The sequence below is a fragment of the Genypterus blacodes genome, unplaced genomic scaffold, assembly GCF_046128005.1.
Source record: "Genypterus blacodes isolate CSIRO-AG114 ecotype Tasmania unplaced genomic scaffold, CSIRO-AGI_Gbla_v1 ptg000112l_1, whole genome shotgun sequence".
Lineage (NCBI taxonomy): Eukaryota > Metazoa > Chordata > Actinopteri > Ophidiiformes > Ophidiidae > Genypterus > Genypterus blacodes.
In genome coordinates, this window is record NW_027466916.1 from 1,409,043 (window position 1) to 1,544,632 (window position 135,590).

The 135,590-nt window shown below is 47.5% G+C and overlaps 16 protein-coding genes and 1 long non-coding RNA gene across 24 annotated transcripts; 9 read left to right on the plus strand and 8 right to left on the minus strand.

Moving 5' to 3' along the window:
* The first annotated feature begins 2,505 nt into the window (after window positions 1-2,505).
* LOC143009645 (uncharacterized) lies at window positions 2,506-3,433 on the plus strand. The gene is made up of 4 exons (XR_012964701.1): window positions 2,506-2,753; window positions 2,879-2,911; window positions 3,059-3,124; window positions 3,225-3,433. It is a non-coding gene; the product is annotated as an uncharacterized LOC143009645 (long non-coding RNA).
* A 5,323-nt stretch (window positions 3,434-8,756) lies between these two features.
* Window positions 8,757-13,821, minus strand: LOC143009513 (cytosolic 5'-nucleotidase 1A-like). Its single transcript, XM_076161517.1, has 6 exons — window positions 12,886-13,821; window positions 12,053-12,220; window positions 11,794-11,923; window positions 10,502-10,624; window positions 10,200-10,384; window positions 8,757-9,977 (listed from the first exon to the last, which is right to left on the minus strand). Exons 1-6 carry the CDS (start codon window positions 13,003-13,005, stop codon window positions 9,606-9,608), a joined length of 1,098 nt encoding a protein of 365 aa, XP_076017632.1. The 5' UTR covers window positions 13,006-13,821; the 3' UTR covers window positions 8,757-9,605.
* Window positions 13,822-23,985: 10,164 nt separating this feature from the next.
* On the minus strand, window positions 23,986-27,812 carry LOC143009705 (protein L-Myc-1b-like). The gene is made up of 3 exons (XM_076161779.1): window positions 27,117-27,812; window positions 26,000-26,618; window positions 23,986-25,369 (listed from the first exon to the last, which is right to left on the minus strand). The coding sequence occupies exons 2-3, from the start codon at window positions 26,535-26,537 to the stop codon at window positions 24,759-24,761; spliced, it is 1,149 nt and encodes a 382-aa protein (XP_076017894.1). The 5' UTR covers window positions 26,538-26,618; window positions 27,117-27,812; the 3' UTR covers window positions 23,986-24,758.
* A 4,651-nt stretch (window positions 27,813-32,463) lies between these two features.
* Window positions 32,464-36,746, plus strand: LOC143009635 (E3 ubiquitin-protein ligase TRIM21-like). Its single transcript, XM_076161688.1, has 2 exons — window positions 32,464-32,564; window positions 33,292-36,746. The coding sequence occupies exon 2, from the start codon at window positions 33,755-33,757 to the stop codon at window positions 34,727-34,729; it is 975 nt and encodes a 324-aa protein (XP_076017803.1). The 5' UTR covers window positions 32,464-32,564; window positions 33,292-33,754; the 3' UTR covers window positions 34,730-36,746.
* A 1,226-nt stretch (window positions 36,747-37,972) lies between these two features.
* On the plus strand, window positions 37,973-44,047 carry LOC143009634 (sodium-dependent lysophosphatidylcholine symporter 1-B-like). The gene is made up of 14 exons (XM_076161687.1): window positions 37,973-38,145; window positions 39,539-39,670; window positions 39,930-40,054; window positions 40,681-40,804; window positions 40,889-40,967; window positions 41,061-41,221; window positions 41,356-41,446; window positions 41,563-41,681; window positions 41,775-41,858; window positions 41,951-42,034; window positions 42,112-42,224; window positions 42,316-42,459; window positions 42,595-42,771; window positions 42,965-44,047. Exons 1-14 carry the CDS (start codon window positions 38,074-38,076, stop codon window positions 43,017-43,019), a joined length of 1,560 nt encoding a protein of 519 aa, XP_076017802.1. The 5' UTR covers window positions 37,973-38,073; the 3' UTR covers window positions 43,020-44,047.
* A 298-nt stretch (window positions 44,048-44,345) lies between these two features.
* On the plus strand, window positions 44,346-47,120 carry LOC143009524 (zona pellucida sperm-binding protein 3-like). The gene is made up of 9 exons (XM_076161528.1): window positions 44,346-44,350; window positions 44,573-44,915; window positions 45,096-45,208; window positions 45,284-45,390; window positions 45,475-45,649; window positions 45,719-45,833; window positions 45,925-46,004; window positions 46,092-46,180; window positions 46,422-47,120. Exons 1-9 carry the CDS (start codon window positions 44,346-44,348, stop codon window positions 47,078-47,080), a joined length of 1,686 nt encoding a protein of 561 aa, XP_076017643.1. The 3' UTR covers window positions 47,081-47,120.
* Window positions 47,121-47,123: 3 nt separating this feature from the next.
* On the minus strand, window positions 47,124-71,682 carry LOC143009696 (uncharacterized). Its single transcript, XM_076161770.1, has 8 exons — window positions 71,380-71,682; window positions 63,234-63,546; window positions 53,717-53,860; window positions 53,444-53,487; window positions 53,198-53,333; window positions 52,991-53,089; window positions 48,609-52,883; window positions 47,124-48,520 (listed from the first exon to the last, which is right to left on the minus strand). The coding sequence occupies exons 2-8, from the start codon at window positions 63,517-63,519 to the stop codon at window positions 48,459-48,461; spliced, it is 5,046 nt and encodes a 1,681-aa protein (XP_076017885.1). The 5' UTR covers window positions 63,520-63,546; window positions 71,380-71,682; the 3' UTR covers window positions 47,124-48,458.
* A 2,629-nt stretch (window positions 71,683-74,311) lies between these two features.
* LOC143009606 (KH domain-containing, RNA-binding, signal transduction-associated protein 1-like) lies at window positions 74,312-79,195 on the minus strand. 4 transcript variants are annotated; one of them, XR_012964698.1, is made up of 11 exons: window positions 78,798-79,195; window positions 78,322-78,449; window positions 77,905-78,021; window positions 77,660-77,806; window positions 77,431-77,567; window positions 77,079-77,343; window positions 76,895-76,971; window positions 76,740-76,799; window positions 76,433-76,609; window positions 74,599-74,657; window positions 74,312-74,502 (listed from the first exon to the last, which is right to left on the minus strand). XR_012964698.1 is itself a non-coding variant. In XM_076161653.1 (9 exons), exons 1-9 carry the CDS (start codon window positions 78,955-78,957, stop codon window positions 76,500-76,502), a joined length of 1,203 nt encoding a protein of 400 aa, XP_076017768.1. In that variant the 5' UTR covers window positions 78,958-79,195; the 3' UTR covers window positions 76,320-76,499. The 4 variants fall into 4 exon arrangements, 2 of the variants coding, with proteins under 2 accessions (XP_076017768.1, XP_076017766.1); XR_012964697.1 differs by having other exon boundaries at window positions 76,433-76,612; window positions 76,740-76,801; XM_076161653.1 differs by lacking the exons at window positions 74,312-74,502; window positions 74,599-74,657 and having other exon boundaries at window positions 76,320-76,609; window positions 76,740-76,801.
* A 597-nt stretch (window positions 79,196-79,792) lies between these two features.
* Window positions 79,793-81,775, minus strand: zbtb8os (zinc finger and BTB domain containing 8 opposite strand). The gene is made up of 7 exons (XM_076161676.1): window positions 81,577-81,775; window positions 81,200-81,224; window positions 80,987-81,108; window positions 80,781-80,863; window positions 80,608-80,660; window positions 80,400-80,436; window positions 79,793-80,235 (listed from the first exon to the last, which is right to left on the minus strand). The coding sequence occupies exons 1-7, from the start codon at window positions 81,674-81,676 to the stop codon at window positions 80,149-80,151; spliced, it is 507 nt and encodes a 168-aa protein (XP_076017791.1). The 5' UTR covers window positions 81,677-81,775; the 3' UTR covers window positions 79,793-80,148.
* A 26-nt stretch (window positions 81,776-81,801) lies between these two features.
* Window positions 81,802-85,423, plus strand: LOC143009622 (histone-binding protein RBBP4). 4 transcript variants are annotated; one of them, XM_076161673.1, is made up of 11 exons: window positions 81,802-81,938; window positions 82,409-82,556; window positions 82,653-82,813; window positions 82,907-83,080; window positions 83,169-83,284; window positions 83,400-83,560; window positions 83,972-84,098; window positions 84,272-84,349; window positions 84,571-84,705; window positions 84,805-84,915; window positions 85,022-85,423. In XM_076161673.1, exons 1-11 carry the CDS (start codon window positions 81,923-81,925, stop codon window positions 85,082-85,084), a joined length of 1,290 nt encoding a protein of 429 aa, XP_076017788.1. In that variant the 5' UTR covers window positions 81,802-81,922; the 3' UTR covers window positions 85,085-85,423. The 4 variants fall into 4 exon arrangements, with proteins under 4 accessions (XP_076017788.1, XP_076017790.1, XP_076017787.1 ...); XM_076161675.1 differs by having other exon boundaries at window positions 82,653-82,798; XM_076161672.1 differs by having other exon boundaries at window positions 81,829-81,944.
* A 238-nt stretch (window positions 85,424-85,661) lies between these two features.
* LOC143009525 (syncoilin-like) lies at window positions 85,662-88,785 on the minus strand. Its single transcript, XM_076161529.1, has 5 exons — window positions 88,669-88,785; window positions 86,561-87,040; window positions 86,023-86,433; window positions 85,775-85,899; window positions 85,662-85,698 (listed from the first exon to the last, which is right to left on the minus strand). The coding sequence occupies exons 1-5, from the start codon at window positions 88,783-88,785 to the stop codon at window positions 85,662-85,664; spliced, it is 1,170 nt and encodes a 389-aa protein (XP_076017644.1).
* Window positions 88,387-92,151, plus strand: tmem39b (transmembrane protein 39B). Its single transcript, XM_076161777.1, has 9 exons — window positions 88,387-88,557; window positions 89,177-89,384; window positions 89,616-89,835; window positions 90,008-90,091; window positions 90,320-90,474; window positions 90,765-91,098; window positions 91,183-91,370; window positions 91,462-91,582; window positions 91,774-92,151. Exons 2-9 carry the CDS (start codon window positions 89,254-89,256, stop codon window positions 92,005-92,007), a joined length of 1,467 nt encoding a protein of 488 aa, XP_076017892.1. The 5' UTR covers window positions 88,387-88,557; window positions 89,177-89,253; the 3' UTR covers window positions 92,008-92,151.
* A 713-nt stretch (window positions 92,152-92,864) lies between these two features.
* ccdc28b (coiled-coil domain containing 28B) lies at window positions 92,865-97,200 on the plus strand. Its single transcript, XM_076161519.1, has 6 exons — window positions 92,865-93,106; window positions 94,389-94,705; window positions 94,898-95,067; window positions 95,322-95,476; window positions 96,538-96,560; window positions 96,661-97,200. The coding sequence occupies exons 2-6, from the start codon at window positions 94,470-94,472 to the stop codon at window positions 96,713-96,715; spliced, it is 639 nt and encodes a 212-aa protein (XP_076017634.1). The 5' UTR covers window positions 92,865-93,106; window positions 94,389-94,469; the 3' UTR covers window positions 96,716-97,200.
* Window positions 97,201-98,186: 986 nt separating this feature from the next.
* On the minus strand, window positions 98,187-110,049 carry togaram1 (TOG array regulator of axonemal microtubules 1). The gene is made up of 23 exons (XM_076161704.1): window positions 109,752-110,049; window positions 107,521-109,178; window positions 106,226-106,292; window positions 105,487-105,615; window positions 105,124-105,378; window positions 104,739-105,019; window positions 104,086-104,309; window positions 103,810-103,910; window positions 103,548-103,718; window positions 103,315-103,380; window positions 103,029-103,198; window positions 102,767-102,926; window positions 102,384-102,626; window positions 101,907-102,024; window positions 101,714-101,819; window positions 101,212-101,447; window positions 100,954-101,112; window positions 100,706-100,832; window positions 100,452-100,567; window positions 100,133-100,301; window positions 99,786-100,005; window positions 99,590-99,676; window positions 98,187-99,478 (listed from the first exon to the last, which is right to left on the minus strand). Exons 2-23 carry the CDS (start codon window positions 108,547-108,549, stop codon window positions 99,225-99,227), a joined length of 4,488 nt encoding a protein of 1,495 aa, XP_076017819.1. The 5' UTR covers window positions 108,550-109,178; window positions 109,752-110,049; the 3' UTR covers window positions 98,187-99,224.
* A 1,005-nt stretch (window positions 110,050-111,054) lies between these two features.
* Window positions 111,055-117,310, plus strand: klhl28 (kelch like family member 28). The gene is made up of 6 exons (XM_076161648.1): window positions 111,055-111,173; window positions 112,004-112,264; window positions 112,351-112,988; window positions 113,095-113,538; window positions 114,496-114,704; window positions 114,789-117,310. The coding sequence occupies exons 2-6, from the start codon at window positions 112,004-112,006 to the stop codon at window positions 114,950-114,952; spliced, it is 1,716 nt and encodes a 571-aa protein (XP_076017763.1). The 5' UTR covers window positions 111,055-111,173; the 3' UTR covers window positions 114,953-117,310.
* A 1,234-nt stretch (window positions 117,311-118,544) lies between these two features.
* dorip1 (dopamine receptor interacting protein 1) lies at window positions 118,545-121,759 on the minus strand. Of its 2 annotated transcripts, XM_076161649.1 has the most exons (5): window positions 121,508-121,758; window positions 120,730-121,254; window positions 120,562-120,651; window positions 120,328-120,462; window positions 118,545-120,137 (listed from the first exon to the last, which is right to left on the minus strand). In XM_076161649.1, exons 1-5 carry the CDS (start codon window positions 121,591-121,593, stop codon window positions 119,957-119,959), a joined length of 1,017 nt encoding a protein of 338 aa, XP_076017764.1. In that variant the 5' UTR covers window positions 121,594-121,758; the 3' UTR covers window positions 118,545-119,956. The 2 variants fall into 2 exon arrangements, with proteins under 2 accessions (XP_076017764.1, XP_076017765.1); XM_076161650.1 differs by lacking the exon at window positions 120,562-120,651 and having other exon boundaries at window positions 121,508-121,759.
* Window positions 121,760-122,105: 346 nt separating this feature from the next.
* On the plus strand, window positions 122,106-130,272 carry LOC143009611 (C-1-tetrahydrofolate synthase, cytoplasmic-like). Its single transcript, XM_076161659.1, has 27 exons — window positions 122,106-122,255; window positions 123,654-123,738; window positions 123,840-123,899; window positions 124,008-124,061; window positions 124,152-124,288; window positions 124,392-124,492; window positions 124,579-124,715; window positions 124,944-125,055; window positions 125,155-125,282; window positions 125,498-125,595; window positions 125,763-125,936; window positions 126,190-126,326; window positions 126,412-126,458; window positions 126,540-126,647; window positions 126,745-126,819; window positions 126,903-127,005; window positions 127,112-127,188; window positions 127,414-127,554; window positions 127,684-127,752; window positions 127,886-127,997; window positions 128,139-128,278; window positions 128,378-128,419; window positions 128,574-128,674; window positions 128,786-128,963; window positions 129,085-129,192; window positions 129,276-129,428; window positions 129,544-130,272. The coding sequence occupies exons 1-27, from the start codon at window positions 122,215-122,217 to the stop codon at window positions 129,631-129,633; spliced, it is 2,808 nt and encodes a 935-aa protein (XP_076017774.1). The 5' UTR covers window positions 122,106-122,214; the 3' UTR covers window positions 129,634-130,272.
* Window positions 130,273-135,590: the final 5,318 nt, after the last annotated feature.

Sequence of the window (135,590 nt, forward strand, 5' to 3'; positions counted from 1 at the left end):
TTAAATAGGTTTCTGCTTACCTTAGTTTTGTTGGGCGGACACCCCGTTCGAGCCTGATCCGGTTGGAACCGAACCAAAAGTCCCTCGCCCTCTCCTAAATGGTTGCAGAATCACGACGGGGTCACCATCTGTTGAATTTCTCTCGTCCGAAATTCGGCGTTCGTTTTCTTCTGCAACCTGAGGGGAAGGAATGAACAAAAGGAGCCAACAACTTCTCTTTTCTGAATATATTCAGGTCTCACCACGCTGACTTCAGGAGTCCGCGAAGAAGAGCCCCGTCTTTATTCTGGCTTCAGTATTTAAAAAGACGGGTTACATTTCATTGGTTGCTTTGTTTCACACTTTTACAAGCCAATAGTGTTATAGCCTTTGCCCATTCATTATGCAGCGCTCCCCATCAGTTCCCCCCCCCTAACACCTGGTGACCTTGTCTTTATCTTGTGAGTTTATTATGAATAACAACTCCGTTTATGGGTTTGTCGGTTGGTTAGCTCTAGTGCTGAGTTTTTCTACTCTCGTGACTACTTCTTGTGACACCTATCTTCATGTAACCTCCGCCCTATTGTGTCAATCAATAATTCTAACATTATATAACACTGTTTTCAGTCTTTAAGCTCCCTTTGTCTGTAGCGTCCCAGATGTGATGGTAGAATGTAGCCTGTCTGGCCAGTTCAGCTTCTTTCCCTGCACATGTTGATCACAGCCCAGTGTTCAGATTAAACACCCGTGTCATTTCATGTGAAGCCTTGAAGGCAGCCTCCTCCTGTATAAAGCCTGTGAGCATCATTAAGAGGAGGAGAAGCAGCAGAAGCGGAAACAGAAGCAGCAGCAGAAGCAGAAGAAGCAGAAGAAGCTCCTCTTATCCAAAGAAATGGGTCTCTGTGAGTTTAACGCTTGGTTTTGCAAATAAACATTCTTATGATTGTATAAATGTGTAGCTCTGATGTAAACACTGCATGTTTTGATGAAATGACGTGTACAGTTTTGTTTTCCTTTTGTGTTTCAGTGACTACTGGTCTTGCTGTTGCTGCAGGTGCAGGTGAGTCAGGAATCATCTCTATCTCACATGTGTTGCCTGTTTTAAAGACACTTTGATTCTCTGAACTCCGCCCATCCCAGCATTTAAAGAGGTATGATTACAATGCTCTTAAAACTAAATATAATATGGCTTAATTTGTGTTTTGAAGGAGGTACTGTGGTTGCGGCCCCTGTTGTTCTGGGGTTCATAGGTTTCACCTCAGTTGGAATAGCTGCAGGTTCCATTGCTGCTGGCATGATGTCCTCTGCTGCTATTGCCAGTGGAGGAGGAGTGGCAGCAGGCGGTCTGGTGGCTGTTTTGCAGTCCGCAGGTAAATGAACATTGTTATTTAGTTTTATATCAACAATGAGAGGTAAAGTCCTGCAGCTGTAACAAATGTCTTTACTTATATATGTGTATGTTCCCTGTAGGTATGGCCGGGATATCAGCTCTTACCACTGCAGCGCTGGCCGGCACTGGAGGAGTTACTGCTGGAGCTGTTGCCGCCGTCCTCATTTGACTCCAAACTAAAAACACACGGAGGAAGGACACAACACAACTTTCGCTAAACTATTCAATTGAATCAGGAAATAGCATGCTCAAAGTTTTCCTCCTGAAATAAATCTCTTCAACCTAACAATGATTCCTGTGTGTTATCTGTTAACATTCCATGACTGATAACATCCACCAGGGGGCGTGGGGGAATATAAAAGTAGATTCACTCCATGATTACTGTTGTTGTTGTGCTGTTTAACACATAGTGACAGATAAGCCCATGTGTTGGCTGCTGTGGTGTGGTCACTTTGAAAGCCTCACATGATTTAAAGTAGTTCAGCTGGAGCCAGGCCTTCCTCTTTATACATCAGGTGGCTACACTGAAGCTACTTCAAGGGTCAAGATTACTCTTAAAGCCAATGCACCAACACACACGTGTGAATAATACAGGGCGACTTCTCCTGTTGTGTTCCTGCTGTAATGATGTTACCACCACAGACATGTTGATGAACTTGTTACTGATGTGTGTTTGGTTTCCTGCTCCTGCTGACCTCACGCCATTGGAATGAAGTTGAGATGATGATTCCCTGACGCTCTTCTGAGGAAAACACAACTAAAATGTGAAAACTAAAGGGCGTCAGGGAATCCTTTATCACAATAACAAACATTTTGTTAAATGTAAGTGTCCTAAGTGCTTCAGTATCTGGTCTTGATGTTGTAATTGGTCCAACTGAGACATGGGAATTCTTCATTAGTCACTTTTAGCTCACACACCTATTGTAGGACAAAAGTTAATATTAAACTCCAATTATCAGTGTAAAAACCCAATATTGAGACTTTGCACCGGAAGCTCCGCCTTAACCAATACTTTCCAAAGAGTAGTTAAATAATTAGTTAGACTGTAGAAGACATTTCATGTAGGAATATAATCTGTATGCTGTGTAGTTATATAACACTGTTTTCAGTCTTTAAGCTCCCTTTGTCTGTAGCGTCCCAGATGTGATGGTAGAATGTAGCCTGTCTGGCCAGTTCAGCTTCTTTCCCTGCACATGTTGATCACAGCCTAGTGTTCAGATTAAACATTGGTTTCATTTCATGTGAAGCCTTGACAGCAGCCTCCTCCTGTATAAAGCCTGTGAGCATCATTAAGAGGAGAAGAAGCAGCAGAAGCGGAAACAGAAGCAGCAGCAGACGCAGAAGAAGCAGAAGAAGCTCCTCTTATCTGACGAAATGGATTTCTGTGAGTTTAATGCTTGTTTTTGCAAATAAACATTCTTATGATTGTATAAATGTGTAGCTCTGATGTAAACACTGCATGTTTTGATGAAATGACGTGTACAGTTTTGTTTTCCTTTTGAGTTTCAGTGACTACTGGTCTTGCTGTTGCTGCAGGTGCAGGTGAGTCAGGAATCATCTCTATCTCACATGTGTTGCCTGTTTTAAAGACACTTTGATTCTCTGAACTCCGCCCATCCCAGCATTTAAAGAGGTATGATTACAATGCTCTTAAAACTAAAATAATATGGCTTAATTTGTGTTTTGAAGGATGTACTGTGGTTGCGGCCCCTTTTGTTCTGGGGGCCATAGGTTTCACCTCAGTTGGAATAGCAGGTAAATGAACATTGTTATTTAGTTTTATATCAACAATTAGAGGTAAAGTCCTGCAGCTGTAACAAATGTCTTTACTTATATATGTGTATGTTCCCTGTAGGTATGGCCGGGATATCAGCTCTTACCACTGCAGCGCTGGCCGGCACTGGAGGAGTTACTGCTGGAGCTGTTGCCGCCGTCCTCATTTGACTCCAAACTAAAAACACACGGAGGAAGGACACAACACAACTTTCGCTAAACTATTCAATTGAATCAGGAAATAGCATGCTCAAAGTTTTCCTCCTGAAATAAATCTCTTCAACCTAACAATGATTCCTGTGTGTTATCTGTTAACATTCCATGACTGATAACATCCACCAGGGGGCGTGGGGGAATATAAAAGTAGATTCACTCCATGATTACTGTTGGTGTTGTGCTGTTTCACACATAGTGACAGATCAGCCCAGGTGTTGGCTGCTGTGATGACGTCACTTTTAAAGCCTCACATGATCTAAAGTAGTTCAGCTGGAGCCAGGCCTTCCTCTTAATACATCAGGTGGCTACACTGAAGCTACTTCAAGGGTCAAGATTACTCTTAAAGCCAATGCACAAACACACACACATGCAGGTAATACAGGGCGACTTCTCCTGTTGTGTTCCTGCTTTAATGATGTTACCACCACAGACATGTTGATGAACTTGTTACCTATGTGTGTTTGATTTCTTGCTCCTGCTGATCTCACGCTATTGGAGTAAAGTTGAGATGATTATTCCCTGACGCTCTTCTGAGGAAAACACAACTAAGATGTGAAAACTAAAGGGCGTCAGGGAATCCTTTATCACAATAACAAACATTGTGTTAAATGTAAGTGTCCTAAGTGCTTCAGTATCTGGTCTGGATGTTGTAATTGGTCCAACTGAGACATGGGAATTCTTCATTAGTCACTTTTAGCTCACACACCTATTGTAGGACAAATGTTAATATTAAACTTCAATTATCAGTGTAAAAACCCAATATTGAGACTTTGCACCAGAAGCTCGGCCTTAACCAATACTTTCCAAAGAGTAGTTAAATAAAAAGTTACACTGTAGAAGACATTTCATGTAGGAATATAATCTGTATGCTGTGTAGTTATATAACACTGTTTTCAGTCTTTAAGCTCCCTTTGTCTGTAGCGTCCCAGATGTGATGGTAGAATGTAGCCTGTCTGGCCAGTTCAGCTTCTTTCCCTGCACATGTTGATCACAGCCCAGTGTTCAGAGTAAACATCGGTTTTGTTTCATGTGAAGCCTTGACAGCAGCCTCCTCCTGTATAAAGCCTGTGATCATCATTAAGAGGAGGAGAACCAGCAGAAGCGGAAACAGAAGCAGCAGAAGAAGCTCCTCTTATCCGACGAAATGGATTTCTGTGAGTTTAACCCTTGTATTTGCAAATAAACATTCTTTTGATTGTGTAAATGTGTAGCTCTGATGTAAACACTGCATGATTTGATGAAATGACGTGTACAGTTTTGTTTTCCTCTTGTGTTTCAGATGTTGCTGCTGGTCTCGTTGTTTTAGGTGCAGGTGAGTCAGGAATCATCTCTATCTCACATGTGTTGCCTGTTTTAAAGTCACTTTGATTCTCTGAACTCCACCCATCCCAGCATTTAAAGAGGTATGATTACAACACACTCAAAACTACATATAATATGGCTTAATTTTTGGTTTGAAGGAGTTGCAGTGGCTGTGGGCCCTGCTGCTCTGGGGTGCCTTGGTTTTGCCAAAATTGGAATTACTGCAGGTTCCTATGCTGCCGGCATGATGTCCTCTACTGCTGTTGCCAGTGGAGGAGGAGTGGCAGCAGGCAGTCTGGTGGCTGTTTTGCAGTCCGCAAGTAAATGAACATTGTTATTTAGCTTTATATCAACAATGAGAGGTAAAGTCCTGCAGCTGTAACACGTCTTAACTTATATAAGTGTATGTTCCCCTGTAGCTATGGGCCCGGTAACAGCCCTTACCACTGCAGCGCTGGTCGGCACTGGAGCTGCTGCGGGAGCTGCTACAGCAGCTGCTGGAGCGTTCGTAGGAGCTACTATAGAAGCTGCTATAGGAGCTACTGCAGGAGCTGCTGGAGGACTTACTGCAGGAGCTGCTGCCGCCATCCTCATTTGACTCCAAACTAAAAATACATGGAGGAATGACATAACACAACTTTGTTAAACACATTTTTGCCAAACTATTCAAATGAATCGGGAAATAGCATGCTCAAAGTTTTCCTCCTGAAATAAATCTCTTTAACCTAACAATGATTCCTGTGTGTCATCTGTTAACATTCCATGACTGATAACATCCACCAGGGGGCGTGGGGGAATATAAAAGTAGATTCACTCCATGATTACTGTTGGTGTTGTGCTGTTGAACACATAGTGACAGATCAGCCCAGTTGTTGGCTGCTGTGATGACGTCACTTTGAAAGCCTCACATGATTTAAAGTAGTTCAGCTGGAGCCAGGCCTTCCTCTTAATACATCAGGTGGCTACACTGAAGCTACTTCAAGAGTCAAGATTACTCTTAAAGTCAATGCACCTACACACACACGTGCGAGTAATACAGGGCGACTTCTCCTGTTGTGTTCCTGCTGTAATGATGTTACCACCACAGACATGTTGATGAACTTGTTACCTATGTGTGTTTGGTTTCCTGCTCCTGCTGATCTCACACCATTGAAATTAATTGGAGATGATTATTCCCTGACGCTCTTCTGAGGAAAACAAAACTAAGATGTGAAAACTAAAGGGCGTCAGGGAATCCTTTATCACAATAACAAACATTGTGTTAAATGTAAGTGTCCTAAGTGCTTCAGTCTCTGGTCTTGATGTTGTAATTGGTCCAACTGAGACATGGGAATTCTTCATTAGTCACTTTAGCTCACACACCTGTTGTCACACAAACTCAATCTTTAAAAGATACATATAGTCTGATAATAACAATGAGGTCATCCTGGATGGAAAGATTAATGCAAGGTGCACAAAATGCACTTTGACTTCATCTGAACTCCAACTGAATGTTTGTCTGGCAGAAGAAAATAAAATGGGGACAAGGAATAAAGTAAGAACAAAGAATCCATTTTATTTGCATTTTATTAGACTTTCTGGTAGGTTACACGAGGTATCAACTTGTGTAAATAGAGTACATATTTAACAGGTAGAATTCTTTGATGGAAGTTAGGGATAAAGCCATTCCATAGCTGCTGCCGCCGCAGCTCCTCCAGCGCTGGCCACAGCTGCAGTGGTAGCGGCTGACATCCCGGCCATAGCTACAGGGACAATACACACATAAGTATCATTCTGACAGCAACAGCAGCAACACATGTGTTACAGCTGCGATGTTGATATAGAACAAAATAACAATGTTCGTTTACCTGTGGACTGCAAAACAGCCACTACACTGCCTGCTACTACTCCTCCTCCACTGGCAACAGCAGCAGAGGACATCATGCTGGCAGCAACAGAACCTGCAGCTATTCCAGTCGAGGCGAAACCTATGACCCCCAGAACAAGAGGGGCCGCAGCCACTGCACCGACTTCAAAACCAAAATAAAGCCATATTTATATTTAGTTTTAGTGTGTTGTAATCATACCTCTTTAAATGCTGGGATGGGCAGAGTTCAGAGAATTTAAAGTGTCTTCAAAATAGGCAACACATGTGAGATAGAGATGATTCCTGACTCACCTGCACCTGCAGCAACAACAAGACCAGTAGTCACTGAAACACAAGAGGAAAACAAAACTGTACACGTCATTTCATTTCATCAAAACATGCAGTGTTAGCTATGGCAGCTAACATCAGAGCTACACAAAAAGCACTTGTTTAAATTTGACCATATTGTATTTTAATGGTTTTCTCTGTCTTTGAAAAGCACTTTGAATTTCCCGGTGTTTGAAATGTGCTGTACAGATAAAGATGTCTTGCCTTACAGTTTGTAGAAGTTAACTGGAAATATAAACAGATGTCAGAGAGGATTTGTTTCGCCTCACCTGTGTCTGATGCCGCGGCAACATTTGCCACTGAAACACAATAGAACACAAAACTTAACACACAATAACAACTGATCTGCTCTTAAAACATAATTTTCACATTTTGTATTACCATTGACAGTATTTACAAATGAAAACAACATTTCACTCACGCATATTAACCGCGTCCATGTCAGCTTTTTTGAGGATCTATCTGGCTCAGGTGATCTGTCTCTAGGCGTCTCATGATCCCTCCCTGGAATGCAAATAAAAACCAGTAACCCGTTTAAAAACCACAACACCATTACAAGCGCAATAGAAAACATTTCACTACAAAAGATAACATTGTAATTAATACCAGCCAGAGATCACAAGAAGACCACAATACCATCATGGACACAAAGGGACCATCAGAGCGCCATGGTTTAGTGTTTGGCAGCGTTGGTTAGAGGTTTACAATGTGGATAAACCACTGCCAGATCTTAAACGGGACTGTGTGTTACTGCTCTCTCTTCAGTACATGGGTGCGACGAACACACACGTCACTAACATCAAGGAGAGACACGTTTACATGGAAGCTATGATGACTAAGTTAACAGAAATAAGTACAAAAAGCTCCAAATGAAACTGAGAAGTATTCAACTGACAGAATAGAGTTGAATATTGTTCTTTGACATGTTGAGGCTCTGGTTAGTGAATGGTTATGTATGAATTCTGTCATGTATTATTATTTAGTTAGGGTTATGACCAAACGTACAACACAGAAAGTGAAAAATGATACAGCTGTTTTTTGTTTCACAGTTCATTGGTTTACTATGCAAGGCTGATATAGCGTCAAGCTGTTGGCGTGTCGGGTTTGTTTATGTTGATCTTTGTCTCCCCCTGCTGGCGTCCGGATCGATAGCAATTGATACCTGACTGACCACTTTATTTAGAATGAAATCCTCGAAGAAGGTTGACTTGAACAAACACTGAAATGAAACTTCAAATAAATGTTTGCATTTAAAGAATCATTGGACAACAGTCAGAAAATATCAAGTGGGGGATTGAAAACAAAAATACTTAATTGAAATTGTAGCTTGTTTAATGCATTTTTGGGCGATTTAGAGACTATAAAGTCATTTGATGGTCACCAAAAACAGACAGAAATTATATCGGAGTTACACCAACAAACACAACCCTTCAGCTTTTTGTGAACAAATGTTTTCACGACATAAATGTACAAAAATACAACTGTACAGTACAAGAAAACAACCCATAAACTACAGTGTGCACGCGACAGAAACGCATTATTTTCATTGTTATTCCTCTTGTGTGCGTGGCAGCGCTCAGAAGCCTCACATGTTCCTTCACATGTCCCTTCACTTGTTCCCTCACATGTTCCCTCACTACACGCACAGCTGCATGATCTCGTCTCTCACCTCATTCATACTGCGGCTGCTGTTTTCGGTTTCTGCCGCGGCGCTCGCGCCAATGATGAGGAAGCAGCCTTTGAAGGACCCATGCATCTCTGCTGAGCTGCCCTATTAGCGCCTGTCCAAAAATCCCACCAAAATATTGCTTATCAAGTTTTAATACCTGCTCGGTCTAATTCACCACCAACCTGCTTCACGCTAATACACACAACAGCAGCAATAATAACATCTATTATACCTGATTACAGACACGGACAACTCAAGTAGTTACGTATATCTCCCAAAAGCCTTCAATGAATGCCTTTGTATTTCTTGCAGCATTCGTGATTAAAACATTAAACACAATAAACAAGACTTTCGGCACTTTAGGGACACTTTGTAGAAATGAAATGAGCAGATATGATGGATATCGCTGCTAAAAAAAAGAAAAACACTCCTACAATACCTTCAACTTGCAACATTTAAATACATTCACAGATAATCGATCGGCCAAATATACACCACATATGTTTAACGCATGCCCCCAACATGCAAGAACGACAGAGTGTGAGATAAAGGATCCCGATTTAAGAACTCTTAGAGGAACCACAGACAAACAGTAGAGTCAAAAAACAGAGATGTTATAATAATTATAATAATAAGTCATAAAGTGACCGATTGCACGTAAATACAACACATCTAGGCTGCTTCAAGTCCAGTCTCTCTATATTTGACGTATAAGTAATCTGGCATAGAAATAAACCATTTTTTGGGGAATTTATATAATTTCTTTTTATGCTTGTAATGAAATCTTTTAAATTAAAATTCATCCAGAAAATATATATTTTAAAGCACAGGCAATATTGCGGGATTTCAGAAACTGACAGTGTAAAAACCAACAGATAAGCTCTGTCCGTCTGAATGAGCTGAAATGCTGAAACCAACATAGTTTTTGTTCAGTTTCAACTCTTTCTAGGGACATAATGACACTGCAGGTTTGTTTGTTGATATGTTCAAGCCGTTATAACATCATAAGTTGCTGCAGTCCAAGTTAAACGTCTCTCTACCGTCTCTCTACCATCTCCTGCGCAGAGACCACAAAGTCCAGTTTATTTGTGGATTGAGGGCATTTCTTTGTCCTTTATTCCCATGTTGGTGAATCTCTGAGCGATCCCATAGGGAACATGACACGCCACTGTCCCCAGCTCTGCAGCCCCCTCCACGTGAAACATCTGGTCATCGAAGAAGATGTGGGGCCTGATCTTTTCCAGCATGGGGCCCTTGGGAGCTCCTGCCAGAAAAAGAGCCTCATCTATCTCCAGACCCCAAGACCGCAGAGTTTTTAGGGCTCTGGTACCCGAGCTGGCTGCCGAGCGAGCCGTCACAAGGTAGGTACGGATGGGGCAGTCCAAGCGCTGACCTTTGGCGTAAAACTTGGCCTGCAGTTTGCCTAAAGCCTCCAGGAAACCCTTCAGCGGCCCCTGGTGGACAAAAGCAGAAAAATAGTCTTTTAAACAAGGATTTAGAATGTTTGCACAGATAAATTGGTAGCTTTTAACACTACAATCTATGATAATACTTGTATTTAGTTGTAAGTTGATTGGTTGATTATATACTAAATGCTTAATGTTATCTATTGTGTCCACTTTGTTTTCTCTATCACTGTGGCAGTGAATGAGCATGTGAGCATGTATATACAGTACGTGGTCCAGAGGTTTGTTCTCGTGCTCCTTCTCGTGTTCGAAGAACTTGTCCAGTCCGTGAGCCTTAAAAATGCGCTCAGACTCGTCGGAGAAAAGAACTGCGTCCCCATCGAAGGCGACGCGCAGCTGAGTGTCCGACACCTCCGTCAGCCTCTCAGGTGTGAACATGGTGGCCGCTGCTATGCCTGATGTACACACATGACACATAGATGCAGAGTTTCACATCTGTTCACGTTATTGTTGAGCATCAGTTAGACTCGGCCTCTGTATCATTCTCATGTGGTTCCTCTCTCCACACTGACCTTCCTCCAGGGCTTCTCGGACCTTGACCGGGTCACAGGACAGGTACAGGTTGGTGTGGTAGGCCTTTAAGTAGCCGATTGGACTGTTCCCCCCGGTCATACAGAAGCGTTCAATGAACAGCTCTGGAGACGAGAAGAAGAAGAGCTCAGTGACGAGTCAAAGTATGTCAAGCTTGTGTCGACTCAGAAAGTCCATCTAGCAAAACTCACTTACCAAAAGTACATAACTTTGAGCGTTGACCGTCTCTGAGTTACATGTTGTCACTGAACAATGACTGAACAATGGAAATCAAACCGAGAGCGTTATGAAAGGAAGGAGCTCATGGTTCCGTCTTGTCTTGGCTGTTTCAGTGGGTGACTGCCAAACCCCTGCGAGACGCCAAGACCACACATCTCTAATTCTCATTGCTTCCTCGTCAGAGTTGCTGAGACGGCGATGGGAGTGACGCTTTAACTGAGTGGGAATCTGCTGACGCTCGGAGCTTCAGAAAGTACGACACAAAGGGTTCTTAAGTGACCGGATCTTTTCCCTTTGCTCGCTGTTTCCCTCTGTCAGTCCACTGAGGACTCTGGGATGTACATGCTCCTATCTGTGCATCATGGGGAGGCACACGGGGTCACGAGGTCTCTGACAGTGTGGGAATCCAGGCCCATCTGCACAGAGCTGCAAGAGAATCAGTGTGTGTGTGTTTTTAGAACACAGAACATGTGGTAGAGATCACCAATGTAGAAGCCATGTGTGACACTACTGGATTTGGCCCACAGTCTGTCCAACACCAAGTCCCTGTACTTCTTACCCACCTGCACACATTACTCTCCATACCACAGGCACAGTGTCTGCACATACACTCCATGTTTCCCCTGAAGCTTGCATAGCTCAACTGATGGAGCTTCAGCAGTGGGTTACCTGGGGTCTGCAGCATGATGCCTTGCTCAAAGGCAATAGAGCATAACAGGCATGAAGCAGAGCCTGCAGTGAGGCAACAGGGTCCGAATCTGTTCTCATCATTTCTTCTTATTGAAATATCTGGAAATGCTGCAATTTAACCACAGGAAGAATTGAATCTTTGTACGGTTGAATGTTTATACTGCTGATCTGTGTTGTGCTTATGTCAGCTGCTGCTTTTATGTTATTCTGTACAATTCTGATCTTGTTTGTGATCGTGTTCCCCCTGCTCGCCTGGATCAAAACTAACCAGCAGGTCAGAAATAAAGCCACCGTCACTCAAGAATCACTCACTTCTTCTTCCAGCATCTACAGCATGTGTGTGACGAGGGTTCAGACAACTCACGATGATGATTGATGGTATTGATGAGCCTTAGGCCGACGTATGCATGGTTGTTGGTCACGAGCACCACGTCAAACAGCTCCTCGCTCTGTGGGTAAAGCTCCCTCAGTCGAGTGTTCACAGCCTCCAGAGCCTGGAACACACAAACACACACCGTATGACCATACCGCTGCAATACTGATGGAAGAGTGTCATTGTCTGCAGAGTGGTTATTATCTTATTGTCTTAAAGAGTGTGTGTGTGAGGTGTGTTTCTTTCTGACCTTGACGAAAGAGAAGGCGGGGCCGGGGCCAAAGGGCTCCGTCTCGTGCTCCACCTGGTACTTGATGTAGTCCTCCATGCCCTGCTGCTGGTAGATCTGCTGCTCCCTCTCCATGTTGAAGAGGACTCGTGCCGACACCGCAATGGTGATGGCGTTCTCCGGTTTGGGCTGTGAGAAGAAGGAGAAGGTGGAAGAAGAAGAAGAGAAGATGAGTAAAGTTTCACAGTTAACTTTCCTCCCATCACAGCAGGAGGAGCACAGGTGGAGCTAACAACATGAATGATGGAGGATGTTGGGGCTGTTCCATTCAGGTGAGCCGGTGTTCTAGCAGGCAGAGGAGCGTGAGCCGGATTCTGTGACGCTTGAATGGAATGCAGGTGTTATCAATGGTATGGAACAAACACTGTGTGGCTCTGTGTGAGTTGTGACTAAGAGAGTGAAGTGTTTTTGCTGATGTCACAGTGTGCTGAATACTTTCCTCTGCTAAACTCTGATAAAGACGCTGCAGGCTGACGTCGCAGACAGACTGACACTTGTTAAGTCACTGACAGCCCAGATAAAAGCATAAATATACCCATGGGGCTCCATTTTTAAATAGATCTTTAAATTCACACTTAGGCTAAAGGCTTTAAAGTTACGATGTTGTGACGCAGGAGTCGGTCAACCGTTAGACGGTTTGTTGCAGTATTTGCTGATGATCTACTATGAATTAGATTTGTAATTCAAAGAAGGAATTATGTTACAAACTCATAATACGGCATCATATACTGTGACTTTACACACACACACACACACACACATGTACGTAGCGTTGTATGGACAGGAGCACTTACTGGTTTGGGTTTCCTGGTGGGGGTGGACGGTGTCCCAGCAACCATCCTGGCATCTTCCCATGGTGCTCGGCTGCCATTCCTGGTCAAGTCCTCTCCGCTTCCGGTCAGAGTTTGACTCATCTTCCCTCTTCAGCAGCTCGCTCTCCTCACGCCCACGCTGGTCCCAGTGTTTCCCCCCGATGCCTCTTCCTTACTACAGTCTTCACTCTCTCTCTCTCCCTATCTCTCTCTCTCTCTCCCTCTCCCTATCTCTCTCTCTCCCTCTCTCTCCCTCTCTCTCTCTCTCTCTGACCAAAGTCCTTACTCACCCTCTTTCCACTGCAGAGCCTGCTCAGCTAAGCGCTCTGAGCAGGCAGAGCGGGAGAGAGAGGTGACACGCTGTAATAAAGCAGAGGAGGAAGAGGAGGATGGAGAGAGAGAGAGAGCTTCAGGTTCATCCCCCCAGTTGATTCTTTGCATTAGTCCCTGGCATGTCTTCATACGTTTCTGCGTCTCTCTTTTAGCGTTCGACTCTCGCACACTATTGACTTCGAGCCAATTTTTGCATCCCCCATCCCCTTTCCTTTTAACTCTTTCATCGTCATTTATCCCAGAGCACCGTAACTTAATCTACGTGACAGCCGGCCGTTACACACGGCTGCAGAGGAGCAGGATGGTGTGTGTGTGTGTGAAGCACCTCTGTGTCATGAAGCCTGTAATTCATACACGCCTCCACATAAACAATGTCAGGGTTAGATGTACAGTATTTTCTGTGTAGCTCTGTTGAATTTGAAGGTGGCCACTCAGTCATATTGCAGATGCTTGTACATATTTTTTCCTATCCCATACGCTCCCTCACTCCCTCTCCGTGGATCATGTTCCAGCTCAGTCGTGTGGGAAATGGAGTCCATCCTGGGTCATTTGCTCCCCCAGTGCAAATAAAGATGATTTCCTCTTGTGTCTTCACATGTATACCCCCCCCCCCCTCCTTCTGCAGGATCCTGCCAAGGATGGAATTACAGAGCAGCAGCCCCAGTTGCCAGGCAACCACCGAGGAGTCAGACGGCCCCCGAGACGCCCACACCTACAACCCCATTGGCTGCGGTGACACCAGGCTTCCCAGTATATATAGCCCTGCAAACATGGCATCAATCAGATAAAGAGACAGGTGGTGCAGGGGGACGGAGTTGAAAGTGTGGCGGCGCTGAGCTTTGAAGAGCACAAACGCATTATGAATAATATCAGAGAGGCTTTAATCACAGCAAACAGGCCGTTAGCAACCGGAGCAGGAAGACACTGAGCAGGGCTGCAGGCAGGGGCGCAAATTATGGGAACAAAAGGAGAATAAAGAGCAGCACCCCGACGGCCACATGATGCTGGACACACACGGATGAGCTCAGCTATCATCTTTACTTCCTGTTCTGTCTGTACAAACCTCAACAGCAATGCAAAGAGGAGAAGCTTTCATCAAATCTATACTCGCCATGTACTCACGCTAAAATGGCATCAACTTACAAAACAGCAGTGGTCAAGTGTGTGTGTGTGTGTACTCATTGCTCCCAGAGGTTGGACGCATGAGTTCAACAGTGCAAAGTGGCTTTTGTGACCAAGCAGCCAACAGGATAATGCGTCTGGCTGTGACTTCTCGCTTCCAGACTCTCCAGGGACGACGCGCAAAGAGCTTTTATCGATTGGACTGTGGACAGCTGAGGGCATGTATGTGTGTGTGTATGTGTGTGCGTGTGTGTGTGGAATCTGTGTGAGGCTGTGCGTGGCTGTGATCCGTCAGTGTTTCTTGCATTTAACGCTCACAGCCACTAGAGTGTAGCAGAGCACAAAGGAGCTTGTGAGTCCCGTCGCCGCTTCATTCATCCCTCAAGAGCCTGCAGACAAAGAGGATATGAAAGAGAAACAGTTTGACAGAGGAAGTTGTAATTGTGTAACTGTGATCTGAATCTCTGAGTCTCTGGCAGCACTTTAATTACCTCTATGTTAACCTGCATGAACTTAACATCCATCATGGCCTTATTATCTCTGATGGTTGCTCCAGAACAAAATCTACAACAGAATAACAGATGGCCTGGAGTTCTTTGACATTAGGGAACATTAGATGATTAAATATGATAAGCTTTGCATAAATTAGGGTTGACAACTTTATCTGGAATTCATCTTTTTCGGGACAAAAACAAACATCTTTCTTCTCCATGTTCTGTTGCCTGTGGTGTGTGTGTGGTGTGTGTGCAGTATCGCTGCGACCATCACTGAATCATTTCCACCAAACTGTCAGAGCACCACAAAGCTGCTGTCTTTGTGTTGTGCCTGCTGCTACCAGGCACTGAGGGGGTTAACAGGACATGGAGACAGTTGGGCCGCACCCACTGAGCTGATTTGAATAACGCCGGCATTTGGTGCGAGGCACAGAGGAGCCAGCCTTTCTTCCTACCGGCTGTAACAGCCCTCCTCTTCTCTCCTCTCCCCTCCCCGAGCACCCTGGAGTGGCGGGAAAGAGCTAGAGAGAGAGAGAGCTAGAGAGAGAGAGAGAGAGAGAGAGAGAGACTTCAAGGTGCTTTTGTACACCGAGTCTCTACCTGTGTTGCCCAGGAAACATATCAGACACAAAGTGTACCGAGCTAGGAGAGGAGTGGACAGAGAGGGGATGAGGAAGCAACACACACACACACACACACACACACCCGCTCACACACACCCTCCCTGTTTTGGCGCGAGACGGACAGAGAGATAATGCGCTCAGTGGTAGACTGTGGGTGGGGACAAAAGCAGGCATGAGTGGAGCAGGCCAGAACAAAGACAGGAGCAGCCTGGACCACCCCCCAGCCTCTCTCCCCCACAACACACAGACACACACACACACACACACACACACACACCGCCTGAAGGGTATAACCAAGGCAGATGACTATTATAACCTTAATCAGTCCCTCAAAGCAGCCACTCAGGCTTGTCTGCCACCACCAGCCTCTCTTTGTTCTTGCTGGGGTTCTAGTCAGTTTTGGTTTCAACCAGACTCGTTCTCCTCACAGAAATACATAGACACACACACACACACACACATTGGGCGTCCTTTTCTTATTCAATCAATGTCGAGATAAGAGTTGGCCATCATCCATCGCCAAGGTAAAAGACGAGTATGAAGGTCATTTCCTGAAGTGGCATCACAAGACCATTAACAGCGTCCACACCGCACTCCGGTGATGTAATTGGATTTCTTATTGGCTTCCAGAGAGGCAGCAGTCTAGACTCCAGGCCTCCCAAATATCTAATGTGTGTGTGTGTGTGTGTGTGTGTGTGTGTGTGTGTGTGTGTGTGTGTGTGTGTGTGTGTGTGTGTGTGTGTGTGTGTGTGTGTGTGTGTGTGTGTGTGTGTGTAGCCGCTGACCAGGCGCTCGCATCTTTTCTCGTGGCTCCATTCACCTTCACAGAGCGAAAGGAGCAGAGCTGCAGTTCCGCTCACTTCCTGCCTCCAAAGGGCCTAAAACCAAAAACAGGAAGTCCGTGCTGCTGTGTGCTTCCTAGGTCTTATAACAGTGTCTGTCTCCCTCTGACACGCACACACACGCACACACGCACACACACACATAGACCCAGAGCAGGGGAAGAGGAAAGAGGGGCATTGATTATTACATAAGGCCCACAGTGGTGGTCACTCACAAACAGCCGTCACATTCAGATGTGGGCTGAAAAGAAGGAATTGTAACCATGCAGGACAAACGGAGGCCAGAGTGAACACACACAGAGGCATCTACACACTCTGCATGCACCATCTGATAGCACAGGCTGATAAGACACAATGTGCATGTGTGTGAGTGAATGTGTGTGTGTGTGTTGCATTTAAATGTATATTGATGTAATTCTGTGGCTCAGTGTATGCTGTCATGTTGGAGTAATGAGTCAATGAATTGGCTTTAGAGTTTGTGTGAGCGTGCGTGTGTGCGTGCGCGTGTGTGTGTGTGCGTGTGCGTGTGTCCATGCGTGTGTGTGTGTGTGCTGATTAGTGAAGCCTGGTCGAAGCTGCAGAGAAAGACAAAGAGCAGAAGCACTGAAGTGATCTTGCGGGGGTTTTTAGTCGAGATGGTGGTGTGTGTGTGTGTGTGTGTGTGTGTGTGTGTGTGTGTGTGTGTGTGTGTGTGTGTGTGTGTGTGTGTGTGTGTGTGTGTGTGTGTGTGTGCGCGTGCGTGTGTGTCGGGGGTGGTGGACTGTGGGGTCTGTAGTTTGGGGGGTTAAAGGGGACGGAGGAGGGGTAAATGCCTGGGGGGGCAGGGGGGGTTGTGTGTGTGTGTGTGTGTGTGTGTGTGTGTGTGTGTGTGTGTGTGTGGTGGGGGTTGGTGGTGCCGAGACCTCAATGGAAGTAAATTCAAAAGATGCAGCAAGTGTCCCAACTTCAACTGAAGCAACCTTAGACTGCAGCAAACAATGGAACATCTGCTGACACACAGCACAAGACCAGAGTGTGTGTGTGTGTGTGTGTGTGTGTGTGTGTGTGTGTGTGTGTGTGTGTGTGTGTGTGTGTTACACTGCCACTCAACCCTGCCCTCAACACCATCAACAAGTTTAGACACAAGTTTAGACACAGTTCTGAAAGTCTCACAGACGTTGGGTCCGGTCTCACTTCCTCCAACATTTTCGTTCGAAAGCATCAGAAAAAGAACCAACTCTCTAAATGTCCCGACGTGAGAGGAAGCTGATTCCACGCGTGTGCGGCTCAGCCGTGCGCTCCGATCCAAAATGAAACGTCAGCGAGACTCCAGGTGTGTTTGTTTATTGCCATTCTTCCCCCCCTGAGCAGAATGAGGCTCTACTTGCAGGAACACATAGCACACAATGGTTTATAATGAGGTAATGATGGATCGCTACTTTAAGACTCAGTCTGAAAAGCTGTTTGACCCCAGGAAACAGGAAAGTAGCTGCTCAGCATCGCACATCAGAAGGAAGTAATGATCGGTTATCAGTTACGTGGCGTTTAGTATCTGGGGCAGAACTAATAATTACACTTTCTTGTTTCTTGATATCTTTGAGCCAATAACGGATCATTATCCTGGATTCTGAGACACACGGCATCAGCGTCTATTCAGCTCACTTCCTGTTCTGTACTTTGGATCTTTTTGTGTCATTTTCTTTGATGCAACTTGATTTAACTTCCATGTTTTGTCAACTTAAAGAGCTCGAGTTGGAATCACAAAGAGCTGCTGAACAGAATTACGTCAACAGTATTCACTCACAAGCCATGTTACCCTTTATATGTGTGTGTGTGTGTGTGTGTGTGTGTGTGTGTGTGTGTGTGTGTGTGTGTGTGTGTGTGTGTGTGTGTGTGTGTGTGTGTGCTTGTGTGTGTGTGTGTGTGTGTGTTGCCAGGGTGAAGGTAACACAGCGGCAGTCAGTATTGAGGCCCGTTCCCCCCTTGGTTCCTCCTGTAGGCACCGCTTATCCATTAACCAGCACCATGGTTACATCACCCCGGCTAAAGCCCCTCTTACATCTGAGCTCACGACCCGACCAGCCACAAACAGATTCCTCCCTCGCCCTCTCCTCCGTAAGATCCCGACACTTTGGATTTGGGCTCGTCAGAATACTAATTGCCTTCGTTCCCAGCTGACAGAGATCCATTCGTTTACTCAGCCAACCGCCGCTCAGTCGCTCTCCGACGTGACCGCGCGCAAAAGGTCAGGGAGCTTTAGGCGCGACGCTCCCCAGCTCACACGGCGTGACGGTCTGAGGACCTTTTGATGGGTTCGTTATAATCAGAGCCGCGGTGTGTCTGGGCCCAGATGGCGGCGGTGTTTACACTAACGGGATTAAGATTTACTCCGGATTAGACGGGCAAGCTGAGCGGCCTGCTTCTGCTGACACACACAGCCGCCCGGGCCACCACACACACCGGGACCCCACTGACCCACTGTGGATCACACAGAGGTACGTGAGGGCCAAAGGAAATCATAACAAACGTGTGAGGACGGTGCAGCAGGGGCGCTTGTTTGGCTGCCGTCGGATTTGAGCTCAGATTTAAAGCTCAAACGGGGACGCCAGAGTCAACCGGGGCCAGATGCAGACAGAGAGAGAGAGAGAGAGAGAGAGAGAGAGAGAGAGAGAGAGAGAGAGAGGAACATATACAGTGTGTTCCAACTGAATCATCGCCGTTATGTAACACTGGCCTTAAGAAAGGGGAGGGAGAGAGAGAGAGAGAGAGAGAGAGAGAGAGAGAGAGAGAGAGAGAGAGAGAGAGAGAGAGGGAGGGGAATCTGATCTGAGATGACTGACCCAGATCAGCACATGGTACAGATAAAGTACCTGAGGGGCGAGCCGGAGACGGCAGACGAAAAGTTCTAAAGGCGACCGGGTTCAAGGGGACGAGACCGACGGATGAAAGGAGACGCGAGGAAGACAAGAGGAAAGACAGAGACCCAGAGAGACGAGGAGGGAAAGAATGCCATTGCTTTGCTCGCCAGGATTTTTGTGTGGTTTGTGTCTGTGTGTGTGTGTGTGTGTGAGTGTGTGTGTGTATACGAGCGTGGGCCCCGTAGCCTCATTAGGATCAGACGGACAGTAGCTGCCACAGGCTCGGTTGAGTTCCAGTGACACAACCAGGATGGAATGTGGGTCAGTAGGCAGAGAGAGAGAGAGAGAGAGAGAGAGAGAGAGAGAGAGAGATGGCGGGATGGAAATCAGGGAAAGTGACTGTAAGCGAGAGTGTGAGGTGTTTGCATGACAGCGAGACAGAGAGGGAGACAGAGAGTGTGGGTGGGTGTGTGTGTGTGTGTGTATCTGCCTCTCTTCCCGCCTGTGTTTTCCTCAGCTTCCTTGACCGTCAGCTGCTTGCAAATAGAATAAGAGGAAGGGAGTGCGTTTGGCGTTGAGCAACAGGCGTATGACAGGACGTCCACTTCTCCTCCATCTGACCATTTCAATTTCATTTGACTTCAGAATTTGGGTGGGAAAGAAATGCCTCTTCCCACCCACCCACACACACACACACACACACACACACACACACACACACACACAGCATGAGGCCTGTGTCTGCTCAGCCTGTGTTACACGTCCTACGTTCACTATCATGTAGGTCAGAGATAAGCAGCCAGTTCAACCATGCTCTTAGAATCACAACTCAGAGCCGCATGTTTATGGTCCGCTTCCTCCTCGGCCTCGCTATGTAAACACACAAGGTATACACTCCATACAGACCCGACCAGTCACAAAACCCCACCAGTTAACATGGTGGAAACATTGCTCAATGCGACTGTGTGTGTGTATGTGTGTGTGTGTGTGTGTTTTCTTTGAAAATGCAGAGGTAAGACATTCATCACAGTGGCGGCGGCGGCAGCAGCTAAGGACGGGTCCTGTTGCGAAAGTCTGTCGGCTCACTTTCCCAGAACACTAAAGCGCTTGTATGTGAAAGCGTTGCTCAATTAAAAAGGCAGAGGCTGCGGTTTTGTAGATGTTTTGTAATTATCGCGTTTTCAAAGTTTTTCTCCAGCGTCAGAATCGCTTTCTTGATAACACGGTCTCACTCGCCCAGAAGCTGCCGGAGCCACGAGAGTGATTGTGATCGTTCACTCGTTCTACGTCAGCGAGGATACTTTACTGATACTCTGAGGTGATGGAGTGTGTGTGAGGTCGGCCTAGGGGTCAGGGAAGAAGCCCCCTTACAGACTGATCTAGTTTAAGGAATATTAAAACGTTACGCAACCCAAAACCCACACAACAGCAGCTCCGATTTGCATCTTTAGCACAATTTCACCCAATTACACAATAAGTCCATCAATCATGTTCCCCAGGAGTTCAATCAGAGCTTCCCCAGCAAACGGACTCGTCCTCTCTCTGTTGTGTTTAGGTGTGTGTGAGCTATGAGGCCTCAATTCGAAAGTGATGATGATGATGATGATGATGTCACTGTGTCGCAAGAGAGGGCATGCACGCTCAGAATGCGGCGGTGTGTGAGAGTGTATGTGAGAGTGTGTGTGCTTGGAGGAGGACGTATAAATCAGAGAGGCTGCTCCCCGCCCCGTCAAATCATCAATTCTCCACAGTCCCACCCTGATCACCAAGATCACACACTTCTGCACGGCCACCAGTAACTCTCTCACACACTCCCTGGTGCCATGGGAACACGCAGACCTCTGTGACTAAGCTGTGCACGGATCTTTCCCCACACACACACAAACAGGCAGGATATATATGTAAAGGTCAGCAAAAGGTTGAGAGCAGCTCGATAGTAGAAAGAGACCAAATCTCACTGCATCACACACACACGCCAGTGAATCAAACACACATGGGGCGAGCCGCAGACGCCAGCCACCCACGTTCTGAGCATGTGTGTGTGAAAGTGATCACACGTGTGTTGCTCCGTGTGGGTGTGGCGGGAGTGTAGAGTAGAAAATCTGGTCTGGCAAGTCTGTGGGGTTTAACCGTCGTGGGCCTCAAACACAGCATCCCACAGAACAAAGAGATCCTCTTACCTCATGGCTTCCTACAGGAAATGCTCCCTAAACGACACAGCACGAGGTGTGTGTGACGACGGCACTCATGGGATCATATCCGGCTCCAAACAGACGAGTGTAAAGATCATTTGAATAAACTATAAATGCTGTAAACAAGGCGGTTTGTTTGGTATCCTTAAAGGGGGAGATTTCTTCAGATGATCTCATTTGCATCTCTGTAAACTCTCTGCGGACTGAACACTTTGCATGGCGGTGTCGGATAGTTGCGATGTCCTGACGCAAACGACCGCCGGCAGCTCCGCTAACAGTTCGCCTCCTTGGGAAAGTCTTTGAACCTTTACAGCCCGGAGTAAGTTAATTATTCATCCTCTCAAACTTTCAGCTCCATCACTTCTGCTGAATTTGGCCGACGGTGTGTTACAGGAAACATATCAGACAGGTTGTTCCTTATCTGATCCAAAGCTTGGGGTATCAGATTGCATTTTGCTTTCACTTCCTGGTGGAGTATAGAGACAGCATAGCACTCACAGCTGATGGCAATCTGAGCAGTTATCAGCGTGTTTACAGCAGCTGTGCACTGGATCAGGAGTCACAGTTGGGCCTGTATTACCTGATGTGTTAGACGCCTGATTATAGTGTTCTTTAAGCACCGCCTGACTGTTGGAAGAACATTAAGAGCTCGTGCCATCATGTGTTTCAAAGTAAATATTGTTGCGTTCAGGTGAATCATAACAAAGCTTTCTTTTGTCCGCCGTTCCATTAAGTCAGCATCCAAAGGAGGAATATGATTCTCCAGTGCCAAGAACCTGCACCCTTAGGGCCGGAGTGGGGCCCCAGATTGTACACAGACAGGTGAAACATTAACCCTCCCCGCCCGTAACAAAGGCCAGGGAAGTGTGAGGCGGTTGCAGTTCAGGGTGTGTCTGGCGGGTCGAGCAGGCTGCGCTTGAATGAAATGCTTGTTTGAGTTTATGATCTGAATGACTGACGCTCAATGCCTGAGTCACGCCACCTTGCTGAGACTCGTCGGCGAGGTCAGCGTTGTAGGTCAGCGAAGCGCAAAGCTCTCTCTCTCTCTCTCTGGTGCGTTCCGCAGTGACATCAGCGACTTCCGCACAGAGAACAGAGCGGGAAAATCAGTCTGCCTAGGAGGAAGTTGACTCAGACGTGTTTACATGCCAGAATCAAACTATTTAGAATTGCGTAATTATGGCGATTTGTTATTGGGAGTCACTGGCTTTGATCGATGTCAAGTCCAGTTCCATTATGATTCACCTGACGTTTCATAAACTCAATCAATGGACTTTCTCGCAGTTTAATTAAAGTGTTATCGCGTATTCGAGTGTAGTTTCTTGCTCAAAGACTGGAATCAAAATGTGGTGCAACATTTTAGGTGCACCAGTGTTGACTCAGGCTGATGTTTGTTTAGTTTGTTTGTTGTTTTGAGGTGCGGGTTCAGAGCTGAGGAGCACTTTGCCCACCACAGGGCGACAAATTCCACAGGGTCTCTGAAGTGAGACAAGGAAAGCTGTCGTTAAACATTCTCCTTCATCCGGGAGGATCTGCTGAACAGGGATGAGTCGTTTGGATCTGCAGCACTTGTTTTTCTCTGCAGACAGAACATTCTAGATGTTCTAAGCTTTACTCCACTGTTTTAGCATTTCCAGCGATTCCAAGTATCAGCCTATCAATGAAACTCAATCAGATCTGTCCTGACATGACTGTGATGCGTTCACTGAAGATAACAAGGTGCCAACCCTTCTCCAAATGCCTTGCTCAATGGTCTCCTATTGTGCGTGCAGCTCTCAGGGGACAACAACAAGACCAGCTGTACCTTAGAGGCCCAGATGGCACACGAAACAAACACAAAGCCTCCTGAAAGAGATCAAAGCTGGGGTTAAGAGGACCCATAACGCAGGAATCACAGAGATTTGCACCTTGAACAGCGACTCCATACTGTAACTCCACTGCATACCTGTCAGCTGGACTCAACCCAGCTCCAAATAGCAGCCACACACACAAGCCCCTCCAAACCCAGGGGACTGTTCCAAAGATACCAAGCATGTGTGTGTGTGTGTAACCTAGTTGAGAGCACATCAGGTGCCCAGCATGCAGCAGCCACTGCAGAGGGGAGGATCCACAGCAGTAGCATACTCGCTTCAAGGGCGAGTCTGAAGGACGAGTGCAGTGTAACCCTGTGCAGGCCTGCAGCTGATGCAGGCGATACACCGGCTCACCCGCTGCAGAGTGACATCGACGGTGTTTATGATGACACCAGACACAACTGCACCTCTGTCCCTTCAGAACACTGCTTTGAAGATTTACGCGGATTTGAATATTTATAGAAATTGACCTTTGAGGTAGACGGAGCCTCAAGGTTGCACTGTGGATCAGGAGCACAGATTTTAAGGCTTTTTCAGATATTTGGTCTTAATAACCCGCTGGCGTCTGACACTTCAACCTCTGACATTCCCATCAGCGTTTCACTTAGTCTTCCTCAGGTTACCATAGAAACAGAAACTGTGCCTGTACCCTGTGATAAACCCATTATGATGAAGGACATAACGCCCCGGGACATTTGATATTCAGATCAGATGAGTACAGTAAGAGCGCTGACATCTAAAGTAAAGAGAGAGAGAGGGAGAGAGAATGATGCACGCTACCACAGGTTTACTCAAATATATAACAAATTTAATGTTGTAGGCAATGTGAGCATGCATGATATTCAGAGCAAGGAGGAGGAAAGCGTTGAGTTCATAAAGTGACACGTGTATATAAAGTACAGCAGTGCTACTTTACTTAAACTATTTTTGATCAGTTTCTTCTTTTTTTCTTAAACAAAATAGGTGCCTCTCTTTACGCCTGATCTCCTTCACCGGGAGAGAGGAGAGATTCTTTACAATAAAAAGAATTTGTACACCAAATGCATCATAAAAAGAGAAACAAAAGAGATCAGTCATCAGACACCTGGGCCTCATTCTTATGTACACAGCGAGGCATTAAACACATAACTCCTATGGGTATGGGTGTGTGTGTGTGTGTGTGTGTGTGTTCAAAAGAATTAAAAAGACATTTCATAAAAACTTTTTTCCAAAACACAAAATCAACAAAAATTGGCCTTTCATCCGTTATGCAGGCTACATATTTGTTTACTACCACCCAGTAAACTATCAACATCTCCCGTCACAGCAATCCCAGGACGGATCCCGGTCCCGGCTCCATCACCCACTTACACCGGCGACCCAGTGTGCAAACAGACAGGCTCATAGGTACAGTGTGGCCTCGGGGGGGGGAGCACATGTATGAGCCGGACAAAGACATCCATCATATGTACACGAGGCATGTTGTTATGAGTCCGTAGCTTCTTTAAAAGTGACACTTTTCTCTTTTCTTTTTAAAGTTCTAGAAAATGGATGAGGCAGTTTTTTTTTGGTTGGGGCCCTCAGGAGCGTTTGAGCTCAGCCAGTCTGTTGAGGAGTCGCTGCTGTTTGGACTTGATGCGCTTCTTCTCCTGGATCAGCTGCTTCTCCCTGCTGTGCAGCTCGGTCAGATGCTCCGTGGCCTGGGTGAGGATGGCCACTTTGGGGGTCTTGGTGGAGTCCAGGCCCGGGATCTGATCGCGCAGGGCCAGGAAGCGGGAGCGCAGGTCGTTTCTCCTCTTCCTCTCCAGGAAGTTGTGGTTTCGCCTGCGGTCGCTGTCCTCTGCGTCGGAGGTCTGAGGGGTCTCCGGCGGCGAGGCAGAGGAGCGGGAGCCGCGCCGGCTGGAGGCGGTGCAGGGACGTTTCCTTTTGGGCTCTTCCACGCACTCTTCTTCCTCTTCTTCCTCCTCCTCGTCATCATCATCATCATCATCATCCTCAGGCTCCGGCTCACTGTCTGGGGAGCGGGCGGCGTAGTTGTGCTGCAGCCGGTGCACAGACATGTGGAAGCGTTGGGGGCAGGGGTCGGCTCGGACCCTGATGGTCACCGGCATGCGGGTGTTCACCAGCCGCACCCTGTTCTGTTTGCTCTCCACGGTAACCACATCAATTTCCTCCTCCTCATCATCCTCATCTGTGATCAAACATAACACACACTCGTCAATACACATGGCAAAGGACGCTTCCAGCTGAACGCTCAGGACTGAGACATCTGTTACAACATCAGGGAACCAACTGTCACAGATCTACCCAACAGAATCAAACCAGCATCCCTGGGGGTGAGGGAGAGGAGAGGTCCTCCTAAGCCTACATGGTTCCAGTCCTGAGGCTTTCAGGGCTCAGAACATGCAACAATTTAAATGAGGACCTGCTGGCGGGGGGCATTCCTTAATCTGGGAAGTCTGAAAGAGTTTCTCTCACGGCAGTAAATCGGGGTGACCCCGCCCCTCCGCCGCACTCTGATGCTAATGCAGAGCCAGAGGAAGAAGAGCAAGCTAAACGGGCGGGGGCGCGGTTTTTAAAAGGCACAGAACATGTGTAAGAATACCAAGAATCTCAACTCACGCTTCAGACTGCAGCGCACATGACGGCACTCTGCGCCGCAGACTGAAGTTACGCAACACACACACACCGCAGACACGGGGAGGGAGTGTGGGGAAGACTGAGCGCAGCGGCCAGGCTCTCCAAATAACGCATTGTTAGAGGGCAGCACACACGAGGCGGGGCACACACACACACACACACAAACAGACTGGTCCCTTACCGGAGGAATCCGAGCGAGACTCTGAGCCAGACGATGCCGGCTTCCTGCAGCTGTTTGTCGGGAAGGTGAGGACAGCCGCGGGGTCGACGCAGTCCGTCGCCGGGGCGACCACGTTGGCGGCACCGGCAGAGACGCACTGCGCCTGTCTCGGTCTCAGCTGAGGCAGCGGGGGCACGCCTGCAGACGTCAGCTTGGCGTTGACCTTCTCCAGCTGTTTGCTGGCAGAGAAACTACTCCACATGCAGTCCTGGATGATGATGGAGCTCAGGTTGCCGAACAGCTCGTCAGTGTCCGGGATGAAGTGACCCTCGCACTCCTCATCCTGACCCAGCACCTTGGTCAGCCAGTTCAGTTTGTCGCCCGGTGAAATGAGCGAGGAGACGCCGTTCAGGCTCAGAGTCCGTGTGGGGGACATGGGAGGGGTGGGGAGAAGCTCGAACTTTTTCCATATGTCCTCACTTGGTGCGGTCGACTTGTAAAAATCTTCCTCCGTGTCAAAGTCGTGGAAGAAATAATGCTGGTAGCGATCGAACTCCATGTTTTAGCAGAGTAATGTCCTGTAGCGTTAAATCCCAGAGCTGATGGAGACCCGGAGCTTGCGTAGATCCTCCTGCACGACCTGGGGGGGACAGGGGTGATTAGTAAACATGCTTAAAGTACAGAACATCCCTGAGCTACTCCTCCATCTGTGTGATCCAGCGGGCGGCTCGGGTATCACAGCACTAAACTGCCTCCTTCTACAAATGGGACCACATTCATAATTGATTAGATCTTGCGGATGCTGCTTTGCGCTGATGAACTCAAACTGTCCGGACACACAAGGTTATGACATCATCCCGTGATATGTAACCGGGAGTTACACGTTACACTTAAGGTCCAAACTGAACGGCCCCCGGTTCTATATGCATGTGTGTTAACAGGTCTGTGTGGGTTTGGAATGAAACGCAGGCTGTGCTTTGTTCCCGGTACAAGAAAAGAAGAATAAAAGTCAACCGCGTACATTCACTCAGCACCGGCGGTTTGCGTTCACGGTGAGTAAACGTGTCCCTGCTGACCAAACTGCTCCCCGGGTCCTCCCTGGCAACTTTCACACAGTAACGTAGATTAAAGTACTCACCGAACAGTGGCGGGATTCAGGGCATGGAAACCCCCCTGACAAAGAGTGGAGTGGGGGCGAGAGCAGGCGGTGGAAGCTGCCCGAGTTGGTCCTGGAGAAAAAGGCGTCCCGAGAGGAAAAGGGGAGTTTTCCAACGAGTCGGGCTTCTTTTTTTAGTTGGGTTGAGGTTAAAAGGCTCCACAGCAGTTCCGTCCGACGGTCCTTTGCACAATGTGGAACAGAGAGCTGCACGGTGCGTTTTCGCGCCAGTCAGACATCCGGTTATAAAGCCGTAAAGTACGGGGCGGGGCTAAGGAAAAATATCTGCAGCGGCAGATCCGGGTAAGGCCCCTCATTTGCATAAGGGGCGGGGCCACTACACAGACAACAGCAACTATTCAAACGGCTTTATTATCCCTCCAAGGAAACCTAGACAAACATATAAAAATACAAAGACATAGAATAAATGTAGTATAAGTAAGTATAAGCGAAATGCCACAATTGTCCTGCACAAGACTGTGATGGTGTCGGGAGAGGGAAAATGAGAACAAAAAGCAAAAAGGAAGAAAAAATACTTAATTATAAAAAAAATATTTATTACAAGCTGAACTGAAAATACAATAGAAGAATTCTTGCAAAATAGTACATAGTAGTATATATGGCAGTACTAGAAGCAGTAGTAGTAGTTGTTGTTGTTGTAGTACTCCAGGATCTACAGTAGGACTAGGATGTGTGGTATAATAAACATATCAAGTTATATTAACATGTAATTCTCTGTGATGAATGTGTGCAGTGTCTTTCAACTTTGTATTAAAATCTTTCTTTTTTGTCTTGATGTACATATTTGTTTGGTTTGGTTTTTTTCCTTCTCCTTACTCTATCCTGATGGAACAAAGAAAAGCCTTGTAACAGAGGTGCCTTGTTCACATAATACCTGATCAATAACTAACTGTGGTTCTGATTCGGTCATTTTCTTATTATTGTTGTTCTTGTTATCATTATTGTAACTGATTATGTGATATTTCTTGAGACCTAAACATTTCTTGCACTGTCCAGATAATTAATTCTACTCTTTTCACTGTTTGTTGAAGATATTCAACCTAGGAATGAAGGGTTAATCAGTGTGTACTACTGATTGATAGCACTGTGACGATCCTTTTTTACTCTTGTTTGGGGGTAAAACTGCCATGTCTCATCCTTGACTGTAGACATGGCTTCTTATCTCACCCACTTTAATCCACTTAAAAAGCAAGGAGCAGACCGTCGGAGCCAAGGTTTTTAAAAGTCGTCGATACAGATGGTTTCTGCTGCCTGCTCGTTCAAAGCATGGCATTGTTATGAGTTTCTCCTCAGATATCACCAATACATCTGAAAGGCAGACTAAGCAGCTGGGGAGCAATTTCACAATAGCACAGTAAAAGCCAGTTGATTTGCAGCCATAAATGCCTTCATTTGTGTCACAAAGGCCAAGAATTCAATGTAAATACTCCTGCATTTACATATTCACCAAACTAACTCAGAGTAAAGAGTAAAGAGAGATGGGTGGAGGGGGGCAGCGGCTCTTTGAATGGGGATCTGTGTTGAGACAAAAGTGGGAAACAGCAGGACTTCACAGTTGAGATGTCTCTGAGTAGTAATCTACTTAAAGAAGTTCAGGTCTGAATAAACCAAACTGTGCTTGGTTTGAAAGGCGAAACCTCTGCTGCAGACATGACGTCCCCCAGGGAAATGACTGCAACACTAAACTTCATATTATTGAAAGAGTTATTGATTAAATACAGACATACTGTCACTTTACTGTTAGTCTGGTGTGAAACCCGATCCCAATAAGAACACTGGCAAGCAAAAGGTCAAAGTTGGCCAACGTCTCCCATCAAGGCCACCATCATACCCAACTGCCCCCTCTGTCCTCCACCGCCCCCCTGTCCAAAATATTGATCGGAGTGGTCTATCGCGTGCCGCCCTTGTCTTTAATTAAGCATCTCAGTGGCCGAGACAAAACCCCCCGCATCCCCGGACACCTTCGGGGCAAGTTAGCCACCCTGATTAGCGATGGACATCTGTTGGCCACGATGAGCCTGAGGTCAAACACGCTTAAGGCCTGGAGCGGCGTCCCTAAGTGCGTGGCCTCTCCACCTCTGGTGTTTGGTTACAGTGTCTGTACCTGTAGTGCATTTAGGAGATCAGATTGTTTCACATCATACCGGTTGGTTGTTGTTTTTAATGGTCAAATAGATTCACAAGTGTCTGCGTTCTGCTGCAGAAACGTTCATGTCCGCCCCACTCATCCAGTTTAACTGCAACCTTACAAGCTTAACATGAGAAATATTATAACATCATTGAGTTGTGATTTATACTGTGGAACTAAAGTCAGCAGTGAAAGAAATGTTCAACCATTCTTATCAATCTCAGAGTCAAATCCTGTACTTTAACACATTTAACAGGCAGCTGCAGTTACAATACTTTTTCTGCAAATATTTCCAATCAAGTAGCTGTAACTAAAACTCCACTCAGAGATATTGGATTGAAAAGTCAGGATCAGTCAATAAAAGGTAATAAAACCAAAGAGGAGCAGCCGGTAAGAGGAAATACTACTGGAGTAACTAAAGAAGTACATTAAAGGTTTGATTTCCTCTCCCAGCTGTAGGTTGATGAGTGTTATTTGGGGTGGAGTGCCTGAATCCACATTGTGGTGTTTTACAATTTCCCGTCCCATAATGACGCGGGGCACCACCTCTCAGTCTGCTTTGTGGGGTATATCTCTCTCTTGCCAGTGACAAATCCCATCCAATTTGTCCCATAAAATTCAGATGAGCGCCCTCGTCCTCCTCCTCTCCTCCTCCTCTTCTGCCTAAACATGGAGAAACTTAGCTCAGCGGGGCGTTGTTAGCGTGACAATGCTTAACACTAACAAAAGCCCGATGCCCAAGTCACCTCCAAGCTTTGCTTCAAGTATCAGCCATTGTCCCTTATTGTTAGAGTAGCATATGTGTGAGGAGAAAGACACTGGTAAGGGGGTGCAGGGGGAGTTGGGTTCCACCTTAAGGGGGTGGGGGGTGGGTGGTCGGGGGTGGGGGTCTCCCCCTGCAGGGCGCATTAACACCCACTCGGCCCACAAAGCACTGGAGGAATTTGGAGAGTTGTTGGGGACTGTCCGGCTGATTGTCCCCATGTGTGATATGAGGGGACGCCTCCCTTTCCCCACGACCTCCGTGACACAGAAACCCCTAACCCTGACCCCTGACCTTCTCCTCCCATCCAAAATCATACAATATGGAGCAGGTTAAATGGCCACAGTCATTGGGCTCGGATAAAAACTGTGCAAATGAGAAAAGAAAACATAAATAATTCACAAATGTGTTATTGCTCCCCAGGGATGTTAAACACCGTATTCAGACACACCCTCAACATAACATCAGGCGGCCAGCAGCAGAGTGATCACGTCACCTAGTGTGATGATATGCTGCTGATTAACAGGAGGCACTCAATCCTCTCAGCAAAACTAATCCTCTCAGGAGAAATACTGTGTTTCACAAAGATTAATCAAGTATACCAGTGAAATGTATTTTTGATGAAACACTACTAGTAACATGGGTTCATGCGTTTTCAGTTGATTGAGATTGAAAAGACTGTGAACAATCAAAGGAATACAGAACGAAGGAAACACAAGATCAGGAGGGAGAAAAGAAGGAAGTACAGAAATAAGAGGGAAGGAAGGAAGGAATGAAGGACAGAAGCAAAAGGGGAACGAAAAGGCCTTAGAAAGAGAAAGAAAAAGAATGAAAATATGTAAACAAACACAGAAGAAAGAGGGAGATAAATCTGATGAGTAAAGTTGTATTAATTATGAATGAAGTAAAAAGTTCCCTCTGACCATTTGTGTTTATTTCTGCAAATTGGAAACGCATCAAGATGTAGTATCTTTCTGATCCTGATTCTTAAAATTGTACTTCAGTATTTGAGATTCCTCTTTCCTTTCTATTACATCTCTGTCACATGCCTACATGTAGTATTGTGTGTAAGACATCAGGCTTTTACCATTGAATGTATGAATGCTTATAAATCCATTACCTCCTTCATCTGGTACTTTAAAACTTGCCAAGTACTATTGAACACTGTCACTATTAACCCTGTGAAATAAACTTAGTTCCCAAATAAAGAGGTTGCAGAGTTTATTCATTCATTTATAAAATACAAGCTTGTGTCACAAAGATCGTGGCTCAATGTCCTTCTGTGTTAAATTGAAAGTATTTAGACATTTTTCAGCAAATCAACACAACCATGCAAATTATATAAAAAGTACAAGAACTGAAAGACTGTGAACTTTATGTGAAACCATTAATATTGATAGAAACACATCACATATGCACATAAAGTCACACATTAATTGCTCAATAAAACGCCTCAATGTAGCAGGCGTTTACTGACTAATACTGCCCCCTTGTGTGTAAAACGTGTAAATGAATGTTGGTCATAAATGCAGAAGATCTAAGAGTTCGTGTCAATTTGGTAAAGCTGGATCTTGGTTATTTTCAACACTTTGAGACATTTGTTTACTCGCAATCTTAAAATATTTCTTTTGATTGATGTTGTTTAGAAAAAATTAAACAGGTTAAACATTTACACAAAAACATCAAAGCACATAAACACCACACACCATTGTTTCAGAAAGTATTCCAAGATGCTCCACTGTAGTGATTCATACAGATATGATCTAATAATGTTAAGAGCTGTTCTTTTACGGGCTGTTTATCTGAGTTTAAAGTGCACAGGTTTGACGTGTTACAGTCATGTCCAGTAGAGGGCGCCAGAACCACAGAGTTCATCCACTACTACAACACAGTCTGTCATTGCTGAAACTGTCCCTCAAAACTATTAATTTACTTCATATAATAACTTTCTATATGTGTTAAAGAAATAAACAGACTAAACTCCTCTGTTTCTGGGAGACTGAGCTTGAACTCCATCTAGACATAGACTGGTGGGACGAAGTCATATGCAATCTACATACTGTCTCGTCCTGTCCTAGTCTCGCTCTCATTCGTCTGCAGACGGGCGCGCGTGTCGTCATCTAGTGGCGGTTGCGACCAACTACACCTCTTGGCCATTTCGAGAACACTGTCGTCATAGAAGGGAAGCAACTTTGCGCTTTAAACTCCAAATCTGACACCTGAACCGAGCTGAACTACAAACCCAAAGACCTTCTGACAAATCTACAACTGAACTCTTTATTCAAACTCACGTGGAGACAAAAATAACAGCTGCAGGAGGAGGAGGAGGAGGAGGTGGAGGAGCAACAGGAGAGGAGGAGGAGCAACAGCAGAGGAGGACGCAGAAGCTGCAACGTCACATTCCAGAAACGAAAGTCAATCAATCAGAGTCCAGCAGAGCCCCGCCTGGAGCAGACGAGAAGCCGGGGGATCAGAAGTTTGTCTAAGTTTGTCTCTGCAGCGTCTCAGCCAAACTCTGGTGAGTACATATTGACAGTTTCAGCAGCAGCAGCATGAGGTCCAGGCTGAGCTGCTGTCACACGTCTCACTTCACTGCTTCAGTCTTAAAGGCTTGGCTCTGGTTCACACACGGTTGTGTTTGTAAACACACGGCAATGTTTAGCTGCGTCAGTGAGTCTCAGCGCTTAGCCGCAACCACGACAACCACAACAACAGGAAGTGAAGTGAGTGCAGCCTGTAGTCACGGTGACCTCATTAAACGGCAAAGTTCAGCTCGAGAGTGAAAAGGGAAACTTTAAAGTCAAACAGTCCGAATAGAACTACAGCAAAGGTGGGGAACGTCCGGCCCGCTAGACATTTTGTCTCTTCGATGACGGCATATTATTATTTTTATGCCGTCATATCAGTATTTATATGTCGTCAAATGATTGTTTATATGCCGTCATATCAGTATTCATATGCCGTCATATCAGTATTTATATGCCGTCATATCAGTATATGCCATCATCGAAGAGCCAAAATAATAATAATTATATTTATACTGTGATCAGTGACCAGCTGAGCCTGAAGCTGAGCCTGACAAACCCCAGTCTGCTCATAATATCCAGCAAGAACAAAGTCGTCTCTCCTGTTTCACTTGACATGAACTTCAGGAGCTTTAAGACTTCCAGACTCTTAATCCTGCTCAACAATCAGTGTTTGTGTCCTCCAGAGATGTTTTCACTCATGTTCTTGTCTGTTCTCAGTTTGTAGACATGTCTGCTGACAGTCTGCCGTCTGATGATCCATTCCTGTGCTCCATCTGTCTGGAGGTCCTCACTGATCCAGTCTCCACATCATGTGGACACAACTTCTGCAGAACCTGCATCACTCAACTCCGGGACAGTAACGTCCAGTGTGTGTGTCCTCTGTGTAACGAGGTGTTCCACACATGACCCGAGCTAGACGTGAACACTTTCATATCTCAGATGGCCGCTGAGTTCAGACAGTCGAGGCAAACCAAAGTGAGACCTCTGGAGCTCTTCTGCAGGACCTGCATGTGCCTCATTTGTCCTGTTTTAGACCACAAGAACCATGAGTTTGTTCCTCTGGAAGAAGAATCTGAAAGAAAGAAGTCTGAGCTGGAGAAGATGGTGGCTGTACATCAGCAGAAGATCAGGCTGACACTACTGAAGATCCAGGAGATGAAACAAGTCAGCAAAGCTCCGCATGGAAGCTGCAGACAGAGAGAGAACAGATGGAGATCAGGTCTTCACCGCTCTGAAGCAGGTTCTGGAGAAAATCCAGACTGACCTCGTGGGGACTGTAAAGGAGAAGCAAAGGAGCACAGAGAAACAGTCTGAAGACCTCATCAAAGAGCTGCAGCGGGAACTCTCTGAGCAGAGAGAGATAGCTGCTGAGGCGGAAAAGCTCCTACTCTCTAATGATCACCTCCACCTCCTCCAGAGCTTCTCATCTATCGGCTCTGCTCCTTCCACCAAGGACTGGACACAGATCACAGTCCATCAAAGTTCACACGAGGGGTTTGTGGTGAAAGCTGCGGCTCTGCTGGAGAAGCTGCTGAAGCAGGTGGCTATGAGGAAGATCCAGCAGTCTGCAGTGGACGTGACAGTGGATCCTGATACAGCTCATCCTTATCTGATCCTGTCTGATGATGAAAAACTAATTTACTGTGGTGATGTGAGGAAGAATCTCCCAGACAACCCACAGAGATTTGATAGAGGTGTTAATGTTTTAGGAAAGCAGAGTTTCTTCTCTGGAAGATTTTACTTTGAGGTTCAGGTCAAAGGAAATACTGAGTGGACTTTAGGAGTGACCACAGAGACGAGCAAGAGGAAGGGAACCATCACACTGAGCCCTCAGGAAGGTTACTGGACTGTAGGGTTGAGGAATGAAGATGAGTACATAGCTGGTGAAGTCCCTCCTCTCCCTCTGAATCTGGCGTCAAAGCGAGATAAGGTGGGCGTGTTTGTGGACTATAAGGAGGGTCTGGTCTACTTCTATGAGGTGGATGCTGCATCTGAGATCTTCTGCTTCACTGGCTGCTCCTTCACTCATAAGCTCCTCCCATACTTCCGTCCTGGGTCTCATCATAGTGATACAAACTCCACCCCCCTGATCATCTCAGCTGTCAGTCACTCGCTTAACGTGCAGGAGTTTATGCGAAACAATTCTGTGGTTTAAGGGAACTAAAGTACAAAGGATCAGCTGATCTTCCGTCTTTACTATTCTTCACACTGAAAATATCTCAAATATTGGGTTGAGGTTTATGAATGGACTGAATTCTGTGCTCGTCTCGCTCTCATTCAGTTTAAGGTGGTACACAGGGTCCATTTAATCTAAATCCAGATGGGCCGAAATGTACACAGACATGGAGGACAAATGTAATAGATGTTGGAAGCCTCACTGTAACCTAAGCCACATGTTTTTTCTCTGCCCCAGGCTCTACAACTATTGGTCCGGTTACTTCATCATATTGTCCACCGTATTGGGAATGCAGGTTCAACCCTCCCCTCATATTGCCATCTGACTCACCCCAGCTGACTCGCCCGAATTTAACACCTCACAAAAGGAAATGGTCACGTTCACCTCTCTGCTTGCTAGGCGCCGCTTGCTCCAGGGTTGTATGGATGCAGGGTGTGACGGCAGGGTTGGGTTTGGTCTCAGGGTGGGATGTCCTCTCGTTTTTGTTGTTTTTTTTATTTCTCCCCCCTTCCTTATCTTTACCACAGCCTATGATGCGACTTGTAGTAGCCTACATTGCTGTGACATCATCCTGTAAAAACTGTATTTACCCTATGAGATCAGCGCTTCGACATCACTGATGTCATCCTGTCATGTTCTCACAACCTCCAGGTCACCACGGCTGTTTCAATTTCAATCTACTTGTACCTCATATTGCCTATTTTACCTCAGGGTCTACATATAAAGTTTAACAACAACAACAGTAATAACAACCTTCCTTCTTTCTCTCTCTCTCCTTTTCCCCCTCTCTGTATAAAAAATTATCTCTAAAATATCCTATAATTGTATGAGCAATTTCATGTAAAATGTTGGCTTCAATAAAAACAAATAGTTTAAAAAAAAGAAAAACTACAGTCTCATAGGTTTGCATTTTGTTTCTGTTTAGTTTATTCCGTTGGATCCTGTAGCCCTATTTTTTGTGGCTTTATTTCTGTTTAGTTTATTTTGGTATTTTTGGATCGGTTAGACTTAGAGGTAAGACACCATCCTACGACCCTTTGTGCGTTGGTCTGTGTGGCTTCCCTTCTGTGTTGTCTCTGGCCGGCCCACCAGTTTTCTCTTCTACTGTTCTTTTTGTAGGTATTGGTTTCTGTAATGTTATTTCTGTGTTTCAACAATAAGTCCTTCTGGTTATGTTCCACCTCACTTTTGTTCCCTGCTAAATTGATGCCCTACAATCATTTACAGGTTACACACCAGCAGGAAGTTTCGTGGAGACAGAATTTCCTTTGGGATTGCCTCTCCTGACTTTCCTTTTTTCCTTATATCAAGGTTTTCATGGGCGTTTTCCTCATTTTCCGAGAGAGCTTTGGGCGGTGGCGGGAATTTTCCTGATGTTGTGGGTAAAGCCCTTTGAGACATTGTATGTGGTATTGGGCTATACAAATACGATGGACTTGACTCAATCTAGTCTCACTCCCTGATTCTCCATACTGATCCAGTCACAAAGCAGTTAATGCCAACGGCCAAGTCTAGAAGATCGTCATCAAATTCCATAAAACCACAGCACACACATTGAGTAATGAATGTAGCAGCCACGCCCTCTGGAGGTTGTGAGAACATGGCACAGTAGTGTGGGCGCAGACTCCAGGATGACATCAGTGATGATCTCATAGGGTATCATAGGGTAAATACAGTTTTATACAGTTTATGATGTCAAACAGCAATGTAGGCTAGTACAAATCGCATCATAGGCTGTGGTAAAGAGAAGGAGAGACAAAACAAAGAGAGGACCTATCCCACCCAAAGACCAAACCCAACCCCGCGATCCATACAACCCCGTCATGGCCCGCCTGGGATGTTAAATTAAATGAAAAAGTAAAAAGGAACTGTTCGGTGTTCAGGTTTTCAGTCACTGGTCTGGCATAGCCTGTAGTTCTGTGAAGTAAGAGAGAAATGGTTGGCATCTCTAATAGAACTTATCAGTGTGGCCCCTCATAGACTTACATTTTAAAAGCTGAGCATTCCTTATTCAGATCTGGCAGAAGATCTATTCCATATTTTTCCAAATCTTTTGACAATATTTCAGAAAGTATTCCAAGATGCTCCGCTGAAGTGATTCATACCGATTAGATCTAATAATGTAATGAGCTGTTCTTTGGCTTTTTATCTGAGTTTTAAGTGCACAGGTTTGACGTGTTACAGCCATGTCCAGTAGAGAACGCCAGCACCACAGAGTTCACCCTGTGTCATTCTCACCTGGTCAGTCAAAATCGTACATGATCAACAACGTCAATTGATGCATCTAGATGAGAGATGAGGTAAAAGTGGTCCAAACGTAATTTATTTCTCTACATCATCATCTACATCATCATCATCATCATTATGATCAATGCAGACTAACCATTTTTCGTCATTTTAGATAGAAATGTTTGATGTGTGTGCAGGTGTAGAGTTTCTATTTTTTACTTGTAATAGCGACGTGACACACTGATGAGAATGAGGGGCTTGAGTTTAAAAATCTGTTTAATTCAGCAGGGAAACAGACAAACACACTTTATGCTTAGACTTGTTTAATACAAATGCTGTGTTTGCTGTGACACAGAGTAAGACCAAACTAGATTTTGAGTAGAAGATAACAGTCAAGTCTAATCTTTTACACTATCTATGCGATGTGCAAGGATTTGTCCACAATTTGCTCAAAACTAAGTGTAAGTAAGCATTACCTAGAAAATATACTCAGTGTATAGACTGGTTACATATTACATGTTATTACTTCCACTCTTGTTGTAACCCCTTCTGAAAGGATACAAACTTACTAAATCTGTGATAGAATGCTGCTTATCTCTCGTAAACAACTGCAGTCGGTGACATATCACATTCTCATCCTCTTTTATTTCCCTTAGCACTGTTCCAGAGCAAATATTTGAGTCTCTGTTAAACACGATCCCTGGCACCCAAACTTTAACGTGTGTATATTGTAAATTGTGTGTATTTATTTTGTATTTCTTCTCTGCACCTTTGCTGACGACTGAATTTTTCATCCGTGAGATCAATAAACGTCCTATCCTATCCTTGTAGATGAATAATAGATCATCAGAAGAATAGGAAATACACCTGTCACTTCCGACCGTTCCTGAAAGCAGCGCCGCTCGAGTGTAGTGTGACGTCAGACGTTTAGCATGAGTGACGCGCGCAGGCAGTGAGCACGCGGCGGCGCGCGAGGGGGCGGGGGTGGGTGTAACTCATCAGTCTCGCACAGAGGAGCGGGGTGGCACGACGCGGCAAACACGCGCACAGTACCGGAACATCTGAGTGACAGACGGTCACATCCACGAGCAGAGATGGCGAAAGGAGAGGGCGCTGGGCAGTATACGGCGGTGAAAGTCATTCACACGGAGAACAAGGCGGCAATGGTGAGCGGAACGCGTTCTTTTTAACAAAATACGCGCTTTTAAATTTTGGCAGGGTTCCTCCTCAGGCGTGTCTATGTAGTTTTAAAGTCCAGCTGACACCCGGTGACGCTGCCGCAGCACCCAAAGGTCCTCGGTGCGTGTCGGTGCTTCCATGTTCCACCCAGCCGCCTGTCCTCCCTCATCTCTGCCGGCTTCAAAGGTGCCACGCTTCCGTTACAAGCCGCCATCAGTGCAGTCGAGACTCAGATAAATGGGAATTCAAGCTAAACTAAATTCGTTGCTCGTGCGTGAAAACGTGCTAGAATAACCCTCACACACACACACGCTCACACACACTTGATGACGTAAGACCATGAGGATGATATGAATGTATTTGTAGCCTTCAACCTAGAAATGATGCCTTCAGGTCACAGGAATGTTCTGCTTTGAGGGAAGAATTAGTTTGTAATCTTTGTAACTGTTCTCGTCACAATAAACCATAAATATGAGGCCTAAAGTCTTAAAACGTGTTAAATCAGAGTCCTTGTGTGAGTCTGGAGGAACTCACACACTCACTCTTTGATGTTTGAAGTTGCTCTCAGTGTTTCTTTGTCTCTTGTTCACTTCATTCTTATTTCTCAGTTGTTTACTCGGCACACCTGCACACTGGAGTTCTTTATTTCCGGTTTAAGTTTGAGTCTTCCTGGCCTTTGTACTCTTTATAAGGGCCCTTCGATGTGATAAGGCAGCACCGGGTTTGTGCTGCGTTTGTGTTTGTGGATGTGATACACACGCACACGCACACACACCATCAGATGGCTGCAGGATGACTGAAGACGACACTGAACTCGCTCACATCCTCGTCCCGCAACAGCCCATCGCCACAACCAATGACTGTGCTCGGACCAGGCGCGGTGTGTGTGTGTGTGTGATTTGGTGTGTGAACTACAGTAACCTTATCGATTTCTACACTTCTCAACGGAGCATAAAGTAGGGGATCTGTATTTAATCTGATATTCTGAGCGCCTGGCTGAGGAGCGGTGGCCAATCGCCTCCTCCTGTTGTGACGCCCTGTAAAACCTGCAATCAATTATGAAAACACGCCTGGAGAGATGACCTCCGAGGGAAGGAATGAGTTTTGATCAAATTTGATATTGTGACATGAAGCAATGGTCTGTTAACTTTATGTTTCCCTTTCACCTTTTACCCCTGAAATGAGGCGTACACACACACCTGGGTCCTTTCCTATGAGAGATTGGTTTTGAGATGTTACCGAAAGTAAAGCCTAACAGAGTTCTAGTTTGGTTCAAATATGATAAGATTGTCTGAATCTGGGTGTGAGGCCCCCCTTGGGAATGTGAGAACCGCAGTGTGGCTCCAATTCCAATCCCCTTTTCCTCTCCTTGTCCTCCAGCAGGGGGACCAGAGGAGCCCTCGTCTGTCCCTGCTCAGTAAGCTGTGCTACGCCGCCGGCGGGGCTCCGTACCAGATCACAGGCACCGCTCTGGGCATCTTCCTCCAGATGTACCTGCTGGATGTGGCCCAGGTGAGAGACTGGACCCTCAGACTAAATGGACTAAAGACTCTGAAGGACACTCTTTCATGGCTTCATCAGTCTCAGTAGCCGGGAACTCGACCTCCTGCTGTTCTGCTTTGTCCTTCAGTTAGTCTGTAAATGACTAATGTTTCCTTCCTCCCATCGCAGCAGAAAGCTACATGAATGCCACGCAGGTCGAAAGTTCACCGCTTCTTTGTTTCATATTCGTCTCTCTTTTATCGTCCTCTCTTCCTCCTCGTCCTCACAGTTGGATCCCTTCTACGCCTCCATCATTCTGTTTGTGGGCCGGGTCTGGGACGCCATCACAGACCCCACCGTGGGCTTCTTAGTGAGCCGGACCAAATGGACCCGCTTTGGCCGCATGATGCCCTGGTGAGTGTCTGCGTCTGCGAGTGTGTTTCCTCCAGCTGTGCAAACACACACCTTGGTTTTGTGGTTTGGCAGTTCAAAAGTGTGTTTCCTCCGTCTGTACGTGAGAGGCTGCCTCCTGTCCCGTACGTTACAGGGGATGATGACCACACACACACACACACCCACACACAACCCCCTTTCTTTTTAAGAGAAATCTCCCCCTAGTCAAATCAGTGAGTTATCTTGAGACAGAGTGTGTGTGAGTCAGAATGGCGGCAGGAGCAGTGCGCTGTGAGGAGGAGGAGGGGGAGGGGGGGGAGCATTCAGACTCCTGCTGCGATTGGTCCAACCCACAACACACCACACCAGCTTCAAACCAATAGTGCTGTGTGTGTGTGTGAGCCTGTGTACGTGAGGCTTCCTCCTTTTACTCTGGGTGGGCTGGTGGAGTCAGAGAGAGAGCTGAGGTTACCTAAGGTCAAGATGAGGTCGGCTGGCCCGCTGCAATAATGGAGGTCATTGTGAAACAGGTGTGTGTGTGTGTGTGTGTGTGTGTGTGTGTGTGTGTGTGTGTGTGTGTGTGTGTGTGTGTGTGTGTGTGTGTGTGTGTGTGTGTGTGTGTGTGTGTGTGTGTGTGTGTGTCTTAGGATCGCCATCTCCACCCCGTTTGCCGTGGTGACCTACTGCCTGATATGGTACGTGCCTCCTTTAGAAGAAGGGAAAGTGGTCTGGTACTTGATCTCTTACTGCCTCTTCCAGTCCCTGCAGACGGTGAGAGACTCATGGCCACACACTCTTAACTGTTCTGTTACATACACACACGCCTCACTGTATCGTGTGTGTGTGTGTTTCCAGTGCTTCCATGTGCCTTACTCGGCCCTCACCATGTTCATCAGCACAGAGCAGAGAGAGAGAGACTCGGCCACAGCGTACCGTGAGTCTGCACGCTTCTGTGACGGAGAGTTCGTCTAGCGTTGTCGTCGTCATCGTCTGTTCAAACCCGTCAGCCTCTGTGTGTGGCCCTCAGGTATGACGGTGGAGGTGCTGGGCATGGTGCTGGGCACGGCCATCCAGGGACAGATCGTGGGCGCGGCCGGCTCCTCCTGCGTCTCCCCAGCCTTCAACGACAGCGGGAACGTTTCCCACATGGCAACGCTCAACGCTTCACACGCCTCATTGGACCAGACGGTGAGACACACACACACACTAGACTGAACTCTATCAAAGTCTGGTCATCACTTTCCTCCTCCCCCAAGTTTCAGACCAACAAACTCTCCCTTGGCTGAGGTATTGAACAGTTCCTTTCTCTTCTCCCCTCACAGAAACACGCCTATGTGATCGCTTCCTTTGTCATCAGCGCCATCTACGTCCTCTGTGCCTTCATCCTGTTCTTTGGCGTGAAGGAGCGACAAGGTGAGGCGATGACCTGACGATGAGACGACCAGATGATGACGACCAGATGATCTCCGTGTCTTCTTACGTCGTCTCGTCCCAAATTCATCTTCTGCCCGTTCTTGTCTCCGTTCCAGGCAGCGTGCGTGAACACACACCGTCCCTGAGCTTCGGGCAGGGCATGTGTACGGTGATTCGTTACGGGCCGTACATCAAACTGGTGCTCAGCTTCCTCTTCACCTCTCTGGGCTTCATGGTGATTTGCTGTCTAACTTGTTCTCCGGTTAGTTTAGGGGTTTGGGACGGTTCCTGTAGTTTGACTCTTTGTCTGTCTTCGTCACTTCTACAGCTGCTGGAGGGAAACTTCGCCCTCTTCCTCACACACTCCCTGGGACACAGAGAGGACTTCCATTACATCCTCTTGGTGATCATGGTGAGTGTTTCCTGTTCTTCTTCCCGTCACACGTTGACCTCCGTCCTGACTGAAGAGCCAGCTTAACTCTGTGCATGGTTTCATCTCTCCAGCTGTCAGGAACGCTCACCATTCCTCTGTGGCAGTGCTTCCTGTCCCGCTTCGGGAAGAAGATGGCGGTTTACATCGGCGTCTCGGTCAGTGGAGCAGGCTTGGTTTTTTGAAGGGTTCTAAGTCGTATCATGTTCCTCACCGCCCTCTCCTCTGTCCACAGTGGGCCGTCCCCTTCATGATCATGGTCGTCACCGTTGAGGGCAACTTGTTCAGCTCCTACATTCTGGCCATGGGAGCCGGCGTGAGCGTGGCGGCGGCGTTCCTCCTTCCCTGGTGAGGTTCTTTCCCCAGGCCGCACAGTTTGGGTTATGATGGGTTATGATGTCCTCCTTTCCCCTCCTAACCCCCGCTTCTGTCCCCTCAGGTCGATGCTTCCAGACGTGGTGGACGACTTCAAGGTTAGGAACCCAAAGATCCACGGCCTTGAACCCATATTCTATTCCTTCTACGTCTTCTTCATCAAGTTTGCATCTGGAGTGTCTCTCGGCGTCTCCACCTTCAGTTTACAGTAAGTTTACATTTATTTGAGTCATTTAGGAGCTAAACATGGAGGTTCTGGTCTCCTTGCTCATTACATCAGTCCAGTCCTCATGTGTTTCCTCAGCTCTCCTCTCTCCTCTCTCCTCTCTCCTCCTCTGTACAGATTTGCCGGTTATGTGACCGGCGGCTGCGTCCAGCCTGAGGCCGTCAGTACGACACTGAAGGTTCTGGTCTCTCCTGTGCCCGTGGTTCTCATCGCTGTGGGTCTGCTGATATTCACTACCTACCCCATCGATGAGGAGAGGAGGCAAGGCAACCGCAAAGTGCTCCAGGACTGGAAGTAAGTAACACACACGCATGCTCCAAACCGAGGAGACCTGCTGTCCGACTGTTCTGTTCTCACTTTGATTCCATACCTGAGCTCAAATCCTCAACCAAACCAAACCACTTTGCTGCGTCTCCGCCCCTGTGTAGGTGTGTGAGGTGTGTGTTAGGTGCCCGGTGTGTGATTATCGGCTCTTCTTCCTAAACAGGGACACTGAAACGGACTCGAACTCTGAATCTGCAGCCCTAGGGGACGACCTCTAACCTAAGGAGGAGCAGCTGGATGTTTGCACAGGCTGAAGGAGGCGACCACTGGGCCGCTCAGACCTGTGTGTGTGTGTGCTGCGGACCACACACACACACACACCACAGACCACACTGTGGCCACTGCCCTGTGCTCACGTTACAGCACCATAGAGCCCAGCGGGTCACACAGGTTTACATCGCCCTCTGGTGGGCACAAGATGTCAGCTGAGTTTTCTGTATCGGCGCCTGCCTGTGATTTGTGTTGTTGATGTACGATGAAGCGTTTATTTGCTGGTTTACAAGTTCTGAAGTTCACATTATGCAGTGAAAGTGATGTCACCTAATGAGATGGTTTAACTCTGCAAGGTTTACACTATGAAGAGTCTATCTTCATCATCAGCTCTAAGGCGCTCCTGCTACTTGATAGTCTGCTGAGGACAAAGTGCTCTGGACAGCATGTGATGACATATCAAGCTTCTCATGTTCCTGCCTCACACACACACACACACACACACACACTCTTTCTGTTGTCCAAAGTCTTTGGTTTGTTTTCTGCCTCTGCCTCATGTGTGTGTCTGGAGCTTTACAGACCCGTGAGAATGTAAGAATGTTGTTTTATAGAAGAATGTTCTTTACTTCCTGAGGAAAGGAAAGACTTCACTGTTTTACTTTATTTAAATGTAACTTATTTTCTCATATGCATTCTTTAAGTCTAAATCTTAACATATGCATGTATATTTGGAATTTATTTTTTATTCCATTTAAATGACAAAGCACAACATTTTTCCTCGGCGTACATGGATGTTATGTTTCTGGATACGAGTAGCACTTTGAATGGTTCAGATGTAAATCAAAACTAAAGTTAAAGTTTGTGAATAAAGTTTAAACGGGACCAGGAGGAGGAACAGTTCATAGGGCTTTTATTTCGAAGGCAGTGTCACCGGATGTGGACGGTGGTCAAGTAATTCTGAATGAAACTTTGAAATGTATAAACGTAAACAAAGCAACCAAATTATGACCTTAATAAAAATGAAACCGTTCTTTTCCAGCAGATTAATCGACTCGTCTCTTTGTTTAACACATTCATGTCACAGGAAAAACTCACGAAGAAAGAAACTTCAGTGATTTACTGGAGCGACAGTGAGAATAAAGTCAAGTCAAAGTCAAACCCCAGAGAAGGAAACACAATGGCAGTAAAATGTAGTGGTGGAGCCAAAAGAACGACCTACTATGAAGCTAAATGATCCATAAGTTAATAATAAAAACCAATAAAAGATTATAAGACTCACAATTGGAGATAAAAGCAAACTTAAAACTAAAAACAAACCATTACCTGTGTCGGTGATGCGGTAGAGTCGAGTCCCGTGTGTCTTCGCTCGTGTGTCTCTGCCTGGTGGACACATGATTGATTGATTGGTTGATTGATCCTGATCATCTCCAGCTGTTACGCCGCAGCGGATTGACGCGCAGATTGTTCCGTCAACGTCGAAGCTCAGCCGCGTGTTTGCGATGAAAACAAAGTTCCGTCTGTGTTTTTGGTGGAATGTTGTCTCACTTGTTTTGCTCGTCAGCTCCGCGGCAGACACGCGTGGATCCACATCCGCTCTCAGGAGGAGGAACGTCTTCAAACTGGACCGAACATCCACGCAGAGGTCCCCCGGTCCTCCTCCCCCTTCCACCCCCGGGTTCAGGTCCGGAGCAAAGATCCGGTCCGGCTCCGCTCACCTGCCGGACGTTTCCGTGAGCTGCTCCGCGTCTGACTTTGTCGTGCGCATCAGAGCGGCGTTTTACGGCCTCGGCGCAGAGGCGGAGGAGCTGAAGCTGGGGGACAGCTGTCATAGCAACGGGGTCCTCTGGCCGCACAGCGACCTGCTTTTCACCTACCCGCTGACACACTGCGAGGTCCAACGACAGGTAAGGGGCCCCAGCAACGGACACTCACTGAGGTCACTGGGGTCATGACCTCGCTCCTCTGTCTTTGGCTCTGTGAATGTTAGGAGGGACCCAACCCCATGTTCCACCTGCTCCACCATCTCCCAGACTGCCATGCCAGGACCATCTCTCATCTTCATCTTCCTCTTCCTCTACTGACAGACCCATCCCGGCTTCCTGGTGTATAAGTTTGTGCTCCATTATGAGCCGTCGCCAAGCAGAGCCCCCAGCAACGCTCATCAGATGGATATTGACATTGAATGCCGCTTTCAAAGGTTGGAGTTATTTGTGTGTGTGTGTGTGTGTGTGAGAGAGAGATAGGATTTATACTCTCATCCTTTCTCCTGCAGGTATCATCACATCCACCGGCTGGCTGTGCAGCCGACCTGGCAATCTGCTACTCTGCATAAGAAGCTGCGTGGGCGACCGAGCGACTTCCAGATCCAGCTGATGGACGGTAAGTTGAGAACCTTTGTAATTGTAAAACGTTCTGTCATGCGGCTCCATTGGCTCTGGATGGACGGCTCTCATGTCCTGTTAGATTCGTGGAGCAGGCCGGCTGAGACGCAGGCGTTCCGGCTGGGGCAGATGGTTCACTTCCAGGTCTCCGCCCCTCACATCCCGGCCGGAGGGAAGCTGTACGTCAGCAGCTGCTATGCTTCAACGTCCAACCACCCAGCATCAAACCTCAAATACGCCATCATCGACAACTTTGGGTGAGTATTTTGGATCATAAAACGCCTTGGTTCCCGACTTGGCTTGATGATCGTCTCTCTCCCTCATAGTTGTATGCTGGACAGCCAGAGAGACCCGGGAGCCTCTGGGTTCATCTCCCGGACGGACAAGAGCCTGAGATTCTCCCTGAACGCCTTCCAGTTCATTTCCGACCCCGACGCTGAGGTGAGCATGAAGCGTTGTCCTCCACGGTCCACTGAGCCTAAACTACACAGCACCAGCACCTCCTAAACTTTCATACCGTTTCAATCTTTAGGTCCACATTCAGTGCAAGTTCTTTGTCACATCTGAGGATCCGAGTCCTGTGCGGAAGTCGTGCACCTACAGAGAGAACAGGTGAGCTTCAGCAGCACAGATGCGTCCTCACCAGTGGATGGTTGAGACTTCAGAGCTGAGGGTCGTGCTTGTGTTGTGGTCTTGCAGGTGGACAGCGCTCACAGGCGACGACTCCATATGTGCCTGCTGTGACTCTCGGTGTGTGACCTCTAAAGCCAGACGGGCCATGATGGAAGGTACTCAGCTTTGATTGGACCTTTGGTTTGAAGTTACTTTGCAGACAGAGATTTTCTATTAAATTCATCTCATCTCAACTTCTTTTCTTCCTCTTCCTTCTGTCATCACTTCCCTCCCTACCTTCTATCCTTTCTTGATCCCTTCACTTCCCCCTAGTAACTTACTTGAGTTCTTATGGGGACTTTATATTGTACTACACTGGCAGCTAAAGTAACTGAGCCATCTTCTGCCTTCTCTCAGGCTCTGCCAGCAGTGAACCCCTGTTGGTCTCCGATCAGCCCATTGAAGAAGTCGACGACTTTCTCCACATCAGCTCATCTCCTGTCAGCATTAGAAGACAGGATGAACTTGAAGTACACAACAAAAAGAGTCACCACATCGATGACCTGGACAATGATGAAGACCCATGGGAAACCACTGACATAGAAGAGTATGATGAAGAGGATGATGACTATGAAAACCAGAGAATCAACAGTGAAGATGAGAAAGGAATGGAGACAGGCTCCGAGTTTGACGCGTTAGATTTCCGGACTAAGCTGTCGGTGGAAGAGAGGAAAGACTCTTTTGTGATGGATGTGAGTGAGTTTGGAGATGAGGGATCAGGGTATGAAGAGAGAGAGGGATCAGAGCTGAGAGTGGCAGAGGAACGTGAAGATGAGATCTATCATGTCAAGCAGTTGGTTCAAGTAAATGATGATGAGCCACGTCACTTGATTCAGCTGGAAGAACTTTTACCATCAGATAGGGAAGTGAACACGCAGAGGAGAGTACAGCCACTGGAGGAAGAACAAGGGAAGGAAGCTGTAAGAGGTGAGGAAGATGAGAGGATGAAGGCCGATCTGCCTGTCTCACACACAGGAGACGACACAGAGGCCATCTGGTATTTCACATGGAGGTAGAATCTGTGTGGTTCAACAATTCAATAAAAACAAACGAATGAAATGCAGTAATGTGTGTCTTTATGCTTTAACAACAAACAGCAGGATCTCAAACCACCTCCACATTTCCGTCAGCTGAGGACTGAGAAAGGTGGAACAGAAAACACTCGGCAGGAAGTTCAGTTCCGAGTCTCAAACAAAAGAAGTCAAAGCTTATAGAATATATTAAAAACAATCTCATATACACATAGAACCTTTTTAATTGAGTCAATATTGAAGTCGCTTTCTTAGTTTAATCCTACCCGACTGGATTTGTTGTCAGCTGTGATTTAAATGTTAAGTTTAAGTCAAATTTGATCGTTTTTTGCAACTTGAATGTAAATCAAAGGCATCAGCAGAACTCCATGAATCAAACTGATGGGCCGGTGGTTCTCCATAAATCTTTATTTCTGTTATATAATCATTTCTTAGATCACTGAAACCAGTTTGACATATGTTATAGTTCCACGCAGGAGCAGCCGACTCTTTGAGCAATGTGAGTGAAAACGGCCTCCGTTATCAGTAACTACAAGCAGCAGAACGTTTGCTCCAAATGAACCTAAGGACTTGATTTTTCTGCTCGTTTCTTACATAAAAGCGTTAAATCATCATTGCAACACTGGAATGTTTAGGAAATAAAAATACTTAAATTTAGACAGAATTAGGAGACAAACAGATGATTTGGATATGGGGGCTTCCCAAAACAACAGAGGGAGAGAGAGCGTCCATCCGTCGTCTATGGAGACACTTTCATCAAACATGGAAGGAAAAATAACTTAGAATTACTTTTTTTTTAACAAATATAACTGGTGTGGTAACTTCTTTGGAAGAATACAGAACAGAATTCCAAAGCACACATCCATCCATCCCTTATTACTGGATGTGATACATATTCAAACTTTAGAAATATTTACAAAAGAGCACCCAAAAGTCCCATCGTTACAAGCACTGATAAAACTTTTTCACTCAGCAGGACTGAAGCGGTACAATCATCTCTTGACACTAGAGGGCGACATATCCCATCTCTTAGATTGGACTTGAACGAGCAGCAAACACAAGGAAGGCAAAGCTCAGAAGACCCTCTGGCAAAGAACATATATACTTTTACTCTTAGTAAAAATCCAACATGAATACTTGAGAAAATTAAGACCCACACCATTAACATCAAATTCAAAGGATTTTCTTTCAGATAAAGAGCGTCTCTAAATGACATTTTCAGAAAATGTCATCTCATCTATGAACCCTCTGCTTCTCCACTCTGTCTCTGGCACACGAGCCACCTTGCAGTGTCATCAGTCTCATCAGTAAGTCCTTCCCAGGTTAACTACTCCCAGGTCGTCTTCAGTCTTTACAATCATGTTTACGATGACGTCTGTCCTCCTTCAACAGTACCTGCTGTCCCGTTCAGTTTCTCTGGAGAACCTGCCATCAGGGGAAAGGGAGGAGAGTTTAGTGGAGTTTCAGATGGACACACAATCACATTAGTTCATTCTGGTGTGTGTCCTCTTACCCGAGTGACTCCCCAGCTGTGCGTCCTCTTCTGCACTTAGCTCTGTCCCCATGTCTTTGGCCTTTGTTTGAGGTTTCCTTGCAACAGGTGGTGGCACCTTGACTCCTTTCTTCAGTGACTCTGGTTCACTGACTGACTTCGTCACGGAGGAAACCTCGCCTGCCAGCGTCTTCTGGAAATTGTCCCTGGCATTTGGTGGTGGTGTGGTCGCCATCCCCATCTTCCTGTAGCTCTTAGAGAAGATAAAGCTTGCAGTGCTGGACGGGGACTTGTGGAGGTCTCCGCCCATCGGGGACGGCGGCGAGTGGAGGCTGAGACGAGACGGAGGGCTGTCTTTTGATCTGGCTGCTGTCCTCAGGCGGATGGCCTCCTGTAGGTTCATGGATGGGGAGATGGTCACGGCAGGAGGAGACTTTTTAGCTGAGAAGGTAGTGGATGAAGAGGGGGGTGGAACCACAGTGACCTGAGGCTTTGGAACCTCAGGCTGTGAAGTGATGCTGACGGGTGGAGATGTGGATGTGGGAGAAGTAATGATCAGAGAGCGTCTGATGGGCTTCTGTGGAGCCTGCATACTGGGCTGCTGGGTCCTCATAGTGACTTCAGCCTGGGCCTGGTCCTCAGCAGTGGTAGTAGGTTCAGGGCTGCTCATCGGTACCGTCTGCAGAAGGGACGGCGTGACCACGGGAGTAGGATCCTCTTGAAGGACAGGAGGAGAGATCTGCTCCTGGCTTTGGTCTTCTGTGCTCAGAGGACTAGGCTCAGGCTGAATGTTGGCTGGAGCCTCAACAGGTTGGGTTGGGGGTACAGGAATGCTTACAGGTGGAGAAGGAGCCAGTTCTAGAACGTTCTGTGGTGACAGTGAGCTATCAGGTGGTGTTGGAATACTGATTTCAGCGGGCGGTGAAGGGGAGGCCTCCTGGACTGTTGCGTCATCAGGTTTTGGAGGTGTAACCTCAGGTGAGGAGAGCAGCTCTGAGGGAGGGGGTGGAATGCTCTGGGGTGGACTGAGAACACCGCTCCATGAAGGAGGCTCCTCTGGGACGCTCTCCTGTGAAATCTCAATAGTGTGGCCTGATGGAGGAGGCTGTGGCTGCACTGGTGGCACGGTTTCATGGGGTGGTGGAGTTGGAATACTTTGTGGAGGGGGCAGTATTGGTGTAGGCGTGGCCTCTTCAGGAGGTGGACAGGCTTTTTCTTGAGGAGATGGAAGAGCAACCACTTCAGCAGATGGAGCAGAGACTTCTTTAACCAGTGGCGGGGAAATGTCCTTAACGGTTGGAGGAAGGACCAGACAGGGTGGTGGAGGAGAGACTTCTTTTGCTGGTGGAGGAGAAACCTCTTCGGGTGGCGGAGGAGAAGGGTCTTCGGTGAGCGGAGGAGAAACCTCTTTGGGTGTTGAAGGAACAACATTTATAATCACTGGAGGGGAAATGTCCTTAATAGGTGGAGGAGAGACTTCTTTGGGTGGTGGAGGAGAGATTTCTGTTGATGGGGGAGGAGAGGTTTCTTTTGTTGGTGGAGGAGAAACCTCTATGACATGTAGAGGGGAAATGTCCTTAACAGGTGGAGGAGAAACCACACAGGGTGGTGGAGGAGAGAGTTCTTTGGGTGGTGGAGGAGAGAGTTCTTTGGGTGGCGGAGGAGAAACCTCTTTGGGTGGTTGAGGAGAGATTGCTTTTGTTGGTGGAGGAGAAACCTCTATGACGCGTGGAGGGGAAATGTCCTTAACAGGTGGAGCAAAAACCATACAGGGTGCTGGAGGACAGACTTCTTTAGGTGGTGGAGGACAGAGCTCAACAACCAGTGGAGGGGAGATTGGAGGAGGGACCCATTTAGGTGGGGAGGCCTCTTTAGAAGGTGGGGGAGAGATCTCTTTAGGTGGAGGGGGAGTGGCAGCTTTACTCAGGGGAGACGCCACTTTGAAAGGTGAGGGTGACGGCTTTTTAGTTACAGCAGGGGACATTTGTTTGACTGGTGGAAGGGGGGCTGAATAGGCCGGGGGCGGAGGAATACTCGTGGGTGGAGCTGGAATCCGATGAGATGTCACCGTCACAGATTCAGTATTCATCACAGGAGCTGCTTTCTCTGGTGGCAATGCGATAACCAAACCTTCCTCACTGAACAGTGGGGGAGGAGGAAACTCCACCTCATCCAGCGTCTCAGAGGCCGGCTCCATGGGAGGAGGCGGCGGGGGCCACTCGCTTGTGGGAGACATAGCTTTGGTGCGGGGCTCTGGTGGGTGGTGTGACGGAGGAGGGGAGGGGGATGGAGAAATGCGGACTAATGAAATGGCGGGTGGATGCAACGTATCCAGTTTAGTCCTGACCTCTGTTACCGATGTCTGCATGTGTGCCTTGGCGTCTTCTTGAGTCTTTGCTGCCAGCCGTTCTTCACGTTTCCCCACAGCCTTTACCAACATTCCACTTAACAACTGACTTACTCTTATCCTCTCATCTTCTTCTGTCACTTGGCTCGTTCCTTTCACCTCTATCTGTTGCTCAGTATGAGCCAGTCTTTCATTGTTCCCTTTGCGAACCTCTGCTTTCAAATACTCACTTTCTTGAACTTTCTTAGTCTCCAGCACATGTATGGATCCATTCACTGGCTTTAACTTCCTCTCTGCAGGGAGGCTCTTCACCGAGCCCTCTCTGGATACGGGGGGAGACTGCCTCTGCTGCCTCCTGTCCTTCGGATTCTTCTTCATAATAGTATAAACTTGATTAGGGGCTGGGGGTCCCAGCAGCAGCTCACATGATCGCTGGCTATGGGCCCAAACCTCAGGGGGAGGTGGGGGAGGTGCATGGATCTTAGGTGGGGGTGGGATGTTGAAGAGCTCCATCAGAGCCCTGACTGAGGGGCTGGCATTGGCAGGGTCAACTAAAGAGATGGGCTGAGGTCGAAAATGCTTAGTGCTCTTTGTGTTTCCGGGGGCTTCTGGCTGAGTGAGAGGGGATGGAGGAGAAACTGTAGGAGCATGAGCGGACCCAGGAAATAAGCTCTGAAGCTTAGCTAAGATGCCTCTCTTGTGCTTTGGAGAGGAGCTGTGCGACTGCTTAGAGAGCTGTGGGGGCGTGCCGTCCTGGCTGGAGTAACCACTGGACGGGGAAATCGTTTTCTTGAGCTTATGGTCCAGATGTGGCTGCTGCTTCTCTGGTGAAGTGTGTTTGCCATTATCCTCTCTCTGAGGTGGATTGATGGGGCTGACTGGCACCGAACTTGAAGATTCATCTAGAGAGCTGGTGTCAGCAGAGTAGCCAGGCGACACGGGAGGAGATCCAGTCTCCTGAATCGGTTCAGGTTTGCTTCTGGCCAGGATGCTCTGTGGAGAGGATGACCCTGAAGGGACCCTAAACTCTGCCAGGTCACGTGAGCGTCGCTTCATCTTATTATGGAGGGAGTAGGAGCGGTTTGGAGGAGGAGGAGCCTTCTTTGACTTTATCACAGAGAGGCTCCGAGAAAAGGCTCCCTCATTCTTAATCTCACTGCTCTTACCCATGACCTGGCCGTTGGCGGTGCACCTGGATGCCTTGCTGATGGAGGAATGGATGCTGACTTTGTCCTCATGGGCAAAGGAGTTATAATCTCCATTCTGTGAACCTTGCTGTATTGGTGTGCTGCCGCTGGAGATGGTTGAAGAGTCAGACACTAAGGTCTCTGAGGAATCAGAGTTGCTCCAGCCAGAGCTGTCGGACACATTGGGGGTGTTTTGACGAGAGGCAGAGGTCATGTTATAGGCTCTGGAGGAGAAGGTCCTGGAGGAAGAGGCTCTGGAAGAGGAGGCTCTGGAGGAAGAGGCTCTGGAGGAAGCACGGGACGAGGTTGGACTGGCCACTAGCAGGCTGCTTTTGCTGACAGTGCGGACACTGTTGCGACTCCGCCCGCGGCTGATTTCCACCACATCAATGGAAGGTGGCAACACAGCATTGGGAATGATCTTTGACATGTAGGCAGCCTGAGGCGACATGGACATGACAGGACTGGGCGGCTCCTGCTGGCTGTTGGCCGTTGTCATCCAGGGAACAGCCAGGGACCGAGGCCTCTGAGCACTTAACAGATTGGGGCCCAGGCCGTGCAGGAGAGCCAGGTCGTCCTTATGACCGGGATGAGCGGCAATGAACTGCTTGACTTCACCTTCACTGACCGTCTGGAGAGTGTCTGCGTTCTTCGGACTGCCACTCGCTCCCTCTTGTGCCTCTGTGTTGTTGTCAGTCTCACCATTAAAGAGCTGCTCCTCATCCATCACAGGACCCATGAGCCAGTCCACTCTGTCCAGACCTGACATAAGACAGGAGCAATCATAAAGGTCAGGTTCATACTGATAGTTATTCATGTTTAGCTGGAGCAGAGTAGTAAAAGAGTAAGTAACATATCTAACTCTATACCCAATTCTCTCTGGACATGGTGTGGGATACCCTGAACGGTCTTCCTGCTTTTCCTCCTGGTCCTGGTTTTCTCAGACTTCAACGGTCTGAATGTAGATTCTGGACACACAGATGATGTTGGCATTTAAACACTCATGTCAAAATGAATCACATCACTTCCATTAAACATTTGAAGGGTGATTGGTAGATATTTAGGTTAAGCCTTACCTTGTCTGGTCAGTCCTGAGCGGGAGGACCTTGTGGAGACAGACGATGCAGCAGAGACCACAGAGGATGTGTCAGGTATGGTGCTGTCTGACATGAACCCTGACGCGTCCCCCTCCGCCTGCACTGTGGCGTTTGACTGGCAGAGGCAGAAAGAAAGGTTAATCCTCCAGTTTATCACATTTATCCAAATTCTGTATGTGTGTGTATGTCGTGCAAAATACAGCAATGCTGGATGTGATGACTTACAATGGTGCTTTCATTATCTTGGTAGTCCGTGCCGTTATTAGTTTCTGCAAGGAAAGTAACATTAAATACTTATGGAGGATTTACAAGGCATTTAAAATTCTTAGTAGAGTCTGCGTCCTCTGGGTCACACCCCGTTACGCAACATGCATGCAGTTACCGACATGTTGGCACGGAAAGCCTCTCATTTAGTGAAGTGCCAGGCACAGGAGTGTAAGAGTATTAGAGTATTAAGGCGACGGGCGGGGTGGGGTGGGGTGGGGGGTGGTTATATACCTTCTTCCTGCATCATTTTCAATCCCTCCAGCGCCTCGGTGTGAAGGTCCTCCAGGTACTTGGGGCGGCTGGCCTCAATGAAGACGTTCTCCTGGAAGGACGGGGGCACTTGAGCCTTGTCATCGTTGCCTCGCTTTTGGACGGCTGCAGGGAGAGGCAGAGGAGAGGGATCAGTCTGGATCGACTCAGAGTTAGTTGTTAAATAAAGTAACTTAACATTAAAGGGAGTGACCACAAGGACAAAAGCATCCAGGTGTGTGTCAGTGTGTTCTGTTTCTGTAACTCATCAGGATGAAATAAAGACCAAACAAAGAAGATCAGAGGACTAAACTTCAGCAGCTGACTCAAATTAAACACATTCCTTTAAATAGACAGCGGGGAAGAAGACGTATCTTGATATCCGACGATCCATCACGCCGCCATCTTTACTCCAATGAATACAAAATGTCTGACACGCCACATCAAAATATGGGCGAGGGTTCAAAAGAAACTGGAGAACTGATCCAAGGAACAATTTGTCTTAGTCAAATGGGAGCTTTGTGTGTGATGAAAACCGGAATAACCTCCTCTGATCCACCACAACGCTGTCATGTGGTGTTACCTGGTGTGATCGGTGGCCTGGATCTGGGAACAGTAGGCCAACAACCTGCTGAGACGCCTTTATGTAACGTGACAGCTGCTCTACATTTAGACACCTACTGTTCACCGGCCGCGTTGGAGCAGCAGGACAGTGGTGGTATTAGCCCCGTCAGAGTTCACTCAGACTGATCGCTGCTATAGTTACCACGCTGGCTCTTTTGTAACAGCATTAGATGAGCCGTGTGGCGTGCATCCTGGGAATAATGATGCCACTGACTGCGGCACATTTGTTTAAAAATAGCAAAAACCTCATGTAACCTAGCTCATGAGGCAGTATTTGTTCGTATGCAAAATTCAAATTCCTGTACGGCTGCAGTTCAGAGCAGTTCAGGTCACGGCTACAAGACTGTGTCAAGTGGATTCTATGGCCTGCAGTCATGCCTTGATGAAGACTTTGTTGCCCGTCTAAGCAGAGCCGGTGGATCCAGGTTATCCTGATCCGACCCCAGTATCAAACTAAACCTCCACACTAACAACGGCACTTAATGATCTGTGTCATGAAACAGTCAGGTTTAGTTTCAGACAGGTACAGATACATGTGTGTGTGCTCTCACTCACCTTTCCTCTTGAAGACAGTTGGCAGGCAGTAGAAAGTGCTCAGGTTATTACTCACAAGCACCACCATGCTCTCTCTTATATCAGAGAGAATATAACAGAATATGATCCTAATCTACTGCACAACTACAACCAAGGCAGAAAAAAGATAGATCTGATAACGTGCAGGTCAGAGTCAGCCAGTCAGAGGAAGATGAAGATAGGATGATAGTCTGTCTTGTTATGGTGAAGTTGTTTTTGTCAGTCTGAGTCCATGCGGTGCGGAGAAGTGGAGACAACCAATAGGCGATCAGACCTCAGACACTAATCCTCAGATGCCTAATTCCAGCACAACCCCCCCCTCGCCACCGCTAAGCAAGACACCCAAGCCCTCTGCCTGCTCCCCGCGGGCAGATGCGCTCACCCCTGATTGGTCGGCCAAGATCCCACTGAGATCATACATGTAAATATTCAAAGAAAGAGAAAAGCTGTTGTGGGGGATTTGAGGTCTGAGCAGAAGAGAACGGCTGAGCTCTCTGATAGCTGCATTAACATCAGTGATTAAACAAACACACTGATACTACTCTGTCATTTTCAATATGAAAATGTATTTCACCTCCTGAAACTTCCTTCAGACAAACTGAAGTGCACTGCTTCGCCACAAGGGGGAGGAAGTGAATTGAAACGCTTCCCTGCACAAGATTAAAAACATGTTTGGAGCCCCACAGCCCTGCTGCACATGGTTACACATGTGAACAAATGTCCCCTATTGTTTCCAGCAGCTCTACATCTGAATTGTTCCTGGGCAATGATTACGTAAGATGTTATATTTACCATTCATCATCAAGAACTGAGGTTTAGACTGGAGCAGCAGTTTCTAAACACAAAAGAAGAAAAGAGTCTGGACTTGTTGCCTGTGAGACCCAACATCCTAATCTCTGCAGAGAGGGGAGAGATCTCTCTCTCTCTCTCTCTCTCTCTCTCTCTCTCTCTCTCTCTCTCTCTCTCTCTCTCTCTCTCTCTCTCTCTCTCTCTCTCTCTCTCTCTCTCTCTCTCTCTCTCTCTCTCTCTCTCTCTCTCTCTCTCTCTCTCTCTCTCTCTCTCTCTCTCTCTCTCTCTCTCTACTTCCATTCAGGACACCTTGAACTCTAATCTGGGGCAAAGGGGTTTTCGCTCACTTCCTGGTGCGCTGAGCAGACATGACATGGAATGTGTGACATCTGAACAAATGGAAAACGTTCCCATAGTCATGATGTTACCCGGTGAGTCAGACAAAAGCAGTCTGAGATGAAATGAAGCACATGCGTAACCAGCTGCCTCTTACAGGGCCGGGGAAACAAACACAACACAGATCACAACACAGTATTTGCATTAGTAAACAAAGAGGCACAGAACAGAAACAGGGTTGTTGTGGTGAATCGGTGAAGTGAAGTCACACAAGGACAAGAGCAGGGATGTTGTTGTTGCTATTAGAGCGGGCGCTTGATTTGAGGGGCCCGGGGTGAGGGCGGGCCGACCGGGTGTTCGTTAATGAGGGCTCATATTATCACTGCTTTTGTGATCACATTGTAATTGCGTCCGTGTTAATCACAGAGATATGGAAGTCCCCATCTGTCACACTGGGATGGTGTGGTGGTATTAAGGAGCTGGGAGTGATTATGTGATTATGGATGAGTCCCAAACTGTTGTTTACATCAGGGATTAGGATAAACTTCCCAATTCTAATGCCTGTGATACGGGAGGAATCATTTAACATCGCTGACGTGCAACAGTTCAGCTCGGAGTGAAGATAAACAATATGTAAAAAGAACAAAACAGCTCAGGGGGAATTATGTCTCTGTCTCTGTTTTATGACGTAGAAATGAATAATTGTAGGTCTGAAGCAGAGTTTGGAATCAGCAAACATCTGCTGGCAGGTTTGTTTTGATGTGACAGACAGGAGAGCTCAGCAGGTCGGTTGCCTCATCAACCAGTGTAAACAAGCTGGTAAACAGGATTACACTGAGTATATTTATTGATCATTTGCATTTGGAGCCAGACTGATACTGGATAACATCATCATATCATTTGTACATAACATGCAGCCTAGCAGATCCATTTCTGCTTCTGTAGAGAAAGCTAAATAGATTCTGGAGCTACAAGTCCATAATAAAAGCTTTATCAACCAACTGAGCAACGACGATGACATCACCGCCCACAAGCACTCATGTTGTGACTACTATAGAGAATCATGAGAACATGGGAATCAAGACGCTGCTGCGAGCCCACACAGCTCATGCTGTCCCTGCCCTAACTTGCCTCTCTCTCTTGTTTTGAAGTGGCAGGCAGAGAGATTCGTTCCAGCACTGAGCGAGCCGTCTGCCAGGTGTTTAAGCCTCTCAGAGGAGAGCAAACCTACAAAAAACACTGTGTTAGGACAATGTGAAGGGGCCAGAGGTTGTATCGATGCACTCCAGGCCCAATCGCCTGCCCACACGTGTGTGTCCAGGTCAAAGCCTGCATGCTCCATTTACTCTTTCACACTCTTGGTTTCAATGAATTAAATATAAACATCTCTCGGTCACAGCAGAAGGAGGAAGGAGGAAGGAGAGGCGTGGCGTGTTAAGGACGACAATCCAGGTAACAGATACACCTAACAGACATCTGGCACCAAGGGTTAAACTCAATTCACCAGCAGACGACGACACAAAGTATATGAATGACTCTACATGAGACACCGCACCAGTACACACACACACACTTCTTCACTCCAGCACTCACATTAGCAGCTGTTTGCCGTCATTGGTGACATGACAGATAAAAGGTCAGGAGTGAGGAGGCAACAAATCATAAGCCATTAAAAAAGCAGTGGGAGAATGTTAAATATTCAGGCCTGCTGGCACCTGTGGGCTCCTGTTTAACACCAGCACAGCTCGGCTACACCATCACATCATACACAAGCTAATATAATAAGAGCCACAGACAACACACTGCCACGCTCTCAGCTACATGCACCTGGACGCACTGGAGGTAAAGTTTTCATGGAGCCGTTCTGATGCAAGTCGAGTATCCGATTACGCAAGGGTGACAAACAGAAAACAACAACAAAAGAGTATGAAAAGGCATTACATAGGAATTGTTGTCAATAATCCACTCTTCACAATGAATGCTATCATTTCAGAATCCCAATGAAATGGCAGATCACCATCGTGCACACTGGGGTCATACACTAGGTTGGGCTGACGCAGACAAAGAAAGTCCTTCGACCAAACTGCGAGTGCGGGCTTATCGCAGCTCTGGTCCTTGACTATGTAGCGGAAGAACGGCGTGTTCACGGATGGGACAACGACGCTCACAACAAGTACAGTGAGCGTCTCCACTCTGTGACTGAATCCCCCCTCTCTAAACCCCGCAGTGTTATCTTCAGCGGCGTGAATATGTCACTCTACTCTTATCCTGCTCCCGTCTGATTCCACCACATCGGTACGGTGACTCAAAGCTTTCCAAGCACGCCTCATATCAGTGTCTTTGTAGACTTGCCACAGGGTTGGCAAACATTATCCTTCCGTGACAAGTGGCCCGGGCGGCTGGAGCAAGGTCGCTGGATGGTATCAGCCTTTTCTCCGCACAGCAACAATCTATTATTTGGTGAATAATAACCGGTTGCTGACGGCGGCGGCGGGGGGGGACAAGCTTAGATTGGTAACAATGAAACCAAACGGCGTTAAAAGGAGTGTGATGAAATGTAACTCTATCATGTTGCTCTGGAGGATCTAGAGGGCATACTGGCACTTAGACGGGATCATATGTAGGTCAGTCAGAACCAATGCGGTAGACTAATATGAAGGTGCGGCCGCTGTTCACACACTGGAATGAAATCTGCCTAAATAACCGTAAAACCCTGCGATTTCAAACAATTATACGTGTAAGTGTTTACGCTACAGGTGGTTGACTCGTCAGCTGTAAACATTCCCACAGCCTAAGCTCACTGGCAATGATTCTCACCCTCACAGAACACGTTAGGTGTGTCTGTGCCTGTGTTTGTCTTACTGTACCGTACATGCACACTTCAATGAGAGCATTGTTACTCAGGCCGACTCTGACTGGAACCCTTTTCACTTGAAACCTGCCTAAGGTCACGACCTCTCCCCAGATAATCACAGGGACATCTCATCCCCACTTCATAAGAACTTACATCTCCTTTTCGTTAATTGTGTCAACATATAATAGCGTTACTGAGCGTCTCTCACAGGAGGCGTGAGCGTGATTCAGAGGGGTTCAGCTCCTGGAGGCCTCTGCTTATGGATGGGCCGGTGTGTGTGAAGCAGAGGCCTGGTTCAGCTCCTGGAGGCCTCTGCTCATGGATGGGCCGGTGTGTGTGAAGCAGAGGCCTGGTTCAGCTCCTGGAGGCCTCTGCTTATGGATGGGCCGGTGTGTGTGAAGCAGAGGCCTGGTTCAGCTCCTGGAGGCCTCTGCTTATGGATGGGCCGGTGTGTGTGAAGCAGAGGCCTGGTTCAGCTCCTGGAGGCCTCTGCTCATGGATGGGCCGGTGTGTGTGAAGCAGAGGCCTGGTTCAGCTCCTGGAGGCCTCTGCTCATGGATAGGCCGGTGTGTGTGAAGCAGAGGCCTGGTTCATTCCTCTCTGCCATGCCAGCAGAAAGTGAAACCCTACCAGTCGGTTTCTCAAACCTGTTTGCCTGCCCGTCATTGTTAATGCGTGATCAGCAGAGCACAACTAAAGACATCCTGCATCTTACTCCCTTCATCGCTGTGATGAAGACTCTCCTGCATCGCTCGCAGGGATCTGTCACAGCTTATTTTGCAGTTTGAACTACAATTACCTGCAAATTCATTAGATAAAACATCACACTATCACTATTACATCTAAGTTAAAGAAAAGACCAACGTTGGCTCAACTCGTCTCTCTCTCTCCTCTCTCTCCATATTTCCCATAATCCCCGAGGCCTCCTGCCATATCGGTTCTTTTTTGCTTTGACCTGAACCAAAGGTAACCAACATATTGGAAGTTAAGCTGAAGACCTAAGCTCTACTGATTCAGGAGAATACATCCTTTGCCTCTTTAATGCTAAGCCAGCCCAGCGCCTCACAAAGGGAGATCTAGCAGCTTTCATACTGAACCTGACCTGCTGCTGAACCCACAGAATCTGCAGAGCTACCATACAACACTATCAACAATGTGGCAAGGGTTTCATTTATCAGTGCTGATATGAGACACATAACCTTCATCTGATACACTTTAACACCACAGGACAGACGGACTGCAAATATGTGACCAGGTAAGAAGAGATACGCTTCCTGATTCCTCCTGACAGCAAAATATTCACTAAATATAAACTACCATTACATATGAACCCATCTATGCCACACACACACACACACACACACACACACACACACACACACACACACACACACACACACACACACACACACACACACACACACACACACACACACACACACACACACACACACACACACACACACACACACACACACACACACACACACACACACACACGGCCTCCTGTCTCCAGCTTCCATAGAGATCCATCTTTATAAAGCTGAAGAATGTGAGGAATCTGAGAGGGAGTGTTTGGAGTGAGCAGGTGACCTTCTGTCGGTACCATGTTAGGACTGGATGACCTCATCACTCTTTCCTTCACTTCACTTCTGGTCTTGTGTACACCATTTAGCCAAACCTGAGAAATTCTTGATAAAGCCTGTGAGCCTGTGAGACTGTGAGACGGTGAGACGGTGAGACAGTGAGACAGTGAGACAGTGAGACAGGATGCGCGAGGCCAGAGTTGCATAAGAGCGTCCTGACGTGGCGTTCACCCTGGTGTGGAATACACCAACAGCACCTCAGGGACATAAATCACAGTAAGGGCAGGTATGCAAAGGCCCAGACATTCACCGTGAACAATACATGCAGTGTATGGACGACACGTGTCCATGTAAACACACGGACACGGATCGGCAGGCACACAGAGAGAGATAACCTCTGACTTTTGGATCAAGATGAAACGCTTAACTTGTGTTATCGCACAAGTTAATGGGCCAGTGGGTTTACTGCACTGTGAGGTCAGAGGTTATCTGTGCAAACCTGCCACTGTGCTCTTCCCCCTCCTCTGCTCCGATCAAACTCCACCTCACACGTTTACGGGCCTGCATTCAGGCGAGACAGAGGGGGGACATAAACCTAAACATGGGGGTTCGGCCGCTCGCCTGGGAAGGAAACGCTCCACCTGGATACCTCACGTTATGTAGCGACATCGTGCAAGCTGCGATCTGGGGAATTGTATCACAATCCGAATGTTTTCTGAGTGAAATACTGTATCACCTCATGTAGATTCCGTTCTATTAGAACTACATGCCAACAGTAGATCAGTTTCTCTGTGAGTGAAGCCCATGCGTGTATCACAAGAACACAAGCATGCGAGTCAGACACACCCGGTTTGATGTGCTGTGAGGAGGTACAGTGTGAGCGGAGGGGTCAGGACAAACAGAACCCCTTGTTCCTCTGTTCTGTTACAGTCCTGGCATGGCTTTTAATTAACTGGCCCCGCGCCCGTCACTCGGCCCATACCAGGCGTTCAGTGGGCGAGAGGCCCCCTTTGGCATCGCTACAGATCATCATCATCATCAGGGGTTCAGCTGAGGGGAGGCACTTTGATTTAGCTCGCTGTGTTCCGCCCTCTTTGATGTTGGTCGGTCCATTTTGTGAGGTTGTTGCCAGCGCCAACGCTTTCACGTACCGTCCTGCGTGTTCACGGCTCACGGCACATCGGCACCACGGGGATATCAACAGCTGGGACGTACGGGAATGAAGTGCCTATCAAATCAACTCACTTCAAATTGACTTATTCTGATATCGGAAATTATACTTGGCACTGATTCTCCATGCGCCTGACTGCAGCCTCTCCTCTGACCTTGGCAGGGGGAGAAGACCTTATCATTCTTACAGTTCAAACTCTTCACACTGCTGTTGTAACCTTGTATGCTTCAGTGCGTGTGTGTGTGTGTACAACATAATGTGACGATTGTGCAATACCATCTCCCTACGCATGCGTCTGCAGATGCCGAGGCCTCTGATCGTCCACCGGCACCACAGAGACGGGACGCCCTGCATGTTTACGTGGGATTAGCCTCACGTATGAGACGACGTGTTAATTGTGTGAGAGTGTGAGAGGTTGGATGGAGTGGAAATCCCCCAGCAGCCTCACAGTTGAAGACGCTGCAGGAGAAAGAGGTGGAGCCTCCTCCTCCTCTGTCTGTGAAGCAATTAGCCAAGACTGCACAGGCGATGCCAGACAAACAGACCAAACAGCTCTCAGCTCTCAGCTCACAGTGTCGGTTACACTTATTCTGTTGAGCATGTGCCAATGCAGCTAAACATGCGATGACAACTAGAACGGACACACAACAGGATCCTCATTAACATATATATATATAGACTGAATGTGTGTGTGTATTAAGATTAAGACTGCAAGATGGTGCGATTTCTGCTGACGTAATTAGCTGCAGTTCACACGACACTGAGCTAAAGTTTTGTTCACCTGAAGTGTGGCTCAGAGGGAAAACAGGACTGTTTCACTTCGACATGAGCAAGCTCCAACCTGCTGAGCACAAAGCTGGGAACGTCTCACTGGCACTGCAAGTTCCAGAGGAGAGCGTTGATTGGGTTCGGTGTTTGTGTGTGTGTGTGTGTGTGTGTGTGTGTGTGTGTGTTTTTTCTCATGATGTGTGCCAGTGAGTGGAGGGTTGTGATCTCGTTCTTCATTCCCATCATCCTCTGCCTGTAACCTGTAGATCAGGTGAGCCAGTGGTCGTATCACAGAACAGGACGGACGGAGATTTTTTTTTTTCACACCAAACAAAGCCTGCTGAAAGGTCAGAGGGCAGGTAGGCAGTCAGTCTGTTCAAACATCCCTCCAGTGAACAAACACACACAGGCCTGGGAGCCGAGGAGCAGGAGACGCAACTGGTTCTCTGCACTTTGAGTTCATGGATACACTACACCGTTCCCTAAAATATCAGAAATATACTTTACAGAAAAAAGGCTGTGGCTCCTTTCATCAGACGGAACCGTTGCCAACAACATTCCAAAGTTTTTTAGGTTGTTTCAAGTCCAGACAGTCCGGTCATTCTTGTTAGTACACTACCTGATTCCTCTCTAAAGCCCTGACACTAACACTCAGGTTGGGATGGGTAACATGGCTTCATTGATAACTGGCACACACACTCATAGTGTCACCTTATGTCTGAGCGCTATGGGAGGAGCTAGAATGACCACTGGAAAAGGGGGGAGATTGGGCAGTTGTGCGTTCCTGTGGGATCTTACCTGGACTGTTGCCCTGTGGGTGGGCCAGCTTGCCCGCCTTGTGTCCTCCTTTCTGTCCAGCAGGGTACACGTCCAAGGCCAAGTCCAGGGCCGGACCGAGGCCCAAGCGCTGCCCATTGGCCCCCAGGTCCTTCCTCTTATGGCCCTTCAGCCAGACCAAAGCCCGGCCCAGGGAGTGACTCCGCTTCTTCCGGCCCCTCTTGGTGTGCTTCTCCTGGGCGAAGACGTCCACCACATCCTGGGGGAGCAGGTCCCCCCCGAACCCCAGAGAGTCCCGGTTTGACATCACAACACCTCACACTGGAGCTATGACCTGCAAGAGAGAGGGGGAAGACAACCAGAATCATGAGCCCAGCATCAGGACTTTAAATCTACAGACGTGTGAAACTTTCTGCAGATTCAGAATGTACTACGCAGAACTTTGATGATCAGTTTATGAGTCAGACTAAATGTCCTCCACGTGTTGCCGTGTGTGTGTGTGTGTGTGTGTAGCAGAGAGCAGAAGCTGTTGTGCTGTTACTCCTCGTTGGCTCGGTGAAGGAAACCCCCGACATCTGCTGCTGGAGAGACGGCTGCTTTTAACATCGTCCGTGTTTGACTCGATTGCTCTCTAGGTTTGATTTGCTATCAGCTCATGCGTGGCTCTGCCCTGCACATGCGTGTGAACTACCACATGTTGTTATCGCCACGATCAATACAATCAGAGGGAGCGTTCAGTGTAATAACTGATCTCAAGCCGGTTTCAGGTTTCTGCAAGCTGATTATCATGAAACATTGAAACAAGCTGGAGCCAGCGGCCGTCTGGGGGCCGGAAAACAAACTTGGAAAATTAAAAACAATCTAAAACATGGGATTACTGCAAAGGCTTATGTGAGGTAAACGGCTCAAACATCCAAACCTACCTGCATGATGACTTACACACTCTTACATGCTGCTGGTTAATGTCCAGACATTAAGTAGAATTGTAGCCCGGCCCACTCGGTAAGTGTGTGTTTATGCGTTTGTGTGTGTCTCCGTGGGTACTGCTCATTCAACCCACACACACACACACACACACACACACACACACACCCGCCCACACAGACCCCCCTTCTGCCTCTAAACCAAACTTCACTGTTCTGCACAGAGCTGGCACCGCTCCCTTCATTCCATAACAAGGAGTCATAATTCACAAAGCCCCACCCGTAGCCTCACACACTCACACACACACACACGTGCACACGCACGCTCACAGCACACAGGCACAGCACACTGGGAGAAGAAGCAAAAGGGCTGAACACATTCACCCATGTGACGCCGATGCTCTACACTCATTCACCAAAATACTCTCCTTTAGTGCCAATTACTACATTTAATCATCTTCCTCCCCTCTCTCCTTCCTCTCTCCTTCGTCTCTCCTACCTCTCTCCTTCCTCTCTCCTACCTCTCTCCTTCCTTTCTCCTACCTCTCTCCTTCCTCTCTCCTCCCGTCTCTCCTTCCTCTCTCCTACCTCTCTCCTACCTCTCTCCTTCCTCTCACCTTCCTCTCTCCTACCTCTGCCTACTTCTCCTACCCCACTGTAGCTCGGGGGGATCTGTAGGCTACACATTCAAGCTGAGGACTTTATTAGATGCCTATCTTCCAAATCAGCGGCTAAAAGAAGCAGAAGCGGTTAAAATGACAGAAGTGTGTGCTGTAAATAAGCAGACAGAGCCTCAGTGTGGGCAGATGGGAGAGGAAGATTTACTGATGAGAAAGTTCATCAGGAGGGTTCTGGCTGCCGCAGCGCTGCATGGACACGCATGAGAAGGATTCCAGACTTCCCCACTTGCAGCGCACGAGGCATGCAACCCGACTGTTTTCCCGTAACGCCGTCTCTAGGCTGCGCTTCCTGCGCGGCGCGGCCAAGACGCGCTACCAAACCACATAAACCTATGCCGTGTCCTCCAAGGATTACAAATGCGGCTTTGACAAACAGCCTCTCATCATCAAAGCTGTGTGTGTGTGTGTGTAGGGGTGCTGTGAGGACTCGGGTCTGGATGTTACACACAGACATTTTTCAGGCAGATGTGCACTTTCCACAGATGCCAGATGCCTGATGTATGTCGGGTCATAACTCAACCTTTTATCAGTCAGATCTTAACAACGTCAGGAGCGCGCCACTGCAGTTTACAGGGGAAGAAAAGACAGCAGAGCTCCTTCCTCATCCAGGCCGCCGTCCTGGTCTCACTTCAGGACTATGGAGCTCTGAGTGGAAGGCTTACACTCACACTGAGAGTTTACATGTAGGATTCCTTTAAAAGTGATTTGTTATCTTAATGTAGGCTGGTTGAAGGAGTTAGTGTGTGCAGCACATGAAGTGGCACAGCCCGTCTGGAGTGAAAGGCCCATAATAAGGGGCATCCGTCTTGTGGAGAGCCGAGCAGCAGACCTCTCATCTCCCAGCACTAAGCCCTGTGTTTCTCCGGATTGGAAATTACAGTCATTTGGGCCATGAGTAAGATCCGTGCATATGCATTGGCTGCAGCCGACGACACACAGACGCTCTCTCTCTCTCTCTCTCTCTCTCTCTCTCTCACGGCTCCTCGGTTTACAGCCTGAGGGCGGCCGGGAGTGAAGTGAGTCCACGCAGTGTTTCCGTCACGTAGGGATGAGAGTGAGACTAACAGCTCTGAAGACACGGCGGAGGGGGGGGGGGGGGACCACCCAGGGGAGCGCTTTGGAGTCCGGTTACGGGGAATTGACTCATGCCATCGTCGCTACGGTTACGGATAACAACCTGCAATCTTTGGTTTTGCGAGCAAATTTAATCAGGTGACGGACTCAGTGAAGTGGCTTTTAAAGACTCTGTGAATCTGAGCTCTGGCTGCTCTTATTGGTCAACATGCAGCAGGAAGAGTGGAGATTTAAGGTTTGTTTAGGTCAAATGTGACCGCAGCAGCAGCAGACTGGAGTCACTGAAGCGTCCAAGAGCTTCAAAGCTGAAGAAGGATGGAGGACATCTGAACTACAGCTGCTGATCAACACGGCAATCACCTCTCACCAGGCCAAACAATAATGCATGCAGAAATAAATGTCAGATCTGATCATTGATGAGGATTTCTAGGATAAAGAACCCTGCACACACAGGATGACAGGACGAAGATCAGGGCTTTTCTCGTATGATCTAATCATTTAATCAGATTTGCCCTAAGATGACTCCAAACCAAAAAAACACTGCTCTCTCTCTCTCCCCCTCTCTCCCTCCCTCCCTCCCTCTCTCTCTCTCTTTCACACAGGCATACTTAAATACTCACTGAACTCCCTGTGGTTTTCCAGCCCAGCCCCAGTGCTGTCGGAGCGGGCATGTGTTCCAACATGCTGTTTACTTATCTCTCACAAAAGACGCGAGGAGGAGGAACGCTCATCACAGCAAAAAAGCCTCACAGTGTCAATAACTGTGGAGCAACACTGCTAGGCGATTAGCCGACACACCGCTCTAATGTACACATCACACACACACACACACACATCACAGCTGAGGCCAGTAATAAAGTACACACCGTCATGAAATAAAGCTCGATGATCCTTTTCTTCACGGTGTGTACTTTTCTCAGCTTTGTCGTGCAGCGTGAGGGCATAAATTCCACAGCAAATCTGGGTCTTCTCTACATTAATGCAGGCGGGTCAACAGAGTTAAAGCAACGCAGAGCACTGGCACCTGTCTTGCCTGAAGCGCAGTGCAGTGAAACAGGTTACTGTGCATGCTAAGCCAGGACGTGAATCCAGGATAGTACATCACAGATTCCCATCTTAAGCTCGGCTCTACTTTACATTTCTTTGACAGACTGGAAAGAGGAAGAGCCAGTTCTTGTTATTTTTAGCAAACACACCCTAGTTAAACCTCAATAAAGGAAGCCTCCCAAGTGATTTTCAGTGTTTGTTTGAACCTGAAGACTTAATGAGTCAGATGACCATAAAGGAGTTGTTTACACAATCAGAAAACCACTCAACTGTAAAACATGACGCCTCCCAAAGTTCTCCTAAACGGGACCGGGACGCAGAGCTGCAGTGTGCCACACACCCGACACAGGATGGGCACGGTGTGGCAGGCTTCCTCCCATGACAGGGAACTCCTACAGATTTATTGGTCAGTGTGAGTGCACGCTTATCAAGGGCCACGATCGTGAGCTGAGTGAAAATCAGTCAGAGGGGTGGGGAGGAGGAGGGGGAGGAGGAGGAGGAGGACGCTGGGCTTGGAGGGCTCCGGGATCAGGCTGAGGTGAGTCATAGGAGGAAGTTGACAGGGCTGACGGAGCAGACGAGCCGCGCTGCCCCATGGGGATAAGACGCAGCCAGGAGGGAGTGGCCCTGACACAGGCAGGCAACCACCTTTGTTTGAACTAGGACTCAAGTCGGTTTAACCAGGAGGCCGCTCACATCCACGTCTCAGGCTCTGAGTTTCACAAGACTAAGCAAGGTTAATGTCAGGTTCAGTCTAAACGAGGACATCACTCCTGTAATTGGAGGAGTAGATTAGGAGGGTTAATATTCTCCTTTAGAGGGAAGAGAAGTATGTGTTTGTGTTGAAGTGTAACAGGTGATGACTCATTTATTCCAGTATTCCTGCAGGATCACTGACCTGGGCCTCAGAGTAATGATGGATTTTGGTTGAACCTGTGTTGAAGGACGCAGGGGGAATGAACCTGTGAGTGTTTGCGGGTGGGAGAGCCGGCGTTACTGTGTGGCACCTGTAGGCATCAATCAGGGCGTTGGCTGTCTTCTCTTCTCTGGGCTTTACCAAACAAAAGGCAGCGCTGCGACTCGACAGCACACCGAGGCAAACCGTGTCTGGGCTAGAAGTCTGCACACTCATGTTGAGAGATGAAACAAATGAGCTGAGAACAAACTAGAATCCCTCATTTCCATATCCTGAGGAGGTTTCCACCTGGGAGCGCAGAGGGAGAGAGAGCTGTGACCGTGTGACCAGGAGAGGAGAGGCAAGTGTCTCTACAAACAAACACTACAGTCGTCAGGAACAACTTTAAGGAAGTTATGTTTCCATGTTTAGAGTGAAGTTAGTCAGATAAATAGAGGAAATAACACAAAATGGGTGGCAGAAGCGCGTGCTCTCTCCCACTCTCTCTCTCTCCCACTCTCTCTCTCTCTCTCTCTCTCTCTCCCACTCTCTCTCTCTCCCACTCTCTCTCTCCCCCCCCCCCTCTCTCTCTCTCTCTCTCCCTCTCTCTCTCCCTCTCCCTCCACGATGCCCAGAGTGACCAAGACAACCACAAGTTTCCTACAATTTGGTTTCAGCCCAGTATAAATACACAGTGGCAGAGCAGTTGGACAGAAAGACAATCCATTACTGGCTTCATGTGGGCCTTTTGTTTGCTGCTGGAAGGATACGGTTTCAGAAAAGGAGCATGTAGGCAACGACAGTGATAAAAATACTCCCCACATAAACACGACAGCTCCGTCCACAACAGGGACACAAATAAAGCCCAATGTGCCGGCGCGGCTGGAGGTTCTATAGGGTCTGGTACGTGCGTGCCATGCAGAGCTGTGTGGACGGGGGGGCAGTGCAGGTTGTTACACTGCGAGCCCACTGGAGCCGTGCAGCAGCTTGTCTGGGAAGAGCACAGGCTGCATTCCTGAGCGATTGATAATTACTGACTGGGGAACTCTTCCCTCGAAAATCTCCTTTCACCCCACACCCCCCTATCTCCTCCCTCCCCAACTCCATTCTGCCGCACCGTCACTACCTAACACAGCGTCCTAGGAGACCGACCTAAAAGGAAAAATGATAATGGCCGGCACATGAGTCATTTTGAGATAACATTATAAAACATGGGACTGTGCACTGGCTGAGGTTATTGTTCTGTGTGTGTGTGTGTGTGTGTGTGTGTGTGTGTGTGTGTGTGTGTGTGTGTGTGTGTGTGTGTGTGTGTGTGTGTGTGTGTGTGTGTGTGTGTGTGTGTGTGTGTGCACTTCAATGAGGGTTGAACTAGGTGAACTCCAATAAGAAAGGAACAGATTTCCCACTTACAGAAGATTTAAGTAAATATGACATTCTTTGGAAATCTACTCTGAGCCGCTGACCTGTGCTGTGGAAAATGTGTGTAGTGCAATTACTGATATATGATCTAAATGTACATATACATAATAATACTGTGTTATTATTATAAGAGTCCCTGTAGTCTTCATTTCCCACACACACAGAGGACACTAACATACAAAAAGGACCTTTTCTCCAGTAATGTTTCCGAGTGAAGAGCTCAGTAAAGTCCTGTTTGCTTTGCTCTGTGAGTTTACCGAGGGTCCCAGCCTGGACTGCAGCCTCTATGGAGCTTTAGAGCCGCCGAGCCCAGAGGTCAACTGAGGTCAGAAGTTATGAAGCAGCAGCGTCCAGCTCACTGCGTCGGCAAACACAGCTGGACTTTGGTGTGTGTGTTACACCTCGGTCAAAACAAAAAGTTCTGTCGCTGTTGTGATATATTTTCTGAAGCTCACTCGGTCTGACAGTCCCCTGAGTCGACGGCAGGTTACCATCGAAGAAGAAGATGGAGGTTGGGAGAGAAAGCCCTCGTCCTAAAACCAAACCTGGTCTGAACATTCTGACAGATGAGTGACGAGTAGGTGGAACATGGGAACAATACAAACCTAATGCAATCAAAACTCAGCATGTGTGTGTGTGTCTACATATACAAAGCAGCTTGTGTGTGTTCTAGGCCGGGCCATTTAACTTTTAATTACATTTGTCCGGCTGATGAATGACTCATTAGCCAATCCTTTTGATTAACAGCCCACTTTGATCTCATCTCATCAAGCCAGGAGTTTCATCCCACTGCAGGCTGGCATGACACCCATCACTCACACACACACACACACACACACACTGACAACCCAAGTCCCATTCACACACAGATGAATCCATTCTCTCAGCTGATCTGTTCATCACTGACGGGGTCAAGAGCCAACAAAGTAAACAACAAGTTAAACCTACCTGGGCTGGCAAACTGGTCACATCTCAAATCCAGACTTCCTTCCCGGTCCCATCCTCACCCTGATCTGTGTGTTCTCTCCCTCCCCACACTCCCACTGTGTGAGCAGCGTGGCACCCCGTCTGTACCTGCCTGTCTGTCTGTCTACCTTGATCTTTTCCCTCTGTTGCCTCACTGCTGTGCGCTTCTTGTACTTACATAACACCTATAATCTCCATGGGTACAAGCCCTGGCATGGCAAGCTGGTGGTGGAGAAGGAAGAAGCAGCACCAGTATGCGACACACCCTTTCTAAACAAACGCCTTCGTCTCCATTAAGACAGAGCACAAGGTACAAGATGTGAGCGGGACAACAGAGGCCATTGATCCCGACTTACAGGAAGAACTGCGTTTTTTTTTGGAAAAGTATGGATTTGGGGATGAGCTTCCAGTGCAAAGTCCACAGAGCGGTGGCAGACAAACAGTGTGAGCCCAGACGAGGTCCTGAGATGGTCATCACGTTATCTCTGTCCGGTTAATCAGCAAGCGGGGGGGTGGGGGGGACATAATGGTACGGTCAATGAAGTGCACACGGACTGACTGACTAACTGAGGAGATTAAACTAAGTGTCATAGGAGTCATTTGCTGGGTCACTGATGGAAAAAAGAAAACACAATAGTCTTCATTGTCATTTGGCTCCACGGTGGAGATTAACACGCAGGTCTTGAGTTACCTCGGCTCTGGATCCCTCTAGGCCAAGTGTGCAAGACTCCCACACCTAGTTTCCATACGTGCCTGTGCACAAGGTGAATCTATTTGCATTCATCAACACCACAATATAGCGGAGAACAGAGGCAAAGATTGGAATAGGCTTGATTAGGAGCAGGATTTGACTTGTTTACTAGCCTGTTGTTGTTGTTGTTATTGTTGTTGTTTTGTCAAAACACCCAGGAAACACGATGGAACAGCTTTCTGTACTTTTACTACTTTGTCAGCTTTTTTTCTAAAAGTGGGGAAACAATTCAGTCCGGATGAAGTAAGTGTTACTTCACTGGAGTAGTAAATCGCCATGACGTATTATTAAAGTTTGATGCAGAAAAGTAACATTTAGCACGAAATGTAAGACTTTAACGAGCTCCAATAAGTTATATTTATCCTAAAAAAAAGACAAAAGCAAACCGAATAATTGTTGTTCCCGTACGCACCTTGTTAATTAAAGTTGACAGATCCAGATGAGCAGCTTCACCGTCTCTCCATTAGAAGCGTCTCCCCGCCGCGTCCTTCCTCCACAGCGCCAAACTTTGGAGTTCACCGTCCAGAACAAAACTTCAGGTACACCATTTCCGTGAAAAGAAAACACCACAAAACGACGTCAGGAAGCGACCGGGGAGCTGGATACGCTCTCAGCCGCCGGTGTCCGTCTGGCCGGCGTCCCTCCGAGTGACTTTCCGTGTGCAGGCGCAGAGGTGCGGGCTCTCCGTGGGCATGAAGGGCGGAAAATGAGACGAGTTAGTCTGCGACGACCTGCAGCACATCCTACCTGGAGGATGGGCGCGCGCAGGTGAGGACGAAAGGCCATGGCCAGTGCGGCGAGGACATCTAGCGGCGGGAGGGAGGAACTGCAGGTAGCGCCTGGCCAAGTGACGAATGGAGGATTTTTGTAATAGGAATTTCATTTTTGGTGTATTCACTTGTTTTACTTATTGATCTGACTGTTGTAACAAATCATTTAATTCACGAAGTATTCTATCTACACAATTTCCATCTATCTGAAAATTTAAAAAAAATGTCAAACACAACTGATTTTTAAATATATGTCAGAGCCCTCATAAAACCATGGACTTATGTTGCGTATATAATTTGTCTAATTTAACTTTTTACGTTTTATTTTGTTTACTCTTCTATGCGTTTTGTTGTTTATTTGGACCATTTGTTCAATAAAGCAAGTAAATAAGTCTTGAATCTCTCCATATACTTTAATAAGCACATTTACCTACAAAGTATGGAAAACAACATTATGCATTATACTCAGATGTAGAAATGTAAGCATATTTCATGATAGAGATTAAAAAAATAGGACGGAAAGGAGAGACAGAAACATAATCCTGGGCACTTGAGGCCAATGAAGGTGAAGCTGCTACGGCCACTGTTGGAGGCCAGTGATGAGGTTGGACAGGCCAGGTGATAGAGAGGATGGGCTGAACCCTGTGACCCAGGCAGCAGAGGTGGCATGGATGGACCGACCCGACAGGCCCGACTCCACCGGTGGGAACGGCAATGCTGCTGGAGCTGAAAAGGACGGCTTGAGAGTTACTAATGAAGCTCAACCAGGAATTGTTTAGCCTTATTAAACAAACGGTCACGTGTGTTTATCGTGATGCAGATCGAAGGGAAATTGCTGAAAGTGCTTCACTAGAACACAGAGGCGGTTGAACATGCAGGTCATTCAGAGGATCATATTGTTTGTGGTATCCAGGTATTAACTGACTAGTGTCTCCTGGTGGATCTGGTGCGAGGCAGAACATGTCCTGGAGGCAGCGGATGATACACTCAGCTGCAAAGGGAAAAGACAAACAATTCATTTGCATCTCAATGTTAATATTACAGTAAAAAAAAAACTTTACCCTGACATTCAAATATATTAAACTTAAGACTGATTCTGCTATAAAATGTGTTAATCTAATAGAAGTACGGAAGCCGAGAGAGAGGGATGCGCAGGACATGAGAAGATCCAAAGTGCAACGCTAACCTCATCGCTAAACAGCATTTATCATCTGAACAACTTTATGTAGACATAGCAAGGAAACTTAAGAAATATAAGATAAACTCTGTCTAAGAGTCTTTGGATCAGCTGTGATCGATACGCGATCCTACCTGTGAACTCCGGCTGATAAGCGTCCACATCGGCGTTTCTGCGCTTCAGCTCCCGGATCATTTTGACGTATTTGCGGTTGGGGCCCTTGAGTGTCCTCTGCTCACGGACCTGAGGCTCCATGGCGGCCCTGGGTTCCTCAGCAGGAGTGTACGCAGTGATGTCTGCCTCGGTCTCTGCTCTCTCATCCTCATACTTCTTTATGGCTCGTCGCTTGGATGGAGGCTCGGCAATATCGGTTATCACTCCTATCTCAGGGGATTTTGCCTTCAGTTCGTTAATCAGTCGCTGGTACTTCATTTCGGCTCTTCTCTCTCAGCACAGTCTACAGGTGGCTGTGGAGCATCATGTTTCTGATACAGACGAGAGAACTTTCCTCCAGCCTGGATTCACCCCTGAACCCTGAACCCTGCCCAAACCCCTAGTCTGGCTGTCTAACAGCCATGATGCAACTCGTTTCTCTTTGGGGTTAAAGAAGCTTGTTTTCTTTTTCTTTTTTGTGTGTGACGTCATTCATATGGCGCCATTCATGACGTCATTAAAAAGTATGACATCATTGCGGGTACAGGGTACTCGTGTCATTAATAGCTGTGACATCATTCACGCAAAATATGAGGTTTTGGTTTCCACATGTGGAGCAGCGATTACTGTTGCAGCTGTTGCTTTTGTGGATACGGCGCCCCCTGGAGGCCATGGTCTGCCACAGCAGGGGAATATTACAAACGTGAGCAGACACACAAGGTGGAAATGTAACATCACAAGACTCTGAGGCCTGAAAAGGCATTCGACTCTGACCTACAATAGATTGTTGAGATTGGCTTCTCCCGAATCTATGGCTTGTCTTTTTATAGCTGTTCAGTTACAGGAAAGGACTCACACTACATCACACAGGTTTAACAAAGATTGAATAACTGCACATTCCTCAGTTATCTGCACCGACATGAAAGGGCACAAAATAATGAAACTATCCAGCAAGTCTGAACGAGAACAAGTAGGTCAAACACGGAATTATTTTTGGTCCAATGCCCGCTAAGAGAAAGCAGGTAAATCAGATGTGAGCATGTTGGTCCACACAGCTAATGTGGCGCACGCACGCACATACACACACAAACACAGCAGTGTGTTCAATCCTTCCTTTAAGAACCACCAAGATGCAACAGCTTATATATAACAGCTTTATTTGTCTAGTGTCAAAAGTCAAATATAAAATGTCTTCAAAGGAGGATAAAAATATAAAACCCCACATATCTGGGTAAAACAATGGATTTCTTTTTTTTATCAAACCTGTGCATCCTCTGAAAGTTGTGTATTTTTCCAAGTCATTTCTTTGAAGACCAGAGCATGTTCTCATTTTGCCTCCACATCGTTTCAACACAGAGTTCAGCCCTGGTTCTGAGCAGCAGACGGTCTCAGGCACTGCGGTGCCTTTGCTCTTTCCAGGCGTTTTTAAATGGACCTGTAAAGTAACAGAACATTAAAGAGAGTTAAGGGCTTTATCTCATTGGGGTCAGGGAAATGGCTGCCGGTGCCCACAAGCCAGTTGTTTACTAACCGTAAGGCTCAGCCGGCTGGAGGTTGATGTCTGAACTGCACCAACGCAGCAGTGTCACCCTAAAAAAGAGAGAAACCAATGAGATCTTGGCCATAGCTTCCTTAGGAACAGTGGAGACACACAAACATGCAAAGGTTTGACTTTAAACTACAAAACAATCATGCAACTCAAGGTGAAGGCTTTTGGTCCACTAATGGGATGTTGTCGGCCCTTTGTGCAGCTACAGAATTGCAACAGTCTACAAACAAAAATGATCAAGATGGGACTTGGTAAGTATTGAGTGAAATGAATGGATCACTATCGTTTTTAATTTGAGCAAGAGTTGCATTGCAACCATTTCTGATTGCTTTATACGGCTTATTTTGCTCGGAAAATACTACTCATAGCAGATTTTATTTACTTGAATGTTTTGGATGACTTGCACTACTTGATATTTTGCACAGAAAACAACAAAAATCTAACAATGAGTGTTGGGGTTAGTTTTACCTTCTTGTGGCGATCTTTAGGCTTTTAGAATCCTCTCCTCTGCGATTTTTTCTCTTTTATAAAAACCAGCCAGCATGACTTTGCATCAAAGTCAAGTAAGATCCCTGCAAGCTTGATTTGAAATACTGTTGAGATTCGGTTATGTCACGTGGCTGAAGATACACAGCTCTCTTGAGATCTTAAAGAGATACTAAAGGTTGAGGACAATACATGTTCAAGCACTATATCATTCTCAAGTCAAACATGTATTTGGCAATACATTACCTCAAGGATAAGTTTTATTTTTGGAGATGACATTACAAGTGTCATTTAGAATAGTTTGTAATACAGAAACGAAGACAGCTACCATTGTCAATATACTGCTTTTGTCTGTTTTCTTTTTAAAATAAGGCTGATGTGTATACATACAGCGGTGTTGAGAGCCACAGAGGACCACTTTCACAAAATGAAGGCATTCCTCTGGTACAACAAAGGAAAAATACCATGGCTAGACTGATTAAAAAGAAACTAGAAACTTTATTGATACAACGCACTGCAGAAACACATTTTGGGATATATTTAGTATCCTATTTAGCCAAGAGTACACAAGCATTATGCATTTTGGAAACGGCACGGCTTAAAGCATACACAGTTGACCTAAGATTATGTACATAATATTGGACTGGCTGCAGCTTCCTTACAGACGGTAAGGAATGTTAATCTTCACAACAATTAGTGGATCCTCAGAGATCATTTTGCAAGTAATACTACGCCAGATCAGAGTCAAGCCAAGGTCGGGGCGGAGAGAACAGAGGCGCTTGTCTTCACCACATCTGCTGATATCTGATATTGGAGATTGAATTCACAAGGCGGTGTTAAACAGTAGCAGGAAGTGAAAAATGTAATTGGTAATTTCTGCGATTTTTTTCTGTTTTTTTTTTAATCAAAACGACTCAGGGTTTCTACTTAAACCTATTGGGGTTGTAGTCGGAGTTACATTGAGGCATTATGAAGATTGTTTGTTGCGTCCAGTTGAAAAGGACTTTTTAAATGCAGCCTAAGTGAAAGAAAAAAGTTTATCGCCACAATCACATCATGTTAGAACACTTAACTGAAATGATAACAGGTAGAACTAAAAGGTCATCGTTTCTTTTGTTAGGTTTAAGGAAACCAGGACTATTTGCAAGCTACGCAACTGAAAAACATTAAATTGAAAACAGATAAACAATGAAAAATCACTTGTTCAGGTTTTCCCCCCCCCCCTCTGGCACTCTGATACATCCAACAAAATGTCTCTTCCGAGTTTTTAAAAAAAAGTCAACATAAAATAAACATTAAAAAAATAGGGAACAAATGAGTGGGAAATTACTTTTTGAAAAGTTAAGCGAGTTACAGGGCGGAAACAGTTGCCATGACAACTCTCTACCAGAAGTCGCTCAGTATCTGCCATATGGATGCTCCCTATATGACCCCTTCATCTGCCGGGCTTGGGGGGCTTTGTTTCCGGTCCCAGAGTTGGACCATGAGTTGTCCCATTCGTCTTGAGCTGCTAGGACACAGAACGAGAAAGAAAACACACACACATCTGTCAGCATTCAGCGGGAGCTTGTCACCTCGCCTCAAATCACACACGCCCAGGACTGGCACAGTGACAACGCGGGGAAGTAAAGACTCACCGTAGGACTCGTACGTTGCTTCTGGTGCCTCTCCGTGTCCGTAATCATAGTATTCTGTATCTCTAAGGATATCGGCAAAGAAAACGTCAAAACAATGTTTGACAGACGGGTCAAACTGGGCAGATGCACGTAGAAGACAATTCAGTTAGACTTACGCAGGTGCAGTTTGTTGGCTGTAATAGTTATCGTAGTTCTCATATGAAGGCTCGGCGTACGATTCTTCATATGGAGGCTGAAAGGAAACAAAGACGCAACATGAGCCGGAGAGGAAACAAACAATCAGCAGACAGCTTCCTGCAAGATATCAACTTAATAAGAAATGTTAAGTGATGGACTTACATATTCCTCGTAGCCTTCAGCTTTGGGCTGTGATGCTGAGGGGAGCGCCTGGTGCTGCTGGTGGGAGAGGGCGGCGGTGGGGAGCATCCTGGGCGTTCCTGATGCAGGGGGTCTGGAGCGAGGAGCAGAGCCGCCCCTGGCCCCAGTAGACGGTCCACCTCTGCCAGACGGAGCGCCTCTAGGGGCGCCGCCTCTGCCCATTCCCCCCCGCGGACCTCCACCGCGCATTGCACCCCGGGGACCCCCACGTGGCATTCCTCGCCCCCTGCGTAGAGAAAATGCCAGTTTAAGGATGGGGTCACCTAAATACACTTTCTTGAAACTTAAGACCAAAGAAAAAAGTCATATCTACCAGGCATCTGATCTGGGTCCACCAGCACCAGGCAGACCACCTCTACCCCGGCCTGGGTGCCCCCGACCCCTGCCAGAACCATCCTGGGATCCATTCAGGAAGTGGGGGTCCATGTATGGGTCCACCTCACCAGGTTCCTAAAGATCAGAAACATAACAGTCTTTAAGCTTGGAGAACAGCTTTGATAGCTCCATCAGTGCATCAGAGCTAAAGCCTCCTGGATCCTCACCGGGGTGAGGAACTTCTTAACCTCCTCCATGGCGTGAGCCATACGCAGGTAGGCCTCTGGGATGGGCGCCGTCACCTCAATGAACACATGCAGCTCCATCGACAAGTGAGCATACTTAGCTTCACCGCCCTTCCTCAGCTCTTCCTCCTAATGAATGAACACAAAAGGTAAATAGAAAACATGTTGGCATGATATCGAGGATAACAAACTTTCAAGAGTGCAAGATAAACCGTTAGCCCATTTACCTTATTCTTGTCCCTCATGGAGCCTTTACCCAGAACTGAAATCTTGGCCCCCGTCTCCTCCTGAAGTCTCTTGATGGTGTTGCCCTGCGGCCCCAGAATCTTTCCCACAAAGTTTACCTATGGCAATACCAGAAGAAAACACTTCTGTTAGGTAAAACAAGAAGATCCATCCATCCACTTAAAGAGCATATATAGCATTTAAGTGACTGCATGAAATCCAGGTTCCCTCCATTTCTTCATCGCTGCAGAAATTCCATGTAATAGAATTCAATCTGAGCTAAGAAGAAGCCTCCCTCTATATTAATGTGGGTCATGTTTATCTGCCATCTTTCTACTCAATCATGCAATCCTGTCATATCCCCGCTGTATGGAAACCAGCCTTCATTATCATAGCATCAGAGGGGCAGTGGCTCTTACCCTCGGGTACAGCTTGGTGGGGATCAGCACTCGTTCTTTCAGTTTAGGGTTCTTCGTGTTGAACAGGTCCAGGTACGTCTCTTTCTCTGACTCCTTTTTGTTTTCGCCTTTCTGGATCCTTTCGATCTCTGCAATGAGACGCATCCGACGTGTGAACGGTGAGATTGTGTAGCATTTTACATTCACAGTAATTATATAACAGAGCAGCAACGCTGACTGACTGACGGCAAAACGCTACAATGCAAATGATCCACTGCACAAACATCAGGGCGCTTTCGGCGGAATACAAATCAATGTAGAGCAGAGGAATTAAACATCACGGCGAGATTAACAAACAGACAAATAATCGGATCTAATCAAGTACAGGAGCCACCACGTGTAAGACGCACTGCCGTTGTCCAGGCCCGAGAGTCAACGTTAACCGGACTAGGCCATAGCCCCGTTAGCCCGCCGAGCTTAGTTAACAGCCACAATACCTGCAGAAATGAGCTTCATGGCGTGTGTGAACGACGAGTCCAGACTGTCCTTCTCAGCCTGCAGCTCCGGGAGGTATTTGGAGTCTTCCATTTTGAGTTTGTGTGCCGGGCTCGACTCAACGACAGGCTCCGCCGCGACGCTAGCGTTCAACAAGCTCATGATGCGAGAGTAAAAGGCCAAGATACGCGAACGTATTCTTCTTTAACCTTGAATTAAACGCTGACTTGCAGGCGACAAACTATACGGCCTGAATGCGTCACGTTGCGAGTGGATTTCAGGTATGCTCCGGTGTGTGTTAGCTGCAAGCCGGGTGAGTCTGTGCTCGCTCCTCTGGACAAAGGAGGGATAATGGCGCAGCTGTCTTTGAGGCGCTTGGAGGAAGAGAGCTGGAGGGACGCGTGACGTCACTGCCGCGCTGTTCCGAATCCCACAGCAGTTCTGGGCAAGTCCCGCCCCCCGAGCGCTGCGATTGGTCAGGCGCCATTTGTCAGCGAGCGGCAACGCAGTGTTGATTTTGACAGCGGCGAAGCTTTTTCTGCCATCATATTATCACAGCAGTATGCGTAATACAAACTAAATAACTAATGTAAACTTATTTGTTCGTGTTTGGGCTTAAACCAACACGCTTGCATTGCCTCCTCGCGCGAGCCCGCTTGATTCTGGCCAATTGTAGCGCCTGAATGCTCAAAGGGGCGGGGCTTGTCCAGAACTGCTGTGGGACTCGGAACCACGCGTCACTGCCAGAGAGCATCAAGATGGAGTCCTGTCTGAGCGTTAACGGGCTCAGGCTGGAGGAAACCCCGACACTGGCTGCCCTTTGTTATTCCTTCTTCAACTCAAGTGCCACTTACAACAAGCATGAGTAATTTCCATACAAACAGGATTAAAATAAGACTGCGTGAGTGTAAGGAAGCCTGTGCTCAAAGCCATTTAATCAATCAATCTAACAAAAATAGACATTTGCAGATTTATATACAATAACTAACACAGCAACAACACACTATAAGCTAATTTATTCATACAAATCTAGGTCATTCATTTGTTAGAACATTCTGAATAAATGTTTTTATTCCTAATATCTCCCCAAAAAAATCAATGTAGTAGTGATCATACAAATTCCATAGATATGGAAGGTTCTGTGATTACTGAAATAATGTCAAAAGTATGTATAGAATTCATATGTAAACACTGAAGCTGCACATCATCACACTAAATGTTTGGAAAGTGATCTTCTGAAAAACCAATTAATGCAAAAAAGAATCAGTGCCTTAGACCAAAGATCGCTTTAACATTAGACACACTGTCCACTTCACTTCCATGATCCAGTGTGATCTGCTTCTGGAGGAACCGTCAGATATCAATAATAGTAAATATCTCAGGTTTTTCTTTATCATGGATCTGCATTGCAGAGTATGTGATGGCCTTCACCTCAGTGCCCTGGAAAGACAAAACAAAAGCCTCACTAGCTTTGAGTTTATTTTATTTTTCTCTTTCTTAATGAAATATATGTTTGGGTTACACAATAGCTAAAGCTTTTGATATACAATATATTCTTTAAAACTCAAGAATGCTGCATGAACAGGTTTCCTCTGCTGGCTTACCTGTGGATGCTTCCCCAAACGGAACTCTTCCCCCCACCTTCAACGAGCAAAAGAATACAACCCGAGGAAACACGTCAGATAGACCAAACTGCAATGACTGCTGTGTCTTTCAATACTGCAATAGCTTCAGAAATGTCTATATCCAGTAGTATGAGGTCACGTCTGATGTGTGAAGTGCCTGTGAAATGCTGCTTAAAAGTAGAGTTACCCAATGGAGCGGATCTTGAAGTTCATCCTGTCAATCGTTAAAACTTTGACCTCCTACAAGATGTGAGCAACAAATAACAAGAGGAAGTCAAATGAACTGATTATTCACTTTATTAGGTAGAATCAAATGCAATATGGTCAGGACTCCAAAACTGAATTCTTATACACACTCACCCTGGGTACAAAGAAGAGATCTGCACTGAACTTGTACAACCAATCATCTAGGAAGTGGAAGAGAAGAGATTCCATGTCGTCACCTTTTTAGATGACACAATAAGAGAAAGAGGCATGATTACAGTTTAATCTGAGTGATCTTCGGTGACAGAGAAGGAGGAGGAGGACTGTGTAGTGACAGATCATGTTAACAGACTGGATCTCACCTTCTGACTCGACTTCTACAGTATCAATGGGTTCCACCGTTTCTGTGTCTGTCATGTAGCCAAACATGCCCATGGCACACTGCTCAAAGGCTTCTTCCAGAGAATCACCCCAGGAGTGAATTCTGGTGGAAAGTAGAAGTTATAGTGATGACTACTAACCAGCAGACACACAGCAGATGAGACACTTCACCATGACAACAACCACATACTTACTGTACATCTGCTGTATGATCCAAATCTAAAACGGACAAAAAAAGAACAGTTATTACTTGTGGTTACACAAGCTATGAATGGAGAAGAAACTTGTGTTTCCTTCAGATATTAAGAAATTAAGAGATTGACTGTTTAGATTATAAACCACTAGCCTGTAATGTTGGTCAGTAAAACAGCAGTCTCAGATTTGTGTATCAATGAAAATAAATGTTTGCGTTAATTTTGTTACTGTATTATTGAGAAAGAGTATTTGTGTTTGAAATGAGCTTTGAGTTTCACCCATCGTTACTACAAAATGTAATATACATACATCAAATAAACTAACTTCCTCATGCTGTTTGCTAAAGTCGCTGCATTCATCGTCACTTCACACTCACACTCATATTTCTTGTTGATCGGCGGGTATTTGGACTTGACCGCTTCCTGCGCCGCTGTCAGGTCCAGTTGGCGGTCATCGATCATAGGTAACGTGTTCATTTATGTCTCAAATCATAAATAACGCAGCTGTTTATTAAAGTTCACCAGACAACATGGAGTAAGTGACACCCGGAAGAAGTTACCCGTTGCCAAAGCGATGACGACTTCCTGTCTGCCCCGGCGGATTCTGATTGGCTGGTGGCTTTCTATGGAGTTGGCGCCATAGTAGTCTGTCGCGCTGTGTCCGGACCGCTCTGCCTCTGTTCCCCCCCTCTGCTCCGGTGTTACCCGCTTAGCTGCGACGCCATGGCCGACAAAGACGGTAACGGTGCTTGCTTTTGGCAGTTTAAACGAGCAAACGTGCGCGTGTATAGTCGGGGAGCGGTACGAACTCCAAGCCGGGACGGAGCGGCGGTTGTTGGCGCGCGAGCCAGCAGCAGCGTCCATTGTTACAAAGCAGCTAGCTAGCTAGCTGTCTGCTAGCCGAGCGGCCACACGGGGCTTTAATTCACGAACGGTGCCTAACTTTCTGCTCCACACGGGCAGAACCGCAGCTCCTCCACGGGCTGTTTGGGTTTGAAGTATTCAACGGAGCTTCCGACGTTAGCGAAATGTAACCCTTTTTTGCTAATTTACCGTGGACCGGAGCGTGTATGTTGGGAGAGAACGTCAACTTCCCGCGTTTAGGTTCCGGTTGGTTTGCAGATGTTCCGCAGGCTAAACCCGCATGCGGATGCAAATGTTTAAATATCCGGTTTTAAATTTGGTTTGTGTGCGTTTTTCTTTGCCCAGCCGCCTTTGATGATGCTGTGGAGGAAAGAGTCATCAATGAGGAGTACAAGATATGGAAGAAGAACACGCCATTCCTCTACGACCTGGTCATGACTCACGCCCTGGAGTGGCCAAGCCTCACCGCCCAGTGGCTCCCTGATGTCACCAGGTAAGAAGGAGTCTGGACCAGGAACAGGACCCACAGTCTCCAGTATGTGTGACATGATGACGTTGAATGTAAGTGTCTCTGTGTGTGTTTGTGCAGACCTGAGGGGAAAGACTACAGCGTGCACCGGCTGGTCCTGGGGACACACACGTCTGATGAGCAGAACCACCTCGTCATCGCCAGCGTCCAGCTCCCCAACGATGACGCCCAGTTCGACGCCTCACACTACGACAGCGAGAAAGGAGGTGAGGAAGGCCCAGGCAAATATCCTTCTACTTATCTCTCTATCCTCTCCCACACATATCAGTTTGTCATTTGATTGTTGTTTAACACCTTTCTGTTGTCCATTGTAGAGTTTGGAGGGTTTGGGTCAGTTAGTGGTAAAATTGAGATTGAGATCAAAATCAACCACGAGGGTGAAGTGAACAGAGCTCGCTACATGCCTCAGAACCCCTGCATCATCGCCACCAAGACCCCCACCAGCGACGTGCTGGTCTTTGATTACACAAAGCACCCGTCCAAGCCAGGTGGGATCACCTGAACGCACCGGAGGATCAGTTTGCAGCGTCTGTGCCAGGCGGCGTGTATGAGATGTAACTGTCATTTCCCTTTCAGACCCCTCTGGAGAATGCACCCCAGACCTGCGTCTGAGGGGCCACCAGAAGGAGGGTTACGGCCTCTCCTGGAACCCAAACCTCAGCGGCTGCCTGCTCAGTGCTTCTGACGACCATGTAAGCAGCTGGCCACAGGAAAACCTTTTCTGTTAAAAAGTCTCTCCTTGGTTCTTATGTGGTGTACTCGCCTGTTGTTGAGCCAGCCCTGTTTCCTCCTTGTGTCTGTTTAAAGACTATCTGCCTGTGGGACATCAGCACCGTGCCTAAGGAGGGCAAAATCGTGGACGCCAAGACCATCTTCACCGGCCACACTGCTGTGGTGGAGGACGTCTCCTGGCACCTGCTGCACGAGTCGCTGTTTGGATCTGTAGCTGACGACCAGAAGCTCATGATGTAAGTTAACAACCGGACAGGGGTGAAGATCTCAAAACTGTTGGAACAGTCATGGAAATGAAGACAGGTGAAGCTCAAACTTCAAATGGGAAATCAATTCATATCTTTTTAAGTCCTTAGAACCTGTCAGTGATGGTTGCTAGGAGACGTCTTGTGATTCTGTGTGTGGTGATGTTAGACTGGAGGGATCTGACCCCAGCTCACTTTGGCAGGCAAATGTAGTTTACTGGGTTATCAAATGACAAACAAATCCTGGTTAAATGGTTCAGTGACAGGTTGAGTAGATGTGTTTGACTTCTCATGCTAGGGAAGAGTTTGGTGATGTAATTTGCAAATCAGCGTAGAAACCCTATTGGAGAGATAAAGTTGTTTTCAACCTTGGCATAAACAGCCGTGTCTTTGTTGAAACAGTTGGGACACGCGATCCAACAACACCTCCAAGCCCAGCCATGCAGTGGACGCCCACACCGCAGAGGTCAACTGTCTCTCCTTCAACCCCTACAGCGAGTTCATACTGGCCACCGGCTCAGCAGACAAGGTGCGTCCACTCTCTGCACACACACACACACACACACACACACACACACACACACACACACACACACACACACACACACACACACACACACACACACACACAGCTGTCAGGTTACACAGCATCTGTCACTCACATCTTCCTCTGTTTGATCACTGATCTGCTTTTGGTTTCAGACCGTGGCTCTGTGGGATCTGAGGAACCTGAAGCTGAAGCTGCACTCCTTTGAGTCTCACAAAGACGAGATCTTCCAGGTAAAAGGGAATTCTGTTATAAAGTCTGTTTGTTTGAAATCGATTAAGTGTGTAGATTAAGGTAGTGCTCTGTTTCATCTGTAGTTCTATGTCGGATAAATAAGTATGTTCCTATTCTGCACATGATAGAGAATGATAGACTCCTGTATGTTGTGATTTATGCTGTTTGTTTGCAGCTTTGTAAACAGCCTCTTATTTCCTGTCTCATCTGTTCCCCTCAGGTTCAGTGGTCTCCCCATAATGAAACCATCCTGGCCTCCAGCGGCACAGACAGGCGGCTCAACGTGTGGGACCTTAGTAAAATCGGAGAGGAGCAGTCCCCAGAGGACGCTGAAGACGGCCCCCCTGAGCTACTGGTGAGTTGTGATGAAGACGACGACAGGCCTTTGTGTGTGTGTGTGTGGTCAAATTAGACCAAAGCAGCCGTACTGATCTGACCCGCTCTGCTCCTCTAGTTCATCCACGGCGGACACACAGCGAAAATCTCCGACTTCTCTTGGAACCCCAACGAGCCATGGGTCATCTGTTCTGTATCGGAGGACAACATCATGCAAGTGTGGCAGATGGTAAGAGAGAGAGAGAGTTAAGACACAGACCGCGCTGATGTCAGCGAGCCTTTATTACAACATCCATCACCAAACACAAAACGTGACCAACTTGTTTCCTGCGCAGGCTGAGAACATCTACAACGACGAGGACCCCGAAGGAGCAGCAGATTCAGAGGTCCAAGCTTGAGTCCGGCCCTACATTCATCCTCTCTTCTTTAGCCCTGCTCCTTAAAGATTGGGCTCCATTTTGCAGTACGGGATGCAAAGACGGCAGCGTCTTTTTAAAAAAAAAAAACACATTTTGGACAGCGGCGTTTTTGTAGAAAATCTGAAATGCTGCGTCGTCGTGTTGTGAAGTATTTATAACGCAGTCTGTCTGTCACATTTGTAGGTCTTTAGTTTTTCCCCCAGACTCCAGTACTTTGACACAGACGTGCTCGTCCTCTTGCATCTCTGTACTCGTCATGATTTTGCTCCTTTCATCTTCACAGCGATTGGTTTAGGATCGGCAACATTTCTACAGAGATCCATTTTTAAAAGGTGTACATAGGTTTTTGTTTTATTTGCTTGATAGACACAGTAAGAACTTTCCAACTTGTGTGTTGTCACCATGTTTTTCCTCTTCGTCTCGTTTTGTTTTTTCTGTGCTTCATCTGATTTCTTGTGTACTTATTAATGGTATTCATAATAAAAAAAAAACATATTTACACTAAATGCTTGTTTCTTGCTCAGCACACCAGATTGTTATATAGAGAATAGAAGCTTTAGAGGTCTTCTTCTTCAGTGCTTTCATCGCAGCCTCTAGAAAAACAGGTGTGAAGTGTTATTGTCAGTGATGTAAGGGTAAATATGTCTTAAGAAGATGAAGAGAACCTACCTGAGAGTCTTCAGCTCTTGTAGAAGTCCGTCCTTAAGGTCCTCCAAATCTTTCTTAGATCGTCTTTGAATTGCAAACTCCAGCTGGAGTTCTCTCTTGGTCTCCTTTAGGTCCTCCAGTGTCTCCTAGGTAGATGTGATACATCTTTGTGACCTTTCTACACATACACTCACTGGCCATTAGCGTTCATGTTTAAGTTCAACCGCTCCACTTTGTACTAAAGGCAGCATCGATGTCAGTCACTCTACCTTGTGTTGTGTGCTGCTCTCCTCCCTCTCTCTCTCCATCAAGGTCATCCTCTCCTCCAGACAGGCTTTCTGCACTTGTAGTGTCTGTACGTTCTCCCTCAGTGGCCACAGCGAGGCCCTCAGATCATTCCCTTGCTCCCTGCCTTTCCTCAAGGCGTCCTCCCCAGCCTGCCTCCTCCTCAGCAGACCCACCAGGCGAGGCTCGTACCAACCCTCCAGCGCCTTCACGCTGCCGCTGAGCCGGCGCTGCAGGCTGAGGGAAGACCGGCGGCAGTGGCTGGCGTCGCTCGCGGCCCTCGGACGGCAGGGCTTACTGAACTGGGCCCTGATGGAGTTGAGCTGGTTCTTGTGGACCTCCTGAAGCTGGGACAGTTCTTCTGTCAGACTTTGGATATGGGCCTTGAGCTCCTCCTATGGGCAGAGGTAAAGATGAAACTGGTTATGTTGAATAGAGCCATGCATTCCTTTAAACAGAGAAACCCAGACTGCACCCTCCTGACAGACCAAACAAACACACACCCCAACATGTGGCTCCTACCTGTGTGACAGCAAACTGAGCCACCTCATACTGCTGTGCTGCCAGCTTCACCTGGCTCTTGATGCACCCTCTGGCAGTGGTAAACAGCCTCCGCTTCACCTGCTGAAACTCATCATAAACAGCTGCTTTATCTATCTGAACCACAGTCAGCAGCCCAAACGCCTCCGCTAGCTTCCCCCTGAACAGCTCCACAACTCTCATCATGGGTTGCTGTAGACGGAGAAACTCTTCGATCAGATCGTCCCTCTCCATCTCCAGACAGGTCACTTGCTGGATGCACTGGTCTAATCGTTGTCCCAAGCTGTCCATGTCCACTTGTCCCACAGGTTGTTGTGTAAACTTCCAGAGAGTGTCATTTGTGCTCTCACTTGTTGTTACCTCTGATTCAGAGTCAGTATGGCTCCTGTCAGGGTCATCTAAATCCTCATGATGTGTATATTCCATGTGAGAGTCCTGTGCTGAAGCCATGTCAAGCTCACCCTGAGAGTCTTCCAGAGGATAACATGTACAAGAAGCTGTAATCAAACAAAGGCAGGGAGCTCAAACACAGCAGGTCTACATTTGTAACCAAGCCTATATACGTAAAATGTGTCGGTCATTAAAATGATAAACTATTATATCCTACTCACTTTGCAGATTGGAGCTCCAGCAGGTTTAAGAGTTTGTTTGAAGTCTGGACCAGTCTGCTGTGTGCATGTCTCCAGGAAAACAGTGGGACACTTTGTGTTATTAATAACACTGGAAGCAGCACAGAAACTCTATCTGTGGGTTCTGAGGGAGACTCGACCCCCCACATGGGGGTTACTAACTGTCTCTGACTGGCCCACATGCTCTGGATGCATGCACCATCCTGGGTAAGACAACTATACTTAGATAGGTTAATCATGTCTAAAGGGAGATTACTGGAGGCTCTAACACATTTGTTTGTTTACATGACTGATTCATCTGCTTTTTTACAGGCATATAACTTAGATGGACATACAAACAGTAAACCCACTGGTGAAACTGGTCCCCACCACCGCGTTATCACTGGAGAAGCGATGATCGATGCTGCTGCTGCTTTTGTGGCTCCCTTTGACCTCTGTCGCCCCCTGTTGATGTTTGAGACCTCTTGCCGCAGCGGCCTTATACCTCCTTCCACACTCTGAAGTGGCTGAGCCTCCTCTGGTCAGGGTAAGTGCTGGGTTAGTGTTAGGGTTAGACTGATCCCACAGGGGATTTGGGAGCAAACGTGAAAGGAAAACAGACTTTATAAAACATTGAATGTACCTTGAGTGTGCTTGTGACATATTTGGGATCTCCAATTGCTTACAGAAAATGACACAACATAATGGAAGCATCCAGTAAGTCTTAATGACACCTTTTTTAAAACCTGCACGGGTCAAATGTGAAATTTTGGTTAGATGCAACATTTGCAAGGAGAAACTGTAACTTTCACATCTCTCTTTCAAAAGATGGGGGTATGTATGTTTACTTGTGTGATATATGCATACCAGCATGTTTTCTGTATTCACTTATTTACCCTACTTCGTGTTTATATCAGTTTTAGATTTATTCTGCGACGATAAATCCCTCGTCCTGCGTGTTGCAGCGGCCCCGTCCGGAGTCATCGTGAAACACACCTGACGCCTGTCGATTTACGTTGCATTAAACAAGAGACCAAACCCCATGCAAATGCGTCCGACAACATTCCCCAACTTATCCGACCCAGCAGAAACATAATAACATGACATCATTACATCATAATGACCGCTCGTCACGCCGCTGCCTTCCATTTGGGCGGAGTATCCCTTTAAACGGCTGAAGACTCCGCCCACCGCGCGCGCCCCCCGCCCTCCCTCACACAGCAGCGGCTCGACGTCAACAATGACTACCAGCGCGTATTCCCATGCAAAACACACCAGGTTCCCAACAAATACGCTGACAATGTATCGCGTTTAACTCGCTCCTCTTCGCCACACGGGAGCGCGTAACAAGGGCGGCGGCCATTGTCACCGGTAAGCTGCATTTCCCTCATTGTCCAGCCTGTTTGGTGGCTTGGTACAGAGCTAGCCTGGTAGCCTGGTAGCTCGGTAGTTAGGCCTCAAGTCTTTTGTATTTGGGCCAACATGGTCTTGGCGGAAAGGTTGGGGGGTCTTGAGTGAGGGTGGGGGCGGGGGACTGGAGGTGGCGGGGTCTTCAGGGACCCACGTTGCTTCGATACACACGGCTAAGAAGTCGTACATGTCCCCGTGTGTGAGGTAAGAACTCAGCAAGTCTGCCAGCTTCCGCAAAATCAGTGTTTATATATGAGCGCCAGTGCAGTGTGTTTGTGTGTTTGAGCTGCTGTTTTGTATAAGCGCCAAAACTAGTGTGTGTTTTCCCTTGCACGCGTTTTAATCTGCGCTACATTCTGACCTCGATCACAAAGTGCAGTCAGTATGTGCGTGTGTGTGTTTGTGTCAGAGCACATCCTTCATCGTGACTTCAGCACAGCGATCCTTCCGTCTTCCTCAGCAGCATAGTGCAGTGCAGTCTGATGCTCTCCCTCTCTCTGAACACACACCACACAGATCACTCCATTATGAAGTGTGTGTTCCCTCCTAACCAGAGTGTGTGTATCCTGCGTGTAAACAGGTACAAACACAAGGAGGGAAGAACTCTAAATCTCCACCTGCAGCTGAAAGAAAGCGAGCCGCTGTTGAGTGTGTGTGATGGCTGGAGGACGCAGAGGAGCGAACCGGACCACCTACTGCAGACCCCCGCTCAGCAGTGAACCCAGCTCGGTCAGCAACGGGAACCACAACACCAGCTCCCCGGTCACAGGGGTGCGATCCCGGACCAGGTAAAGGCCTCACGTCTGACTTCTGGGTTAAAAGGATGAAGATGTGGCTGTTCAAGCTGCCATTGTTCATCTCGCAGCCCCCTGAGGCAAACTTGAGCTTCTTCTATTTCTGGTGCATCCCTTTGGCTATAATTGTTCCAAATATCACATGAGGGCCACATGCATGCCCAGTCCCTGTTCCCCGATACACAAAGAAGCCTTTAACACCGTTTGAATCTGTTGTGTGTGCAGGAACGGGTCGGGGACGTGCATCACCAGCCCCCCACTGGCGGCCCAGACTGTGGTTCCTCTGAAGCACTGTAAGATCCCCGAGTTGTCGATGGATCGAAACGTTCTGTTCGAGCTTCACTTGTTCTTCTGCCACCTCATCGCCCTCTTCGTCCACTACGTCAACATCTACAAGACGGTGTGGTGGTACCCTCCGTCACACCCGCCCTCACACACATCGCTGGTGAGTGCCGGGACCAAAGTTCATTTCCTGACCACGATTGCTTCATCTTCTAAAGTTCAAAATGGCATTTCAGGACAATGTGTTTGTTTGATAATGATTTAAGGGGACGCTAAGTATGAAACTGGAGCTGCAGTGGGACGATGAGAAGCTGACTCTGTTTGATTCTTTACAGAACTTCCACCTTATTGACTACAACATGCTGGTGTTCACCGTCATCATACTGGCCAGAAGGTTGATTGCAGCAATTGTTAAGGAGGTAAGGATTTATGTTATCAAACTTTGTGAATTCCCAGTGTTACAGCGGATAAAAGGAAAACAATTAAAGTGGTTCATCTCCCGGCGACAGTATAATCAACCTTAGGGGTCTTAGACAAGAAACAGGTCCTGCACTGTGGTTATAAGCCGCCTGAAACAATCATGGATACTGTTCATAGTTTTTGTTGTTGTATTTGACTTGTCTGACTCGTCTTCTTCTCTCCTGCAGGCGTCACAGAGCGGGAAGCTGTCGTTCCCTCACTCTATATTCTTAGTGATGGCACGGTTTGCTGTGCTCACGCTGACGGGCTGGAGCCTCTGCCGCTCCCTCATTTACCTATTCAGGACCTACTCTGTCCTCAGCCTGCTCTTCCTCTGCTACCCGTAAGTATGGCCGGCAAAGATGAAGAGTGTCATGTTTCGACCCGCTCAAGGGAGGGGGGGGGTGTTCCTTTAGAATCTACTTAGGCTCTGAGGAGCAACTAACAGACACTCAAGAGCCGAGCCACAGTTTCTATTGGCAACACTGTTTTCACAATGTAGGCCTGAAAGTATACAGCTGACGCTCCGTCTTGCTCAACAGTTTTCTTCCAAATCCTGCTCCACTCGGCTGGACTTTCTACCTCCAGGCTGTCCGGTTGAGTTAAATTGTCTTCTGCTCTTCGTCCCCACAGGTTCGGGATGTACATTCCCTTCTTACGGCTGAGCTGCGACTTCCGGAGGGCGGGGCCTCTCTCGCCCATCGCCAGCATCGGCTCCAAGGAGGTGGGCGGCGTGGGCCGGGGGCGGGACTACCTGACCGTGCTGAAGGAGACGTGGAAGCAGCACACCAGCCAGCTGTACGGCGTCCAGGCCATGCCCACACACGCCTGCTGCCTCTCCCCCGACCTCATTCGCAAGGAGGTGGAGTACCTGAAGATGGACTTCAACTGGAGGATGAAGGAGGTGCTGGTCAGCTCCATGCTCAGCGCCTACTATGTGGCCTTTGTACCCGTGTGGTTCGTCAAGGTGAGGAGCTGCTCTGAAGGTGTTGCAGTCCAGTTTCTTTTTGCAGTCGTCTGAATGTTCTCTGCCTCTCCACCTTTCTGACAGAGTACACAGTATGTGGACAAACGCTGGTCCTGCGAGCTCTTCATCCTGGTGTCGGTCAGCACCTCAGTCATCCTCATGAGGCACCTGCTGCCTCCTCGCTACTGTGACCTGCTTCACAAAGCTGCCGCTCATCTGGGCTGTTGGCAGAAAGTCGACCCGTCGCTCTGCTCCAACGTCCTCCAGCACATGTATGTACGCTCATCTTCATCGCTCTTAATCATATCTTACATCTGTTTGGAGTCTAACCCTTCTCCTGCTTTGGTGCCCGTCTCTGCCCAGATGGACAGAGGAGTACATGTGGCCCCAAGGAGTCCTGGTCAAACACAATAAGAACGTCTACAAGGCCATGGGTCACTACAATGTCGCAGTCCCATCAGACGTGTCGCATTATCGCTTCTATGTAAGTATTTCCTCTCCACACGCCAGACTTTTCAGATTTAATCTGACCGTACGGCCGCCTGAGTCATCTTGTTATTCTTGTTGGTAAGGTTTTTGCTATTTCGGTACCTGAGACTCAGCGATAACAAGCGTCTGTCGGATCACTGAGCTCTTGTTGTTTATGACGACGGCGTTTCCTTTTCTCCGCTCTAGTTCTTCTTCAACAAACCTCTACGAATATTGAACATACTCATCATTCTGGAAGGCGCCATGATATTCTACCAACTCTACTCGTTGATATGCTCGGAAAAGTGGCACCAGACGATATCCCTGGCTTTGATCCTCTTCAGCAACTACTACGCCTTCTTCAAGCTTCTAAGAGACAGAATAGTGCTGGGGAAGGCGTATTCCTACTCAAACAGCTCCTCAGACCAGAAAGTCAGTTAGATATAAATTATTATTGGTAATTGTCACTATGGAACAAGGAAAAACATGCATGAGATCGCTGTATTTTTTTCTACAACCTCATTTTGTGTCACTTTTTGTTGTTCTGATCTGCCATAATAAAAAGAAACATATTTTTGTATTACTTTAAAAGTTTGTCCTGTTCTCTCTATTCAGAAATAATAACAATTAATGCAAATATCAATTCAGTTTCTATAATCTCAGCTAGACGTTGGTGGTTTTCCTTTGTTTTGTAGTCTTTTACCTGGATCCAAAATGCCAACACACCACCCATCCAACCAATCAGAGATTACAGAGAGTACATGCTTGAAGTGTGAAGAATTATCATTTAAAAGCTTCCAGGACCTGCCACATAATGATTCTGGGCTCTTCCATTAAGTTTGTAAATAATTAAAATTCTGTCAATGATCAAACCAACGAAAACACACACACACACACACACACACACACACACACACACACACACACACACACACACAATCTCTAGCTGGGTTATTAATATCTTAACTTCTAAGTGAAATACACTGGAAGTGGGTCAAGAATGAAGTTGGAGAGGAGCAGCGACACCATGTGGCCAGTTAAGGTCTTCAGGTCATCATGTGTAACTGCCTTCAAAGGAGAATTATAGGGTCAGATGATGCATTCAGGGCCTCCTGTTCCCTGCCCCTGTGCGCCGGACTAAGATAAGATACTTTATTCATCTTCATGTTGCATACAATTCTCAGCAAATCGCATGCAACTGAAATTTAACTTGCACCATATCACACACATATGCATGCATGACTATTGGATAAACACACACACACACGCACGCATGCACGCACACACACACAAACGCACACAAAATGCTGTCTGGCCCTTTAAGAGGATCAAACCGGAGCTCCGCACTAACCGGGCGCATCGATGCCGCGCTTCCCCCTCCATCATTCATCCAAACGGCCGTAGGAGGACACAATAACATCTCGGGGTTTTATACTATGGATTAATTTCGTTCTTAAACGTCTTAAATCTCAGGAGATTAAAAAAAATGTAACGCCGCGTCCGTTCAGAGGCTTTGGGCACCTTGCGCGTAACTGATCCGGTAAGTGTGCCGACGGTAAACCGTTTCCCGGTTCCCTCTTTGATCTCTCATGCTGAATATAGCATCGACACGTCGCAAAGTGCAGTGTGTGTTGCCATGTTGTTGTTTCTGTTGTACAATGCACGCCGGGGGGGACAGCAGAGCGTCAAGTTGGCTTTGTTTGTGACTAGTGGCCATCTTTGGGTTCTACTTTGAATAGAGGCGCAGTGTGCCGGAGACAAACACACACACGCACACGCACACACATATGCGCTGCACTGTAACACTGATTCCGTCTGTCTGTTATATGAGATGAAGCTTTATTCTTTATTCAGGCTCCGTGCTGAGATCATATGACGTGAATGCAGCTACTTTGTCTTTTGTACACAAACACACACACACACACACACACACACACACACACACACACACACACACAGTCAAATCTATAAGCACTGCGGCTCTGAAGTCCTACTAGGAGTATTAGAGTCTGAAGTTACTGCAGGAGTATCTTCCTCATTTTGCCTGTTTGAAGTGATGAACACTCTCGGTGTGTATCTGTATATTAGGCACTGATTCGTCTGTGTATTTGGCACCTCTATCTGATGTAATCAAATACAATAGTCGTGTATTCAATCCCCCATTTGTGATTGTGTTGATACTGCATCAGAAAAATGCTGATTCAGCTCCACTACCATTTTACGTTTAACATACACGACAACAACAATACTAACCATACACTTAGTTTCCACTTTATTCACATTATCTGATATAACAGTCTTGCTATAAAGATCAGATTTAGTTAAACTGTGTCAGATTCCCCTCATTGGTAATCCAGCTGTTATATTCTGAGATGTTTCTTATCTTTATATTATTGAGTTTAAGCTTCACAAAGGGAGGATTTACTGCAAGGTTGTTCTATCAGATTATATTTTATTGTACGTGTGTACCTAATAAAGTGGCCTCTGAGTGTTTATCCCGTTTGTCAACATGTCCAAAGATTCTAACCTGGGGACTTGAGAGACGCATCACGTTTCACCAGTCCAGCAGCTTCACACCTTCAGATATCGATTTGCATTTGTTGTTGCTTGGCTGCTTTTACAATTACATCACCTGGAGCCAGTGTGTGTGTCTGTGACGGAGCAGAGCTCTGCAGAGGGGAGATCCTGGGCTGCAGCGCTCCTGCTGGCACTGGTTCTGTTTCTGCAGGATGCTGTCAGCACCCACACAGCCCTGGTGGGGGGAGAGGAGAGGGGGGAGAGAATGTTACTGCTTATAACCTTCCTACCTTTTGTTGCTCCAGGACGTCCTGTACATCAGCCAGCCTGTGTGAGTGAGAGAGAGAGAGAGAGAGAGCTTCATTTGAGGGGTCCGGAAAGAAATCATGGAGGACAAACGCAAGAAGCGAAGCCCCAAGGTGTCTCTGCCTCAGCCCCCTCCTCCGCCTATCAACCCCCGCAAGCTCTCCGTCCTGCCTGCCAGTAAAAGTGCCACCTTCTCTCTGGGCCTGCCGCAGCCTCCCTCCCCCAAGAACAGAGGCAAGTTTAAAAGGTCCATCGGAGCGGCAGGGCAGCCAAAGGAGGTGCTGACAGCCTTCGTAGCTCCACCAAAGACCACCAGGTTTGTTTATCCCACTCAGTTACTCAGTCATTAGTGTAAAGCATTGTTTACAGTATGACAACATTACAACTCGTTCTGCTTCATACTAACAGGCTACCTTATGCATCTCAGCTCATTCAGCAGTTTGTTATGACCTATATTACCTATATTATGTTGCTGGATCATTATGTTTCCTGTGTGTGTGTTTGTCAGGCCTCATAAGGAGAAGCCCAGGGCCCCCCAGCCTGCAGGCCCCAGTAAGGTGGTCCAGTCTTCCCCCTTACAGCATTCCTTTCTCACAGACGTCTCCGATGTGAGAGAGATGGAGGGCGGCCTCCTCAACCTCCTCAACGACTTCCACTCAGGCAAACTACAGGCCTTCGGTAAGATGACCTTGATCCGCCTGGCCACCTTGGGAATATTCAGTTACAGGCTGAAAATAAAGCCAGCGCAAAAGTGGCTTTGCTCCACCAAACACACTGAAATCCAATAGTTTGTGTTGCTATTTCTGTCCGTCTGCCATCAAAGAAATTCCTTTGACTCGGCTTTAATATGCCTGACATGAAAGGAGGCGGACCCTATGAGTTAGCGAGGGAAGAAAGGTCTCAGCTGTGTCCTGCTGTGTGTTGTGTTCCAGGTAAAGTCTGCTCCTTTGAGCAGCTGGAGCACGTGCGCGAGATGCAGGAGAAGCTGGCGCGGCTGCACTTCAGCATGGACAGCCACGTAGAGGAACTATCCGAGGACCAGAGGAAGTGCACCTCAGACCACAACCTGGAGCACCTGCTCTGCAATGTAAGCAACACGGAATTCAACTCGCGTTTAAAACATTATCCTAAATTTCAGCCTGGTCCTCAAAAAGGCTTCAGATCCACATTATTCTTTAGGTGTGACACTTTTTTCTTATTTCATATCCCCAAGAATTCTACAAGATGAGAAGAATTTAGTGGAAGTAAGGGAACACTGTCATTTGATACTTAAACCAAAACTATAAAGGTTGTTTATGTGAGTAATAGGTTCCTTAAGGTCGGAGCGAGGCAGGTTTTGGTGTCAGTTTTACAACCGGCAGAACCTGGAGTGCTGTGAAACTGTTTCTGTGGTAACAATGAAACAGACTCCTGCATTAGAGGAGAATGTGACGGCTGCTCTGTCTACAGGCTCATTTGTATCCATATGTGCCTCCTTCCCAAAAAGCATCTTAACCACAAGACGTTTGTTCCATTTCTGCTTTTCTAATGCCCTCCGAGGTTCAGCAGAATGAGCCGTGCATACATTCCACACACTCATGAGCCTCATTAGTACAACATAACCCAATATAACACGTGTGCTGTTCTCTTGTCTCACCTTTTAACTATGATGAACGCTCATATGCTTTGCTATTATCAGCGCCGGGCGTCATAGGCGGTCCAAACACGGCCCTGTCAGTGTCTATTGTTAGCGTAGCGGTGTGGCCCCTGGTGACGCACCGCTGCTGTCGGTATGTGTGTGTGAGAAGGAGCCGAGAAAAAGCCCTCAGCTAACTGCAGACGCTGCTGTGGATAATTCTGCCATAAAGCGCGCGCGCGCACACACACACACACACGCACACACACACACACACACACACACACACACACACACACACACACACACACACACACACACACACACACACACACACACACACACACACACACTCTGTACCGATAAGAACAGAACACGACCGTTTGTTCTCTCTTACAATGATAGAACTCAGGTGCAGGTATTGACACGGACGAGCTGTTGTGTAATATGATCACAGTTAATGATTATACACTCTGTTCTATTTATGGCTCCGTCTCTCTCATCCATTCATGCTTTCTGGTTTGTTCCCACAGCTGGAGGAGCTCAGCACGTCAATGTATCCTTTCCCTGCCTCCCTGAAGTAGTGAAGTGAATGATTCTGCTTCTCCAAAAAAAAGTCTGTAGGCGTGAATCCTTAATGTGAATCCTCCGCTCAGACAAAAGCTCCACTTGGCTGAAAACCAGGACCTGCCCAAGACATCTGGTCCATGAGGAGTGTGTGTGTGTGTGTGTGTGTGTGTGTGTGTGTGTGTGTGTGTGTGTGTGTGTGTGTGTGTGTGTGTGTGTGTGTGTGTGTGTGTGTGTGTGTGTGTGTGTGTGTACGGCGGCAACCGCTCATCATCTCGCAGCATCCAGCCAGTCCAGGGTTGCCATGGCGTTGATCCAGCTGCCTTAGTAACGGAATGGAAACAGCCACAGGAGGAGGGGCTTGTATTTTCCATTTTGTCAACGACGCCGAGGGAAGTAAACAACAGCTTACAAGGAGCCGCCGGCCACAATCGCAACTCCCTCATTCATAGCACAAGAAATGGGTTTGTCCTGGACAGTTTTCTGTAAAGGTTTTAGCCTTTTGAGCCATACGGAAGTAGCAAAACATGTTTGGCTCTCGTGTCGACTTCACCACTGTGGGTTAGCTCAGGATCTTCAGGGGAGTTTCAGCTTTTTGCTCCGGTTCCAAATGCACTCCCTCATTTTTTATACCTGTGCTGAAACAAAAGCGCAACCTAGAAGAAGTTGAAAGATTGTAGACGACGGCTGGAGACCAAATGTACTAAAGGTTAATTTGACTAGACTGAAATCTGCGTAAAGATGATTGAGAGACTGTTGGTGTGCCGATCAATCAGCTACTTTATCGGACTTTAGAGGGACTTGGATGCCTTGGCTTTATTCCTGCAGTTTCCCCTCTAAGCACAAACTCAACACGCTACCGCAACGCCGTTCAACCTCCTACTGTAGCATGTTGGCTCACAGGGATCCGGTCCAGTCGGACATGTGAAGACATACACACTGTGTTTTGGGAAAAAAAGCTGTTTAGTACAATTTCACAATGGCAGCTACTCTCAGAACTGGGTTTGTAGAGAGGGTTTGGGTTTTAAACTCATAGGTAATGAACCTTAGCTGTAATGTATAAAGCCAGACAAGGTCATTTAAGCGTTGTTGTGCTCAGTTTGAAAGCTTATGGTGCGATTCCTTCAAGCATTGTGCATTTGGTTATTAAAATGAAATATAAGCTTTTTTTTTCTACCTCTTGCATCTTATTTTAAACTGGTCCAGTGGATTTATCATCTTGGTCACAATGTCCGATTCTCTCCAGGAAATATGAAGGGGTGTGTGTGTGTGTGTGTTTAAACGACCTATTATTAATTAAAAGCTAATTATCGTCCTCATAATCTATTAATGCACATTTGTTAGTTCATTTTGTCATTTAAATTACCTTCAGGCTCTTCTAACTTGCTCATATTTGAAGGCGTCTTCCATCTTCACACTGACTCAGCTCTTTGTCTCTGCTTAATTGGCTGCACCTGTTGTTTACAAACAATGAGCAGCCTCACAGGATTCGAGCTTTAGCTTTCATTCAAACTGCTTTTAACTTCTTCATTCGAGTACAGAAACCATTTAGACATTTTTCAGGCCTTCACACTTCAATCTTTCAGGCACTTTCGGCAAAACCTTTCAGCAAATGCAATCACAGCGCCTTTTCTTCAGCAAATGCGTTTCTAGCTTACATTGTCATTGACTGTCGGCACAACAGAATCAGGTCATTAACCTCTTCAGACAGAAGCACAAAGAGAATCTAAACCTCAACGACACGACTGGAAGCTGCTTGTACAGAAATAAAACACTTTATTTATATATCAATCTGTCTTTCTGCATGAGTTCTAACAGAAGGAAAGGAAAGGCTACTTGCAGACTGGCACTATACCGAGACGCGACCTTCATCGTTTTGTCGTCATCGTTTCGTCTCCCCGTTGTTCCCACCCTGGTGATTTAGTTCGAACCTTGATCGAGGCATCAGCGTACATCATCATCATCATCATCATCATCTTAAAAATATAAATTTGTCAGTAACATTTGGTCATGCAAATGAAGTACCGACTCAGCACATCATTAACGTGTTTCATATATCAGGACTTTAAAACAAGGACACAATAGATAAATTATATACTGTATGATTACAGAATAAGCAAAATACTGTGCAAATACACATTGGAGCTGTACAAAAGTATTTTCTAATATTCTTGTTATTCTCTTGCGGATCTTCAAAGCGACTACATAAGACACGTCTTAAAAATATCACATCACATTTGATGAAACGGCAAAAAATATACAGCTTTCTGATCCCCTAACGTCTCCCTTTGTGCAGGTCACCTTCACATTCTGCCGTAGTGTCTGATTCCTCTACACTACGTTTGTTTAGATCCTTAAAAAACTATGACAAGATACGAGGAAATGAGCTATGGTTTCAAAAGTGCAAAGAGAGCAGGTTGTGTATGTGTGAGACCTGATGCCAACATGTCACAAGTTGCCCATGTTAGTGTAGCAGAGGAGGGATAAGCATACCAACTCTGAATCCTTAATGACGTTCTCTTTAACAGTATAAAAGTGCAGGCACTATAAAAAAAACAAAAAAGGTAGAACATCTCCGTCTTCAAGTAAGGTCAGTGTTCAATGTTCTTCTCTTCCAACATTTGGTTGTGGATTTTGTTTTTGCTCTTTACGGTCAGGATAACGTCCTCAGGACATCTGTGAGTCCCTTGTAGACGTTGGCAGACTGGGAGGCGGCGCACTCGCTCAGGCCGGGCCCCATCTGGGCGTAAAGGGCTTGGCACAGGTGAGCGGTCGCGCCTCGCACGCCCCCGCCCCGGCCGTGCACGGTGCCGCTGTGACCGGACGCGCCCAGGAGGTGCCACAGCAGGGGCAGGGCTCTCTGCTCCACCATCTGAGGCTTGCGGGGATAGAGCGCCGTGACCACATCTGGATGGAGAGAAGGAGGGAGTGATGGAGTTTGAGATCAGACCATATGAACTGGGTGACTGTGTTGCATGCTTTTGCCCTTTTTGGACAGAGATGTTACAAAGGACACACCTGCGACCTTCCCGATGAGATCCACCTTCGCTTTCCCACTTAAAAACTGAGCCTTGGTGCAGAAAGGCTGGAGGAGGAGCATGTTATCTGTCATGGAAACGAGAAAGACAACGACAAGTTTATGGACAGACGAGCATTGAGCTACATTTCGGCCTGTATCATTAATGGTTCAGTATGAATTGTTTGAGATGAGCACCGAGATTTAGGATGAGCGCGTTGATGGACCCGATCGCAGCAGAGTAGACGGCGTTGTTCTTGGAGTTGAGGTGATTGTCCACGATGGCTGGGACCAGGATGTTGACCACCTGTGACAGATTGTCCTTCAACGAGTTGATGATCTTCTGCAGGGACTCCAGGGCGTACAGGTTGACCTTGCTGTTAGATTCCTGCAGCCGGCCCCTGAAGGCATCGAACACCTGAGAGGGCGGGGGAGGAGATGAAGAACCAAGAAACACAAAGATACGTTTGTTAAGAGTTCTAGATGAAACATTTTGTGGTACTTCATGACTTTGGTTCAGCAAAATATGAGTGGAAGCTACAAACCGGGAATATGTTTTTGATGACCATGTTGGGGTTGTGCTGGCAGTCAGTCACCAGCTGGTCGATTCCCTTGATTCTCACTCTAAAGTCCTTTGACCCCAGCAGAGTTGTGATCGTCTGGATGTATTCAGTCTTTACCTGAGGTCGGCAGCTGTTATGGCTGTTCGACTCCCTGTAGATGTTGTAAAACACAACAAACAGTGTGAATATTCATGAACACACACACACACACACACACACACACACACACACACACACACACACACACACACACACACACACACACACACACACACACACACACACACACACACACACACACCTGTTAGTTTGGCTCAGTGGCTCTCTGGTGAGAGAGGAGGCTCTGACCGTGCCGCTGCCCGGCAGGGAGCGTCTGCCCCTGGCTGACTGTGTGTCTTGTGGCATCTCACCCAGACCCTGAAAAAACACCACAGCCTCAAAATAACATCCAGAAGTGTTTGCAGTAAATCCAACATGACAGCGTTTGGCCTCCAGAGAAAAGGTCTGATCCCATCAGTGAAGGACAGACACACACAAGAGGGACCAAGACTCTACCTTGGTCTTGAGAGTGAAGACAGTGTCTTTGACAGCTGCCAGGTCCTTGGAGGGGATATATTTTTCCAGGATCTTGTCAAAGTCAGGGTGGGACGACAGGGACAGCAGCATTCGCCTCCCAAAGAACCTTTGGGTTGAACCAACATAGTCACAACGTGTCAACATGTCCAGATCAGGAGCATGTGGAGGAGCAGGTGTGGCTCCCTGTCAGCTTAAACAAATGTCATGCAGTGAAGCTCTGGTCAAACCTGGCTTCTTGTGACGAGTCTTGTGCGAGCCTGGAGACAGCGGTGAGGATTCTGTCGGTGAGATCTTTACCTCCAGACAGGAGGCGGACTGCACCAACCTTCTCCACCAGAGTGGCCAGATGCTGGGCTGTGCATTTCCTCACCGCTGCATTGAGATGACTGAGAGCAACAGCAGAGGAGATGGAAACATGATTTGATTATGTTGAGGACAGGAAGAATGCTGATGACGAGAGCATGCGTGTCGTGTTTCATCCTGACCTCAGTCCTCCACTGAGCAGAGCATTGATGCTACGAATGGGGGTGCAGTGCTGCACCATGGAGTCCAGTGCTGCGTCCACGTCCTGTCTAATGAAAGCGTTGCTCTCGCCGCCCTTCTGCAACAAGGCCTTGGCTGTCCCCTCCAGCTCCTGGTCCATTGCCTTCTGCAGGTGGCTGTACATGTCACCCAGCGTGCCCACCGCCACCCTCGACACACACGACCGCAAGTTCTTTACCTAAAACAAAATGGACGTTATTGATCCTCCAGGCAAAGCACAGCACCGTGCAGAATCAATATTGAACATAAAGGGCAGGAAAGAAAAACATTAACATGACAAAAATCAATGAGGAGTTGACAGGAGAAGCTCAGAGAGAAACCTGAGAGGCTGCAGTACATAATTGCTGTGACGGTAAGAGAGAAGCGGTTCAACAGAGGAACGGATCTAGCTGAGGTCAGACAAGGTAAGTCGAGGAATGTAATACGACAGGATGAGTGGCGTACCTCCTGAATGAGGGCCATGCAGACATCATGGAGCTTGCTGCTGAGCGTGTCTGAGTGGAAGTGCGCCAGACTACGCAGGAAAATCAGACCCTCGATCTTCTTCTCCCTGTTAAGTGGATCAATCAGTGTATGAATTATATATCAATATTATAATATACATACACTGTATATACGTACATCATGTGACACTCACCAGTCCTCTGAGCTCAGCAGGTTGAAACTCTGCGTCAGCGCCAGGTCGGGTTTGGAGAAGGGACGGAGCTCCGGAGGCTCAGAGTGATTTTTCTTCTGGTCGCCAAGGGAGAGCTCATCTAAACAGCCCATCACACACACACACACACGCCCGCAGGCACGCACAGAGATTCGGTCTAATGTTACATCTCTATCAGTCTGAAAACAAGCAGTGTGTGTGGGCGGCGGTGCATTAACAGTAACATGAGGTTGTCAAAACAGGAGCATTGTGGCACATTAGCCCAACAAACATCTTATTCGCCCATGCTCTGTTAGCTTCCACACTCTAATTAATGCTCCAATTTTCTATACACAAAGGCCTGTAAAAGCAGTGGCTCATCTATTTATAATGTGCTGTATTACTGCTGAATCGCCAGTGAGATTTACCGACACATGACACCGAGGATGAGAATAAAGGAAAAGGCCGGATCTATCCTACCTGAGCTGTGGGAGAGCGAGGGTCTGTTCCTGGTGAGGCTCAGGGCCCGCCGAAGACGAGGTAGGTTTTTGGGGTTGGGGGGGACGGTGGGAGGGCTGGGCTGGTGAGCCGGGGACAAGCACTTGTTGGGGCTTTGGGAGGGTGGCGGGCTGAGAGGACTGACGGTGACGGGGCTGTGCGGAGGCTCGTCAGCAGGAAGGTCGGCCTTGGAGAAATTCAGGGTGCTGCCGTTCAGGTGCAGATCTGCAACACAAAAGGGAATCCTGTCAGGCTTGTGGCTTCAAACACAGTAGTGAGAGGCATAGACAGGATACACATGTAGTATGGCTCTGATAATAAGTATAAACACATACAAAGTGTAAAGCATAAATCAGTTGACTTGCCTTTGAAGAGCAGCACAGTATTCTCTTCTGCCGGTGCATCTGACAGCATCTGTCTGACCCGTAGACGAATCTTCTCTCGTGCAGGATCCTCCTGAGCAAACTGGCCCTCTGATGGATCCACACGCTTATCACGGTTAACCCTCACAGTCCGCACTCTCTCCTACACAAACATGGGTAGAAACATTTCAAAAGCTTTACTTTGGTGAGCGGAAACTTTCCAGGGATGTCACACAGTTTACTGCTGGACAGATGTGGCACAAACCTTATGGTCACCTAACCGCGGGCTGCCATTACTGTCTAGATGGCTGCCAGAGAGGGTGAAGCTGTAGATGTCTGCTGAGGGATCGGTGGAGGGTTTAGACACCGCGTCGCCCTGCTCAAATGACAAGGCCACTCCTGAGCGGCTGGAGAACATCGCAGAGCCAAACACACCTAGGAAAACATTGAAGAACCATTACATCGCATGTAAATATAGAGGTAGTCTTTACACAGCAAGTATGAGAGGGGAAAGATGAGATAGAAGGTTGTAAATAAGGAAGTGCAGTGACCTTTTCCAATGACTCCTTCAGGTATGTCTGCGGCTGGTGAGGTCCTGCTGCTGTGGCTCTGAGATCCTAAAGAGGAGGACAAGGGACAGGACAGATGAGCATGAACCAGGGCGAGTCCACGGTACATTATCCATCTTATTCTGCCAATTAATACACTTCAATGATGATAAGAGGATATGGGCTAATGAGGGCAGGATGTCTTGAGTGTTTCCCGCTGCAGGCTGCTGGCTGACCTTTGGAAGGCTTCCCAGGTCTGATGGACTCCCGACAGGCCGGCTTGACCGGGGGAGGGGACGGATCACTTCCACAAAGGTCTTCCTCAGTCCTAATCGTTCCGTTGGAGTAAGCGACTCTCTGCCCCACGACACCCACCTCCGACGACATTTCATCTTTTGGAGAAATTCCTTAAGAAAAAGAAAACAATGAAAACCCGAGTGAGATGTAGAACAACGCAAAACTGTGATCAAAATCATCAAAATGTAATCCCATCTCTACCTTGAAGGCAGCTGAAGTCCATGGACACAGAGCCCCTCAGTTTTGCGGAAGGCACTCTTGCAATGCGAGGCTTGGTTGCTGGAGAGGGAGAGTTTCTAGGACTGTTGACAGGTGTGACAAGTGAGAACTCATGTTAGCGCATCAGTCAAAAGGGCTCAACACCTCCACACGCAGCACCGCATAGTGATGAGCTATGGCTTAACCTCGACACCAGGCATGGAATAACGTTAACACAGCTGTCCCTCGTGCGAGTTTTGAGATCTTTGGATGTTTCACCTGGTTTTGATGCCATTGAAGGTGGAGTTGTGGGTGGAGCAGAGACTGGAGAGGCCACTTTCGCTGGCCGAGCTGGTGAGCCTGGCGGACGTATGGAAAGGCGAGTCTGGGCTCCAGTCCAGCTTCAGAGCCGAGTCCGGGCTGTCTGGGTATGGACTGTGAAGGCCCGCCTTGGCTCGCTTCTTGGCGGCACTGTTGCGTAGCGAGCGCAGCGAGTTCATCATCTGTGAGACACATGCAAATTGGAAACTCAGAAACTCTGGAGCAGCAGACTAGGACCACACACACGTGCTACATGACTCAGGCTCACACAGGACAACAGACCCTCATAACCACGAAGTTGTCCAAAGCTATGTGGATGAAGGGATCTCTGTCTTTTTTAATGACATTACTTTGAATATCTTAGCATTGTTTGTTTAGAGAGAGTTGGAGTTGTGTTTATGTACACGTTCTTTATACACAAAGAACACAGTCACTGCTCCTGTGTGGCTGCTGGCTGCTGAGCTTTGCTATATTTAACCTGCTGTATTTCTCTCCTTCTGCAGCCTTGAGTGTGGGGGTGTTTGCTGAGTTTTGGGTACAGAACATTGAGGATTGTATTTATATTCTCACTGAGCCTCTCTAAGAAAATATAGACAGCCTAATCTTCCGACCTCCTGCATGTCCAGAGGGTCTTCCTCTTGAGGATCCTGCACCGTGTTGAAGCTTATGGGGTCCAGTTCAACGCTCCTCTCCATCCGCTGGTTCCGTGGGCTGCCTGCAGCGTTGGACCTCTGCTCGTTGTAAGACAGGACTTGCTCTGTCAGAGGGACGACCGGTGAGATGGAGAGAGACGGCCTAGTGCTGCTTAGAGCCCGTCGGAATGATGAGGTGGAAGAGCTCCCCAGGGTAGCGCAAAGAGGTCTGGGAGAGCATCTGCTGGAAATAGTGTCTGCTGTAGGAGGTAAGACATGTGAGTGAGGAAAAAGAGGCCACTGCATGTTTCATTAGGTTTTCCGTTAAGGTTACAAACTACCACATTGTTGTTTATCTCCTTGCCTGCTCTGTCTTTCCAGGGGCTGGGGTCTCGATGATGAGGGCTACTGTCTCTGTTGTTGGGCCAGGTGTTAGACATAGACAGGCAGGAGTCTACGTGATGGCAGGACAGTGTTGGAGTTAGTATGCCTCCTGGGAGAGTAGCCAGTGGGTAGGAGGGTAGCAGGAATGAGGAGCTGGATGTGGTCGGGTTGGAGGGCAGGGAGAAGGTGCGCTCCACACTGGGGTTCCTCTGCAGGCTGCTCGCCTTGTGGACCACTGTGATACAGGACATTCAGCTTGTTAAGACCAACAAAGTACTCACGCGCCTCCATGTAAACCTATGAAGAACATAAACAAAGCGAATAAATTGTTTTCCATCCTTACCAACATCTGGGTCAGAGTAGTTGGTGGTTTTGGACATGTCGGGGTGTAAATTGAGACTTCCACTTCTCCTGAGGCGTGCAGGTGATTGCCTTATTCTGGTGGACTGAGGCCTCTGTGGTTCTACAGAACCTAGAGAGCAAGTTTTACAATTACAAAACAATTTGCAAAATAACTGCTGTTCTAATGCAACTATACAGACCAGGTGAGTCTTTCTAATGAGGAACATGACAGATTTGTCTCAGACCAAACCTCCTGACATTCTTCTGGATGGTCCAAACTGCAGATTTGCTACCCAGAGACACAATTAAGTCCCATCTTGCCTGTAAGCATTGGTTGTACCTGACAACCAGTACAGAGACTCTCACTTTGAACACAAGAGACTTGGAAACTGCACAATAACCATCTTGCAACCATCAAGCACATCCATCTAATTTGGTTCCCCACCACCCCTGCAGTAAGTACAATTATCATGTAAGGATAACTATCAGTTTGTGTCCAGATTGAGGACTACAGTGGGACTAACATTACAGCAGGCCAGCATTTATCGTTGTACTGTTTGGCCGCTGAGTGTCACGGTGCAATGAACTCAACGGCCCCCTTGTGAGACCGGAATGACAACCATGTACCAAGCAACCCAGTCATCACAGGGCTTTTGGTAACATGTGTCCTTTGACTCAGCACGCTAATCTAGTTTAATGGACTTAGTGGGTGAGAGAGGGAAGGAAGTGGGGTCACTTACTGAAACTGGGTACATAGGTCTCTGGACTAAGCTTCCTGGACAATGTAGGCCACTCCTCACTGGACACCTAGAAACATAAAGAATACATCAATATTGTATATTGTGTTTTGACAGCAACAATAAATACTGAGGTTCAAGTGACACATGGAACAATCAAGTGGCACAAAGGGACGTAGCAGAGATTTGAGCAGAAAAGCGACACTGGGCTTGGTTTAGATCTTCTGCCGTTGTAAAGAGGCGACACCTTTATGTACGTGATGTCTATTGTTCTCATGAAACATTCACCGTTAACCATGCATCTGTGACACCTGTGGAACACTGGCGGGAGCTAAATAAATGAAGCGGGGACTGAGTGAGAGAGTCATGACAGATTTTTAGCATCAGTGCTCACATCTCATCCTTTGTGAAAGAGCCTGTGGCTGAGGTCAATCTTTCTACCTGCTATCTGATCAACTCACATTACCGAGCACTCAGAGTGATTGCAATCAACAGCAGAGCGGTAAATGTGGCCGTGTTTTACAACCACAACCCCCCTGTGATATTTCCAAGATGATACTTCCAATTATCTCTCAAGCTCCCTCCAGCAAATGTACTGAGTGGCGACGGCGTTGCTGGGAAACAGCTGCTGTAAACAGATGGGTTTCAAATGGAAGCTCTGCGATGAGTGATAGTTCACATAACTAAATATGGTCAATCAATGCCTCATGATATAATAACCCATTCATCACAATCCAATCCGTTCAACAAATTAAACAAATACTTAATCCAATAAGAGTAAATACATAACAGCCATTTTAAGTGATTTTCCTCAGCAGCATATAACAAAAAAGGGTGCTTTAAAATATTTGTTATAAGATATACTCGACTCCCTCTGCTCCATTCTATCTCAAAAGCCCATGATCGAGGTTGTTATATTTAAATATTCCTTCTTAAACCATCCAAACATCTCTGAGGGACGAGTCACCTCTGGGATATCATTAGCTTTGAATTGATGCCTTTGGCATTGTTTATTATTCAACAACAGCTCTACACAGAGGAAAATATACACAGATTGACTTCAATGCCTTTTTAAACAAACGTGAGCAAGAGCTTCTTAAGTCAGTAGCTGCCTCCTTAGTGTCAATCAGTGAATTCAAAGGGTAACATTTCAATCATCTCCATGTGTGATTTTTTATATACTTTTATATGCCTTTAGTGAACAGAGCAACATAAAGCTGGTCATATTCTAAAGCTGGTGCATAGATAACATGTTGAATGTGAGATAAGTGAGAATACTGCAGGCTGACTGATCCCACCTGTTCAGAGAACTTCCCATCGGAGGCGCTTCGTTCCTGGTCGGTGGATGAGAGGCTCGTCATCTCCCAGGGTAGCTTGTTCTTCCCTTTACCCGCACTGACTATTCTCCTCTGAAGCAGAGCGTCATCGGTGAGGGAGCCTAAGCTGCCATAGCCATGTAACCGCTCAGAGTTTGGTTTAGTTCTACTGCTCTTAGCGCTGCTTATCCGTCCTCCATTAAGCACCCAGTTGAGGTCCGCTCCTGTACCACACTGTGAGGAGCACCGCTGTCCCAGTTTGGGCATCACCAATCCATATTCCACGATTCCCTCTGAGGATAGCCGAGGAAGGACATGCCTGGCTCGCCTCGCATGCACAGCTGCCATCAGACCCTCCACATCCTCATTAAGCTCAACCATATCCACAGCTTTCATCAAGGGCTGCTTCTTCCCTGTGTCCAGGCAATTATCGAAAACAGCAAACAGCTCAAGAGCCGCATGGCGGACCTTCCTTTTGCTGTCTGCCAGGTAGGGGGCAACCTCAAGACAAAGCTTGGGGATGTTGAAATCCTTCTGAGGATGAGTGAGCATAGCCGCAATGATGATGTTCAGAACATCTTCACGGACCTTAGAATTCTTGTGTCTTAAATTGTTGATGACAAGATCCAGTACCTGTTGTGGTCCAACAGTTTTCATCAGCTGTTGAAACACATTCATGTATTCATTCCTGGTGACGGTCCGAGCATCTCCGAGAGCCTTCAGAGCCACTAAGGCTATCTGCTTGAAATATGTGTCTGCCCTGGAGTCCAGCTTCCGAATGAGTAAGTTTAAAACCTGTAAGGTGCCATACAACACTTTAAAATTACTGTCATCCAGAAGTCGGGGGAGAAAATGGATGAATTCTTGAATACTGTCGGAGGGGACTAACTCCAGGTCCACCTCTGAGAGAATGTGCTTCAGCTCTTCCACTCCATTTGTGCGATTTTGGTAATTCTTCACGTCCAGAAGCTGCTCGTGTAACTCCTTGGAGATCAATCCCGGTATCATCATTGATCCTCTTATGGATGGGGTCCGATATGAGAATTCCAGGAATCCCACTGCTACAACTAGAGGGCGGTTTGTCTATTTGTTTGTTTTTTTGCAGTTGCAACATGCACCATTCCTACAACCGCCTCCAAACTTGCCCCAAAAATTACCTCAGGCTTTTCATTTCATTTACATAAATACTCGATTAGCAGTTGTATTTTTTAACATTACGACATGTCATAGTTGACATCATGAAAGATGCCAGAGTTGACATCATGAATGATGTCCCATTCGACATGAATATAAACACCCTAGCACCCCCCCATAATGACATCATGGATTATTTATTATTATATATTCTATAATAATACAGATTTTGGAGTTTTGTTCCTCAGACAGGAGAGTCAGGGAGAGGAAGGGGGGTGCCTGGGATTAGGTTTGCAACAATCCAATTTGTGCTGTCTTTGGCCCCGGGCCCTTGGGTGCACTTGGGGTAATGGGTTGGGCTGGGCTGGGGTGAAGGGGGTGAAATATAAGGGAGAGGACGTTTGGACGCTTGAATCCGGAGAAGATGATGGTACTCCTCTTCTTTCTTTTGTGCTTCACCCTGTGGCTCTGTGTCAGCGTAGAAGCCCTCCTGTTAAATGCTCAATCTGTGAATTCAGATGGAGAGGAAAAGACACAGAATACAGACTGCGTGTGAAAGGGCTGAATAAATAACAAGCAAACACACCACTGAACCACAACAGCCTCGCTAACAGTGTGTGTCATCTGAGCCATGTAACGTTGTACTGACTGAGTGTGTGTGTGTGTGTTATAACCAGATACAATCATGATCGACCCCATACCAACGCACGAAGAGCGAACACACGCACACTCAGCCACTTGTGGCTGCCGGCGACGCTGTTGCACGCAGGGTGGTTTATAAAAATAACAAATATAAAAATATATAGCGTTCGCTTCTGTCGTTCATCCCCGTTACTTAGCGTTACTTATGAGCGGTGAAGTATCTGAAACGTCGCATGCAACCTTAGCCAGTTACACGATATTACAGCAAAGCCCCCAGTGAGCTACCGAGCCCCGACAAAAGCCAAGAAGGAGACTAGAGACGAGCTCCATGTTAGCTAACCACAACAAACAGTGAAGCTAACTAATCTGGGTAGCTAGTCGGGGTTGTTAGGTTAGTAATGGCTACTTAAGTTTAACAAACGATTTAAAGCATAAACCTTGCATTCCCGCAGCTCCTCCTCCGGTGTCACTCGACGCCTCTTAAGTAATGTTCCGTGGTCCAAATGTCCGTGTCATGCTGCGGCAGCTACGGTTCTCTGGTTGAGGACATTTTCCCAACTTGTTTTAGGTTCGTTACTACAGCCGCGAACGACTGGAAGCTACGGCGGTATTCACACACACACACACGCGTACACACACACACGCATACACACACCGAGCCAGGCAGCAAAATGGCGAATACATGTAGCAAACGGAGCGCTTCCATGGTGACGCGAGACCGAGGCGGTATCATCATCATCATCATCATCATCATCGCCGAGCTGCGGCCAAGCGAATGAGCAGGGACGCGGCGCAGGAATGAGATATATGAGGACTTTAAAGTGGGAAAACTCACATACGGGCACTTTCATAACATAAATCATGAGTTCACGTTTTTAAAGTTGCTGTTTAATTGTGCTCGTACATATTTAATACAGGACCAACGTTACTATGCTTTCATATGACTTTTAATGATAGACCCCCCCCCCCTAATTTCAGACATTTACCCTCTCATCATAGGATAAGCCCATGTGTAATTAATAACGCAAATATTGGTTTCATCCCATTTAGTTTAGGTCCATATTGTGCATGATGGCTTACTGGCAAAGCTTTCTTGACGCACCTTAATGTAACGGAGCACGGAGCTCTTATTAATACTCATTACACTGCAATAATACATTCAGATATCTGTAGTGAAATGTGTCAATTTTATGTTGCCTTTATTAGAGATCTTATTTTATAAATAGTTTACTGGTATGCTATTATAAATGGTTAATTCCTGTTTTAATTTTGTTTAGTATATGTAACCTATATCATGTCCTCCGAGTTGAGTTGAGTCAACAAACAAGGTTTCTCAGTATGATTATTATTTAAAAAAATCAGATACGTGTTCCTTTCAAGAATACTTTACTCATAAACGAAGGAAAATGTAATGGTTTCCAGTCAGTCCAAGTCCAGGTTTTAATTCCACCGGCTGAGAACTCGTGATCGCCATTTGTCACCATTTTCACATTTCCCAATTTAATGAATATAATTATTTGCCCTCGACGTTAGCAAATTCTGTTTTGTACTCCTGCGTTCATTCCGTAAAAGCCCATCAATGTACCTAACACCATCATCTCAATACTTCCTCAGTGTGTGACATTGAAAATAAAGGCTCTTCTGTAGGCGCAATTCCATAAATAGAGGCTCTCGTGCTCTTATTTTGAAAGCAGCGGAAGTGGGTGTGCTGTTGTTGCTGTCTTGTTTTTATAAGCGCGCCTGTGTAGCCCTGTGGCTCTGTGGCTAGTGAGGCTCGGCAGTAGGTTGTTGTCCCGATAGCCGCTCGGGTTGCCCAGCTTGATACAAATCCTCCATTGCAGCGGCTTATCACACGCACAGTAAGTCACAGGTTTGTGTTTTGCATTGCACATAATCAAAGTTAATGCGAATCCCAAAGCTACAGCGTCGCGTTTCGTATTTGTCAGCCATGTTACTGTAAATCAATCAATGATGCAGCTAGCCTCAGTAACTGTGTTTATTTTTAGCAGCTAACCTGCGTTGACTGCGGTGCGTGGAAACAGAGGAATATGTGCCGTGTAATCGCAGGATCAAACATTGCCTTTAACCTTTAATATTGTGTTCGAGAGAGATGCTATACACGGGCCGTTCGTGGATTGATGTTGTCGCAAAAGCCAAGTTGCTATTGGCTTTACAGTGGGTTAGCTATAGTGCTACAGCTACCTCCTGATGTCACGGTTAGTCAAGATGCAGCGAGTGTTGATGTGGGAATGAGCGAAAACAAGCGAAGGCCTCGGTCAACAAGCTAACATCAGTCCGCCAACACGACCGAGACTGAGATTTATTTCTCTGCCCCGCTCGTAATGAGTTGAAATGAGGCTGTAATGAGATGACAGAGGGCTCTCGGTGTGATCAATGCGCCTGCACGGTGTTACACGCTCTCTCGCTCTTCCTCCGAGCCAAAAGATGACTTAATGTTAACTCTGAACCCTGTTAAACTGGATTAAAAAGGTCTCCAGCACGCTAACAGCGCTGTGGCATGTTTCTGTAATCCATGTTGTGTTTACGTCATGTTGCACAGGCATTTCCTCTCTGGATCAGCTGGTCTGGGTGTTTGTTTTTTTATGCCATTGATTGTTGACCACACTGTCAACATGAGGTTAGTTACAAATGTCAACAAGGCTCTGATCTCTGCACCCCCCGCCCTCAGATGGACCAGCAGGACCAGTCCTATATGTTTGCCAGTTTGACCCGGCCTCACTCCGAGCAGTTGCTGCAAGGCCTCCAGCTGTTGCGGCAGGATCACGAACTGTGTGACATTGTCCTCCGGGTGGGCGACTCCAAGATCCATGCCCATAAAGTAGTGCTGGCCAGCATCAGTCCTTACTTCAAGGCCATGTTCACGGGGAACCTGTCTGAGAAGGAGACGTCCGAGGTGGAGTTCCAGTGCATCGATGAGACGGCTCTGCAGGTACGTCTCGTGTGAACTGAGACCTTAAACCGCCTTTATACTGCTGTGCCTCATGTTTTGGTTGTGCTTTGTTCCCTCTCTTCTAGGCCATTGTTGAATATGCATACACTGGCACTGTGTTCATCTCCCAAGAAACAGTGGAATCTCTGCTGCCAGCTGCCAACTTACTCCAGGTCAAGCTGGTGCTTAAGGAGTGCTGCTCCTTTTTAGAAAGCCAGCTGGATGCTGGGAACTGCATCGGCATCTCCCGTTTTGCCGAGACGTATGGCTGCCACGACCTCTGCCTGGCTGCCACAAAGTTCATCTGCGAGAACTTTGAGGAAGTTTGTCAGACGGAGGAGTTCTTTGAGCTGACGAGAGCCGAGCTGGATGAGATCGTGTCAAACGACTGCCTTAAGGTGGTGACGGAGGAGACTGTGTTTTACGCTATGGAATCATGGATCAAATATGATGTAACGGAGAGACAGCAGCACCTGGCCCAGCTGCTGCACTGTGTGCGTCTGCCACTCCTCAGCGTCAAATTCCTGACTCGCCTTTATGAAGCCAACCACCTTATACGAGAAGACCACGCGTGTAAGCACCTGCTGAACGAGGCGCTCAAATATCATTTCATGCCCGAGCACCGGCTCTCCTATCAGACGGTTTTGTCTGCACGGCCACGCTGTGCCCCAAAGGTGCTGCTCGCGGTCGGAGGAAAGGCTGGACTGTTTGCAACATTAGAAAGGTGAAGTAAACCTAATCAATCTGTAGATCACGTTTATAAGTGTAGCTTTGATGCTAATGTCTTCTCACTCACCGACTGTTTGCTATGGTCTGTATTTGCCCTGCAGCATGGAAATGTATTTCCCTCAGACAGATTCGTGGATCGGTCTGGCCCCCCTCAGCGTACCCAGATATGAGTTTGGCGTGGCGGTGCTGGACCATAAGGTGTACGTGGTGGGAGGCATCGCCACACACATGAGGCAGGGCATCAGCTATCGGAGGCACGAGAGCACCGTGGAGAGCTGGGACCCCGAAAGCAACACCTGGTCCTCCGTGGAGCGTATGGCAGAGTGCCGCAGCACTCTGGGGGTGGTGGTCCTGGCCGGAGAGCTGTACGCCCTGGGAGGCTACGACGGCCAGTATTACCTCCAGTCTGTGGAGAAATACGTCCCCAAGCTGAAGGAGTGGCAGCCGGTAGCTCCCATGACAAAGTCCCGCAGCTGCTTTGCCACGGCTGTCTTGGATGGGATGGTGTACGCGATCGGAGGCTACGGTCCGGCCCATATGAACAGGTAGGACCATAGAGAGAGGGGGAGGGGCCTAGATAACTGAACAGCGACTGAATATAGTTATTTTTCAAATGTTCTCAGCACCTCAACCTCATTTAAATTCACATCATTGTTTTGAGGCGCATTACACAACTATCAGATCCACCAGCTCGGATCAGAACTGTTCTGTGTTCCTCGAGATGACCTTTAACCTCAGCACCATAACATAATATGCAGCTCTGCCACTCCTGTTTCCATAATTCCAGCCTTTGATCTCATGGAAAAGGCTCCTGTGCCCCTTTAGGACCTCCTAACCCAGATTTCTCTCTCAAGGTCCCGCTACTTGTTTAATAGACATAGCAATCAAGTGAAGGATGTCAAGTGCGGCTGAGAAAATAGCCGGCAGCCCGCTAATGAGTGAAGAGGAATCTTAACGGACAGAAGTGGCCGCTGGAGTTTCTAGGTTGAGACTTGTGGCTGCTGGTTAGTCAGTTAGTCTGTTGTTGCTGCGGCGGCGGCTCACCAGAGAGATCAGGCTCTGTTGTTGCTAGTCTCCTTGACTCCCCAAACCCCTCAGGAGAATGTGTTTGGGCAGGAATCTTTAGGGGACGGTGTTTTTTTCCTCGTTCCCCTGTGACTTGTGTGTCCTTTCATAAAGCAAAAACAGTCCCAAATAGCAATTACTCCAGCTGATCGTCCAGGGGTTTGGTTTCGAGGCCATCGCCATCGCCATAGGTGACTCATTAAACTGGATGCACTGGGTGATCAGACTGCCTGTCGGACCTGTTTTCCTCACTGTAGCTTCAACTAACTTCCTGTTTGAAGTGCCGTGTTGTGTTACTAACCAGTGGTTGCTGCTAGAGAAATGGAACTATAAAGAATCATTCAGTCCAAGTCCACATTGTGCTACCCAATATTATTTGTAACGCTTTCTGAACGAATAAAATCCTGGTTCAATTGTGCTGTTTCTCCTCCCCTCAGCGTGGAGCGGTACGACCCCAGTAAGGACGCCTGGGAAATGGTAGCCCCCATGGCAGATAAGAGGATCAACTTCGGCGTGGGCGTCATGCTCGGCTTCATCTTCGTGGTCGGCGGCCACAACGGCGTGTCTCATCTGTCCAGCATCGAGCGCTACGACCCACACCAGAACCAGTGGACGGCGTGTCGGCCCATGAACGATCCGCGCACCGGTGAGTGTCGAAAAGGGCTCAAGTGAAGAGGAAGAGTTGTGTAATGGAGCGAGTGTTTCTGATGCCCCTGTCCTTGTCTTGCAGGTGTGGGCTCGGCCATCGTGGACAACTACCTCTATGTGGTGGGAGGTCACTCGGGGTCGTCCTACTTGAACACTGTCCAGCGCTATGACCCCATTACAGACAGCTGGTTGGACTCCAGCGGCATGATGTACTGCCGCTGTAACTTTGGCCTGACCGCCCTTTGACCCATGGCCCAGCTGGCTAGGACCCCATGAAAACAATTAGATGCAAAAACATTTCTTTTTGTTGTCTCCTCCTCCTCCTCCTTCTTCACGTTCATCCTCCAGGGGAACAGGAGTGTTGCGCCGCCAACACGGATGCCAGACGAGGGCGAGCCCGCCAGGTGGACGGGCGGACGGGCGGGCGGACGCGCCGGTCCCGTTGGCCGGCAGAGGTTTCAGAGAGGCGAGGCAAAAGCCGCGGATGTCGTTTGGACGGGAGAGGAAGACCGCTGGACGGCTGTTGTCACGGACACGGGAGGGAGACGACCACTCTACTGCTGCTGGACCACAAGGAGGACTCTGAGCCATTTCCCAGAGGCTTGTGGGAGAAACGTGTCACTTTTGTGTTTGTAGACATTGGACGTCGTGTTGGTAGACTTTTTTGTTTTTCTGTCCGCGCCATTAACCGTGTCAACACTTACATCACTTTGGTTTGGTTTTACGTTTTCGCCGCCACAACCGGTTACCGCCTGGTTACGTTTTGTAGAACCTCGCTTGTGTATTTGTACGAATTCGTGGTCGTTAGCCATTTAGTATGTACAGTGTGTGTGTGTGTGCCGTGTGTGTGTGCCTGAGGGGTACGTGCATGTGTCCGCTACGGTTGTTTCTGTGTCCGTGTCTGCGTGCAGGGCGGACGCTCGGGGGGCGAGGGCTCGGCGACGTGGACGTTTGCACACTGAGGCCTCTGCATCCACATCAGTGCTTCACAACAAAAGTAGAGAAAAGTTTCAATCTTTATATTTCTCAAAGGGCTGCTTTTTTCTCTCGTGTACATAGTCACACTGATACACACACACAGTAGGTAGGAGTTTATCCTCTGCATTGCCTGTAAATGTTCTTCTGCACTGGGTCACTAGTGTGTGTATGTGTGAGGATGACTGTGTGTGTGTGTGTGTCAGACTAGTCTCGCTGCATTCTCCCGTGTGTTTGCCACGTGTCTCCGCCTCATCCAGGGGGGGAAATGCTCCTCGTTCTCGCTCGTGTCACATCTCGCCGAGGTCAGGTCACACGCTCGCTTGCCGCAACGGTCAAAGTCGACCGTGGCCCCGTTTTGTTTTTGTTTTTGTTATTTTTCACCGCTTTGGTCCGTACGTGATACCGACTGGTGCTGTATTTAGGATTCAGGACTCGTGGAGGTCAGCGTTTGTCCGGCCTCTGTTGTGTTAGATGTGATTTGGTTTATGTGCATTTTGAGAATGCTCAGAATCTGAACACCCCCCCCCCCCCCCCCTCCAACCACGCAATAAATCCCAAGTCCTTCTCAAAGCGAGGACTGTGGTTGGAGAACTACAAACTTCTGTTCTCGTATTTTCCCTAAGTGTCCATAAAGTAGCATATTTGCTTACCAATTCTGAATGCCACACACAAGAACATGCGTTGTTGTTGTTGTTGTTGTTGTCAAATTGCCGACTCCCCCTTTTGGTTTTCTGCCCGTGATCGGGCAGAAAACCTTCCCTCCTCACCTAACCTCCCACCTCACCTTGCCACCCTGGCGTGGCGTCGGTCTCGCTGGCAAGCTCAGGGTCATGTTGATCTGCTCACAGCTCCATGTGAAGAGTGCCAAAACATGACCTCATTCTTTCCAAATCTGATATCACGTCCCGACCCCTCAGCTCCTGAAATAGCTCAATAGCCCAACACACACACATCCTTTTTGTTTATCTATTAGCGATATATTCTTCCATGCCGTCATGGAGATAGATGATGAAGCGCCAAGTGCTGTACCAGCCATCTCAGGCCGCGTTGCCACTGTCGCTGATCCTGTGGCCTTGGAGACGAACCGGCTCAGCAGAACAGAACTCGCCCCCCCCCCCCCCCGTGCCCCCGCTTGCCCTCGCTCCCCCCTCTTTGTTGTGTAGCCACGGCGAGACTTGAAGGGACGGCGATCCAAGCAATAGATGGATCCCCAGGTGTGGGCTTTGATTGTCGGCCAGTTTGTCGTAGTTTCATTGTGCACTAATCTCTGCGTGGCACTTACCAAACTCTAAGATACATGATGTAATTTGTACATACTGTTGTGTTTTAATTTAGGCTGAAAGCATTTAGATGATGCAATAAGACTTCTGTTCCCTCTGCGGGTGAATGTTTTGTGTTAATTAGTCTCTTCTAAAAGCCAAGGCAAGGTCTCATATTGCTGTAAGGGAAATCCCACGTGGCTCGTCTGTTGGTTCCTCTCATCGGGCGTCACGCCGCACCGCTGGATTCCAGTCCGAACAGGTATTTTGTGAGTCTGTGTATCTTCTGTTGTGCATGCTTGTTCACTCTTACAGGGCATATGTTTATTTAGGCCACATGTTGTTCAGAATCTACTGATTATCGGCCAGATGGGGGAATATAATCTAGAGTTAAGCCGACTTTGCCCGGTGGAAGTCTTGTACCTAAACTACCAGACGGGACGCGACGTGTTCTTGTCCTTTACCTTTGTACTCCAAACGTCACGTACTTGTAAAATGATCGACCCTATTGATTCCTCTCCTGATCTTTAAGGACATTTGCCTTGCACATTGTTAAGGTTGCATCATCATCATCCTCCTCATCATCATCGTGTACAGACCCGTCTTTGATTTTGTCTTCATCCTGAGTGATGAACCTGAGTTTATCTCAACCAATGTGACTTGAGAAAGAAGTGATTGAATGCTGTTGTTGTTTGTACGTCTAGGTTCGATTAACTTCACATGCTGTCTGTAAGCCGTCTTTAGTATGGACGTGTTGTAATACATGTTGTGTCGTCACTTTACCGTCCCGCAGTCGCAGCACAGATCACGCGGGCGTCGTCTCGTGCTGCCGCCGCCGTCATCGTCTCTTTGAGTGCATCACACACCTCCTGCGTGTTCGTGTGTGTGCGTGTGTATTATGGGAACGCTCTTGTCTACTACTACCTAAAAAATGATTATCGGAGAGAGCCCGACAAAATCTGCAAACGTGAATCTGCAAAAGGGAGGATAAGATGAAGTTTGTACGCTGTTGTTTTCTTTCTTACGGCCTAACCAATATGTCATACGTTGCCACCACTCTCACCAAAGTGCTTGTTTGAGGGAAAGCAGATGGGTGACGGACGGCCGGTCTGGTGTTCAGCGTCGGAGAGAGAAATCCTTTGAAACTGATGTCAATGTTCGCCAAAATGCCACTCTGCTTCTTTTTACATTTGCCATCGTGTTTGTGTGTCGGAAGGTCATCTTGAATTTTATATCCTGTGGACTAATACTGGAAGTACAAGAGAACCTTAGGTGTAGAAGCTGTAGCGCTTTTTTTTTTTTTGTTTGTTTCTCCACATTTTATCATGATTTGATTGAAGACATTTTACATTTACGTCTGTTTGTGTGGTGCAGTTGTGCCCAGTTTAAAATAAATGCCTGCCTTAAAAGGTAACGTTTGCTCTCACGTGACTCATTCTCACTCACACACTCTCACTCTCACTCTCACTCTCACTCTCACACACACACACACACACACACACACACACACACACACACACACACACACACACACACACACACACACACACACACACACACACACACACACACACACACACACACACAAAGCCATACTAGTGTAATACAAAAATATTTATGATGCATTTAAAAGAATGACAGCGGATGCATAGAAAAACAAAAGAAACAAGTTAAGGATTTCTACTGAACACTGAGATGTTCCTTAGCAGAGGCACCATGTGATCAGAGCTCATTCATTGAAGGGTGACAACATATGGATACAGTACATTTCCTGCAGCTGTAATGCTAAAACACTTGAAGTATTTCAGACAAAAGCTCTATTTCCATTTCCTCCATGCCCATTTCAGATGATAATGAATCACTTCTTCACTTTCTTTACATGATTAAGACCTGAAACCAACCCAAAGGTTTCATTTGAGAGACACAGAAGCAAAATGCTGCTATGGATGCAAATAAGATGAATAATAATAATATGTGCTATTGCTTTCCAAAGCTAAGACTTTGTTTATTTAAGAGGAGATGGATGAGAGAATGTGTTTGTTTAGATGACATTCGATTCAACTGTAAGCTGAGTATGAGGGTCACTGTTGGGAATTGTATTGTAGCATTTACTTTCAAATGTTATGAGAATTAAGTCAAAAGATGTCGGAATGTAGTGAGAATTCAAGCCACAATCATTCTATCGTCCTCTTATTTAAGTGTTCAACTTCTTGAGTGAGGACTTATTAGCACCAGATGATTATACACACACACACACACACACACACACACACACACACACACACACACACACACACACACACACACACACACACACACACACACACACACACACACACACACACACACACACACACACACACACACACACACAATTCCTCATCACATTTTGATCTCTTTTCCTCAACATCTCTTTAACACAACACACACATCCCATATGTGCCGACTGACACACAACCAAACCAAACTGTGATCTGTACCTGGCAGTGTAACCGTGCTCTGACACCAGGCCGCTCACAGATAAAGCATAGAATACTCACATCTTGGCATTTTAACAATTTGCTTGATTGAAATGCACACGGCCCCTATGTAATGTAGAGATTGTAACAAAACGCACAAAAAATACACACATGTATGACGTTGTTTCTTTGACTCTCAAACCGCAGCTTGAATACAAAAGAGCACCGATTACCTTTGCAGGCTGGTGTGCATAAATGTAAACACACACACACTTGTGTCGTTGCCACGTGAACAGCACTGTCATCTGTGCACACCAGCCCTGAACTATTATAGTCCATTAACGTCTTGGATTCCAAGCGCACCCAAAATAAGGAGGGTTACTTTGTTACACACAGTTAAGTGGAAACAAGTCCTTTAGCATCGCAGAGCCTAACAGGGGAAGCAACTGATTCAACAGCATCTTTAGTGACTTGACTACAGTAATGTCATACTGTACATTCGATGGCGTTTCTCATGTGCAAGGCGTGACCCCCCGGGGGGTTCCGGGTGGAGCTCACTTGTTGTCTCGGATGTAGACCAGGGAGGAGAGCAGCAGGAGCTCGGGCGGCTTGTGCAGCAGGATGAGGTTGTCGCTCCGCAGGCCGTCATAGTGCATCCAGCAGCCGTCGATCTGGAAGGCTGCAGAGTAGTGATGCTCCTCCTTGTTGAAGAGTGTGGCGCCCTCCAGCAGGTACCTGGGGGAACAACAGGCCGAGCCGGGTCAACTTCAGAACCACTGCATTGTTAAGCTCTCCAGGAGGTGAAGTAATGAACTCTGAACTTTCTACTTTGGTCATTTAAACAAAGTATAGTTCTACAGTGATCAGTAGAGTCTCATCCTTCCTCATTTCCTCTCTGTATTCCAGTGTGGAAGCTTCATCCTACCTGTGGTGAGACAGAGCCAGGTGGTATGGGACGTACGACAGCTCCTCTGACTTCCACTGCTGCATGTTGAGGATGACGAAAGGTGGAGGTCCGTGGCAGAAGAGCCTCTGAGAGAACTCCCTCAGCCCGTTGCACCTGAGACACGGAGGTCAAATTGTCAATGCACAGAAACGAGACTGGACTGATGAAGGAGGTCATGATTGCCCCGCCGCCCCCCCCCACGCTGTGCCTCACCCCAGTTCAGCGCAGAGGAGGATCTTGGGGTAGAAGAACTCGTCCACAGCCGACTGTATGTGGTCTCTGTGGGGCTGCTCGTGAGGGGGGCTGGGAGGAAACAGAGTGGAATTCAAGGAAATGGCGAATCATCTAACAACCCTCCATTCACACACCGACCCGTCTTACCTAATGTTGATGGTCCTCTTGATGTACTCCTGGTAGCGGCCCGGGCAGCTCCAGTTGGTGCACAGGCTCTCCTGCAGGGTGGACATCAGGTTCTCCAGGTTCTTGGTGAAGTTCTCGTGCTCGTTCCCGAACAGGTCGATCTCCAGGCTGGCCCTGTGGACCTCGGAGCGGTACTGTCTTTTGGACATCCGGTCCCAGATCCACAGAATCTTCACGGTGGTGTAATCGCAGCAGTCCATCAGGTAGAGGAAATGCTCCACGAACTGCTTGCCGAGGAAGACAGCCAGCTCCCGGGGGAAGCCGTGATTGTCCCGCAGGATCACGTAGAGGATCATGAGAAAGCCGTCGATGGTGCAGGTGTTCTTCAGGCTGATTTTGACGTACAGCGGCGTGCACGATATCGCCTTCCGTCCTGCCTTGATGTTGAAGACGCCCCCCCACGGGAGCACAGGCCTCCAGAAGGACCGCTCCGTCTCGTCATTGTTGTTGATGGAGGCACGAATCTCCTCAAACAACGTCTTCGATCTGAAGGGAGCGTAAACACACCATGATGAATCATGCAACATCTGAGTGTGGCTCGTTTGTTTCGGACGTGTTTACATTCGGAGGGAGGCTGTAACGCTGATTGTGTATAAGAGAACATGCAACGACAACTAGCTTACAATGGCGAATCGAGCCACAGATGGACTTAATCGGATAACATCAACTCTGCTCCAGGGAATAGACTGAACCCCCAAAACTAATCTGCTAGCTAAACAAAGCAGCAGCTGCTACCAACCTTTCGAAGTGGAAACTCTCCTCAGTGTTTGGGCTCAGAGGCTGCAGATCTTCATTTCCCCTCAGAACACTGTATCTACTCTCCATTGCTCTCCGTGTTTCTTCATGTCTCACCTCGGACTTGCAGCCAGACAGCCTCGGTGTAGAATTAGTCTGGCACTTTCTGGTGATTTCTACACCCGTGCACCTTTGCACAGATCAAAACACAAACCTTCCAGTCAGTGAACGTCAAGTTACGCCCATATAAACATTGCTGAGGCTTCCACACGGGAAGCCTGACCGTTTCAAACGCAACACTGCCACCTGCTGGGTTTCGGGGGAAATTACACCAACCCGAGTCAGATTTCGCGCATGGGTGGAAAAGTACAGGTCGTAATTCTATTGGTGCACGCTACCTGTCAATAATAATGCACGCTACCTGTCAATAATAAATCAGAGGTGTATGATTGGCTGCCACGCTGTTAACCACGCCTCCATGTCTTCGTACTTCCCACCAGTGAAGCCTGGCGCGCTTTCGATGCCATTCCCAAAAGGTAGTACGTCGATTTCCGACCGCAGTGCGTGGTTTGTGTATAGCGCGTACGTAACTACCCTAAATTTCTCTACACCGAAGAAAGTGAGCTTTTTCGAAAGCCGTCTGCTCACTTGGTCTCGGCACACAGAGAGCGGGAGTCTCACCGGCATTTTGGAAACCTGTCAGGCCTAAAGATGTCAGCAGCTCAAGTCATAAGTGGAAAAAAAGTTTCTGCGTAAGTTTCTCATTTTTATCCACGCACGTTAATGGGGGCGCCGCTTCCAAAATATGACGAAATATGTCAGAGTGCTAGGCAGCTAACTAGCGTCTAAGTTAGATATGGAACAACTTCAACTCTGACATATGTTCATTTTGTATATTGTAGTTGCAGCGTTTGTTGGTTGTTTCGTAAACATTTAGCCCTTTTTCTACTTTGCCAGGCGGCTCTGCGGTGTTGAATAGCTAATGCACGCTGCTCACCACGTGAATGAAGCCTGCCAGTATTAAACACAGTTAGTTATAATGTTAGACATCATGGTTGCTCCATGTCTTTGTATCCTGGCCACTTTGTGTGTTAGTTCCTCGGGTCAATGGCCGAGTTGTCGTGGTGCTACAGTGGTGATAATCAATAGATGAGGGGATGTTGGCATGTCCAGCTGTGTTATGTAAGCAGCTGTGTTGTTTGCACTCTAGCTCAGGTGAGTGAGGCCAACAGACATAAAGGGGTCAAAGGTCTGCAGCATTCTTTGAATATTTGTGTATAATTTGTAAATATGTAACATGAGTCAACATACGTCTTGATTCAAACCTGTTAATAGACACAAATGTAGTTGGATAAAGAGTGAAAAGCTTAATTAGACCAGCAGAGACTCACATTAGAGCGGCACATGCCTGTCACAGGACTGACAGCCTGCATCCTGTTACCCTCCCCTCAGTCTGCTCATTAGTTAATTGTTTGATGCAGGACAGACAGCCTCTGGTCTGGACACCCTGTCTCACTGTCTCACTGTCTCGGCTGCAGGAATGAAGCTGCACACACACACACACACACACACACACCAGTAAATATGCAACAAAACCTTATGTAATGAGGCCTTATTGATTTGTGTCCCCAGTAAAGTTCAGATAAGTTCAGATCTTAAGTCAAGCTTGTCTGGAACGTCGGGCCTCAATCAAAGAGCAACAAAAGCCTGTAGTGTAAATGTTTCTAGGAATATGACCTCTTTAGATGAGTGACAGGGAAGTGTACAACCTCCTATAATCAAATTTGGTAGTTTGAATCTGTGTAATCTTTATTTCATTGCATAATTAAAACACAGAGGCACTTCAGAAAACGTTGAGGTTTGTTTCAAAGTCCAGTCTCTGTATCTGACCTCAGGCTTTGATTAGTTCAGGGTATCATTGTGTCATGTCTCTGGGGTTCATGCTCAGCTGTTTCTCATCCCCCAGAACCTTAGAATGAACAAAGATGAGGTATACCAGAGCCAAAATGAGATCAATCACTGGGTTTGATTGTCAGTGATGAGGAGGCTCAGCATGGCAGACAGATTCATGTTAGAATGGCATGTGTAGAGATGTTAGGTACTCCTGTCCCTGTCTAAAAACACTGTCATGTTTGATTCTACGCCCTCAGGCAGGTGAGGGAGCGCCTGAAGAAAGATGTGGAGGAGATGAAGACAAAGGACGCCAACTTCAGACCCGGTCTAGTGGTTTTACAGGTCAGTGCATGAAGCATATGGATCATAGGTGGAGAGAATGTCCTTGACTTATACTTTAACAGTTGAGTGCATGGCAGTAAAGTGTCTCTCTGGTTTTTCAGGTTGGTGACCGTGACGACTCAAATCTCTACATCAACATGAAGTTGAAGGCAGCAGCTGAGGTAAAGAAGTTTAGCTTTGACTCTTCAGCCACTTGACTCTATGTACACGTACACTTGTGTTGCAACCATCTGTCCACATCCTGGGGCTAAACTCCTCTTTGTACACAGATTGGAATAAACGCCACACACGTGAGACTTCCCCAGACCGCCACGGAGGAGGAGGTGAGGAAGCCAAGGCCTCTGAATCTATTTTAAAGACACTCCTTGATTTTTGATCAGAGCAGGAGCCTGACTCACTTCCTTGCCTTGCAGGTGCTTCAGAGTGTCCAGGAGGTGAACGAGAACTCGTCCTTCCACGGCCTCATCGTCCAGCTGCCCTTAGACTCCATCCACAAGATCGACACAGAAAAGGTCACCAACGCCGTGGCCCCGGAGAAAGATGTAGACGGGTGAGCCAAGGACGAGCGTGTTCACTTAGGAAGTTTAGGAAGTCCTCAGTCTATCAGATAATGAGTGTAAGGTGTTGTTGTGCTTGTTGTGATCGCTGTCCAGGCTGACCAGCATCAACGCAGGGAAGCTCTCCCGTGGTGATCTGGGCGACTGCTTCATCCCCTGCACCCCAAACGGCTGCATGGAGCTGATCAGACAAACTGGTGAGCGGGACACTTCACTGAAGGAAAACTGAAACAACTATGGCTAAGATTTGTCACGGACTGATGGCGGAATTGCTTCTTCCCAGGCGTCTCTGTGTCGGGGAAGAGAGCGGTGGTGATCGGCCGCAGTAAGATTGTGGGCGCACCGATGCACGACCTGCTCCTGTGGAACCACGCCACCGTCACCACCTGTCACTCAAGGACGGCCGATCTTGCCGGGGAGGTAAATGATACGCCGCCGCCCTTTGATAGAAGCTGGTCTGAATCAAAACGCGCAAAGAGCTGTGATCTGAGTCTCAACAACGCCTGCAGAGTTTAAATGTGATATTTGCTGCCATCGTGTGGCTAAACGTGGTAATACAAGCCAGGTTTTAAACAACAAACTTAGCAGCAGTTGTTGTTGTTGTCATTACTAAAGTATTCAGTCATCGTTGTTGCTCTCCTTGTCCAGGTGGGTCGAGCAGACATCCTGGTTGTCGGCATCGGGAAAGCTGAGATGGTGAAAGGTGACTGGATCAAGAAGGGAGCCGTGGTCATCGACTGTGGCATCAACCAGATTCCAGGTTTGTCATCCATCAAATCCATTATCCATCACAATCTGGAGTTGTCCATCAAATATATTCCTGTTATTGACTTCATTCACTTTTCCCGGTCTGTGTTAGATGCCAGTAAGGCGAGTGGGAAGCGAGTGGTGGGAGACGTTCACTACGCCTCAGCCAAGGAGCAGGCGGGCTTCATCACGCCTGTGCCCGGGGGCGTCGGGCCCATGACCGTGGCCATGCTGATGGCGGTAAGATCCGTTTCCATAGCGACTTCTGAGGTGTAATGAGTGGGTTTTTTTCTGTTCCATCTGATGTGTGTGTGTGTGTGTGTGTGTGTGTGTGTGTGTGTGTGTGTGTGTGTGTGTGTGTGTGTGTGTGTGTGTGTGTGTGTGTGTGTGTGTGTGTGTGTGTGTGTGTGTGTGTGTGTGTGTGTGTGTGTGTGTGTGTGTGTGTGTGTGCGCAGAACACGGTGCTGAGTGCAAAGCGTTTCCAGGAGAACAATCAACCTGGGAAGTGGAACATCTCTTACACTAAGCTCAACCTGCTGAAGCCCGTGCCAAGGTCGGTCCCATTCTCTCCCCGAGTCCCATTTCCTCCCTCCCATAGCTCCTCCCATCTTACAGTCATGTGCTTATTTGTTCCACATTTCTGGATCTGTTTTTGTCTTCTTCGTGTCTTCCTGTGATCAGAGTAGTAACTGATTTGGGTGCGTTTTCTCTCTCAAACAGTGACATCACGATTTCCCGCTCTTGCATCCCCAAGCACATCGACTGCCTGGCAAAGGAGGTGGGTTTGCTCCCAGACGAGGTGGAGCTCTACGGCAAGACCAAGGCCAAGGTTCAGCTGGACATCATCAAGCGCCTGCGGGCCCAGCCGGACGGCAAATATGTGGTGGTGACCGGGTGAGCTGCCGGCCTGCAGGGTGGAGAGCTGCAGCTGCTCCTCCCTGCACACGGACACTGTGTCAATGGAAACACATTTGGTTATTGTGATAAACGTTAAACGATTCTGATGTCATTTACTCCGGATATGGAAGAGGGAACTAGATGCTTGGGCCGGTGGAAAGTTGATGTCTACCAGCCGCACTTGCAGGATGTTGGTGTCAGAGCCTGGTGATAAACAGGATGAAAGCTCATGAGGTTCCTCTGTGTGCAGCATTACTCCCACACCTCTGGGGGAAGGAAAGAGCACCACCACCATCGGCCTGGTCCAGGCCCTGGGGGCCCACATGAAGCTCAACGTGTTCGCCTGCGTCCGGCAGCCTTCACAGGGACCCACCTTTGGTATTAAAGGTGAGCTAGAGACGACACAGGCTGTTAGAATGTGCACTTTAACCTCTGAGGTCTCATAACATGTCATTGTAATGTCTGCCTTCAGGTGGCGCTGCAGGAGGAGGATACTCCCAGGTCATCCCCATGGAGGAGGTATGGCTCTGCTGATTAAAGCCAAACATTTAGATGAAAGCGCTGTCAGTTCATTTCACTCAATGCTCCTGTTGATTTCAGTTCAACCTCCATCTCACTGGAGACATTCACGCCATCACGGCTGCCAACAACTTGGTGGCTGCTGCCATCGACGCCCGTATATTCCACGAGTCCACACAGGCGGACAAGGTTGGGACAGGATTTCTTTTTTTTGGTTTGTTTTAATCAAAGATTCTAGCATTTACAAGCAGATGAATAAATTGTGGTTCTTCCTCGTCTTCTTCAGGCTCTGTTTAACCGCCTGCTCCCTCTCATCGGCGGTCAGAGGAAGTTCTCTCCCGTCCAGATCAACAGACTGAAGGTGAGTGAGCACGTTGTTCCCTCTCACCTCAGGGTTCAGAGGTCAGGACGTGTTTGACACTGACCCTCTCTGTACGCGCTCAGAGACTGGGCATCGAGAAGACGGATCCCTCCGCTCTGACTGAGGAGGAGAGGAGCCGCTTCGCCCGCCTGGACATGGACCCCACCTCCATCACCTGGCAGAGAGGTATGAACGCCATCATACCTCCTACAAGTCCGGTCTGAGGTCAGGCGCCTCAGCGGCTCTGTGGGATCCACACAGTTTAATAACACTTTGTTGTGTCTTCATCCAGTCATAGATACCAATGACAGATTCCTCAGGAAGATCACTATCGGCCAGTCGCCAACAGAAAAGGGATTCACCAGACAGGTAAATGCATAATGAGAGGATGACGATGATGCACTGAGCATGAAGATACTATTTACATTTAAAGTCCATATTTGTTAAGGAATTTATATTGTTTTTCCCACCGTAGACTGTATTTACCTTATCTGATCCCAGGTGCATTGTTGCTGAAGATAAATACATTCTCTCTGTCTGTCTCTCTCTCTCTCTCTGTCTGTCTCTCTGTCTGTCTGTCTCTCTGTCCTTCAGGCCCAGTTTGACATCACGGTTGCGAGTGAGATCATGGCGGTCCTGGCCCTCACTAGCAGCCTGGAGGACATGCGTGAGCGTCTGGCCAGGATGGTCGTCGCCACCAGCCGCAATGGGCAGCCAATCACCACAGAGGACCTGGTGAGGGGCTTCTAGTACACACACACACACATACACACTCACTCACTCACTCACTCACTCACTCACTCACTCACTCACTGCTGCAGCCTTCATCTCCTGTTAACCTCCATGTGATGTGCTCTTCCTCAGGGTGTGTCCGGGGCTCTAGCTGTGCTGATGAAGGACGCCATCAAGCCAAACCTCATGCAGACTTTAGAGGTGAGGGAAACACACGGCACACATGCAGACCTAGACAGGTCCTCAGACCAGAGCTTGTCTTTACTCTGTTCCGTAGAGACTTCTTTGGCTGCGTGCTTTGCTACCATCACATGTTCTTTCCCTCCATCTTCAGGGAAACCCTGTGTTCGTCCATGCCGGCCCCTTTGCCAACATCGCCCATGGCAACTCCTCCATCCTTGCTGATAAGATCGCTCTGAAGATGGTAGGACCTGATGGCTTCGTAGGTAAGTGGAGTTTAGATCAGCACCGGTCAGATCTGTTGCCTGTGCCTCTATAGAGTGTTCATGTAGAGGATCTAAATGCTCCTGCTCCTGATCCTTGACCTCACAGCTGCATGTTGTCACGGTAACTCTTGTGTCTGACAGTAACGGAGGCTGGCTTCGGTGCGGACATCGGCATGGAGAAGTTCTTCAACATCAAGTGCCGTTACTCCGGCCTGAGGCCCCACGTGGTGGTGCTGGTGGCCACAGTCCGAGCCCTGAAGATGCACGGAGGAGGACCCACAGTGAGACCTCATGTTGAACACCACACCCGCTTCCTCTGGGACAATACAGTCGACATTTAAACTTTTGTCCAAATTGTTGATTGATTTTCTTTTGTTCAGGTCACTGCTGGGATGCCTTTGCCTAAGGAATACGTGGAGGAGGTAAGGAACCAGACTCTCACTTCCTGTGGTTTATTGATGGTTTGTTATCAGTGGATCTGTTTCTCTGAAGCACCTGAGCGGTCGTACGCTGTTTGGACTTTGATACCCACGCGTGTAATGCAGGGGATTCACGTGTGTGTGTGTGTGTGTTTAGAACCTGGAGCTGCTGGAGGAGGGCTGCAGCAACCTGAAGAAGCAGATAGAGAACGCCATGCACTTTGGCGTGCCTGTGGTGGTCGCTGTCAACGTTTTCAAGTGAGCGTTGGATGATGAGATGGTTGTGTAACATCTCACTGACACAAACACAAAGAGTTCACTTTTTTTGGGACATGACGGTTGGATCCTCACTGTTGACTCCTCCTGCAGGACGGACACCATCGCTGAGCTGGATCTGATCTGCAGCATCTCCAAGAGCGCGGGAGCCTTCGACGCCGTGCACTGCACCCACTGGGCCGAGGGCGGCGCAGGCACTGTGGCCCTGGGCGAGGCTGTCCAGAGGGCCAGCGACGCTCCCAACAACTTCAGGTTCCTCTATGATCTAGAGGTAAACAGGCTCTCATTTTAACCTGTGACGTCCAGAGTGTTTGGATTTGTTCCTCCAGATATCTGTACCTGATGGAAAGTCTACAAATGTCATTATCTGCGTATTTTTAATTCCACTTCAGCTCCCTATCGCCGACAAGATTCGTATAATTGCCCAGAAGATTTACGGAGCGGACGACATCGAGCTGCTCCCAGAGGCCCAACACAAGGTGGAGCTGTACACCAAACAGGTAAACTCCGCCCGACCCGTTGTTCTCCTGCTGCCAAAGGAGATGAGCCTCTGTAAGCTTTGCCTGTCTTCCTCTCCCCTCAGGGTTTCGCCGGTCTGCCCATTTGCATGGCAAAGACGCACCTGTCGCTCTCACACGAAGCGGACAAGAAGGGTGTGCCCAGAGGTTACACCCTGCCCATCAGAGACATCAGGGTCAGCGCCGGCGCCGGCTTTCTCTTCCCCCTCGTGGGCACGGTAAGCATGCAGCGTCCGTCACAAAGCACGAGTCCCCACATGGCCTTAAAGATGGCGTTCACACCTGGAGACAGCTTGTATCCGACTCTTCCTCCTTGTGGTGTTCCTCTCCTAGATGCCTACGATCCCCGGTCTGCCCACCAGGCCGTGTTTCTACGACATCGACCTGGACCCTGAGACTGAACAGGTCAACGGTCTCTTCTGAAGCTGCACTCTGAGTCTGAAGTCGCCCTCAGCTCAGCACTGATCCACATTTCAATCTCCTGTGGTCCCTCGTATCCATCTTCTCTCTTCCTCAGCGAGGCGTGACTCCTCATCACTCTCGCTGAGCTTTAATGAAATCTGACTGAGCGATAAGCGGAGGCGTCTCGCTCTCTCCTGCTGCTGTTTGGGTTCTTTGCTCAGGCACTGACGTCTGTAAATCATTCATTTGCTCCGCAGAGATTGCGGCTGACAGGTGAATCTAAACGGCTACACAGTTTAACCTGACACCACTTCCTCCCTGTGATAAAGTCTTCACAAGCTCGACCTTATAGATCCTTTCAGTCCCCGGCTGCATTATGTTTACATCCCAGAGCTCCCAATGACCATCAGATACTCGTTGGTACCTGGAGAGGGAGATCTGGATTCTTGCACTGTGTATCTGTGTGAACTACACTGGACCTCCACTGACATGTGTGTGTCTTTATTATATAGAAACAGAGTCGACCTAATGCACGCTTCTATGCTGGAGGGATCTTTGTGTTTCTGTTACGCTGTCTTTAACTGTCTCTGTGTCGATACTGTGAATCAGTGTTCTTGACAATTTTAGAAAAGATGAAATAAAATCTTAACCTAAGCAACATGACGCTCCTTTGTCTCTGTTCTTTAATCGTGTGTGTGTGTGTTTGTTCATCATGCTATCTGTCCTGTGACACACTCAGGACTGTTTCCTCACACACTTTGCTTCAAAGCCTCTTTCCTGCAGTGGCTGTCTCACTGACTTGGGAGCATGGATGGCAAATTTCTTGCAGCGTGTAACGCGTCAGTCATGGCATCGCCATGGAAACACATTTGCAGCGTTGCCGTTGAGCTGGACTCTTCGGCACAGAGATACGGATGAGGAGCGGCAGGACTCGACACACATCTCTGTTTTCTGACGGGTGAGAAACAAATTTTCCATTCTGATCCACTTCACTCATGTTGACTTCCAAGTGTTCAGTCAAACCCTCCAGCTGTGCAGCCTGCATCTGGAGACTTAGACTGCAACATGACAGTGAATATGATTTGATACGAGCACTAAAATGTTTACACTTTACATGAGACGGTGACTTAAAAGTGTAGAGAATGTTTGTCCGCTTTGCCTGAAGCAGCAGATCATGACTGAGGCTGAGTGACTCACTGAGGCTCAGCTGCTCATGAGCACCAGCAGGTGTAACAAAGTAGACCTGCATCAGGTGATGTCATCATTTATGGCAAAGACTTTGATTCAACCATTCTCTGATCACCACAGGCGACTCTGACTCTGGAGATCCTACATGTCGGTGCCAGATGCTCAGACAGGATGTGGTTCGGTGAAGGTGATGCTGAGGAGGAAGCTGACGGCTCCTCTGCTGGGAAGCTCAAGGATCAAGACAGGAAGCAGGAGATTCCAAGTGTGCGGCCCCGATGGATCAGACCACAGCTGCACTTTGATGGGAATCCCCACAGGAGGCTGCAAGGGGACCAGCGGGGGAGAAGGTGGGGTGACAGAATCTGCCATGGACTCGTCTGTGAGACCTGTCGGAGCTCCCAAGTCACCCGCCACGAGAACCGGAGTTGACCGCTGGGAGAGAAATCCGTTGGCAAGGAGACTCAGAGCTTTCACGCCGGTGAGCTGCTGCACCTGTGCACAGGGACCCGAGGAGAGGGGCGGTGGGGGCGAAGGTCACACCGTCACGGCCTTCAGCAGGGAGACCAGAGACTCTCTGGAGTTACCGGCTCAGTCTGCTGCAGGATGCCGCCTCTCAGACTCAGAACGTGAGAAAAGACAAAGTAACAAGAAGATCTTTAAACTCCTCACACGACTCATTGGTCCTCTGAAACCTCAGTCAAACCCAAACTCACCAGGAGGGGAGGTTGCGTGTGTGCGGTCCAGAAGCTGGAAGCACCCAAAGGCGCTGTGGGGGTATAGAACCAAGAAGCCTTCTCCTTTCTACCAGGAGCGTATTGGAGCAGCCGAGGAGTTTGTGCAGGAGGAGATGATCGTACTGGGGGCCCCCGTGTGCGCCGTGATGAAGGTCGGTGATGGATCTCCTCACACTCCTCCTCCTCCAGGTGTGAGTAACGGCTTCAGAGTGACCGCAGGGTCTCAGGAGCTTCAGCTGATCCCACAGGTTTTGCTGGATCACTGCGGTGCCTGGAACGGACCTTGGAGCCTGGAGGTTGGCGGATGTGAAAATATGGAACAGGACTCAAACCGGATTCACCACAACGCCTCCGGAGGAAGAGAAGATCTGTGGGTAAACAAAACACCAGAGGGCGCTGTGATGGATAATATAAACCTGGACATGTTTGATGATGATGATGAAGATGAGGTGCAATCTGAGCTGCTTGAAGCTGCGAGCTCTGTGGTTCAGGCGGCAATAAAAGCTGCTCTGAACCAGTTTAACAGGGACGCCACTTCCTGTCTAGATCAGTGGGACTGCAGGTGGAGTCTGAGCGCACAGAGGACTTGCTGATGTTTGAAGGATCCACACAGTGTCGATCCATGCTTCGTCTTTCTTGTGTGATTTGTTGTTGTATGTTTGTAATAATCTGTGTGTGTGTGTAGCACCTTTGGTCACATGACTGTAACCCAAAGTGCTTTTACATCTGAGAGGTGGAATTAAATGCTGTTGGATGTTTCACTGATCTTCTCCCTCACGTTGCAACGCTGAGTCATTTGTTCTGACCCATCAGCAGAGGTGAGGCTTTACTGTCCTATCCACCGTCACTGAAAAACTGCCGGAGTCCCCGTTTCACCTTTCACGTGACAACTCAGACCTCAGACGATCCATACACACAGAGGCGTGGCACATCCTGTCTCCAGTCTGCACGGAGGTACACCCGTCACCCAAACCTCACCTGATCTGCCACCTTCGTCAAATCAGGTACGGCTGTCACTTATCCTTCAGCTCATGTTAGAACAGAGAGAATAGACCAATCAGACACCCCTCCCCCTCCCCCAGCCTTTCAGGTTTCTACCCCGGGTATGTACAGTATGTTGTCGTACTTTATTATTGCTGGGAGAGTAACGAGTTTTCCATCATCTCACTGTTTCTGTTGGCAGTTCCTTCTGTGCGACCTGACAACATAAATCTAAATGTTTGACAGAGGCATCACCTGGATTTATCGTGCAAAACTGGTTTTATTTCATGCACATTATATCACATTCATGTTTCCTCTTCAATCTTATCTTGAATGAGGACACATTTACCCTCTTCACTCTCATATTTATTATATGTTATATAACTTCCCACTCATTCAAAACCTTCACAACTAAGTGGGACAATATTTTTGTCTTTTGTCTTTCCATCACAGGAACAGGCGAGTCCATTTGCTTCTACACACGAGTGAAGACGGCCTATCATGAGTTTGTGTGTGGAGTTGACATTTTGGCAGAGGGAAGTTTCACAGATGTGAAGTGGAAATTTCTGGCGGTGGCACAGGGGAGAGAGAGAGTGACGAACACGGGAGAGGTAGAGAGAGTGAGAAACACGGGAGAGGTAGAGAGAGTGAGAAACACGGGACAGGTAGAGAGAGTGAGAAACACAGGAGAGGTAGAGAGAGTGAGAAACACGGGACAGGTAGAGAGAGTGAGAAACACGGGAGAGGTAGAGAGTGAGAAACACGGGAGAGGTAGAGAGAGTGAGAAACACGGGACAGGTAGAGAGAGTGAGAAACACGGGAGAGGTAGAGAGTGAGAAACACGGGACAGGTAAAGAGAGTGAGAAATACTGGACAAGTGGAGAGAGTGAGAAACACGGGAGAGGTAGAGAGAGTGAGAAACACGGGAGAGGTAGAGTGAGTGAGAAACACGGGACAGGTAGAGAGAGTGAGAAACACAGGAGAGGTAGAGAGAGTGAGAAACACGGGACAGGTAGAGAGAGTGAGAAACACGGGAGAGGTAGAGAGTGAGAAACACGGGAGAGGTAGAGAGAGTGAGAAACACGGGACAGGTAGAGAGAGTGAGAAACACGGGAGAGGTAGAGAGTGAGAAACACGGGACAGGTAAAGAGAGTGAGAAATACTGGACAAGTGGAGAGAGTGAGAAACACGGGAGAGGTAGAGAGAGTGAGAAACACGGGAGAGGTAGAGAGAGTGAGAAACACGGGACAGGTAGAGAGAGTGAGAAACACAGGAGAGGTAGAGAGAGTGAGAAACACGGGACAGGTAGAGAGAGTGAGAAACACGGGAGAGGTAGAGAGTGAGAAACACGGGAGAGGTAGAGAGAGTGAGAAACACGGGACAGGTAGAGAGAGTGAGAAACACGGGAGAGGTAGAGAGTGAGAAACACGGGACAGGTAAAGAGAGTGAGAAATACTGGACAAGTGGAGAGAGTGAGAAACACGGGAGAGGTAGAGAGAGTGAGAAACACGGGAGAGGTAGAGTGAGTGAGACACACGGGAGAGGTAGAGAGAGTGAGAAACACAGGAGAGGTAGAGAGAGTGAGAAACACGGGACAGGTAGAGAGAGTGAGAAACACAGGAGAGGTAGAGAGAGTGAGAAACACGGGAGAGGTAGAGAGAGTGAGACACACGGGAGAGGTAGAGAGAAGAGGTAGAGAGAGTGACTCCCATGGAGCAGTTGGGGGTTCAGTGCCTTGCTCATGTGCACCTCAGCAGTGCTCAGTGCTCTGGAGGCACTGCGCAACTCACTGCCTACCAGTCTTACTTACTTGGTCCACAGGGGGACTCGAACTGGCGACCCTCCAGTTGCCAGCACTGTCTCACTACGGACTGAGCTACTGCAGCGAGAGTGAGAAACACCCAAATGTATTCATGTTGAATTATTAGACGCTGCACGTCTTCAAATACAGATAATACCAACATACTTGCATTTTCCGGAGTAGTTTATTTTCTGTTTATTCTTTGTTTTCCATACATTATTACAGATGGAAGAGATTTCTTCATTTGAGATATCATTTATCATTTGTCACGTCCTTTGTTTTTCCCTTTGTCCTCAGGGGGACCACGTCCTTTTTCTCCTCCTCCTCCACCTCCTCCGCCTCCTCCTCCGCCCTTGTTCTTTTTGCCACGTCCCTTTCCTTTGCCCCCCTCCTCATCCTGCAAGAAGCCATATAGAACAAGGATTAAAATGGTTTTCCACACCACAGACACCACAGACTGATAAAAGGAGGCATCCTGTCAAACACAACATCTAATCAAAACCAAAGTGTTGAAGCAGATGAGTCTAACAAGCAGAGCATGCATCAGTGAGAGGGAAGATGTCTTACTCCTGAACTGGAGTCTCCTCCTGCATCTTCAGGGCGTTTGCCTTCATCTTGCCTTTTATCGCCTGTGAGGGTAAGACAAACCACAAAGACACATATGCATGAATTGAGACACAAACAAACGGTAGGAAAAACAAAGGGAGATAATGAACACAACAGCTGAAATACACACATGATGGAAGACTTTACTGAAATACTGTGATTGCTGAACAAAGAGAACAAATAGAAATAAACCCTCAAAATGCCTGTGTGCACCTACAGTATAATGTCAAAGCTCTCTAAAGCATTGCAGCAGAGTTTTAGCATCACATTTACTATTCAAAGTTTTGCACATTTAAAGGAAATTGCTTTTCGAAGCATCACTAAAAACCTGCTGGACTAATAAAGGAGGCTTACTGTCAGACATGGTGATTGGTCCTGGTAGTTACAGCAGAGAAAACTGTTGGATAAAGACAAAGATGATTAAAATGTCATTCAGTTCAATATAATTCATCAGAAATATTGATGCTACATACCTGGTGTAAGAATGGTACTGGCGGTATCTGATCGAGTGTAATGCGTGTGTATTTATAAGGCGTCCGTGAGATGAATAATGTGAGCCACACCCACAGCTCATCAGTTTAGGAGTCCACCTGTCATTGTTTGATTGCTGCAGGACAGGTAAAAATGTTGTTGTGCTCCACAAACATGTGGCGGTTTGTCTGTTTGTG

Bases quoted from the DNA above. Each gene is read 5' to 3' on its own strand.
- LOC143009525 (XM_076161529.1), bottom strand. From the start codon at position 88,785: ATGTACGACTTCTTAGCCGTGTGTATCGAAGCAACGTGGGTCCCTGAA. The intron at 85,900-86,022 runs GTAGAGTGACTG...ACATCTACCTAG, and splicing joins AGAGCAGCACACAACACAAG to GAGACACTGGAGGACCTAAA. The intron at 85,699-85,774 runs GTAGGTTCTCTT...CTGTTTTTCTAG, and splicing joins CAAGAGCTGAAGACTCTCAG to AGGCTGCGATGAAAGCACTG.
- ccdc28b (XM_076161519.1), top strand. From the start codon at position 94,470: ATGGAGGACAAACGCAAGAAGCGAAGCCCCAAGGTGTCTCTGCCTCAG. The intron at 94,706-94,897 runs GTTTGTTTATCC...TGTGTTTGTCAG, and splicing joins GCTCCACCAAAGACCACCAG to GCCTCATAAGGAGAAGCCCA. The intron at 95,477-96,537 runs GTAAGCAACACG...TTGTTCCCACAG, and splicing joins TGGAGCACCTGCTCTGCAAT to CTGGAGGAGCTCAGCACGTC.
- LOC143009606 (XM_076161651.1), bottom strand. From the start codon at position 78,957: ATGAGCTTGTTGAACGCTAGCGTCGCGGCGGAGCCTGTCGTTGAGTCG. The intron at 78,022-78,321 runs GTAAGAGCCACT...GTATTGCCATAG, and splicing joins CCACCAAGCTGTACCCGAGG to GTAAACTTTGTGGGAAAGAT. The intron at 77,568-77,659 runs GTGAGGATCCAG...TCTGATCTTTAG, and splicing joins TTAAGAAGTTCCTCACCCCG to GAACCTGGTGAGGTGGACCC.
- zbtb8os (XM_076161676.1), bottom strand. From the start codon at position 81,676: ATGAACACGTTACCTATGATCGATGACCGCCAACTGGACCTGACAGCG. The intron at 81,109-81,199 runs GTAAGTATGTGG...ACTTTCCACCAG, and splicing joins GATCATACAGCAGATGTACA to AATTCACTCCTGGGGTGATT. The intron at 80,661-80,780 runs GTGAGTGTGTAT...CACATCTTGTAG, and splicing joins ATCTCTTCTTTGTACCCAGG to GAGGTCAAAGTTTTAACGAT.
- LOC143009705 (XM_076161779.1), bottom strand. From the start codon at position 26,537: ATGGAGTTCGATCGCTACCAGCATTATTTCTTCCACGACTTTGACACG. The intron at 25,370-25,999 runs GTAAGGGACCAG...GTTTGATCACAG, and splicing joins GTCTCGCTCGGATTCCTCCG to ATGAGGATGATGAGGAGGAG.
- LOC143009513 (XM_076161517.1), bottom strand. From the start codon at position 13,005: ATGAGTCAAACTCTGACCGGAAGCGGAGAGGACTTGACCAGGAATGGC. The intron at 11,924-12,052 runs GTCAGAAAGAAA...TGTGTGTTCCAG, and splicing joins CCGCCTTCTCTTTCGTCAAG to GCTCTGGAGGCTGTGAACAC. The intron at 10,625-11,793 runs GTGAGTTGTCTG...TCTCGTCTCCAG, and splicing joins CAATACCATCAATCATCATC to AGCTGTTCATTGAACGCTTC.
- LOC143009611 (XM_076161659.1), top strand. From the start codon at position 122,215: ATGTCAGCAGCTCAAGTCATAAGTGGAAAAAAAGTTTCTGC. The intron at 126,648-126,744 runs GTTGGGACAGGA...CGTCTTCTTCAG, and splicing joins AGTCCACACAGGCGGACAAG to GCTCTGTTTAACCGCCTGCT. The intron at 127,189-127,413 runs GTAAATGCATAA...TCTGTCCTTCAG, and splicing joins AAAAGGGATTCACCAGACAG to GCCCAGTTTGACATCACGGT.
- LOC143009696 (XM_076161770.1), bottom strand. From the start codon at position 63,519: ATGTCAAACCGGGACTCTCTGGGGTTCGGGGGGGACCTGCTCCCCCAG. The intron at 53,861-63,233 runs GTAAGATCCCAC...CTCTCCCTGCAG, and splicing joins CCCACAGGGCAACAGTCCAG to CCGTCCAAAAGCGAGGCAAC. The intron at 53,334-53,443 runs GTAAGTCATCAC...TGCCTCTGCCAG, and splicing joins AAGATAATGAAAGCACCATT to TCAAACGCCACAGTGCAGGC.
- togaram1 (XM_076161704.1), bottom strand. From the start codon at position 108,549: ATGATGATACCGGGATTGATCTCCAAGGAGTTACACGAGCAGCTTCTG. The intron at 106,293-107,520 runs GTGGGATCAGTC...TTATGTTTCTAG, and splicing joins ATGGGAAGTTCTCTGAACAG to GTGTCCAGTGAGGAGTGGCC. The intron at 101,113-101,211 runs GTCAGGATGAAA...TGTTGCTCTCAG, and splicing joins CTGCTCAGTGGAGGACTGAG to TCATCTCAATGCAGCGGTGA.
- LOC143009634 (XM_076161687.1), top strand. From the start codon at position 38,074: ATGGCGAAAGGAGAGGGCGCTGGGCAGTATACGGCGGTGAAAGTCATT. The intron at 40,805-40,888 runs GTGAGAGACTCA...GTGTGTTTCCAG, and splicing joins TCTTCCAGTCCCTGCAGACG to TGCTTCCATGTGCCTTACTC. The intron at 40,968-41,060 runs GTGAGTCTGCAC...TGTGGCCCTCAG, and splicing joins AGACTCGGCCACAGCGTACC to GTATGACGGTGGAGGTGCTG.
- LOC143009622 (XM_076161672.1), top strand. From the start codon at position 81,923: ATGGCCGACAAAGACGGTAACG. The intron at 82,814-82,906 runs GCAAATATCCTT...TGTCCATTGTAG, and splicing joins AGGAGGTGAGGAAGGCCCAG to AGTTTGGAGGGTTTGGGTCA. The intron at 83,561-83,971 runs GTAAGTTAACAA...TTGTTGAAACAG, and splicing joins GACGACCAGAAGCTCATGAT to TTGGGACACGCGATCCAACA.
- LOC143009635 (XM_076161688.1), top strand. From the start codon at position 33,755: ATGGAAGCTGCAGACAGAGAGAGAACAGATGGAGATCAGGTCTTCACC.
- LOC143009524 (XM_076161528.1), top strand. The intron at 44,916-45,095 runs GTAAGGGGCCCC...CTCTACTGACAG, and splicing joins ACTGCGAGGTCCAACGACAG to ACCCATCCCGGCTTCCTGGT. The intron at 45,834-45,924 runs GTGAGCATGAAG...TTCAATCTTTAG, and splicing joins TTTCCGACCCCGACGCTGAG to GTCCACATTCAGTGCAAGTT.
- klhl28 (XM_076161648.1), top strand. From the start codon at position 112,004: ATGGACCAGCAGGACCAGTCCTATATGTTTGCCAGTTTGACCCGGCCT. The intron at 112,265-112,350 runs GTACGTCTCGTG...CCTCTCTTCTAG, and splicing joins TCGATGAGACGGCTCTGCAG to GCCATTGTTGAATATGCATA. The intron at 113,539-114,495 runs GTAGGACCATAG...TCCTCCCCTCAG, and splicing joins GGTCCGGCCCATATGAACAG to CGTGGAGCGGTACGACCCCA.
- tmem39b (XM_076161777.1), top strand. From the start codon at position 89,254: ATGGCTGGAGGACGCAGAGGAGCGAACCGGACCACCTACTGCAGACCC. The intron at 89,836-90,007 runs GTGAGTGCCGGG...GATTCTTTACAG, and splicing joins CGCCCTCACACACATCGCTG to AACTTCCACCTTATTGACTA. The intron at 91,583-91,773 runs GTAAGTATTTCC...TCTCCGCTCTAG, and splicing joins TGTCGCATTATCGCTTCTAT to TTCTTCTTCAACAAACCTCT.
- dorip1 (XM_076161649.1), bottom strand. From the start codon at position 121,593: ATGGAGAGTAGATACAGTGTTCTGAGGGGAAATGAAGATCTGCAGCCT. The intron at 120,652-120,729 runs GTAAGACGGGTC...GTTTCCTCCCAG, and splicing joins AAGAGGACCATCAACATTAG to CCCCCCTCACGAGCAGCCCC. The intron at 120,138-120,327 runs GTAGGATGAAGC...TTGTTCCCCCAG, and splicing joins CTGGCTCTGTCTCACCACAG to GTACCTGCTGGAGGGCGCCA.